The sequence below is a fragment of the Pseudorasbora parva genome, chromosome 1, assembly GCF_024679245.1.
Source record: "Pseudorasbora parva isolate DD20220531a chromosome 1, ASM2467924v1, whole genome shotgun sequence".
Classification (NCBI taxonomy): domain Eukaryota; kingdom Metazoa; phylum Chordata; class Actinopteri; order Cypriniformes; family Gobionidae; genus Pseudorasbora; species Pseudorasbora parva.
In genome coordinates, this window is record NC_090172.1 from 67,691,502 (window position 1) to 67,835,680 (window position 144,179).

The window sequence follows — 144,179 nt, forward strand, 5'->3', positions numbered from 1 at the left end:
GGTAGTGGTGCCACTTTTTAATGGCCAAAACCACAGCAAGGCATTTTTTGTGGTTGAATAATTCACCTCTGCTCCCCTCAATCCTTCTGAGACATATGCAATCACCATTTCTTCTGCTAAACCTTTTCTTCACAAAGTTCTGGGTTAGAACCACTTCCATGTAAAAATAGAACAAATTGTCCATAGAGAAATTCCACGTCATCTGAGGAACTTTTGGCCAAAGGCTAAAGACTAGAGCCAGCAGAGAGAACCATTTCCGCATGTTTTCAACTCGCACATGGGGGATGGAGATCACACTCACAGCTCAGCTCGGCTCAGGCATTCATGTAAACGGATCTATGCTGAGCAATGTAAGTGTTTTAACTTCTCAAATTAATTTCTATGAAAGTTAAGATTCCAAAGGCGTTAACTGAAAATGTGCCAGATTGAACACGCGTTGTGAATGTATATGCCACGAGCGTGGTCGCGATTACCTCAGCTCTCATCACGAGAGCTCATCAGCTCATTCATGAAGTTAAATATAATCTGACTCCTGCAACGTTAGTGCTGTGAACCTTGTGCGGGGACTGACTTATTATATTGAGCAGACACGTTCAGTATTTAATTGTAGTGTCTGTTCTCCAACTTAGTCACAGTAATTCAGTAGTCGTGGCTTTGGGAGTGAAGCCCCAACTGGTAGAGGGCTGCAGTGATGGTTGACTTTTTACAACTTTCTCCCATCTCCCAACTGCATCTCTGGAGCTCATCCAAAGTGATCTTTGGGTTCTTCTTTACCTCTCTCACAAAGGCACTTCTCCCCCGATAGCTCAGTTTGGCCAGACGGCCAGCTCTAGTAAGGGTTCTGGTCGTACCAAACGTCTTGCATTTAAGGACTCTGGAAGCCACTTGGCTCTTAGGAACCTTAAGTGCAGCAGAATTTTTTTGTAACCATGGCAAGATATGTGGCTTGCCACAATTCTGTCGTTGAGCTCTTCAGGCAGTTCCTTTGACCTCATGATTCTCATTTGTTCTGACGTTCACTGTGAGCTGTAAGGTCTTATGTAGACAGGTGTGTGGCTTTCCTAATCAAGTCCAGTCAGTATAATCAAACACAGCTGGACTCAAATGAAGGTGTAGAACCATCTCAACAATGATCAGAATAAATGGACAGCATCTAAGTTTAAAATATATGAGTGTCACAGCAAAGGGTCTGAATACTTAGGATCATGTGATATTTCAGGTTTTGTTTTTTAATAAATCTGCAAAAATGTCAAAAATTCTGTGTTTTTCTGTCAATATGGGGTTTTGTGTGTACATTAATTAGAAAAAAAATGGCTGTAATATAACAGAGTGCAAAATGTAAGGGGGTCAAACAAGTATTCTGAATGTAATACTTTCCGTATCCACTGTATTGCCTCACATTCACCGATTCATTATCGTTGCTGGCCATTAAATCACTTTTGAGTGTTTGCGCCTCTGTCTGCAGAGCCTTGAGGGTTGAAGGAAGTTTGGTTATTTGAGTTTCAAGTTGTTCAAACATTCCTCCTTTCTGTTTCAGTATTGGCGGGTCATCCTCTTCACTACCTCAAGCCTGGTTATCAGTGTTATGTTTGCAAGTGTCTAAGTTGTGATAATGATTCAACGCTTTTTGTAAAGAGTTGCAGTTGTTCTAAATGGTGGCCTGTATGGGGAAGGATTATTGTGAAAATATTTTTTAAAGAATTATATTTTACATTTTATATTTGCAAAATTGTATGTATGTAAATCATGGATAACCCATCAGATAATGTCTGTGCGCATGCTGTGGCTGGTGAGGGGTAAGAGTGGTGCTTCATACAAAAAACAATTTCCAGTAATATAATTATGTTCCATGATGAGTGAAATGTATACAATCTGTTTACAAACTCAAATTAAATAGTCCATATAGAGAGAGTTCATGAGTAAGGCAAGGCAAGGCAAGTTTATTTGTATAGCACATTTTATACCCAATGGCAATTCAAAGTGCTTTACATAGAAATTATAATAGGGGCGGCAGTGGCTCAGTGGTTCATGTAGGTTGTCTACAAACCAGAAGGTTGGTGGTTCGATCCCCGGTTCCACCTGACCAAGTGTCGAGGTGTCCATGAGCAAGACACCTAACCCCAGCTGCTCCCGACGAGCTGGATGGTGCCTTACATGGCTGACATCGCCGTCGGTGTGTGAATGAGGGAGTGAATGGGTGAATGTGAGGCAAAATGTAAAGCACTTTGGATAAAAGCGCTATATAAATGCAGTCCATTTTTTTTCCATTTTCCAAATTAATTAAAACAGTGGTAACAAATGCATGAGAAAAAAAGAATACCATATGGACAAATTAATAATTAAAAACAAGCATAGTTAAAACAGTTGTAAAGATAATAATAATAATAATAATAATAATAATAATAATAATAATAATAATAATAATAATATTAAGATCCACAATAATGGTCTGATATAAAAATAAAACATTCTTCAGTTAACAGCCTACACACATGTACCATCTTTATTAGAACACCTCCTTCATTTTATTCCTCTCCTTCATTTTCCAACATCCATTTTAATCACTATCCCCTGATTTTTACTCAGGAACCTTCTTGTTAAATCCACTCTCACTCATCATACCCTCCACAGATTTACACATACTCAAACCTTATTGTCAAACTTACTATTTCCATCAAGAAGCTGAGCTTGATTTGGTGGGAAAGGTTGGAGTTCCATACACTGTTCATGCCGTTCAGGGCCCTCCAAGCAAGTGCCTTCCTCACTTTTAGATCTTGCTTAGTTGAGTTGACCCATGCGCCCAGGTATTTGAAGTCCTCAACTTCTTGCAGCACAGCGTCTTCTGCTGTTATCAGAGGTTGATGTTCCGGTGGAACGTTGTAGGTCATGACCTCAGTTTTCTTTGCATTTCTCCTAAGGCCAACCTTGGTGCACTTTAGCTCTACCCTGTGTAGGGCACCTGGAAATGCTCAAAACCAGCATACAGTGTAAACAAGCCTTTTATCAAATTGTTAATGAAAGTGTTTGGTTCATAAGTGATGTTAAATCTGTACAAAACAACTCAAACAATAACGTTTCAGGAAATACAAACCTCTGCTAAATGACAACACCATGTCTCATTTCATTTTACATGTTTTTTTTTGTTTTTTGTTTTTCTCCAGGGCATAGAAAGAGTGCAAAAATCATATGAATGCTTTATGATTGACGTTGCATGTCAAGCAAATGAAGAATTTTTTCTGGAGGCCTTTGTCTTTTCAGTTTCAGTTTAGTGAGTAGGTTATTTATGTGTATTTTATGTGTATTTTATTTTTTAAAGGTAACGCTTAAGATTACGGCCCGGAAAGTACGGCATAATTAAAGTGAATTTACAGCAGAACTTTCGGTAATTATAGTGTAACTATAAAGTAAGTACATGTTGGTATAAGGGAACAATATGTAATATTCGGAGAATAAAGGGGTAACTATCAGGAAAATTAACAAATTATTTATACTGTATGTATTTTTTAATTAAGGGGTAATTATCTGTGTAGTTACGGGGTAAGTATAAATGTACGGGCTGTAAATTAAAGTGGCTCTTGTTTCATGTAGTTACAGGGTAAGTACAATAAAAACACAAATACAATCTGATATCACAAATTTACAAAAGTTAGGGCTCTGGCTGGGATGTTTTCTAAGAACAAATTTAAGTCTTCTGAATTTATATAATTGCTTTATGTAAGAAATGTATTTTACTATATATCTATATTGTGTAAGAAAGATTTATTCACTGTATATCTGGACATGTGCCCTAGCTCTTGAAGTGGTATAGATGTATAGAATAATGTGTGAGGTCCTGTGAATCCTGTAAACAAATAATATATATATATATATATTCATATTTGTGGCCACAACACTGCTAGCTCTCTTGGCAACGTATCAAGGGTTGATATTCAATGACCTAACACACTTTTAAAAAGTGATAAACTTTGGGATGAGATCTGTGGATTAGGCAACATGATGTCACCATCAGTAAATGCAATCAGCATCATCCTCTGAATTTGCATTGGCCTTTCTTTGCCATAGCAAATGTGCATTAAAAACACCACAACAGAAATGAGAGGAAAACGAACATTAGAAGGTCAAGGGCCAAGAGCCAAACTAAAGCACACTTATAATCATAATGGTGACTTATAAAACAAATTATATGACACATCAACATCTAAACCTGTTAATATATTTTTAAATATAATATATTTGTATATATTACAATATTTTTTTCAACCCTCAGCCCAAACTTCTGTAGATTTCTGGCCTTTCTTATAAATAATAAAAAAAAGCATCTTAATCTATTTAATTCAAGTTCAACTTATTTTATCGTCTCAGGTCAGCCATTTCATGCTCCCGTTTTCTACGTATGTCCCGTGTGCTTTTTATGTTTCTTGATAGTCTAAATACTTTATATGATTACTTTCCTTGGTTTATATTTGTTCATAGTATTTTGGGGTTTTTCATGTCTTAAGGTTACGTGAGCTGCATGTTACTAACAGAGCAGCATTTTGAGATTCTTTGGGAACATAAAAACATTCTCTGGAAACATTTAAAAAATGTACATTTCTAGAATGCCACCCAAAACTGTAAATACTGTGTGAGCTTCAGGCGCTGTTCCATAATAAAAAGTTCAACACAAATGAAAGAGATCAATCAATCAATCAACTTTATTTATAGAGCGCTTTTATAATCACGATTGTGTCAAAGCAGCTTCACAGTGTCAAACAGGATAATATTGCGACAAAATTAGATTTGGCTGTACAGTCGTACTGGAGAAAACAGTGATGTTATCAGCTTATTTTAATTTATCATATAGCGACAATGCTGGCAGATCAGTATTACAGTTTATAGAATTAAATAAAACCTAATTCATACATGTTATTTGTATAATTAGTTGAATAATTTTAATCATAATTTTAGTGTGAAATAACTGATCATGGGGAAAGATCATGGGAAATAACTGGTAGTAGTGTAGTCTATCATGTGAGAATAGGTTTGAGAACCCTTGGAATTCCCCAAACTTCTGTAATAATTAACTGATCTTGATCTAAGTCATACTTATACTGTTAGTTAACTTCACTTAATGTCTTAACTGTAAAAATCTAGTAATTTGTAATCATACATTATAAAAAGCCTTAACTTAAAAAAGTGAGGACACTTGTTGCCTTAAATAATTAAGTAAACAAACATCATGCGTAATTGAAAAAAAAAATTAGACAAAATTGTGCATCCTTACTATGGCTAAATTCATATATCCATCAACTGATGAAAAAGTGAGATCTTGCTTTGAAAAACTCACAGATATTCTAAGATTGCAATCTTTAAGAAATAAAGTAGTGAAATTAGAGGTGAAAACTGCTTATTTTTAGCAATTGATTCAGGAGTAAATCAGGAAGGAAATAGCTCATCTCTTTAGAAGTTTAACAAGCTTTCAATACGAGAAGGTATGAATTGAAAACCATTGCTGGAGCTGAACATAAATGGAAGACAATACTGATAGCACTAAAATGTTGAATTAATTTAAGAGATAATTTATAAAGTCTGTGGAAAAACTTGCTATGTTTTGAATTGTGCAGTTACCTCAATATGAAATAAAAGACAAACATTTATCCTTTTATATCTCTGAGGTATATAAAGATATGATACTCCAAATTATCAATCAATTGAATAATTCAAGGGCTAAGGATATATTCAGAATGGGTAACGTATGTGAAAACAATGTAGGGCTTGTTTGCTAACGCCCTTGGTAAATTTGCTAATTTTGTCTATTAGAGAAAGTAAATTCCCCTCAAATTGAAAACTTCTATTATAACCTCAATTTTTAAGACAGGTTCAGAATTATTGACAAATTAGCTTGAACAACTTATCGACTGTAACAAAAGTCAGTTCGGAAGGAAGGAAGAAGACAGGGTCGGCTTTCAGGAGACTCGGTTAGTGTTTATTTCGAAGACAATCCAAACAACAAGATGCTTCGTAGCGTTTCTCAATTTGACAACACTTTCAATCAATCAGTCCATTTGCTCTCCAGAGCTCATTGTAGCGTCTCCCCCAGCTTCCGAGTCTCCTGCCGGTCTCTCTCTCTGAATGTGGTCATTGAGCTGATTTTATGCCATTTCCACGGCCATTACTGGAACAAGACACAGATGTTAATCATTTGAACTTGATCCACTTATGCCACTCTTGTCTCCCAGCTCTCTAAACCACGCCCCTCCCGGCACATCAACTATCTAGAAAAAAAGATCTACTTCACTCTAAACAGATTAGTTTTAGGCCTAAGTATTCAACATAAATGACACTGATTTTATTCTTTCTCACAGAATTTTGGTAGTACAATTGTTTTTGCCCCCATGAGCTGAACTCTGATTTTGTAAGGATTTAAAGGAACTGTTTGTAAGAAATGTATTTCAATTAATCATAAAATGGCCCTGATACGTCATTAAGAAATCATGCTAATTTAAAATACTTATATCAGTGACAACAGTAGTCAAGCCAGGATATTGTCATTTAAAAGTTGCTGTTGCAGCCCTCAACTGATGTCGATGATGTCATGTTGTGTTTTGGCCTGAAGCTCCACCCTCCACCGATCGACCAATCACGTAGTCAGTAATGTCTCGGCATATGGGTTGCCAGATCTGTTCTAGTTACCACAGCTGTAGCTGCAAACTTTCCTGCTGATCCTGCAGCCAATCTGGCAACCTCGAGTCAGGGGGAGGGGGAGGGGGATACACCGCTCAACAGTAATTTGAAAGTGATTGCAGTACCAGTTTTGGCCACAAACTTACATACCGTAGAGATCAAAATTACAGAACAACATACAATTTCCAAAATTTCAAGGTCACTGCTTAGTCCTTTTTGAAATTATCAAAAATAATTTCATAAACCAAAGAATGTCTGCATAAACTGTCAGAAACCGTCTAAAGAAAGCACATCTGCATGCTTGTCATCCTTATTGGGCTCTCGGCCTGACTGCAGTTTGTTGTTGTAACTGACCAAATTATCACATTTTTCTCTTCACAGATGAATCCCGGTTTTCACTCTACAGGGCAGATGGCAGACAGCATCAATGGCTTAGTGTGGATGAGCGGTTTGCTGATTTCAACATTGTGGATTGAGTGGACACTGGAGGCAGCGGGGCTATGTTATGGGCAGGCATATGTTATGGACAATGAACACAGGTGAGTTTTATTGATGGCATTTTAAATGCATAAAGATACCGTAATGAGATCCTGAGGCCCATTGTTGTGCCATTCATCCATGATCATGGATGATCATCACCTCATGTTGCAGCATGATAATGCACGGCCCTGTGCACGGATCTATACACAATTCCTTGAAGCTAAAAAACATCCCAGTTCTTGCATGACCAGCATACTCACCCAACATGTCCACCACTGAATATGTTTGGGATGCTCTGGATTGCCGTATACAACGGCATTTGCCGTTGTACAACTTACCCAACAGAGGGTAAGTTGTACAACAGCGTTCTAGTTCCTGCCAATATCCAGCAACTTCGCACAGCCATTGAAGAGGAGTGGACCAACATTCCACAGGCCACAATCAACAACCTGATCAACTCTATGCGAAAAAGATGTGTTGCAATTCGTGAGGCAAATGGTGGTCACACCAGATAACGACTGGTTTCAGACCCCATGATAGAGAAAAACTGCACATTTTAAAGTGGCCAGCTTAAGGCACACCTGCACACCAAAAAAGAAGGAAGAGATCTTTGTGTGCTCTAGATCTTGCAATGTTTTTGCTTCAGTTCCCCACAATCTCTTTTGAACTGCATTCAACTTCTTCTGAGTTCCAGAAATTTTGAACAGCTCTTGTAAATGCCTATTTTCATGATAAACAGCTTTGCCTTATACATTATAAGTACACCACAACATAGCAACGATTGGAAATAGGTATTATAGCAGGATGCACCATCTCACCTCTTGTCTTTACCATGACAACGGAAGTTATCATCCGAGCTTGTAGGAGGAGAGAAGTTCAAGCCCGGTTTGCAGCTTCCTCTTTTTATTGCATAGATGGATGATATGACCACACTTATCACAACTAACGCTTCCACCTGGCGGCTGTTGGAAAAGGTGCAGCAGAACATTGGGGAGGCCCAGATGAAGATAAAGCCAAGTAAATCCAGGAACATATCTATAATCAAGTGGAAACTTTCAGACCACAAGTTCTTCATTGGGGAAGAACCCATACCAACAGAGTATGGAGAAACCAACAGAGTAACTGGAGAAACCGGTTAAAAGCCTGGGTCACTATTATGATGCGACACTCTCAGACACAGAATAAGTGGACCAGATCAGACGGGATACCTTTAATGGCCACGAGAGAATTGACTAGTCTTTTTTCCCTGGCAGGTTAAAGCACTGGTGTTTCCAATTCGGCTTCCTACCTGATGTGGCCTCTGACCATCTACCAGGTCCCAGTCTCAAAAGTTGACAAAACTGGAATGGTTGATTCAGCTCATTTGTTAAACAATGGCTAGGCCTCCCCAGGTGCATGAGAAATATAGGGCTGTATGGAAAAGGCATCTTGGAGCTTCTGGTGTCCAGTTTTTGTTGAAAAGATTCAAATGCTCCAAAGTGAGACTGGAAATGACACTGATGTAATCCTGTCATGGAAAACTATGGAAATAATTGGCCTCCATCCACAGCTGTGCATCAGGCCCTTAAGCACCAAGGCATCATTGGCCATGTGCAGTAAGGGAGAGGAGGCCTCTGACTCGTAGACAGTAGACTATCTTGGCACAAAGCAACGCTATCTCAGCATCGAAAACTTGTGGTTGAGGAGGTGTGCTAGCAAGAGCAAGCAAGGGCTTTATAAAGGCTGTATTCCAAGCAGACCAAGTGCAGCATCTCAAATTAGTTTCCCGTTACAAACCACCTCTGATGTCCTTCCAACTCTCATGGTTAAGGAGGTGTGCCAGCAAGAGAAAGCCACACAATGTACAAACGTTTGCATTCCAAGCAGAGCAAGTGCAGCATCTCACATTAGTTTCCAGTTACAAGCCACACACCAAGCGACATGATGTCCTTCCATCTCCAGTAAATCTCAGCAAATGGTATGGAAAATATCCCAAGTTCCCAGTCTGCTCATCTTCAGTAATCCTGTAGCACATCTTCGTTGGCTTCAAGGTATAAGCTTGAGCAAAGAATGCTCCATGTGGAGGCACAAGCAGGTATAAATATCACACATTTAAAAGCTTGGAATATACTGTAAATTTACAATAGAATAGTTTAACAGTGCATCAATAACTACAAAGCAGTGTTTATAGTATTGATTTTCCACTGGTTTCTCAGCTGAATCTAAAGTACAATGCCAAAATAATTTTGCTCAAATGTTCTCTCATACGCAGTACATGAGGTATGATTACTCTTTCAAAAATGTTGCACCTATATGTGCTACTTATTCATTTATTTGTTTATTGTCACATATGCAGCAGTTTTGTGGCTACTTAAACATTAAAACATGTAAACTGACAATACAGACACCCAAAACCCCTACGAGCTCTAGGGCACGGGTTCTAAACTGAAATATCTGGGCGGTGTTCTTCATCAGAAACTGTTGAAAAGTAAACTGCCCCAGGTGTAATTCCTGTAATTTCAGACATTCCAGTTTGGTAAAAATTATATAGAAATAAGAGTACATCAGGTTCAGTTCTATCAGGTGACTATAGCATTTTAAAAACAAATAATGTAAAAGTTATATAACAAATACCTGAACTAAGACACAGTGCTGAAGGTCGTGATGATCTTCTAGATAATTAGTCACGTCAATATGCCAGTGATGCTCTTGTGGGAATTTCTTTAGTTTTAGTTTTAAGAGTGTTGGATGTTTGAGGGTGTGTCTTTTCAAAAGGAAAATATCCTATTTGTATATAAGGGAGCTATTCCATGCAAAAAGAAACTTCACCTTCACCTGATTCAGTGTGAGGAAAAAGGTATGTGTTAACATTATTTCTTTCTACATTTTTCTGTAGCTAAGTATGAGGATACATTTTTCCTCTACATTGTTTCTACAAATATGATTAAATGTGTGTGTGTGTGTGTGTGTGTGTGTGTGTGTGTGTGTGTGTGTGTGTGTGTGTGTGTGTGTGTGTGTGTGTGTTTTACAGCTTCACTGCTAAATTAAACATTATACCCCATGATGGCTGGACATCATCCTCAGTACTCGGTTGGAAATCAGTACCACCCATCTGTGTCTCAACCTCGCCAGGCAACTGGGAATCAGTATCACCACACTGTCTCTCAACCTCGCCAGGTGGCTGGGCAGCAGTATCCCCGCACTGTGCCTCAACCTCGCCAGATGTCTGACCAGCAGTATCACCGCACTGTGCCTCAACCTCGCCAGATGTCTGGCCAGCAGTATCCCCGCACTGTGCCTCAACCTCGCCAGATGTCTGGCCAGCAGTATCGCCGCACTGTGCCTCAACCTCACTATGCAGAACCTGATTCTGTTCACCAAAGATTTGCAGAGATTGGAGAAGAGCTGGGAACACATCTCGGAGAAGAGCTTGCAGAAGAAATTTGTCAATATAGCAGTGAGGATGAGAACGAGAATGATTATGATTATGATAACTAATGACTAAAGATAACGTACTATAAATTACTAGACTTAACTTACTTAAATTACTAGGGTTAAATAACAATTAAATGCTGACAGTTGCAATGATAATCACAAAGCTAAGCTAAATGTATCTGACAAACTTCCATTCAAACAGCAGTGGTGTTGATCTCCTGGAAACGGAAGGTGAAGATCAACATACACCTCACAATGAAGGACACTAACATTGAACACATCACATAAATTACTGCAGATTGAGATGCAACTGCTTGACTTTTATATCATCTTAATACTCTGTAATATGAAATAAAACAAGATTGAACAAAATTAGAGTTTCATGTTACTTTATTTATCAAGATGGCCATGAAGGCCAAAGGTGAATGTGTATAATGTTTGACGGATTGGCATTGTTATCTTAACCCTCTGGGGTTCTTCGGTCATTTCTGACCCGAATTTTTTTTTGAAAGAAATGTTAAAAATCGTAGCTTCATCTGAATGGTACGAAACTTGGTGAGGGTATTGGTACTTGGTATATGGACAGAAAAAAAAATTGGGGACAGGATTGGAAAAGTCTAAGTGGTCGTAAAAAAAATAGTCACACTCGGGGCCTTCGGGTCAAAAAAGACCCCCATAGGAAATGAATGGGAAATTGGCAAAAATATGAAAATACAGAGTTTTTTGTGCATATAATCTACAAATCAGCCAGGATGCAGAAAAAAAGGACTCAACAGTGAAGGGGTGAATCTCTAAAACATCAAGAGTGCAAAACAGACAAACAAAAACTCACACACACACACACACACAGGTTCTGTAATGCACTCTAGTGGTAAAAATGTGCTATTGCGTGATAAAAATGCTCACTGTGTCCACCAGATGGCACCAATCAAATAAAAAAAAATGCTTTCATGAGGCCTAGGCTTGACTCTAAAATGAAATACAGCTTTAATAAAAAAAGGAAAAAAATAAAAATAAAATTCTATTATATTCAATGGGAAAAAATGGGTCATAATTATTGCATAAATATTATTTATAAATCATAAAATTATCTCAAAACACCAAAAAAGAAAAGAAAAAATATTATTGAACAAAAATATATTTCATTGATTTTACTCAATTGTTTTTTTTTTTTATTCCCGACCTCCGGGTCCTTTTAGACCCGAAGGTCCTGAGTGTGACCCATAAATGAAGAACCCCAGAGGGTTAAGTTAAATGTCCATATGACATTAATAGATATGAATCTATTCTGTTTGTTTTAAATGAGAAAATTAATTTCTTATAGACAATATAATGCTGCAATTACATTTCTTAAATATAAGCACAAAAGGCAAACAATGACAACAATCAGCACGATACTACACATTACAAGAAGCAGATCTGACAAAGGAACAGGACAAGCATGAAGTGTCCTGTCATGCACAACAATACACTGAAAACTATTAAAAATCTGCTCTTTTACAATCCTCTTAACATGACATTCCATGTGGACAAAACCAGATTGGATACAGCGAAGCCAAGTCATCATCACGGAAATGCCAACATTAGTAAGTTTTGGTTATGGGAACATTAAAATAAGGTCATGATAATGTTCCTGAAACATTCTCTCAACTTTTATTAACAACTCAACATTCTTCACAGTAAAGTCCTCCTCAAAAAAAAATTGAATCCAATGGAGAACATTTAGTGATGTGATACACAGCAAAATCCTCACTGTTAAATGAACACTACTTGATGTCAATATGGGTCCGAATTTACAGAGTGTTAAAGTAACTGAAGAAACTGCAGTTAATTATATATTTAACACCCCGGGGGTCTGGGCTCTCGCCGGAACAACCACCTCACTTTTTTTCTTATCAGTGCGAAAGAGACTTATATAACTCATTAGATTTTTGTCATACAGATACATCAGATACATTATTCAAAACTGTTATCTGTCTACTTTTATTTATGTACACTCACAATAAAAACAATGTTGTGCTTTCGAATCCTGCCATCTCTCTCAGTGAAGTCCATTATGAAACATGTCAGAAAATAAACTGTAACTCAGTGAATACTTGCCACACCAACTTGAGATACACTATATTGCTAAAAGTTTTGGGAAGCTCCTCCAAATCACTGAATCCAGGTGTTTCAATCATTAAAAAGGGAAGATGTGTTCTGAGTTTTGCTGACTGGATGTGGCAAAAGTTTAATCTGTCAACTAGATCCACTTCACCTTCGTTGCTCTAATTGGTTTTAGCCCTATTCAGTTGCGTGCAGGGGAAGTTTGAAAGACAACCGTTTATCCGCCCCTCGGATTGAGCTGTCAATGGTGAGTTTCCAGACCAAACATCTTGATGGGGGTCTGGCTTGTCAGGCTAGCTCTGTGACTGACTTGTTGAGTGTCTGCATCCACCAGATTTGTTGTGTCGTTGTTATTTGATGACTGATCAGATGGCCCAGTGGTTTGGTTTCTGGTGGATTTTGCTTCTCGTTGACTCTTTCTTCAAGTCTAATTCTGGGGGATGTTGTTGATTTATCTGGAGTTGAGAAAAACAATGAAGATGTCAAAAGCTACAAAAAGTGCAGACAAAAACCCTGTAGCTACTCCAGCCACACGAATGGCTCTTGCAGCCTGAGCTGCAACTTTCGCAATATTTGCCACTTCAACTACACAGAGAAGCACTGGAATTCCTCCCAGTCCTCGGCCAAGTTGGAAAATTACCCATAGCTTATGGAAAATGGTCCAGGGATGGTTTGAGGTGCACAACAACAAGTTTGAGGTGTTTACTTAGCCTCCAAATTCCCCAGATCTCAATCCAATCAAGCATCTGTGGGATGTGATGAACAAACAAGTCCAAACCATGGAGGCCCCACCTCACAACTTATAGGACCTAAAGCAGGGGTGTCCAACCCTGGTTCTGGAGAGCTACCGTCTTGTAGATTTTAGCTCCATACTGAATCAAACACATCTGAACCAGCAAATCATGGTAAACAGGGTGTTAGATAATACCAGACAGGTGGGTTGGAACAGTGCTTGAACTGAAATCAGCAGGATGGTAGCTCTCCAGGAGCAGGGTTGGACACCCCTGATTTAAAGGATCTGCTGCCAACATCTGCTGCTAACCAGATACAACAGCACACCTTCAGGGGTCTAGTGGAGACCCTGACTTAATGGGTCAGGTCTGTTTTTGGCAGCAAACGGGGAACCAACACAATATTAGGTTATAATGTTATGCCTGATCGGTGTATAGTATGTATAAAGTACCTGAACACAAAAGTTATCCATTGGATTTGTGGACTACCTGCATTTCCTTCTGTGAATCATTTGAAGCCTTTCAAAAGCTTTGAAATTTGTATCATAAATTATTATATATAATTGCATATATTGTATTGGTTACAAAAAATGTAATGACATTTTTATTGATTTGTTTCAAAGAGGCCTGTTTTCACCAAGGAAAATAACTATAGTTTTAAAAAGTAACGACAGAGAAACAATATCATTGGAATCTGTCATGATCACTAGCTGGAGTTCCCTTCACAGCCACCAGGGGTCACTTCATACCAGACTAGTGCCACTCTGTGGTGGACTTCATTCCCCATAATTCTTTTCCCGGACTCATCTGCACTGTTTTCAGCTGTCTTTACCTTGTTAGTTCACCCTTTATACACATGGTCATTTCAGTCATTCATCCCTAAATCGTGCATGTGCAATATCCTTGTTTTTCCATGTGTTTTTTTATTTTTGCCTGTTCATTTGTATTTCCCCGTTTGCCTCAGCCCTGAACTCTGTTGTTGTTGGGATTGTTTACTTGTGTATAACCTTTGCCTTTGCATTTGCCTCCAGGACAGATTTGAAAACCACTGGCCTATGACTTTGTTTGTGGATGACCCTTCCAAAAAATACTGCTTTTGGATCCTCAACCTTTGTGTCTCAGAGCAGTTCCTGACAGAATCAAAGAGCTCAAGTATTTGAGTTGCTGACAACACCACAGTGGTCAGGCTCATCTCAAAGGGAGACGAGGCAGCTTACAGAGAGGAGGTACTGAACTTGGCAGCTTGGTATTCAGAGAATAACCTGGCTTTGAACACCAAGAAAACTAAGGAGATCATTCTCAACTTCAGGAAGAACAGGACCGACCTAGCCCCCCTTTACATCAAGGGGGAGTGTGTAGTCTTGGTGTCCTTATCTCCACTGACATCTCCTGGACAGACAACACTACAGCAGTTATCAAGAAGGCTCAACAGCGGTTGCACTTTCTATGGGTTCTCAGAAAGTGCAACCTGGATTTCACCTTAAAGATGCAAAAAAGTGCCTAAATATTAAAAGTGAGTTATGTCATTTCACTATTGTTGAACACAAAATAATATAATATTTGAAATTACATGTGGGTGAATAAATGATAAAAAAGTTCATGAATTCATGAAAAAGTTCATGAATAACAACATGAATAATAATTATAAAAAGTGCACTACACATGTGCAAAGTTGCCCTCTAGAGGTGGGTATGTGTGACCACAGGCCATTTTTGCCCTGGTTATCCATACAGCAAATTATACACACATCCTGTTATTTGTCTTTTACACAAATGAATATCCTATAAAAGGGATACCCTTATCGTCTCTAATTCAGCACGTCTGTTTACCTACTCCTAACCAAGAAACACTTGTTGTTTAACACGTTAGACGCTTAATTTCCCCTTTTCTAATATTTTCTAAATTTTTATTGAAAATAAATGCCTTTCCAATCTGATATGTCAAAAGGGAGTAGAGCGAGTGTGGCAAAAGGCTGATTCGAACCTATGATCGGTTTGCGTCCAAACTTGATGATATGTGTCTTACCCCTACACTAAAGCCACGGTAAAGAATTATGTGATTTCCAAAAAAATGTATGCAGTGTTCCATCTTCCTGGCCCAACAACCAACCCTGTACACCACAGACTCTGGTAAAATTCTGCAAATTTGTTCGTTTCTCACTGGTAAAGCCATAGACCGTAAAAAAATATGGACGACGCGACATCATCCGTTTCCGCTTGGCAGATTTGAAGCTTTCAGGTGGCCTGGACGGCACTGACATCTTGGGACCGAGTCTGCCTTGTAGCGATTTCGGGACCGCAGTTGCGCAGTAGAGAACAGGAAGTAGAGCAGGAAGTACAGCTGCGATATCAAAAGCAAACCCACACTCTCACAGATGCAGAACAATTAATGTTGGTGTGAAATAAACAGTTATGGAAATGTAGAAATTAAAAGCTAAAGCTCCAATCTGCTCCCAAAAATCCCCCAAAAAGTCTGTTAGTGCCTCAGTGACAACTTCACTCAGAGAAGACGCCGATCATGACGTCACAACCCCATATTTTTATAGCAATTTTATAGCGAGCCCGCGTGAGAGCTACATATGACAACTTCATTCAACGCCTACGCCTCTAAACCCATTGATGACCGAAGGATGGGGGCCTTCGTCCTTGCATTGACTACCGTCGTCTTAACGATATAATGTCACGTTCAGATATCCTCTGCCGCTGGTACCTGCTGCCTTAGAACAACTTCGATCTGCCAAAGTATTTACCAAGCTTGACATTTGATCCGCTTATAACCTCATTCGCATCCGAGAGAGTGACACATGGAAGACGGCGTTCTCCACTAATAATGGGCACTATGAATACCTTGTCATGTGCTTCGGCCTGTCCAGCAGTCCATCAGTGTTCCAATCATTCATCAAAGACATCTTTCGAGAGCTGTTGAATAAATGTCTGCTAGTATACATTGATGACATCCTCATCTATTCAGACACCATGGATGAACCCATACAACATGTACGAACAGTCTTGCAGCTTCTCATCAATCATCAGTTGTATGCCAAAGCAGAGAAATGTGAGTTTCATCAATCTTCAGTAAGATTTCTTGGATATCTCATTAGCCCAGAGGGAGTGGCAATGGATGAAAGGGAGGTCCGGGCAGTCGTGGAATGGCCTCAACCCACCACTTTGAAAGAGATACAAAGATTCTTGGGGTTTGCTAACTTCTACAGGCGCTTTATCAGAGGTTTCAGTTCAGTCGCTGCATCACTCACTTCCATAACAAGGGGAGGAGGCAACAAGCTATTATGGTCTGCCGAGGCATTACAAGCTTTCAGTAACCTGAACAATAAATTCACATTGGCACCTATCCTGCACCACCCAGACCCTCAACTACCCTTTGTGGCGGAAGTGGATGATTCTAACACAGGGATTTATGGTCCTTTATATATCATGGTTATTTAGGCGGGTTACGGCAAGGTAACCCGCCTAAATTATTCCCCTATGCTTTTTATTTCTGGTACACTGGCTTGAGGGAGTGAGACATCTATTCCTGGTGCTGATGGATCATCGCAACCTTGAGTACTTACAGTCAGCCAAGAGACTAAACCCCAGGCATGCTAGGTAGGCACTCTTCTTTACTCAGTTAGACTTCTCTATCACTTATATTCCAGGTTCCAAGAAAATCAAAGCAGATGCACTGCTGCATGTCCTGCATGATTGAACCTTTGTTCCTCCAAGGCTCAGGGAGAAAGTAATTTGGTGAGTACTCTGCTCTACAAGCTCTGGTCACCCAGGTGGGACTCATTACCAGAGGTGTGGACTCGAGTCATGTGACTTGGACTCGAGTCAGACTCGAGTCATGAATTTGATGACTTTGGACTCGACTCGACAAAATGTACAAAGACTTGCAACTCGACTTGGACTTTAACATCAATGACTCGTGACTTCACTTGGACTTGAGCCTTATGACTCGAGAAGACTTGCTACTTTTTGGCAATTTTTCTTTCACACGGCCGCGCTGCTCTCAGTGAAAAAAAGCTGCACCTGTATGCATGCAGAGAGCACGCGCTGCCAGCACGAGTCACGACATCCAATCACTGTAGTCCCACATTGGTTTGATTCAACAGTATCCATAGCTACCAAGTCCGCGTATAACACGTGACTTTGGACTTCTTTTTTTGGCAAGTCGCGGTAAAAAATCTCGAGTTGCGGGTCGCGGTTTTTTGGGCTTATTTAAAAAAATGTGGTTGCTTGTTAGGAAAATATGACAAGCAACTTCGTTTCTTTACATTTATGGTCGCTGTTTTGTCCAAATACATTGCCTGACACTGTCTTCTCACAGCTAATAGACATAGTGCAACGATACAAGTGCTGTAGTCATTCGTCCTTATACATCCCGCCTCCTTCCCCTCTTTGAAGAAAAATTGCGTTCAACGTGCAGGCATGCGATGTGATGTTATAAATGTAATGATAGTTTGTAGACGTAAATAGACGAATACATTTTATTATTATTTTTTACAAACAATGCAACCAGCAGAGATATACAGAGATGGAGAGGAAACAGGGAGGTAAGCCACCTAATTTAATTTTAAAAATATTTTTTTATAATGTAGGCTATTTATTATGACTATTATTATTTGGCTATTATAAAAATAAATAATAAAAAAAGTATAGGCTACTAATAATAACAGTAGGTATGGTTCGAATGTATATTATTATAAACATGTCTCTATATTGCAGCACTCTCAGTGTTTTCCTATGCACCAACTCCCAATCATAGACTGTAAAAAAGTGCATAATAATCCTAAATAGTAGCTATGTGACATTAGTAATTTTCAACACTCTTTAGGGCAGATTGCACATTGAGATGCAGGGCTTATCCTTTTTACGGTTTATAGTGTGCATGTTCACCACTGCTCCTTATATGTGTGTAATAACTCCGACTGGAGTTACCATAATCCTTCACGTCACTTTTTCTCTTTTTCCATCTCCAAACCTCTTCTGTTCACAGTCTTTATTGCAACTTGAAGAATTTTGTAAAATCCCATCTGTATTTGCTTTTTAAACTCCACGAGATTTCAATTTAATATGTTGCAGGCACATTTATTGATACATTATTAATCATAAATTATACTGATGATAATAAATAATATAATAATATTGGGCTTGTTTTGGGCCCCCCACCCCTCTAGGTATTCTTCATACCTGAGAAGAATATGCAACAGATGTCAGAAAATCTATAGCCTCACATGTTGTATTTGAACTCTTTACTCATATCAATGTTGTTGTGTCAATATTCATTGTCTATTATACACTACGGTATACAATAATATTTCAGTTTCAGTGTATGCAATATTAAGAATATTTTCACTGCTTCAAAAGTCATAAGAAAGCCCTTTCCCTCCAGAAACTGAAGTCATATGCTTTGCCATGGCAAGCTGGCATAAAAAGTATAGCAAAACAAAATAATTGAATAAATTAAATTATTAAAGTAAACCAAATTAAACCAAACCCAGCTGGCATTCGACTGACATTAAACGTTTAAATGTAGTTGAAATAATGTCAGTTTATGAAAAAACATTGTTTCAACTTCAAAACAACGTTGAACACCAAATAGTTGAATTGGTGTTGTTAACTCACTAAGAATTCAACATAGAAATATCAACAAGTTTTGAGTTGTACGTCAAATCAACATTATTTTTACAACCATGACTTTTAAAAATTTTGTTGAAATATATCAGTAGAAAAATAACGTTGGAACAACGTCCAAACAATGCTGATCAATTAACTGTTGAAAAAGAGTTGATACATGAATAATGATACAACGTTGAAATATCAACTCTGAATTAAACGTTTGTTGAGCACTTTCTACATCTTATGGCTTACTTTGACAGCAAGTCCGATTGATCATTTTGGTTAGTCATTCCATACAAGAACAATATATGCAGTGGTGGCTGGTGAAAATATTATATGTGGGGTTGTTTGTGTGGGGGTCTGGGGATATACATTTCCCCCATACAATTTTACATTTTGTAGATGTGATTTCCTGCATTCTGGTGCATTTTAATTTTTATATATTAAGTTGTATATATTAAGTTAATTTTTATATTAAGTGGTCTCTTAATTTTTCTTCCAGAGCTATATATATATATATATATATATATATATATATATATATATATATATATATATATATATATATATATATATATATATATATATCCTACACAGCTCTGGAAAAAAATTAACAGACCGCTTAAAATTAAAAAAACAACACACAAACATACACACACACACACACACACACACACACACACACACACACACACACACATATATATATATATATATATATATACATATAGACACACATATGGACGGACACACACACACACACACACAGGCTTGATTGGAGGACGGCGACTGTCCATCACACAAAGGCCAATAGGCTCTGACGGTTCCACACAACACCTGCTTGCGCGTGCGCGAAGTGGGTCTGTGTCGTCATCGTCAGCCTCGCAGGTTCTGACCTGGACCGATTCGACTGAATTTGGGCATAACAGCTCAGACGGTAAGCAAAGTTTTTGAAGTCACATTTTATAACTAGAAAATTCCTAAATAAATGTTGAGTGTGCCTGACTCTGGTCCATATACGTATTGTGTTAATTAATAATGTGTTTATATGGGCAGACTAACGTAGTTTAACCGCGAACCGGAGTTAGTGCTAGCTAACCGTCAAACGCCGTTCTTATCTGTGTGTGTGTAGACGTATGGGCAGACTAGTTTAACCGCGAACCGCCGTTAAGTGTAACGTTACGGGCAGACTAGTTTAACCCCGAACTGTCGTTAGTCCGTCGTTCCACCGGCGTGTATGTGTGTACGCTCCATGAAGCTAACGTAACATATTAGATCAGTTTGAATGTTTTTGTCTTGTACTACCGTTACCCAATCAGGGAGAGGCATAAGAATATCTATACATCTTTAGCACGTCACATTCTTCTTTCTTCTTTTTTCCAGAGATTTGGACCTGAAAGTCTCCTTTAACGTTAAGTTGTCCCCATACCTAACCCAACCATCTATTTGAATCTGAAAGTAACTAACCCTTAACTTTTTTTTGTTACATTTTTGTAAAATTTAAATACAGGTTTATGTGGAAGACTATTTATATATAAAATGTATACAATAATTTCTGATCAAATCATTGCATTTATGTTTGAATGATTCGTTTTTGACTTGAAACAGTTGCATATTAAACTTAAATTTAGCTTATCCTTCCTATTTTGTTGGTTTTGGGGGGCGTGTTAGAGTGGGATTTTGTAGGTGGTCCTCAGAAAAAAATTGGAAGATAAAGTGGTCCTTGGGCTGAAAAAGTTTGAGAAACACTGTGTTAAATTGATAGTAAAGGAGATTTATATTATTTGAAAATGTTTTTATTTTGAATAAATGCAGTTCTTTTAAACCTTTTATTCATCAAATATATTAAGCAGCAGAACTGTTTCCAACACTCATAATAAATCAGAATATTAGAATGATTGCTGAAGTATCATGTGACGCTGAAGGAATGATACTGAAAATTCAGCTTTTCACAGAAATAAATTGTAATTTAACATATAATAAATTGAAAACCAAATATTTAAATTGTAATAAGATCACAATATTACTTTTTTTTTTTTTTTTTTTTACTGTATTTTTGATCAAATAAATGCAGGCTTGATGAGCAGAAGAAACTTCTTTCAAAAACATTACACATAGTAATGTGTCCAAACTTTTATATTATATATATATATATATATAAAATACTCCATTCTGGGCTCTAGACTAACTTCTCTACCTGCAGCAAGGGTTACTACCAACTGCCTTTTGTTGCTCGCTCAAGCACATGATTATCAATGACCTTGCATGTTGATCAATACTAATTGATATACTTTGATCATTGGCAATGCCACAAAAGTTGATATTTGCTAAATATTTTAATTTGAGAGAGTAGTGTTTGCTAATACTGATCTGTTTTTTTGTTTTTCTCATCAGATGCGGTCTTGAGCTTAAAGCCAATGAAAGTAGACGAATACATGGCCAAAGACTTGAAATATGCACCTGAGAGGACTGGTGGCGGTAGCAGAAAGAAGTAACAAGAAAGGAAGACTTAACCAGCTGTGTTTAATTTTGCCCAATGTTTGGGCGGTTTTTTTTTAAGGTTAAAAAAGCTAGTTCACCCAAAAATGAAAATTCTGTCATTTACTCCTCACCCTAATGTCGTTCCACACCCGTAAGACCTCCATTCATCTTCAGAACACAGTTTAACATATTTTATATTTACTCCGAGCTTTCTGTCCCTCCATTGAAAATGTATGTACGGTATACTGTCCATGTCCAGAAGGACCAGAAAGATAATAACATCATCAAAGTAGTCCATATGTGACATCAGTGGGTTGGATAGAATTTTTGCAATGAAAGCAATGAAAATACATTTTGGTCCAAAAATAACAACAACATAAAAAGTGACAGTATACCGTACATACATTTTTAATGAAGGGACAGAAAGCTCTCGGACTAAATATAAAATACCTTAAACTGTGTTCCGAAGATGAACGAAGGTCTTACGGGTGTGGAGCGACAAGGCGAGTCATTTAAAGGGTTAGTTCACCCAAAAATGAAATTGATGTCATTAACTCCTCCTCCTAATGTTGTTCCACACCCGTAAGACCTCCGTTCATCTTCACACACAGTTTAAGATATTTTATATTTTAGTCCCAGAGCATAATGCAGTATGCACACTATACTGTCCATGTCCAGAAAGGGAATAAAAACATCATCAGAGTAGTCCATATGTGACATCAGTGGGTTAATTAGAGTCTCTTGAAGAGTCGAAAATACATTTTGGTCCAAATATAAAAAAAAGTATGATTTTATTCAGCATTGTTTTCTCTTCTGTGTTTGTTTTCAAACCTCAAATAAAGATTCAAACAGCCATGATTCATTGATTCGGATCGCCACAATGCTCTGGGACTAAAATATAAAATATCTTAAACTGTGTTCTGAAGAGGAATGGAGGTCTTACGGGTGTGGAATGACATTGGGGTGAGTCATTAATGACCTCAATTTCACTTTTGGGTGAACTAACCCTTTAATGACAGAATTTTTGGGTAAAGTAAAAGTTTGACATGTGTACAATTGATGTGAAAGGTTGGCACAATTGCAGCTATGTAATAAAGCATGTTTCCTCCGTCAGTGAAATGTCTTTATTAATCTTCTTCCTGCTCTTCCTTTGACCAATTGGCTTCTTCCAAGCTGACTGTGCGTGTTTGCAAACTTAGTGTTTATGTATCCATTTCAAGGTGTTTGGTGTTGCTGTTGAACACATCAATACTTCAGTGAAAACAGTTTAACAAAAACTATGTTGAAAAGCAGGACTTTATAGTGACGTTGAAATTTCAACGTTGATTGGATTTGCAAAATCTAAACTTAAATCAATGTTGGCAAATTCACCTATGTTGAGAAACATGACGTCGGAATGACGTTGCCATTTCAACGTTGATTAGATTTGCAAAATCTAAACTAAAATCAATATTGTTTCAATGTTGGCAAATTCACCTATGTTGAGAAACGTGACATTGGAAAGACGTTGCCATTTCAACGTTGATTAGATTTGCAAAATCTAAACTAAAATCAATATTGTTTCAATGTTGGCAAATTCACCTATGTTGAGAAACATGACATTGGAAAGACGTTGCCATTTCAACGTTGATTAGATTTGCAAAATCTAAACAAAATTCAACGGTTATCCAACACTGGCACCTGACGTTGATTCAACAGTGGCTCAATGTTAAAATGCCAGCTGGGAAAATAAGCTAAACAATATTCCCATAATGGCCCTAAGTTTAGGCTAAAAGGACCCATATCTATTTGAAAGTTGAACTGTTTTGCCATATGAGGTCAACACAATACAGGACTGAAGCTGCTGTGCATTGTTCTAGTGCAATATGCTGTTGAAATACAAGCATTTTCTGTGAAAATTTACATTTTCTGTTTTTTTACTGTATTTGCTTAATGTCATTGTATAAAAAGAGGTTTAAATAAATACAAATCTTACAGACATACATAATTTGTATAATTTTTATTTCTGTGGTAAGATGACTTGAAGTGACTTGAAACTAAAATGGTAGGACTTTGGACTCGACTTGAGACTTGTTGGCTTTGACTTCTGACTCGACTCGAGACTTGACTCATCTTTGACTCGACTTGACTCGGGACTCGAGGGCAAAGACTTGAGACTTACTTGTGACTTGCATAACAATGACTTTGTCCCACCTCTGCTCATTACAAGCAGATATTACTTAGATATAGTTTGTCAATGCTTGCCATACATCCTCCTCTATTTCTCTTTTCTTCTTCCCTTTTCTGGTTTTTGCTACTCTGAGCAATACACAAATCTTGGTATTTGGGGTACTTTTTGTGGTCCTTTGCCTCTTCTTGACGGATCGCTTCCTGTATTCCTGAGTTGTAAGTCACTTTGGATAAAAGCGTCTGCTAAATGCATAAATGTAAATGTACATGTGCTGCAGCAAAGACCCCAAAATAGCTCCCAGCAGGTCTGTTACAACCACTACCCATCCCTCAGCGTCCATGGTAAATGTTAATATAAGCCTCACATCTGGCTACCACCCACAGTCTAATGGACAAACTGAACGCCTGAGTCAGGAGATGCAAATTCCTCAGAATGTACTGCCAGCAGAACCAAACGGACTAGAGTCACTTCCTTCCCTGAGCAGAGTATGAACAGAACTCTACCCTCAAACCTGCTACCAAGTTAACGGCCTTGCAATGTATTCTCCAACCACCACTGTTTCCATGGTCCGGGGAGCCATCCAAGGTTCCTGCAGTAAACAACTGGATTCAATGCAGCAAGACCATCTGGAGCCAAACTCATGTGCATCTCCAATGAGCAATAAACCGGGTCAAGGAACAAGTCGATCGTCATCGCCGTCTTCATCCTAACTATACACCAGGACAGTGGGTGTGGTTATCCACTCGGGATCTACGATTATGGCTACGGTGCAGGAAGCTCAGTCCCAGGTATGTGGGTCCATTCAAAATAGTCAAACAGATTAGCACAGTGTCATATCGTCTAGAATTGCCTGCCACTTACTGCATCTCTCCCACCTTTCATGTGTCTCTGTTGAAACTGACTCTTGGTTCAAGGGTGGAGCAAGAGTCCAGAGAATCAGGCCCCCCACCATTGATCGTGGATGGTGAGAAGGCGTTTTCCGTGCGGGATTTGTTCGATTACAGACGGCGTGGGCGGCAGATCCAGTATCTGGTCGATTAGGAGGGGTACGGCCTGGAGGAGAGGTCCTGGGACAACTTAGAGGACATTCTGGACCCCAACTTAATTAATGACTGTCATAGGACACACCAACAGGCCCCCCCAACCTCGAGGAAGACCCTGCCATGGCATCGGATGTGCTTCTGCGTCAGGGGACTCACTGCGAAGTCTGGTTCTGCCCCAGTGACATTTCTGAGCGTTTATCCTTTGTTATTCTGATCTGCCTGTTTATAAACCTGCCTGTTTATCGACTCTGTTCTTTGCTGCCTGCCATTTTAATCTGTGTTTGCCTGGACTCTGTTTATTCGACTGTTTGCTACCTGCCCTGACCCTTGCCTGGTATGACCACGATTTTACGCTTTGCCTGTGAAACTTATGTTATTCCTTAAAGGGGGGGTGAAACACTCAGTTTCAGTCAGTGTCATGTCAATCTTGAGTACCTATAGAGTAGCATTGCATCCTGCATATCTCCGAAAAGTCTTTATTTTTTTTATAATTATATAAGAAAGATGCGCTGTTCCGAGTCTTTCCGAAAAAAGCCGAGCGGGTGGGGGCGTGTCGTGTGAGTGGAGCTAAATAATGACGTGTGCAGCAGCGCGCTGCAGTGAGGAAAGTGAGTCGCTCTGTGAGCAAAGTGATTCGCTCTGTGAGCAAAGTGATTCGCTCTGTGAGCAAAGTGATTCGCTCTGTGAGGAAAGTGATTCGCTCAGTGAGGAAAGTGATTCGCCCGCCGCGTGAGGAAAGTGATTCGCTCTGTGAGGAAAGTGATTCGCCCGCCGCGTGAGGAAAGTGAGTCGCTCTGTGAGGAAAGGGATTCGCTCTGTGAGGAAAGTAATTCGCTCAGTGAGGAAAGTGATTCGCCCGCCGCGTGAGGAAAGTGAGTCGCTCGGTGAGGAAAGTGATTCGCCCGCCGCGTGAGGAAAGTGATTCGCTCAGTGAGGAAAGCGATTCGCCTGCCGCGTGAGGAAAGTGAGTCGCTCTGTGAGGAAAGTGATTCGCCCGTCGCGTGAGGAAAGTGCTAATACAGATCGACCGCCGGCCTATCAGTGGGTAAGTCAGTAGCTACTGGTTATATCACCTGTTTAGCATCCTACAAGCCAGCGCTTTGATGGGCGTAGGCTGTTGCTTTCGCTCTCTCCCTCGCTCTCTCTCACGCGCTTCCGGTAGAATTGTCCGTAAGGCCCATACAAGGAAATTCCGCCCCCACTAACGTCAATGGGAACGCATGATCTCAAAAAACTTGCCGAAACTTATGACTAACCGGAAGTAGTATTTTTGACAAAGAAATACTCCCATCAAACGTCCACCTTAACTTTTGAAACTTTGTCTATGTTTAGTATGGGATTCCAAGTCTTTAACAGTGTAAAAAGATCAGTATGCATGAAACAGCATTTCACCCCCCCTTTAATAACCGTCCTCTGCCTGTTATCACTGTGCGTTTGTTTAATTATAATAAACTGTAGTCCTCTTTATACATAAATACCATATTTGCAAATTTTGTGTGGAAAAACAAACGCCGTCATGTTAAAAAAGCAGTGCTCTCTGGTTCTAAGGATGAAGGTGGATTTAAATTTTTCGACTTTTGGGACTTGAATTATACCTTTCCGGTGAAGTTGTTAAAGGAATGTTTGAGAGCACAGAGTCCTTATGGTACTTTATCCCCAACAACAGTTTTAATTGTGTAGGAGGCCTACAATTTTTATTGAAATGTAATTACAAAATTACAAGATTGTCCAATGAAACTATCCCAATTTTATCAACAAGGTATTTTGGCTTGGAAGCTATGTCATTCTCACAGTGAATGCCTGCACAGTGGTAACAAGGCATGATGGATCTATGTTCTCATTCTGTTTATGCCTAATTCTGACTCTACCATCTAAATGTCTCAACAGAAATACCATCTAAATGTCTCAACATAAATTGTTTATTAAAAAAATAAACAATTTATGTTCTCTTAGATGTTTTTACTTATTTTTGTATGCATATTATTATAGCTTTAGGTAACAATGATATATTAACAACAAATATTTTACAAGGGCCTCGTTAATACATTTTGCCTGGGGCCCCCACTTAATGTACACAGCAAAATCCCCAGTGTTACAACAAACACTACTCAACAGATCAGGCATAACACTATGACAATATTGTCGTAATATTGTGTTGGTCCCCTCTTTTGCTGAACCATCGAGGCACAGAATACACTGGACCCCTGAAGGTGTGCTGTGGTATCTGGCAACAAGATGTTAGCAGCAGATCCTCTTCGTGCTGTAAGTTGGGAGGTGTGGTCTCTATGGATCGGACTTGTTTGTTCAGCACATCCCACAGATGCCCGATTGGATAGAGATCTGGGGAATTTGGAGGCCAAGTCAACACCTCAAACTCATTCTTGTGGTCCTCAAACCATTCCTGAACCATTTGTGCTTTGTGTCAAAGTAACATCCACATGGATGGCAGGTCCCAAGGTTTCCCAGCAGAACATTGCACTGCTTCTGCAATCTAAACAAAGTAATGAAATGTTGTGTCCAGGTAAAGGGGCACCAGTTCTAATCGAATCAGCAAAACAGTGTCATTCAAATGCATAGATGCTAATCCAATCACTCTGACGATTAAGAAATGGGACAGGGGCTCCAAGAGCCATTAAAATATAAAGGGTGAGAACTCAGTAATCTGGCTAACTGGTCTGGAAACTTTGCATGACAGAATAATTAATATGTTGTCATCATCTTTACCTTAAATGCTAAATACTATTTATGTCCCTTAGTTTTAAACAGATTCTTAAAATTGTAATGGTGCTTTTGTAAATTTGTAATAGTGCTTTGGGCGGTGGACAGGGGTCAGCGGCTATGCCGCCCCATACGCCTCAAACTGAGCTGCTCTGTGTATTCTGACAGCTTTCTATCAGAACCAGCATTAACTTCTGGAGCAGTTTGAGCTCCAGTAGCTCGTCTGTTTGATTGGACCACACGAGCACACCAGCCTTCGCTCCCCACGGGCATCAATGAGCCTTGGCCGCCCATGACCCTGTGGCCGGTTCTCCACTGTTCCTTCCTTGGAGCACTTTTGATAGATACTGACCACTGCAGACCGGGAACAGCCCACAAGAGCTGCAGTCTAGCCATCACATATTGGCTCTTGTCAAACTCGCTCAAATCCTTACACTTTTCAACTTTTTGTGTTTCCAATACCTTACAAATTACCTTTAAGGACAAAATGTTCACTTGCTGCCTAATATATCCCACCCACTAACAGGAGCAGTGATGAAGAGATCATCAGTTTCATTCACTTGTTATGCCTGATCGGTGTACAGCTATGGAAACTTAAACTGAGAAATCCATCCTTTGGAACCATTATTTTTAAAGTGTAGCCAAAGTTTGATGTCATATTTCAACCACTAGAGGGAGTAATACATCTGCCATAAAGTAACTTAGGGTTGTGAAGAACAACTACAAGACATTAGTGACTAATCCTTACTTGTTTCTCATTCCTTTGTCCTTCAGTCATTCCACTATGAGGATGACAGGGATTGGAATCTGTTTAGTTATGAACATTCTTCAAAATATATTATATTCCACAGAAGAAAGAAAGCTGTACAGTTTTGGAACACATAGGAATGTTGAATTTTGGATGGATTATCCCTTTAACGATTATTATTATTATTATTATTATTATTATTATTATTATTATTATTATTATTATTATTATATATTTAATATAATATAATGATGTAACAATATTTTTTTGGTTTTAAATTTATTCTAAATTAAATTACATTTTATATATATATATATATATATATATATATATATATATATATATATATATATATATATATATATATATATATATATATATATATATATATTCAAAAAAACATGAGGATTTGGCACACCAGAAATATAGCAATTATGTTAAAGAAAGATGCAAGCAACAATTTTAATAAAGAATTGAAAAAGCATCAGTAAAGGAAAATCAATAGGTAGCATTCTCAGGAATATTTTAATAATTTGTAAATGTATGTATTTGTCAGGTGTGTGTAATACTGTTATCATAATGGGACCAGCCTATATAATCATGGATCAACAATTATTAATATAATGATTGATAAAGCCAGCAGGGTTCAGAGTTATGATGAGATGTCTTTTGGGCTCGGCTCTGAACTGTCAGTGATGCTGTCGAACTGGTTTGTCCAGTTCAAGCGAACAAAAAATGGAACTGCAAACTATTTTGAGAACTTGAGTGACGGAGAGAAGGATCGGAAGAAAGCTGGCAGGACGGAGGTATGTTCACAGTAATCTGTTTTTATGGCCATAAAAGTGTTTTATACATATGTTTTAATTATTTTACATGACAGTCACTTATATAGTCACATGAAGTAAACGTGATGGAAACTGAGTGAGGAATCAGACTTTATATATTCAGTTCTGTTATATGAAAACATGCAGAATGATGATGTTTTATTTCTTTATAGTTTATCGCTTATGTTCTTCTGGTAAACCCCATCTGAACTGTGAAGCAACACAAACTAGTGTCTAAAATAGAGACTTTTATTTCTAAATTCTTTAGAAAAACTAATCGTACGTGTGTTTACATGTTTGATCACATGTTTGAAGGATTAAATCCATCACCTTATGCTCAAAACATCCAGGGTTTTAAATGTTCTAAAAAATTTATTTCTTGGTTATTTTCATTGTACCATTCTTCACACATTATGGGAATATTACTCTTGAATGTTCTCTGAGTGTTAGTCTTAAATGTTGTCTGCACGTTACTCTTAAATGTTCTCTGAGCGTAACTTTTGAACGTTCTCTGAACATTACTCTTAAATGTTCTCTGCACGTTACTTTTGAACGTTCTCTGAACGTTACTCTTGAATGTTCTCTGAACGTTACTCTAGTGTTCTCTGAGCGTTACTCTTGAATGTTCTCTGAGCGTTACTCTTGAATGTTCTCTGAGCGTTACTCTTGAATGTTCTCTGAGCGTTACTCTAGAGTGTTCTCTGAGCGTTACTCTAGTGTTCTCTGAGCGTTACTCTTGAATGTTCTCTGAGCGTTACTCTAGAGTGTTCTCTGAGCGTTACTCTTGAATGTTCACTGAGCGTTACTCTAGAATGTTCTCTGAGCGTTACTCTTGAATGTTCTCTGAGCGTTACTCTAGAGTGTTCTCTGAGCGTTACTCTTGAGTGTTCTCTGAGCGTTACTCTAGAGTGTTCTCTGAGCGTTACTCTTGAATGTTCTCTGAGCGTTACTCTAGAATGTTCTCTGAGCGTTACTCTAGAGTGTTCTCTGAGCATTACTCTTGAGTGTTCTCTGAGCGTTACTCTAGAGTGTTCTCAGAGCGTTACTCTAGTGTTCTCTGAGCGTTACTCTAGAGTGTTCTCTGAGCATTACTCTAGAGTGTTCTCTGAGCGTTACTCTTGAGTGTTCTCTGAGCGTTACTCTAGAGTGTTCTCTGAGCGTTACTCTTGAATGTTCTCTGAGCGTTACTCTTGAGTGTGCTCTGAGCGTTACTCTAGAGTGTTCTCTGAGCGTTACTCTAGAGTGTTCTCTGAGCGTTACTCTTGAGTGTTCTCTGAGCGTTACTCTAGAGTGTTCTCTGAGCGTTACTCTTGAATGTTCTCTGAGCGTTACTCTTGAATGTTCTCTGAGCGTTACTCTTGAATGTTCTCTGAGCATTACTCTAGAGTGTTCTCTGAGCGTTACTCTAGAGTGTTCTCTGAGCGTTACTCTAGTGTTCTCTGAGCGTTACTCTTGAATGTTCTCTGAGCGTTACTCTAGAGTGTTCTCTGAGCGTTACTCTTGAATGTTCTCTGAGCGTTACTCTAGAGTGTTCTCTGAGCGTTACTCTAGAGTGTTCTCTGAGCGTTACTCTAGAGTGTTCTCTGCGCGTTACTCTTGAGTGTTCTCTCAGCGTTACTCTTGAGTGTTCTGTGAGCGTTACTCTAGAGTGTTCTCTGAGCGTTACTCTTAAATGTTCTCTGAGCGTTACTCTAGAGTGTTCTTTGAGCGTTACTCTAGAGTGTTCTCTGAGCGTTACTCTAGAGTGTTCTCCGAGCGTTACTCTTGAATGTTCTCTGAGTGTTACTCTTGAGTGTTCTCTGAGCGTTACTCTTGAGTGTTCTCTGAGCGTTACTCTAGAGTGTTCTCCGAGCGTTACTCTTGAGTGTTCTGTGAACGTTACTCTAGAGTGTTCTCCGAGCGTTACTCTTGAATGTTCTCTGAGCGTTACTCTTGAATGTTCTCTGAGCGTTAATCTTGAGTGTTCTCTGAGCGTTACTCTAGAGTGTTCTCTGAGCGTTACTCTTGAGTGTTCTCTGAGCGTTACTCTAGAGTGTTCTCTGAGTGTTACTCTTGAGTGTTCTTTGAACATTCTAAAACAAATAGTAACATTAATTGAACATTACTGAAGTCCTATTCTATCATTCTGTTAACGTCTCAGAAAGAACATTCTCTCATGTTTATGAACAAACATTCTTCTGAGCATGCACACAATAAACCTTATACAATTACCAAAAAACCTTATACAAGTGTGACAGAGTGGGAGTAACTAGATCATGGGTTTGATTCTCAGGGATCTCATCAGACACATCATAAACAGACCAGGACAATAGGGCTGTTTAATATTTCAGTATGACCCGCACAACACATTTCTGAGTTGAGGTAAATGCTGGTTAACCTAAGGCTTTTCTTGAAATGGTATAACTATTTCTCATTTATTGTCATGAACATACTGGCAAAGTTTAGTTGTTCAACTGTCCTTTGTTTATGCATTAGGCTTTTTATGCGACACTATAAGTGGTTTATGCCAAATAAATAAAACGAATGCACTGGAGAGTGGGATAAAGGAAGAGGCATAATGACCTTCGCTTTGAGTTACAGGGAAAATAAGGGACGAGTTTATGTAAAACAGTGTCATATGAAAAGGCCAGATATGCAAACAAATGCAACCAGACAAAGACTTTATGACAGAGCCAGAGCGAAACATGACGTTCCTCACCAGGAAACCTTCATAGGTAGTACACTATATTATTCGTTTTGCTCAGTGATTCATGCCTGTGTCCGTCTTTCGGTTAGGGTTTATTTCAGGACGTTCTTTGGCTGCATCAGAGATTTCAGTGGATACACACAGCAGTCTTTAAAGTTTTTCAGGAGGTCTGGACGAGCCCTGGCGCTTCCTTTTGATGTGGTGTGTCGTAAGATCCAATTCAGAGATGATAATACAGGTAAAGCAGTCCTTTGTCAGTGGTTGACTCATGCGGTGTTGTGTGAGGCTTTGTGCCTGTTTGTGACTCACTGGGTCAGAAGGAGAACTCGTCTGATTCCAGATCAGAAAGGCTTGGTATTTTATGTTAAAACATAACTTTAATAACAGCATTTTTTGTTGTTCTATAAAAATAAATCTGTGAGAAATTGTTAAATTGGATAAGAAGAATTTTCTTACCCAGTTGACTAAGCTTTATAAGTTTTATGAGTTTTATGCTCTTATATACATTATACAAGCTACCTTTCAGAAGTTTGGGGTTGGTAAGAATTTATTTTTGTATGAAAGAGTCTCTCCTATTCACTAAGGCTCCATTTATTTGATCAAAAATACAATGAACTACAATGTAAACCAGCTGTTTTCTATGTGAATATATATGGTAAAGTGTAATTTATATATGTGATCATTACTCCAGTCTTCAGTGTCACATGATCCTTCAGAAATCCTTCTTATATGATGATTTTTATGAATCCTGATTCTCAGGATACGTTAATGAAAAGAAAGTTCATAAGACTTCTGTAACATTATAAATGTGTTTACTGTTACTTTTAATTAATTGATTGCATCCTTGCTGAATACAAGTATTAATGTATTTATCTTACTGACCTCAAACTACACCACTACATCGATATATCGCTATATATATCACTATATCGATCAGGCATAGCATTATGACCACCTTCCTAATATTGTGTTGGTCCCCTCTTTTGCTGACCCGTCAAGGCATGGACTCCACTTGTCCCCTGAAGGTGTGCTGTGGTATATGGCACCAATATGTTAGCAGCAGATCCTTTAAGTCCTGTAATTTGCAAGGTGGGGCCTCCATGGATCAGAGTTATTTGTTCAGCACATCCCAGAGATGCTCGATTGGTTTGAGCTCTGGGGAATTTGGAGGCCAAGTCAACACCTCAAACTTGTCAAGCTCCTCAAACCATTCCTGAAGCATTTGTGTTTTGTGTCAGGAGCATTATCCTGCTGGAAGAGCCACAGCCACCAGAATACTGTTTCCATGAAAGGGTGAACATGGTCTCAGCAATGCTTAGGAGGGTGGTGCGTGTCAAAGTAACATCCACATGGATGGAGGACCCAAGGTTTCCCAGCAGAACATTGCACAAAGCATCACACTGCCTCGCCTTCTTCCCATAGTGCATCCTGGGGCTATTTGTTCCCCAGGTAAACCACACACACACACCCGGCCATCCACGTGATGTAAAAGAACATGTGATTCCTCAGACCAGGTCACCTTCTTCCATTGCTCCGTGGTCCAGTTCTGATGCTCACGTGCCACTGTTGGTGCTTTCTGCGAGGTCAGGGGTCAGAGGGCACCCTGACTGGTCAGTGGCTATGCCGCCCCATACGCAACAAACTGAGCTGCTCTGTGTATTCTGACAGCTTTCTATCAGAACCAGCATTAACTTCTGGAGCAGTTTGAGCTCCAGTAGCTCGTCTGTTTGATCGGACCCCACGGGCCAGCCTTCGCTCCCCACGTGCATCAATGAGCCTTGGCCGCCCATGACCCTGTGGCCGGTTCTCCACTGTTCCTTCCTTGGAGCACTTTTGATAGATACTGACCACTGCAGACCGGGAACAGCCCACAAGAGCTGCAGTTTTGGAGATGCTCTGACCCAGACGTCTAGCCGTTTGGCCCTTGTCAAACTCGCTCAAATCCTTACGCTTGCCTATTCTTCCTGCTTCCAACACATCAACTTTGAGGACAAAATGTCCACTTGATGCCTAATATATCCCCCCCCCCCCCCCACTAACAGGAGATGAAGAGATCATCAGTGTAAAATTCATTAGTTGTGCATACATACATACATGTACATGTGACAAACTGTACACTCAACTGGACAACCAGGTCAAGTATGGTAAGTATGTGTGTGTGTGTGTGTGTGTGTGTGTGTGTGTGTGTGTGTGTGTGTGTGTGTGTGTGTGTGTGTGTGTGTGTGTGTCATCTGGTTTTTCTGCTTAGGCAACAGAAGTTTGGTTACACAGGTGTTTGTATTATTCTCTGTATCCAGTTCATCCTGTTCACATACAGTGACTTAGCTTTGAACGTGACATCAGTCGGTCTGGGTTTGTGTTGTCCAGAGTAGACACTATAAATAAACCTGTCACAGTTGTGCTCCTTTGTATCTTTCCTTTTTTGTTTTTGTCTTCTAAAAAAATAAGATGTGATGTTTGTTAGTGTTTGAATATTGGACCTTAGGGAAATGAGTGCATTTGCATGTTTTCTGTCAGTGTGTGTTGGAGCTGTTCTCGTATTCTTGTATGTACAAGACACTTTTAGTAACATACAGGGCATTCACAGTATAAAAAGGAAGAAATGCAAAGATGTTTTTTTTTTACCTTTGATCTGATTTGGCAGCAAAATGGCATGTTTCTCATTGTGTCATTGTAAACCTGTCACCACTTACAGCTGGTATTTCAGTGACGTAAATCTATACGTTTCCATCACACTCTTAACAAAATAAACAAATCAACCTTGTTCAGTGCAGCTGATGTTGAATCCTCATTCATAGAGGTTATTCAGATTATTCACATATTCTTCGCAATAAGAAACCCCTTGTTGTATTTTCAACTGCCTGAAACACTGGTTACACTAGTTAGTTCTTATTGAAATTTTGTGAATATTTTTTATTTGATGTCATGAATCATACCCAGGTACCAAGCCACCATCAAAACAATGTTAAATTAATGTTAAAGTGTCATTGTTAACTGCACTGAATCAACATCACGTTTGCACCCGCAACAAAATTGTTGAAATTTCATCCAAAAATCAATGGCAATGATATTGAATCAAGCCATTATGGGGATCAGCGTTTGCTTTAATTGGGCAGTTTGGCTCTCAGCTTTTTATGTGAGTTTGTGGTCTTTGTAACAGTGTTTACTAAAACAAAGAAATGACGCAAGTGCATGCTGGGAGCCACCTTAGTATAAAACTCATGCCATTGCGACATGAGCATGTCACCATTGTTGAGATTCATATGCTTATTCTTGATGTCTGTGTGTCTAAAAAAATATATAATAATTTCTACAATCTTCTTTTTCTTTCGGCTGTTCCCTTCAGGGGTTGCCACAGCGAATCATCTGCCTCCATCTATTCCTATCCTCTGTATCCTCTTCTCTCAGACCGACTACCTTCATGTCCTCCTTCACTACATCCATAAACCTCCTCTTTGGTCTTCCTCTTGACCTCCTGTCTGGCAGCTCTAACCTCAGCATCCTTTTACCGATGTATTCACTCTCCCTCCTCTGAACATGTCCAAACCATCTCAACCTGGCCTCTCTAACTTTGTCTCCAAAACATCTCACATGTGCTGTCCCTCTGATGTACTCATTCCTGATCCTATCCATCCTCGTCACTCCCAAAGAGAACCTCAACATCTTCAGCTCTGCTACCTCTAGCTCTTCCTCCTGTCTTTTCCTCAGTGCAACTGTCTCCAAACCATACAACATCGCTGGTCTCACTACTGTTCTGTACATCTTTCCTTTCATTCTTGCTGGTACTCTTTTATCACACAACAGACCTGACACTTTTCTCCACCCATTCCAACCTGCCTGCACACGCTTCATCTCTTCTCCACACTCCCCATTGCTCTGGACTGTTGACCCTAAGTACTTAAATCCCTGCACCTTCTTTACCCTGCTCCCTGTAACCTCACTGTTCCACTTGTTTCCCTCTCATTCACACACATGTATTTTACGTTTACATTTAGTAATTTAGCAGACGCTTTTAAACAAAGCGACTTACAAAAAGGGGAGAGCAATAGAAGCAACAAAACAAACAAGGGCAACAACCTGCAAGAGCTGTAAGAAATCTCAGTTAATTAGCACAGTACACAAACTATTTATTTTTATTTATTTTTTTCATTTATTTTTTAGAACATTCAAACATTAATTTCCTGAAGACCAAACCTGCCCATTACTTCCTCATCCCCACTATTCCCTTCCCCAACATGTCCATTCAAATCTGCCCCTATCACTACCCTCTCACCTCTGGGAACAGTCTGCATCACTTCCTCCTAATCGCTCCAGAATCTGTCTTTCTCGTCTTGCTTACAACCTACTTGTGGAGCATAGGCACTAACAACATTCAACATCACACCTTCAATATCCAGCTTCAAATTCTGAATGTCTGACATCTGAAATTCTGACCCCTCTATTGGTTAATTAGACGCAGACAACTTAAAAAGAAGTGTAATAAACCCATTTTAACCTTGATTTCTCTGCAGTTTTGCACTAGATTGCATTATGAAACCCTGTTGATCTCTTGCTGATCTTTTGCAGTGCACGTGTTATGGATAACAGATCAAGGAACGAAGCTTTCCTATATGGAGTCACTTCGACAGACCTACGAGTGAATCTCTGAAAACATTAATTTTGGGAAACATCTGCTCTCAAACCCTCAGACTTCGTCTGATGTAAACTCTAACCCAGACATTATATATTTATATGTATTGAGTGTGCAGAAATAATCCGGGGGTCTTGCTGCGTTAATAGAAACACAAATAAAGCCCAAGCGTAATGCTGGACGACGCCAAGGCTTACATCGAACTGGGTGTCGCCAAGCTCGAGAATGTCCCCGAACCCCTGAGACCTCGGGATAAGAACCGTCTCAGCGACGTCCCCAATACGAGTGAGGAAAGCACTTCTTCTTCTAGAAACATCTCAGAATGGACTGAACCTTACATCGTTGACCGGAGAATCAGTTTGGCAGCCATATCTGAGACTTCCAGGACTTCCAATGTCACTGTTGCATTTTCCCAAAGCTCCCAGAGCCGGTTCCTTGTGACTCCTGAAGGCGATGGATCCCCCCGGAGACACGGCTGTTTCCGCGCGGTGCGGATGGCGTTCCTACACTGTTTGGAGGAGACGCCACTCATGGTGACCGGACTGGTGCTGGCCATCCTCTTCTGCGTGACCATAATCATCATCATCCCGTCCACCGGCAGGGTAAGATCCGATTGATGGTTGAACAGACGAACAGACACATCTGTTTTCTGCAGGTGTGTTTCTAAATCAAGGTTTTGTCTCACTCTCTCAGAGCCTCAACTCTCACCTGGCGGCATTCATAGTGGTATGTGTGGCGGTGTGTGTCTGCGTGGCTCTTCTGGTGTGTTTGCCGTGTTTGCCGGTGGCCCGGCGCGGAGAAACTCCGCTTGCGCTCTTCATCTGGTTTCTGCTCCTCATCATCGCCATCGTGTTCATCTTCACCGGAGGAGTCGTCACCGCCTGGGAGCAGGTCAGATGGTTATTAAGATCACTTACTGTGTGTTTTAGTTTACTCAGCAGTGACAGGACGGTCAAGAAACACACCTATAAAAGTAGTCCATGAGTCGCACACTAGTTTTTCTTTTTAAACTAGAAACATGTTTTATGCAAATAATTGACATTAAAAATTATTAGTAAATGTCTATTTATTTTATATTAATATTATACATTTGTTAATTTGTTTATTTAAATTAGATAATTTATGTATGTTCTATTTTCCTTAAATTAATTGTAGTTTTTTAATGTTTAGTTTTCATTAATATGTATATTTTTGCAAAAACTCGTAATTTTGTTGTGTGCTTTTGTCATAATTATTTTTTGGTTTTTAATTTCTATGTAATTTTTATTTATATTTTCTTTTACATTTTTCTTTTATTTAAAAAAAATGTCTGCAATTTTTAGTTTTTTTATATTAAATTCTATATAGATTTAGTAATTCTGTCCTTTTAGAGCGTTTTTTAACATCTATGTAGATGTATTACATTTTATTGTAGTTATTTAATTTTATCAACTAGCCGACATAATATCATTTAGCTTTTTATATTTTATCTAAGTTAATGTGTATTTTATTTCACATAAACATACCATTTTAATGATTTAGTTTTTGTTCAACAAAGTAATAACCCTGCTGTATATCAGAGATTTTTCAGCTGTTTTTTTTTTATCCTCAGGTCGCGTTCTTCCTCTTTCTGTCACTGTCCGTTTACACGGTTCTTCCTCTCAGGCTCTCATGGGCTCTGAGCTTTGGCATCGGAGTGAGTGTTTGTCACATCATCATCATCAGTGTGTATGTGTCCGTCACCAGTCCGAAAACACGCGACCTCGCCGTGCAGGTAACCACACACACACACACACACACACACACACACACACACACACACACACACACACACACGCACGCACACACCTGAACACTTCATAGCTGGTCAGGAAATGTTATATGCAAAACCTGTGCAGCGGAGTCCACCTGCTGATTTTCCTGTCTCCACACGTATTCAAAACACCTTTCTTTGTGTCTCAGTTGGTAGCCAATGCAGTGCTGTTTGTGTGCGTCAACTGTGTGGGCGTGTTTCACCTGTGGCACACCGAGCACGCTCATAGGAAATCCAGCAAGAAACGAGAAGATTTCAGCAAAAACCGCTCCACGCAGGCCAAACAGAAACGTGATCAGGTACAGATTCACATATACATTCCCATACACTCTGCTTGACACACGGCACTGCTTACTTGAAATTCACAGAGAGTGTGTTGCTCAACTTGCATAATGATAATAATAATAGCACTAATAATTGTTTTTATTTTATTTGTATTAAGTTCCGTATGTGTTTATGTTCATTATCATCAACCATAAACTATGGAAGCTTGTTTCCTCCACAGAATAAAAATAAAAATGGTTGTAGAGATCAACGGTTGGTTTCAGAAGTAAAAACTCTCCACATGGAAATCGATTTTTAATGTAAACTTATAAACTGTTTAGAGACAGCCCTATTCTGAGTTACAAGGTTGTTAATCGATGGTATTTACTTCTGCTGAAGCTGTCACCCTGCATTATTTCAACTTATTTTTTAAAATAATCATGTTTCCCTCACTAAAGTTCTCTTTGAGTCAGCCACGTTTGACGTTACATTGAAAGACTGATGTTATGGGTTCTCACTTCGGAGCTTAATAACCCTTGAGTGGTAAGAAAACAGCCCAATTGACATTGACTAGTGGGATTTGCATGTTAAGCCATGCCCCCAGACATACAAATCTTCCTCAGACATGCCTCATCCCCTCTTGGGACCTCTCTGTGGTACTTATAGCCTTGCTGACAGCACCCTTTGAGCCCCTACACTCATTTGAGCTTAAGATCTCTTAAGACAGTTTTTTCCTGTCTAAGAAAGTTTTGACAGACTGCTCTTACATTTATCAAGAGGGTGGGGGACCTGCAGGCATTTTTGTTCAACGAAACATGCCTGGAATTTACTGAGTAATGAGTTCCCACCTCTCCTTTTGGGGATCAGAAGGTGAACTTGCAAGGGCTGCCCCTGGAGGAGGCATACCCAGCCCTTAGGTCTCTGTGTTCCATTCATGCCCTGCACATCTATGTAGACCACACGCAGAGCTTTAGAAGTTCAGAGAAGCTCTTTTTCTGCTTTGGAGGTCAGCAGAATGGAAAGGATATCTCCAAACAGAGGTTGGCCCAACGGATAGTAGATGCCATCGTCTTGGCGTACCAATCCTTGCCCCTTCGGAGAGTTGCCTCCTGGGTATTGCAGACATCTGCAGAGCTGCATGTTTGGCAGCACCTAACACCTCCATGAGATTCTACAATCTCTGGGTTGAGCTGGTGGGACATAAAGATATATTCCCGAACTTTACCTGTTGGTACTCAACACCTGTGTGTTGGATACAAGCAGGTAAAGTGCGAGAACACTCAGTGTCTTGCTTGCATCTCCATTCCCCTCTAAGGGGGGATACAAGTATTTTCTCACTCTCCAGGTGAGTTCCCCACTTGGTGAATCCTGAATGGAGTTTCCCCCAAGCATCCTTCAACAGTCAGACGAGGAGGAGGCATCTGATGCCAGACCCAGTACTTGAGTTGCTTGCACAGTTGGTCAGCCCCTGTACTGGACCCATATGCGTACAGTTCCCCTGACAGCAAACTCTTCTCAGTACAAACCTGAATGAGCAAATTGTTGACGAGAATTCTGACAAACAGTCAGAATTGTGAGATATAAACTACCTTAGTTTTCATAGGGAACAGCCTACGTTTAGATTAATGAATTCTATCACTTGGCAGTTTGTTCAATTAAATTAAACATAATAGTTCCTTGTGACATGTTTGTGTAAGCAGAATGTCTTAAATTCTTAATGGAATAGTCTTCAGTTTTCCTCTTGTACCGGTTAACCGGTGTGTCCAGGAGCATCTCCTTCTGTCCATCCTACCTCGATACATCGCCATGGAGCTGAAGACTGAAATCGTCAAGCGTCTGACCGCTAAATGTACTGCCGAGGACAATCGACCCAATTTCCACAGTCTTTACATCCGACAGCACAGAGACATCAGGTGTGACGTCTTACACACACTCACATAAAAAGCTTTAATTGTTAGTAGTGTACACTGGCTGTAATAAACACACACGGTTATTATTTTGCAGCATCCTGTATGCTGATATTGTGGGCTTCACACACCTGTCCAGCACCTGCACACCTGAGGAGCTCGTCGCCGTTCTCAACAAACTCTTCGGCAGGTTTGACGACATCGCCAAGGTGAAGAAATCTCCGTCATTTTCAATCTTTGGATTTTTTCATGTGTGTGACTCTTTTCTGGTGTTCCACTTGCTCTCTGTAGAGGAATGGCTGTTTGCGTATTAAAATCCTGGGCGACTGTTATTACTGTGTCTCTGGTCTTCCTGATCCAATCCCTCATCACGCTCGCAATTGCGTTCAGATGGGCCTGGACATGTGCACCGCCATAAAGTGAGTCACACCATCACAAACACATACAGTCCAAAAATGATCTTCTCTCTATCAGTGTTTGCCTAGGCTCACTGGAATAAAATAAAAAGTATAATGGCATGTGCACACCAAAGTGAATTTAATTATTTGTGCAAGAAGATTGCATACAAAGTCATCCTCAAGTTGTGCTGGATGGTGTTTGGCTTTCCAGCAAATTTGGGACTTCCACAACAGGTAGAGAGCAGCAATAGTAGTTATCTCCAACATGGCTGATGACAGACATAATGGCAGAAAGAAATGATTTTGTTGTTGTGCGTGAAGACCTTCCTCATCGTTAGTGTTGGATACCGAACTCTGTACTTTTAAGAGCAGTGACCGAATTACATTGACACTACAGAGTACCGATTCACATTAAATCAGTTGCGACCATATTTCGGTATCTAAGAACGCATCTGGTGATGTAGACTAATGTCTGTGAATATTAAACTGCAAAAAGACTATTTAAATATGAATCCTGCATGTCCTGCGTGTCTCTGTGTGAATGAATGTTGCAGATGCACGGTTTAATTTACCTTATACATACACACACTAAATCGCATGTGACAGTTGCGTGTGTCTATCTCATACGAGGACATGAACACATGAACTTCATCTCCAGAGCTGCTTCATGAACCGTTTTGCTTTTTTACCGTTTGATTTGAAAAAACTACCATCGTATCATAAACACACAGAAACTCAAAGGTCTTCAGGGCAACACGTCAAAACAAAAATTTGGTTTAACTTGACAAATATATTACAGTAGAATTTATATATGTCTCAATTTAATAATAATACGAACCCTAATGTAAAAATAATAATCAAAACTTTAAGTTTTTTTGTAATAAATCACATTTTCTTCCACGTTTTAATTTGAATAGAATAAAGCTCAGTTGTGTAGCACTTTGTTTGACTAAAAAGGTATTTAAAAACTTAAATTAAATTATCTTTTTATGTTGTCTTTTGATTACCAGAAAATACACAATACCGAATTTTTGGGAAATATTTTCATAAAAAAAGATATTAAAATGGTTGTTTTTATGAATTATTTTATACTGTTTAATGATATATATTACAGTAAAAAACATTACAGACAATGGCAGACAGCAACCATAATGTCAATAACACTGTTATTAAGCTAAACATCCCTAAAGTACCGGAAAAAAGGTGCCGTCGAGTACCTGTACTGGTTAAAATGTTTTTATTTGCGAAAAACAAGTTATATACCCGCAAATAATCTAGAGCGAGTTACGCAATGTAAATATTCGTTTCACATTTGGTGCACACACCATAAATTTCAGGCCATAATGAGAGATTATTTGACCTTTGACCCTTGCAGTAAGCTGAGGGAAGCGACGGACGTGAACGTCAACATGCGTGTTGGCGTGCACACGGGTCACGTCCTGTGCGGCGTGATTGGCCTTCAGAAGTGGCAGTATGACGTCTGGTCAGATGACGTGACTCTGGCCAATCACATGGAGTCTGGAGGAGTGCCTGGGTATCCATCACACAATAAAACTTTTCCTCTCATTCCTGATTATCCTAGTCACATTCGTGATGATTATGATCCCTCACAGGAGAGTCCACATCACAGAGGAGACGCTGGATCACCTGGGGGGGGCATACCAGGTGGAGGATAGGAACGCTGGAAGTCAGGATTCGAGTTTGAAGGGAAGGAGAACGTTCCTGGTCATTGATCCTAATAAAAAAAAATGCAATACAAAACCAGAGGTGAATAACCAAAAGTACTAAACTTTGTTTAGTTAATGACTGGATGACTGTTAACTAATGGCTTACTAGCTTTAGTTTTGACTTACTACCGAAGCAGCAGTATTTTTGACTTTCCAAGTTTACTGCAATCTATAATGCGTCTTTTGATGAATAAAAGTATAAAAGTAAAACACGTGATTGTTTTGGCTCTGCGTGTCTCTCAGACTCATGAGCTGAAGGTGGACAACACACACCGGCACAAGCTCCGGGCGTCGGTGCGGATGTCGCAGTACCTGAAGACATGGAATAACGTCAAACCGTTTTACAAGCTCAACCAACCAGAGGCCTCGCTCACCGCTCCGCCCACTGCTAGCATCAGCCAACCACAGCCAACTAGAGTCAGTGTCAATCATTATCCCCGTCCAATTACACTCAATCACTTTGAATATGTTCATTAATTATAGGCATTTGTTTACTTTCTCTTCAGCAGGAGCCCGTGGAGGAGAACATTAACAGGTGAATTCGTTTTTCGGGGATATTAAAGTTGACCAGTTAACGTGATTAATATAATATCCAGCTAAAGTAGAGATCAACGCTCACGTTCATGCATGGCCACATTTTGGTTCATATAAAGGGGGGCTGAATTGGGTGCTTTTTAATATTCAATTTCAAAAACGCTTTAATTTAGGTTAGTTTCTTTTCTCAGATCATCACAAGTTCTGGAAAACGAAGTGGCAGACTCGTTAGACCCTCTGGAAAATGAAAGGTGAGCGAAAGATTCACTAACATATGATCTTCACAGGGAATCCCTGATAAAGAGCATTTGGCCTAATGTTGTCTTTTCATTGATCAGGAGAAGAGCGAAGCTGAACTGGGTGACGTTATTTTTTAATAACGTTGAGCTGGAGAAAGAGGTGTGAATTGTTTTATTAATTTAAAAGCGTGGTTTTTTACTCCATTTAAGTTGGGTTTTCACTCGTATCTTCTAACCGTCTGTGTTTGTGTGTCAGTATTCGTTGGGTGAAGTCCAGGGTCTTCATCGCTCTGTCGGATGTCTGGCCGTCATCTTCATCTCGGTGTTTGTGGTTCAGATGTTGATCTCACAAAAGTGAGTCTGGCACAGGATGCTCCTGATCTTATTGTGAACGATTCACCAGTTTAAGTTAATCTACAGCAGGGTTTCCTACAATTGATAAAATAAAATAAAATAAAATAAAATAAAATAAAATAAAATAAAATAAAATAAAATAAAATAAAATAAAATAAAATAAAATAAAATAAAATAAAATAAAATAAAACACAAATAAAATGTTAAAATAAAATTAAATAAAACACAATAAAATAAAAAAACAATAAAATAAAACACAATAAAATATGATAAATATAAAATTAAAATAAATTAATCAAATTCATTTATTAATCACAATAAATTAAAATATATCAAAACAATTTAATAAAATATGAAATAAAAATAAACATTTAAATATGAAATAAAACAGAATAAAATAAAATATGAAATAAAATGCAATAATAAAAAATAAAACAGTAAACACAATAAAACCCAATAAAATACATAAAACACAATAAAATCTTAAATTTAAATACGATATATTTAAATATTTAAATAATTGTAAAATAGAAATAATCAAAATAAAACAACTGTTTTATTTCCTGCATGTTATGTGACCATTAACCGTCATCAGAGAGCTGTGAATATGTGAATTTGTTAGATTATTGAAATATTAATAACAAATTAGTTATTATAATTTTAAATTCAATTTAAAATCCTGAGAGACAATATAATATTTTAGAAAAAAAGCTTGGTACACATTTGCATTGATTAATATTTATTTTTTATTAAATATATTCCAAAAATCAGATAATTTGGGGCCAGTCTTGATCCAAAATTGCAGATTTCTGATCACATATTTTTGGCGAGGGTCACACTGCAGAAGCCGGTTATTTATTTCCTCAGATTAAGAAATATTTGGAAGAGCTTTCCACATTTTTTTAAATAATTTTTTCTGCAAGAACACACAACAGAAATCCCTCATTCTCTTTGTGCCTGTACAGAAACTTTGCGCTCGCGGTGTCGTATGCTGCCACTTTCCCTGTCCAGATACTGATTGTGCTGGTGGTCTTCACTAGATTCCTGAAGGTACGACCGTGTGTGTGTGTGTGTGTGTGTGTGTGTGTGTGTGTGTGTGTGTGTGTGTGTGTGTGTGTGTGTGTGTGTATGTGTGTGTGTGTGTGTGTGGAGAAAAGTCAGAATAGTGGTTGACCAATATGACTTTTTAAAGGTGAATTCTTTAAATATTACAATGAATATGTTCATTAAACAGAAAAGACTTACAGATGGACTTTTGTATTTAAGTATGTAAAATTTGGGGCTTTTGTTTAGTTTCACTCTGTGTGTGTGTGTGTGTGTGTGTCAGCGCTGGAGCTCTAAGATTCCCTCCAACATCCTCTGGGTGTCGCTGCTGTTTGACGGTGTGGCCACCAGGGCGGCGCTGCGGCTTCTGCTGGTGTTTCTGTGTCTGCTCATCACGCTGCTCATGGCTGTGCTGAACATAGTGAGAAATACCGGCACACACACAACATAAAGATGTTTGTTAACTAGCAAAGAGGCCGAATTGACTTATTTACAATAGAATTAAGTGTGGAAAATCAATAATTACTAATTATTAATAATAAGATTACACTGACTAACACTAACATTGTTTTTTTTATGCACTGGTTGCTTCCATATGATTTCAATATGTTGAAAGAATAAAAATACAAGATACACAATTAAGTGATACAATTTTTAATGCACTTTATGCATTTGCGCCTCTTGATTTCAGTCACAATACATATTATTAAATTAGTTTTTCCTCCAGTTCAGTAACACTGAAATACACCAAAACTTAGAGTTTTATTCCTGTCTATATTCTGAAGGTTTTCAGTGAGGGGTTTGTTCATATATCATTAAAACTGATTTATATGACATTGCATTCCTAAATACATGATGAAAATGTGTTTTTTTCTTTCTGTAGACAATATTTTTTTTATTTATGGAGTGATAAAAATAGATATCCAAAATTCCCTCAGTAAAGACCTTTATCTGTATAGTGTCAACACAATCAAACAAGAGGTTTGAATCTGGCTTTATCCAATCTTCAGATTTATCTGAAAATGTATGCATATTTCCCAGCAGACGTCAAATTTTGGTTGGAATAAACACCACAAAAAAAAAAGGTTTAAAAAAAAGGGTGGAGTGCATGGCAGTTCCAACTTCACTTATTACTAACCAGATTGACTTTATTTCTGTCGTTTGTCTACAGAAGATCTTATACCGAGGTTTAGTTGCTGATGTTTTACTGAACATGTTTGCTCGCCATTATGGGGATCAGTGTTTGCTTTAGATGGGCAGTTCGACTCTTGGCTCTTCATGTGAGTTTGTGGTCTTTGCGACAGTCTTTACCAGAACACATCATTTGTTGCAAAGGAAGCCATAAACTAAGATGAGTCAAGTCAAACTGCACTCAAATAAATCAGCCCTTCACAGATATGACACATTTAAATTCTTAAATTAAATTCACTTTGCTTAAACATATCTAATTTTTATTTATGTTAAAGGTTTACTTAATTAATTTGTGTTAAAACTACATGAATATTTCTGTGGACATAACTAACTGGGCAGTGGATCTGCAGCTCCCAGCATGCTTTGCAAGGGTCTGTATTAGGAAAATAAATCTAAGAATTAAACTGTTATTTCGTGTGTTTTTTTGTAAATGGAAATATGTTGTTAATGTTAGTGTTTAATGTTCAGTTATGTTGGAATTGAATATTAATTTTGTGGTTACCATCGTGCTGAAGAGAGGGACCTACGCTCAGTGATTCATGCTAATGTCTGGAGTGACACCAGTCTTTTCATATATTTTCATATATAAAGATGATTTAAGGATATTTCATATATTCATTCATCATTATATATTCAAATATGATGATGAATGAAACTGTTTATGATTGATTTTCCAATATAATGTTTTAAGTTTGACATGTATACAAAAAAGTAATGTTATAAGTATATAAATATTATTTAAAATCTATTTAATAAAATTGAGTTGGACCAACTCAATTATATTTCATAGCATGAATTAGCTTTTTATGAGTTGGGGCTAAACATGTTTATTGGATGGAAAACACGACCTCAATTAAATTGAGTTTGTCCAATGAGTTTTTGTTTTGTTTTTTGAGTGTACTCAACTAAACCAAACACTGATCACCATAATGATGACTTCCAGCTTGATTATTTTCATTAAATGATCAACTAAACTCTGTTCATCTCAATAAGAGCTTCAGTCTGTCTGGTTATAAATGCGTGAAGATGGTAATGCTTTATTTATGGAGTAGTTCAGTCCTCCTCTGCTGAGATATTCAGATGGACTGCCATGCATATCACCCTTTTTTGTGATGCGGTCCTTATTCCAACCAAACTTCAGTGTCTCTAACGCTGGACCTTGACGTCAAACAAGCCTTGGGTTTAGCATCAATCCGACTTTTGTTTTCAACCAAAATATGACCTGAGTGACGATGGATTAGTTGTCCCATGTCACATTGACGTACTGTGTTTCACAATTTCAGAAAACTGATATCTATTCATTCAATATTTATCAGTTAGTTTATCACGCTTCATCTAATTAGTTTTGACCTTCACTGAAGGACTACAGATACAGTTCTTGTTGTTCTGTTTGCTGCCACTTTCCTCTGGGGTATAACATGACACATGCTTTACTTTATTAAAAGAAAATTAATGTCAGCACATGCACACACAAATGATCGACTGCTTTTTTATGTCTGTCTGTACAAACTCTGGAGCTTGTGTGTTTGTTTCGTAGGTTTTCATACCAGGAGATAACTGCTTAAATGTTTCCCACAATGCAACAGAACTGAACCTTCTCGATCTGTACACTGTTCCGGTGAGCTTCACCCCTAAGAACGATCAGTAGATGTGAGTGTTGATGCTTTATTGACCGTGTGTGTGTGTGTGTGTGTGTGTGTGTGTGTGTGCAGTACTATCTGTACTGCTGTCTGCTGGCGATGCTGGGCGTGATGGTGTTCGTGCGCGTGTGTGTGTCTGCTAAAGTCTTCCTCCTGACGCTGGCGGTGGTGGTGTATCTGGCACTCTTCCTACATGTGTATGCACCACGCTCCGACTGCTACGTCAAACAGCTCTACAGCGACAACAGCACGTAAGACACACACACACACACACACACACACACACACACACACACACACACACACACACACACACACACACACACACTCACACACACACATTGGCTTTTGAGTTCATTTTATTATAAAACAATAAAGACAATGAAGAAATTTAAAAATATATATTTAAATTTTATTTAGATTTAGATATAATTAGAATTATTATAATGTATATTTCTAATAATATAAAAACAATAATGATAGTTAATATTTTTTGAGTTATCAAAACAATAATAATAAAAACTTATTGTTAACTATTTTTATTTAATTTTGATTAATTATTTTGCTATTATTATTACTATTATTATATAATTGTAAATTATACTAATTATACGTTATAATTTTATTAATTATTTTAATAATTATTATATATGTAATATATATGATATAAATAACAATAATTATAAAAAAAATTCTTAATTATCAATTGTAATTCTTATAACAGTAATAATAATTTGAAAAAATATAACAATTTACAGTGATTTGAATTTTATTTAAATTTTTTATATTATTATTATACAATTGTATATTATAATAATTATTATACTTGTATAATTCTAAAAAATATATAAATTACGTAAAATTTATTTTTATTTTATATTTATATATTATTTAAATAATAAATTATTTATATATTTTATTAAAAATTATATTTAAAAAAATATATTTTTAATTATCAATTGTAAGCCTTATAACAGTAATAAAACATATTGTTGTTTAACTATTGTACTGTAAAATAAAATATATATATATTTAATAATTATAACAAATTCTAATCTAATTCAAATAATAAATCACAATTAGCCACATGAATATTAAACTTAAATGCAGTCAGTCATGAGTTTAGTTTAGAGTGTATTGAAATATGACTGAATATTTATTGATTTCATGTTATGTTCAGTTTTATATGCACATTTTTGAGAGAGAAACACAATAATAAATATGTGGGCGGGACTTAGATATTCATGAGGCGTTTGATTGGTTGATGTAAAGGCAGTTCAAAAATATCAATGATTACTGATGTCAGATATCACTACTTTGATGAAGGATTATGAAGTCAAACACAAAGACAAAGGTTTTTTTTATTGTTACACGACTGATGATGAAATAAGAAGGTGAACGGAGTCAATATTGATTTTCTGACTTTAATATTTGACAGTCCAGGATCAGATGCTGTTTATATATTCTGTGCCCAGAAACTCTGAGATTGTAATAAAGCGAATAAAAATGACCGTTTATTGTGATTTCTTAGACCGGGAGTTCTGAAGGAGCCCAAGATCATGTCCGGCATTTGGCTGGTCATTTTCTACTTGACTTCCCTTATTCTTGTCCGACAGGTAAGAGTGTGTGTGTGTGTGTGTGTGTGTGTGTGTGTGTGTGTGTGTGTGTGTGTGTGTGTGTGTGTGTGTGTGTGTGTGTGTGTGTGTGTGTGTGTGTGTGTGTGTGTGTGTGTGTGTGCTCATATTTTGGTTATGAGCCTATCAGTTTGATTGCATGTTTTCAGTGTTGCCTGACTTCTCTTCTCTAAATTCAGTAGTTTTTGTCGTTATTTGCTTCCTCTGAATCATGTGTTTACAGCAGTCTTACATAATGTTTTTATTAATATTTTTAATGTTTTATTTATATATATATATATATATATATATATATATATATATATATATATATATATATAGGTTTAATTTATTCTTGGTTTTAGTTATAGTTCATTTTTATTTTTTAATTCAAGTTTTAGTCACTTTCCTGTCTTTGTCATATGTATTAGTTTTTAGTGTCTATATCATTAAAGACATATTAAAAGTTATTTTACTACATCAATTTAATCTAAATGAAAACAAGTCGAGTGTTACTAGTTGAAGTAATTCTTTTATATTTCATTTCAGTTAAAGTGTATTTTATTTTAGTTGACTATAATAGCCCTGGTTAACTGATTAACGTGCGTGTGTGTGTGTGTGTGTATTTGTGTGTGTGTGTGTGTGCATCCTGTGGTCAGGATGAGTTGGGCTCTCGGACGGAGTTCCTGCTGGAGAAGTGTTTCAAAAAAGAGACGGAGGAAATGGAGACGACCAAGAATGTCAACAGACTCCTCCTGCAGAATCTGCTGCCAGGACACGTCACAGACTTCTTCATCGGCAAGGACGTCCCAAACCAGGTGATGTTCACTGATGGAGCGCTAGAGCGTCAGCACCGCCCCCGTGAGGCGTCACAGTGCATTACACCTCACATTCATAAAATTAATACATTAACATTAATACATGAACATTATTCCTGTCCCAATTAATTTCCACATATCCCATGAATCGGTGCATCATCAAGCTACGCCTTTCTTTTGATTAAGCGACCTCTAGTGGCGACACATTACATATTGGGCCAATAAATGAAGTTTTCCTAATAAAAGGCCTTAAAAAGTATGAAATGGTCTTAAATTCAGATTTGATGGGTCTTTAAAATGTCTCTCTAGTTTACAATCATTGGACAGACTGAAGATTAGTTACTGTGACTAAATACGAGTTTTCTGAAAAAGCGATGAGTTCTAGTGGTGGTTGAAGCCGGTGCCTGGAAATGTAAACTGCACCATTTGTCGGAGACAAATTTGCTCCTTGAAGACCTCTAGCGCAGGGCTCGACATAAACGCTCACCCGGGACTAATCGATCATTTTTTAAGGGGCATGTGAAAGTGAATTTTACATGGCTGACCAGACAAATAGTGTGATTACAACAACATTAGTGAGAAAAAATAATCAGTGAAGCATCAAAACATACAAGGTGATTTTAGTCTTAAATTGAATCATATCATTGTATTGCATTGCATTATATGTTTTAAAACTACAGAGCTTTGATCAGCGCTTCACCTTTTCCACATTTTGTTGTCACAGCTTTATTCCAAAATGTATTAAATTCATTATTTTCCTCACAATTCTATTCTAACCCCCATAATGACAACATGAAAGAAGTTTGTCTGAAATCTTTGCAAATTTATTAAAAAATGCAAGTATTCACGGCCTTTGCCATGACGCACAATATTGAGCTTAGGCGTGCCTGTTTTAACCGATCATCCTTGAGATGTTTCTAAACCTTGCCTGGAGTCCACCTCTGGTCAATTCAAGTTGATTGGACATGATTTGGAAAGGCACACACCTTTCTATGTATGGTCACAGTTAAAAGTGCATTTCAGAACACAAACCAAGCCGTGAAGGGATTGTCTATACACCTTAGAGATTGTATCGAGGCACAGATCTAGGGAAGGTTACAGAAGCATTTCTGCAGCATTTGAGGTCCCAATGAGCTTAGTGGCCTCCATCATCCATAAATGGAAGACGTTTGGAACCAGGACTCTAGGACTCTTCCTAGAGCTGCCGCCCAGCCAAACTGAGCGATCGGGGGAGAAGGGCCTTAGTCAAGAGAGATGACCAAGAACCCGATGGTCACTCTGACAGAGCTCCAGCGTTTTTCTGTGGCGAGAGAAGAACCTTCTAGAAGAACAACCTGCAGCTCTCCACCAATCAGGCCTGAATGACAGAGTGGCCAGACGGAAGCCACTCCTCAAGAAAAGGCACATGACAGCCCATCTGGAGTTTGCCAAAAGGCACCTAAAGGACTCTCAGAACAAAGATTGAACTCTTTGGCCTGAATGTCTGGAGTTAACCAGGCACCGCTCATTCCCTGGCCAATCCCATCCCTACAGTGAAACATGGTGGTGGCAGCATCATGCTGTGGGGGTGTTTTTCAGAGGCGGGAACTGGGAGACTGTGAATTAAGAGCTGTGTATACTTTCCGGATGCACTGTATTATTAGCAGATATTGATATGTATATGCATTTTATACTGTTATAAAGATCTCACTGATTTACATTACAAGCATCAGAATTTCATAAAGTTTTGGCCATATTAATATCAGAATCTGCACCAAATTGCACATTTTTGCTTGGATTTTTCATGTCAGTGTTTATAAGGCTTGATTCTATGATGTTAAGATGTTTTCTGTGATGTGTGTGTTTCAGGACTTGTACAGTAAGTCGTGTGAGTGTGTGTGCGTCATGTTCGCGTCTGTGCCGCAGTTCTACAAAGAGTTTTACAACGAGAGCAGCATCAACAAGGACGGGCTGGAGTGTCTTCGCTTCTTGAATGAGATCATTTCAGATTTTGACGAGGTGTGTGTCCATGTGATGTCATCTGTCTGCTTCATTTCTCCAACCTATCTCATCTTGTGCTTTCCTCTCACAGCTCCTTAACAAGCCTAAATTCAGTGCCGTGGAAAAGATCAAGACCATCGGCAGCACCTACATGGCGGCAGCTGGACTGACCGATCCTGCAAAGGCAGAAGAGCGGCTGGTAGGTTTGCGAGCACATGCGCGTGTTTTAAAGCATGTTCTGTGCATGCATGTGTTTTCATAGCTTTCGTCCGTCTACAGGCCTGCGACACGTCAAACAGTCACATCCGCAGCATGCTGGACTTCGCCATCGCTCTGATGGGGCGGCTGGAGAACATCAACATGCACTCGTTCAACAGCTTCAAACTGAGGATCGGTAACACACCGCATGTTCATCACTTATACACACTAAGGACTGGAGACTGGAATAGTTCAGATTTCTAAGTCATGCTAAATAAATCATGGTAAATCATGCTAGAAATGTGTGTTCGCCTGCTGTTCCAAACTTTAGTTTCAACAATAAAATTCTAACTTTAAGCTTGTCAAAAAAACTCTAACTTTCAGAGATACAAACTTTACTCATCTAGTCCCAGTGTAAATTAGCTGTTTTATATGTGAATATATAGTAAAGTGTAATGTATTCCTGCGATCAAAGCTGAATTTATCAGGCTTCAGGGTCACATGATCCTTCATAAATCATTCTGATAGGATGATTTGCTGCTAAAATCCAAATTTTTTCGAACTTTTGCCTGTTGATATTGTTGATAGTTCTCCATATCTGTTTATCTAGCACAAATGTGAGTTCCAGATTGGTGTTGTGTTTTGTTAAGGGATAAACCACGGCCCAGTGATCGCAGGCGTCATCGGCGCTCACAAACCGCAGTATGACATCTGGGGAAACACTGTGAATGTGGCCAGCAGGATGGACAGCACTGGAGTCCTGGATAAAATACAGGTATCGCACCTTTACAACTGTCTAAATATCACAACATCATTTAAATACTTGAATCACTTCATTCTGCATTATTACATATTAGCGACCCGGATCAATATCTAGCACAAATGACTGTCTATAATGTAAATAAATAGAATAAAATAAAGTATATTTCCTTACCTTTTGGATCTTGGAGGGGTTTCCATTTGGTTTTCCATTTGGTTGGATTTCCCAAGTCGAAAATGCGAACTTCCCAACTTGTAAACACGACTTACCAACTCATAAATTAAACCTTCCCAACTCATAAATACGACTTCCCAACTCATAAAAACAAACTTCCCAACCCGAAAATACGAACTTTCCAACTTGAAAATACTCGTAAACATGACTTCCCAATTCATAAATGAGAACTTATCAACTCATAAACACAAACTTCCCAACCTGAAAATACTAACTTTTCACACATAAATATGAATTTCCCAAGTTGAAAATACAAACTTCCCAAATCATAAACCCGAGCTTCCCAACTCAAAAATATGAACTTCCCAACCCGAAAATACAAACTTTCCAACTTGAATATAAGAACTTCCCAACTTGTAAACACGACTTCCCAATTCATAAATAAGAACGTATCAACTCATAAACACAAACTTCCCAACTAGTAAATACGAACTTCCCAACTCGTTAATATGGATTTCCCCATTAAAAAATAAAAACTTCCCAACTCATAAACGCAAATCTCCCAACTAGTAAATACGAACTTCCCCAATCGTTAATATGAATTGCCCTGTTAAAAATACAATGTAATTCCTAAATCATAAAACAAAACTTTCCTAACGCATAAATATGACTTCCTAGCTCATAAACACAAACTTCCCAAACCGAAAACAAACTTCCCAACTCATAAATACCACTTACCAACTCGTAAACACGACTTCCCAACTCATAAAATATGAACTTCCCAACTCATAAACACGAACTTTCCAATCCGAAAACAAAAACTTCCCAACTCATAAATACCACTTACCAACTCATAAACACGACTTCCCAACTCATAAAATATGAACTTCCCAACTCATAAACACGAACTTTCCAATCCGAAAACAAAAACTTCCCAACTCATAAATACCACTTACCAACTCGTAAACACAAACTTTCCAACTCGTAAACACGAACTTACTAATTCATAAATAAGAACTTCCCAACTTGTAAACCCAAACTTCCCAACTAGTAAATACAAACATCCCAACTCATAAACATGAACTTCCCAACCCAAAAAAACTTACCAACTCGTAAACCCGAAATTCCCAAATCGTAACACGAACTTCCCAACTCATACATATGTTTTTTCCAGCATGTAAATATGAATTTCACAGGTCAAAAATACGAACTTTCCGACTCATGAACGCGAACTTCCCAACTCATAGATATGAACTTCCCAACTAAAAAAAAAAACAACAACCCGAAAATACAAACTTCCCAATTCGTAAACCAGAATTTCCCAAATCATAAACATGAACTTCCCATCTCATAAAAACTAACTTCCCAACTCATTAATATGAATTTCCCAGGTCGTAAATATGAACTTCCCAACTCATAAACACGAACTTCCAACCCGAAAATACAAACTTCCCACCTCGTAAACCCATACTTACCAACTCATATACAAGCTTCCCAACCCAAGAATACAATCTTCCCAACTCGTAAATACAAACTTCCCAAGAGGACAATTAATCAGGGCTGTGTGTTGTTTGTTGTCTCCTCAGGTGACGGAGGAAACCGCACATGTGGCTCAAATGCTGGGCTATAGTGTCACTCTGAGAGGAGTGATCAATGTCAAGGGCAAAGGTCAACTGACCACGTACTTCATCGACACAGAGCAAACGCTGAAGTCCTGAGAACACTGATCACATCATCAGAGAGAGATGCAGCCTTGAAACAGGAATCTGACACGCTATAACAGCGCCGTCAGATTGATTTCAGACTTGAGTGATCCACTAAGGTCCTTTACAGCAGGTGTTAGCAAATTGGTGTCCGTGGAAAAGTTTAGAGGAAAATAGTGTCAAATTGTAAAAAATAAACAATAAAAAATTTAAATATTAAAATGAATTAAGTGAAAAAAAGGTTGGATTAGAGTAAATATACTGTGAATGTTAGTGGTGGCCTTATAAAGAACTAGTTAGCACTTAGATTGAACTACTTCAGGTACTTTTAAAAATGAAGATTAAAGGTAACCATTTTCTTCTTTTCAAATGTTTTCTTTTATTTAAATCTATTTTTAAATAATGAAAAGTGTAATTTCTATATATTTCCAAGCTTTTGAGTTTAGTTTTATATTGAATATGTGTATTCTCTTTCACTTGTGCACTTATTTATTAATGTTTTTAATATGTATTTAAAATTTTGTATGTTCAGTTTATGTGTAAAGTGTATATAAAAATGTTTCGTAAAAAACAGCTTATTGTTGTGTTTAAACTTTAACCATCCATGCAAATTATTTTATTTTATTTTCTGAATTAGAACAAAAACTTTCACTGTATTGTTTTCATAAAAAAGTTCTCCGTGAGAATTAACGGTGGTTTAGATGTGTTTGCTTTAGTTGACCCTTGACGTTATAACATTAGTGTTAGAGTTGGCTTTAAGGCAAACCATGTGCAAATCCACCAGTCAGTCATCACCATTGCCTAGTATTTTCTCCTTGAAACTGCAGTGAACTAAAGACAGTCTCAAACATCACTGGTCTACCTTCTAACCAATCAAACCAACGTGTGATCGGCTCTCTGAGCTGGTGATCATTTGCATATTCATAGATCCGCATATACGGAATGAGGCAAGGGTGTCAAGTTACATTCAAGCCATTTTAAGCAAGCAGCAACCTCCCCCAGTTTTCTCTTGAAGTCGATGCGGAAGTGACTTAAAATCCAATTCATCAACTGGCCACTCTAGGGACAAGCTCCAGAAGTGAGCAGAATCTCATTGAGCTCCATGTTAATATGGCCAACTTTACTGCAGAAAAAAAAAATTGTTTAAAGCTTGGTACAATTTGTGGTTTGGTATTTATAATTTTGTCCTTCATGACAACTGTGTGGGGGAGTTTTTATTTATTTATTATAACTCATTTGTTTACATTATATAAAGCCTTAATGTTCTGTATAATTAAGGACGTGGCCACTTTGAGTGACAGGTGGATAGCCGTTTTTCTGCTGTCTGTTAGTCATCACGTCACCTCAGCTCCGCCCACGTCCTTCCTCTTTGCCCATAGTCAGTAATCCGGGAGTGATGCACAATGACGCTCTGCCAAGATGGCAATGGCCAGCTAGACCCTACTTTCCGTTTCAAAACTGCTCTTCAGAATCCTATGGGTGACGTCACGGACACTACTTCCATATTTCTTTAAAGTCTATAGTTCACACAAGACGTGTCTTGCACAAATATATTGCGCTAGTCGCGCGTAATTGGACACTTAAGACAGAGACTAGATTATATATATATATATATATTGTCTGTGTACATACTTTACAAAGAAAAGCATGTACATTTCCAGAAGAAAATGTGAGAGGTGCTTGCGGTGGCAAAGTATATCTTCTTCTTGTGAACAAAAAGATGTTTCGGTGTGCTACTCCTCCCGCACCATTTATCACAGACCCATGAATGAAGCGTCAAAACGTGCAGATTATTTGGGAATAGTGGGCTGAATCTTTTCTAAGGGATTGGGGGTATGATGTTTGCCCCAGGGGCGAAAAAGTACCTGAAAAATCCCATTAACATAAAGGGTTACTTCAGCAATTTAGTATATGGCTTTGTATCAGCAGAAATCCAGTAGTATATTAGAATGATCGTGCTTCTATTAATGTAAACTGAGCGGTTTAGAGCAAAGGGAGTGTTTCAACTTTTTAAATTAATTCCTTTGAAAGTTAAGCTTCCAAAGGCATGAACTGAAAACATTCGAGACTGAACACGTGCTGTGAACGACTGACACGTGCGTCTGCGCTTACCTCAGCTCTTGTAATGAATGTAATCTGACTCCTGCTGCGTTTGTGCTGTGACACTCACTCGGCTCACTCACATTAAATTATTAAATATATGCTAACTGGGATTTATATGCTGATTCTTGATATCTGTGTGTGTATTTCTCTGTTTGCTTTCACTGATTTCCTAAAGTCATCTTAAATGTTGAATTTTCAATAAAACTGCACTTTTTGAGAGAACATTAAATTTTTTATTAGTTTATTAATTTTACTGAATATATGGTAACACTTTACTTGAAGGGGTGTGCATAAGACTGACATGACACCTTCATAATCATGACATGACACGTGTCATGAATATGAAGGAGTTTTTATGCATGTTTATAACAACTGTCATTAAGTGTCATTCGCTTAATTATGTCATTTTTAATGCAATGATGACATTTCGGAGTTGTCTTTGTTATGACAACTTGACATAAACCAATACATCATAACCTGTCAGTGTCGTTGTCATGACAACTTGACATTACCAAGACAACAACCTGTCATAAACAGACATGGAATGACATAGCAGATTAATTATCAAATTTAAGAAACTACTTAGCTTTTTGGGTTTACATTAAATTAGTTGCTAGGCAACGTGGGGGCGAGGACGCTGGCGTTGTCTGTTCGCCGCTTCTCCACCCACAAATCATGTTAACTTTACTATTAAATTTAGAATTTATTTTATTTTCTTATGTTTGTGACTAGTCTAACAGTCAGAGCTACAATTGGGACTGTTGCTGATTGCTGGCAGCCACTGAGAGGACGTTGTTTGCCGTTTTTTCACCGCTTCTCTTCTGTTTTTGTTTGAATTTGCGGTTGGTTTTGGTTTGAAGGACATTTGATGTTGCTCGCTGCGGCTGCTCTCTCTTCTGGGTGTCGGCTGCTCACTGGTGGTCTCCCTCGGGCTTGAACTGCATGGTGGCTGAAGTTTGCTCCAGGCTAGCGTCATCAGCGTCCGGCATGATGTTGAGATGTCATTTTTACTTGTTATTCATGTATTGTTATTTTTTCCCTTTGTTGCACTTTTGAGATTCTTCGGAATGAAAAGTATGTTATAAATAAAATCTATTATTATTATTATTAAACTGTCATGTGGTTGGTTTTGACGTTGGCTGTCATTAGGCTATTATAATGTCATGATTTTTTTAATAAATTTAATTTGTCATTTACATGTCATTAAGTGTCAATACTCTGTCAAATTATTTTATAACATTGTCATGAATATATTTCTTGACCTAAACTACAGTGGTACAAGTTGAATTTGTCATTAACATGTCATTAAGTGTCAAATTATTTTATAACAGTGTCATGAATATTTAGCTTGACCTGAAATATGGCATCATAGAGGAAATCGTACAGAGTCATTCAAAACTATTAATATAACTCAAAATGATAGAGTGGCATAGACATTTACACCTATATGATGATGTCTATGGTGGCACCACTGGTAATGTGTACGCTGTAACAGTTGTTGGCAGAGCCTCAGTCAGGTTAGTTTGTTTAGGTGTTTAATGTCAATTTAGTTTGCAGTAAGTAAAAACAATTCACAACAACGTTATTTTGGGTTTAATATACTTTATTTAAACTTTCGCTCACTCTTTAACGAATAGTTTGTGTTTATTCTTACCATTTCTTTGTTTGTCTGTTTGTTATGGCGGAGTCCCGTGTGCTGGTGCACCGTCAAAAGGGGTTCGGGCGGAAACGTTGGCCCTATATATAATGTTCCGGCCTAGGATCAAGTCGCAAACATTCCTTGTTCAGCCCGGGGTGGGGCTCTAAAGACTATTCCTCTTATTTTTATACATCGGAAGATAATTTATAAAGTGAAGTCATTTGACAAAGTTTTCTGTGTTTGTTTATGTGTGTATATATATATATATATATATATATATATATATATATATATATATATATATATATATATATATATATATATATATATATATATATATATATATGTGTGTTTTCCCCTTTTGGCGTTAATTGGTGCTGGTCACCTGTGTATAAATTAAAGCCTTGTGTTTTTAAGAGTCAGTTCTGTGAGAGGACAGGTCTTAAAAATTAAATGATTGATTTTATTTCTCGAACTCCTTTTCATATTTTTAAGACATTTGAAATTGTCTATTATCTAACCTTCTGTTGAAGCTGGTGGAGGAAACTTAAAAAATAAAATAAAACATTATGAACTGAAAAATATTAATGATGCTGTTATTAAAAAATAATTTGACAGCATATTAACACCTAATTACATTTTAATGACAAATTAAACTTGTGCCACTGAAAAAAATGTATGACATTATAATGGCCTCAGTCAACATCAAAACCAACCACATGACAGTTTAAGGTTAACCCTATAAGATAAGTAGTTTCTTAAATTTGATAATCTGTTATGTCATGTTTATGACAGGTTATGTTGTCTTGGTAATGTCAAGTTGTCATGACAAAGACACTGACAGGTTGATGTATTGGTTTATGTCAAGTTGTCATAACAAAGACAACTCCGAAATGTCATCATTGCATTAAAAATGACATAATTAAGCGAATGACACTTAATGACAGTTGTCATAAACATGCATAAAAACTCCTTCACATTCATGACACGTGTCATGTCATGATTATGAAGGTGTCATGTCAGTCTTATGCACACCCCTTCAAGTAAAGTGTTACCGAATATTTTTGCTGATTTTTTTTAAGACCCTTCCCAAACTTTGAGGAATTTGACTCTTTTATATGTTATTACAAAGGGCCCCACAAACAAGCATTTGATGTCCCTAGGTCTAGCATCCCATAGGGGCCGAGGTAGGACCCGTACATGGACCCGTTATTTGAAGGGTAAGTTTGACGTGTTTGAAAATGGCTTTGAAAGGGACGATCAACTAGGGGGTGCCATTTTTCATCTCGTCGCGGCCCAATGGAGTGGGTGGAAAAGTTTGGTGGGTCTACGAACTCGTTTGGGTGTCAAAACGTCAAAAGGAGGGAAAAGCACATTTTTGTATTTTTCACTGAATATATTTGCTGATTTTTTTTAAAGGCCTTCCCAAACTCTGAGTGATTTTGATCTTTAATATGTTGTTTATGAGGGCCCCACAGACAAGCATTCGACGCCCCTAGGACCTTACCCCCAATTTAAGGGTTTTATTCACTGAAATAGAGGAACATCCCAGCTGCAATGTATTTAGTGGCCTTCAAATAGTGGATCCATGGACACTAAATTTGTATGCAAACTATACACTATTGTAACATGAAACAGACATGGATTGGTTCCACTGAGTGTGTAGAGTACAGTAGAGGTGGTTTTTATATGAAATATTGACTATAATTATGAAAAATATACTTAATTAACATGTGTCCACAGGGCCTTTACAAGATCCCATTTCTGATGTAGTCAGTGGGCTCTTGATACTGGTTTCGTGGACATTCAGTTTTTATGCAAACTACCACTATTGTGACATGAAACAGACATGGATTGCTTCCACTGTGTGTGTGTGTAGAGTACAGTATACATGGTTTTATAAGAAATATTGACTATAATTATGAAAAATACACTTAATTAACATGTGTCCACAGGGCCTTTACAAGGTGTCCACTGAATACATCAGAAGTGGGATGTTTTCTTGTCTTTTTTTACTAACACAAAAACATCCCATTTGTGGTGTATTCAGTGGGCCCTTGATACTGGTTTCGTGGACATTCAGTTTTTTATGCAAACGATACACTATTGTGACATGAAACAGACATGGATTGGTTCCACTGAGTGTGTAGAGAACAGTAGAGGTGGTTTTATCAAGACTATTCATCATATTTATGAAAAATACACTTAATTAACATGTGTCCACTGGGCCTTTACAAGGTGTCCACTGAATACATCAGAAGTGGGATGTTTTCTTGTCTTTTTTTACTTATACAAAAACATCCCATTTCTGATGTATTCAGTGGGCCCTTAATACTGGTTTCATGGACATTCAGTTTTTTATGCAAACTATACACTATTGTGACATGAAACAGACATGGATTGGTTCCACTGAGTGTGTAGAGTACAGCAGAGGTGGTTTTTATCAATAATTTGGTAATAATTAGTAACAATACACTTAATTAAAGGGTTACTTCAGCGATTAGCATATGGCTTTGTATCAGTAGAAACCCTGGAGAATATTCAAATTATTGTGCTTTCCCCCCTCATATCTCCCTGAGACAAGAGATTTATGCATTTTATTTCTGGAAAAATTCCTCCTATGATGCAAAATGACGATTTTTGCATCATAGGAGGAATGTTTGCCCAGAGGCTAAAGACTACAGCCAGCAGAGGGAGCTATTTCCGCATGTTTTGTATCTGCGCATGGGGGATGGGAGATTACACTCAGCTGGCAGGGAGAGCTCAGCTTGCAGACAGGATCATTTAAACGGAGCTATGGTGAGCAATGTAAGTCTTTTAACTTCTCAAATTCATTTCTATGAAAGTTAAGCTTGCAAAGGCATGAACTGAAACGCGTGCCAGTCTGAACTCCTGTGTGAATGTATGCCGCGAATGTAGTCGCGATTACCTCAGCTCTCATCACTCGTGCAGTTAGTGCTCAGGGCTGTGACACTCGCGCGGTGACTCACTCATTATATTGAATAGACACGTTCAGTTTTTAATTGTAGTGTCTTCTCTAACTCTGTCACAGTAATGAAGTTGGTGGTGTTGGGAATGGCCTCACAGGGCAGCGAAGCATTCTGGGAATTGTAGTCTTTCATCCCCATGGGACAAAAATACATTTTCTGTCTTTTCTCAGTCTAGAAGGCACCAAATTCAAAAATAATTTCACATTTCTACTGCATTGATGACCCAGTTTAAATACAGATTCATCTTCCCAGCGCTGAAGTACCCCTTTAACATGTGTACACAGGTCTATTACAAGGAGTCCAGTGAATACATCAGAAGTGGGATGTTTTCTTGTTTTTGCACCAATACAGGAACAGTATTAATATATCCTGCCAACATATTCTGATGAAACCTATTTATCTGCACTCAGCAGGGCCCCCTGAGTCGGCAGCATCAAGTTTCGTCCCAGAATTCCTCTGTCCGTGAACCCTGTATTTTGTAGAATGGGATCAATTGCATGTGGGATCTCTGTATCTCAGCTCTGGAAGGTTCTGGCGCCATTAAACGTGGATGTGTCTGTCTACGTCTCAGTGCCCTCGATCAGAATCCAGAGTTTTGAGAAAATTGGAAACAATTTTTTTTCCCACCCAAAAATCTGTAAGGCGAGTTTTTTTGTGGAAAACTTTCGAGTTTCTCGGATCTTCTTTAAACTCTGGATTCTAATAGAAGGCACTGAGACATAGACAAGAATAAAAGTCCTGGCTCTCTAGACCCCTCCAGATCTGAGATATGGAGATCCCACATGCAACTTTTACCATTATACAAAATACTAGGTTCATGGACAGTGGAATTTTGTGGTGAAACTTGATGCTATGGACTCAGGGGCACCTGCTGAGTGCAGTTAATAGTTCATATCATGACAAGAACTTGAATACAAAAAAAATCTACCTAAGAACTACCTGGAGTGCACTCAATACATTGCAAATGGGATGTTTTCCCTTTTTTGTACCAAATATTACAGGAACATCCCATTTCTGATGTATTCAATGGGCCCTTGATCGAGTTTCGTGGACATTCAGTTTTTTATGCAAACTATACACTATTGTGACATGAAACAGTCACAAGCATGTTCAGAGTTTACAAGCATGTTAATACACACACTCATTTTATCATCACAAATAACACATATCTGACTCGGATGACAGAACTAGAAGCTGACCGACAAAAGCAGTAAACTTGTGTGGGGGGGTGTTTCATTGAACTTTCTTTTTCGTACACTATATAAAGGTTCGAATAATAAATTATCTCACGGTACCTGTCAGAGATTTGATATGGGCCGTGGGATTAGACAAGGATGTCCTATATCACCTTTTCTCTTCATATTGGTTACTCAGGTCATGGCTGTTCATATCAAAAAAGCTAATTTTCAGTGTTTGGAAAAGAGATTAAACGTAGCCAATTAGCAGATGATACCACATTTTTTGTCAAAAATAGTGATGAATTGGATGAAGTTATTAAATGTATCGGAACATTTTCTGAAATTTCTGGATTAAAAATGAATAAAAATAAGTCCACCTTTTTTCTCTTAAAGACATTGAAAGAAATCTGTGGTATACCAATTAAAGATAATATCACATTCCTTGGGATAATGGTATGTAAAGATTTGAATCAAAGAAGCAGGTTAAATTTTGAGCCTATTATAGAGAAAATTAAAAACAGATTTAATATGTGGCTTATGAGAGATCTGTCGTTAAATGGACGTATTCTACTTTCAAAAGCTGAAGGAATTTCAAGGTCTGTTTATATATCTATGTCAGCAGATGTTCCAAATAATGTTGTTAGGGAATTAGATAAGGTTCTTTATGATTTCATTTGGAGGAAAAAAACACACTATTTACGGAAAGATATTCTAAATAATAATAGACTTTGGTGGCCTTGAAGTTTTAAATTTTACAGATCTTAATAATGTGTTTAAGATTAAATGGTTAATAGAATTTATTCAAAATAATGATAGTATTTTGAATGTTTTCCCAAATTACATATTTAACTCTGTTATTTTTCAGTAGAAAAAAAATCGCAGTCAAACTGGCAAACTTCATAAGTAGGCACTGCTGGCTTGGCAATTAATATATAAACATATTTTTTTCACCGCATTGATATATCTATCGTGTATCGGGTACAAACAATGTAAATCTTTAATAAGACTTGGTATGAAAATTGAATTCTTACTGTTAGTCAGTTACTTAATGATCAAGGTTTACTTTTAACATATTCTGAATTTATGGCAAATGCATTCCGTGTATCCATTAATAAGGAACAGACTCAAATCACAGTTAACATGTGCCTGTGTTTATTTATACTCATATGGTGCAACGGCAAGAACATCCACTGGCACGCACTCGCAATCCAACCCTCCTGAGCAGCCAGCGCCCACTGTGCCGTGTGCCCAGGGTTTCCACTGCTCCCCCCCAGTGCTGAAGCCCGTCCGTCTGGCCGCGTCTCGATGCATGCTGTTCTGGGAGTCACAACAGCAAATCGTAATGGCCATTGGAGAAATTAACAGTCACCTGAAAAATATCACTGACACACTCACAGACATAAGCCACTCATTACAGTAATTGGTCAAAAAATGTACTTTGTCTCCGATTACCATTTATATTGTTGCAATCACATGTTGATGTTGGTTGAGCTGCACATACATTGGTCTTGGGTCAGGGTCATCTGGTGGTGCTGCCACCTCACCAAGTGGAAGTGGAATGCCATGCCTGTGCGCAAAATTGTGCAGCACACTACAGGCCAGCACAATGTGGCACATCTTGTCAGGGCGGTATAACAGCATCCCCCTGTCCTGTCAAGGCAGCATCACCGACATTTCATCTGCCCAATCGCCCGCTCTCCAACTAACTGAGTACGTGAATGTTTGTGGATTGGTGAGGTGGGGTTTACAGCCACGTCTTTAGTGGATAACTGCAGTCTCCTGAAGGGTTGTTGAATAATTAAATGAAAAAAAAAAGATAGATCCATAACTTTAAATGCATCACTCATCAAGTAGCCACCCATCAAGCACCCTGCCAGCTTGAAGCCTCATCCCAGCCATGCTGTTTGTAAGGATCTATGAATCATTGGTTGACCCAGGCCACCTTGCCACAATATTTGTTAGGTACGTTAGGCACATTTATTGAATGGAAATGTTTCCCATTCACATATGCAAATTCTTCTTCATATGTGCCTTTATAGCAATGTATGTGAGGTCGATCGTCCGATTGCATTAACCGGCTATCGCTGCAAATTCCATTTCAATGTCTGGCTGGTCAACTGCATCATATGGGAACCTTATAAACATGGTAAGGCAAGGCAAGGCAAGGCAAGTTTATTTGTATAGCACATTTCATACCCAATGGCAATTCAAAGTGCTTTACATAGAAATTAATTAAAACAGTGGTAACAAATGCATGAGAAAAAAGAATACCATATGGACGAATAAAAAATTAAAAACAAGCATAGTTAAAACAGTTGAGGTAGATGGTGGATGGTAGATGGTAGATGATGCGGATCATCCCATCCCATAACCGCTGGCATTGCACGGCTCAAAGACAACTGGCTTATTCCTGAGCGGTCCAGTTATCTTTGGGAAGAACCAGTTGCCAGGAAACCAAGTATTGTCAGCACCTGCAAGGGAACAGGTATTGCTTGGCTCCTGTAACGGGCGCGCTGTGTCTTTAACAGGTTGTTAGGTTGAATGCACGCCCATTAACCCTTGTAAATTCTGCGTTGTGTTCTTGTTGGGTTGAATGAAGGAAAGACGCAGACCACGATCAATTGCTGGTTTCTCTTTTAATGAAGGTGAAACAGCAAATTTGGTTCCTCTCAGCGAACCTGGTCCAGACTGTACAAATCAACAAAAAAAATACATAAGTCACATGCAGCCTCCTCCACACAGGTTTCAAGCTCCTTCTCTCAGCTAGTCTGGCGCAAACTGAAAGAAGCGCGTGAATGATGCCACAAAGCCTGCGACACTCTTAAAGTAACAGTACAGGTATTAACATTATGGTCTGAATACAACATCCAGCCATAAATATTGTACAGCCTTAGTCCTAATGGGTTGTAGCTATCTTAGCTATCAAAATCCAGTGTTCGGCACTGTGCGGACGTGAGTTTTTGTTGTAGATGTCTGTCTTTTAAAAAAAAAAAAAAAAAAAAAAAATTGTGTATTGTGCTAATTAATTGAGATTTCCTACAGCTCTTACAGGTTTTTGGCCTTGTCTGTTCCGTTGCTTCTATTACTCTCCCCTTTTTTGTAAGTCGCTTTGGATAAAAGCGTCTGCTAAATGATTAAATGTAAATGTAAATGTAATATTGACAATAGAACATACAGAAAACATATAGAAAACAATGTTCATCAGGATTTGGTGACATTTCAACCGTAAAAGTAAAGATATAATTTCAACCTGGTTACATTCACCCCTCCTGAAATTCACCAACATCCTGATAAATTGGAATCTCGGGACTGTAAAGAACACAATACATCTATTACTGACACAATCTGGCCCAAATGAAAATAAATAGACCTAGTCCACTGTCAACTTAGAAGTCACCTTACATACAAGGTTCAGGGGAAAAAAAGGTTGATCAGATCTCTGAATCCCCTTAGCTCAATGCGACGCCTGATACGCCACACAACACTTGGACCCCCAAAAGAAAATTGTCCCACAGACATTGCAAGTATCAATGCTCATAACACAGTCCAAATTTTTTATATATATATCAAGAGTCATCTATGCAAAACAAAAAGAGATTATCTATGGCTCCCAAACAAAATGTTTGAACCCCTCAGAAATGGTTTCTGAACCATGGATTCTATTAGTCTGTTCACTGATTTCACTACTCTCCCTGCACGTGTTCTAACAAGACCATCAGCCACGGTCTGGGTGTGTGGGTCAGTGTGAACCAATGGATCAGCATGTGGTGAGTGTGAAATATCTGATTGTGGTGCAGGTGAAATGGATTGGTTATCAATAATGGTAGCAACAGGACTTTGCACTGAACTATACTGGTCTAGCTCTTCTGAATCAGCTGACTCAGATTCTAGTGGGACTTCAGGGGACAAAACTGCAAGACTCTCACCATCTCTGGAATTTGACAGGTTCTGTGCACTGTCATCTTGAGTTAATAACACAGACGCTGAGCCTCTATCATCATTATCACAGTCTTCCTGAGCAGACTCCTCACTGGCCAAAGATTTGCATCATTTGCATGGGTATCCTGGCTCTCATCCATCCCAGAGAGTGGCAAAAAGATGACCTCCAACAAAAGATTCCTGTGCACAACTCTCGTGCGTCCCTCCGCATCCTGTATTTTATAAACATGGATATCGGGATTTGCACCAACAACTGTGTACACTCCATCCTCCCATTTGTCAGCCAACTTCCTCTTCCCTCGTTCTCCTTTATTTGCTACTAAAACGCGATCTCCCACAGAAAGGTAGGTACCCTTGACACGTTTGTTGTACTGCCGGGCCTGGTGCTGTTGCTCAGTGGACGAATGTTTCTGGGCGATTTCCATAGCACTTTTGAGGCAAGAAAGCAGGGACTTGGCATATGAGTCATAGTCAACAATCCCTGGGTCATTCAAAACCTGCTTAAACATTATATCCACTGGTAATCTAGGCACACGGCCAAACATCAAGAAGAAGGGGGGGTAACCTGTAGTCTCATGAACGGTGGCGTTATAGGCAAACGTGATGGTCTGAATTTGTTGTGGCCACAGTTGTTTTTCCTTAAGGGGAAGGGTACGGAGCATGTTTCCCAAAGTGCGATTAAATTGCTCTGTTCCCCCATTGCCCATGGGGTGGTAGGCTGTTGTATGGGATTTTGCCACACCGGCCAGACGAAGAAGTTCTGCAATCAAGTTGCTTTCGAAATTGGTGCCCTGATCAGAATGTATTCTCTCAGGGAAACCGTAAACACAGAACACATTGTCCCAGAGCTTCTTGGCGACTTGCTTTGCCGTCTGATTGGCACAAGTGAAATGCATGGGCAAGTTTGGTGAAATGGTCGGTGACTACTAGGACATCCACAGAACGCTGCTTACTGTCCTCAGCTGACCAAAAATCCATGCAAACTAACTCCATCGGGGCAGAGCTCTTGATGCTTTCTAGGGGCGCACAAGCAGCAGGCTCCGGCGACTTCCCAAACACACACCTCTGACAGCATCTGACATGTGCCCTCACATCCCTCTCCATATCAGGCCAGTAAAATCGCTGCCTTGCCAGTGAGAGAGTACGGTCTTGACCTTGATGACCTGCCAGATCGTGTATGCCCAACGTTGCTTTTTCCTTTAGACTCAGAGGCAACACATATTGAGATCTTCTCTGTTTAGACACAGGATCTCTCGTCACTCGATACAACATCCCATCATGGACTTCCAACTTGTCCCATTGCTTGAACAATCTGAGGACCTTCGAATCAGCACCATGCCTTTCCCGTCTAGATGGTAGCTTCCTGGATGCAACAAAAGGTAACACCTTAGAAATGCTGGGGTCTTGCTCTTGACTCAGCAGCAGCTCCTGAGTGGAGAACATGGACGTAACATCCTGACTACTCGACAGCTGTTGGATGTGTTGGGTCAGATAGAGTGCCCTGGATTCCACTGCATCAATCCAGTCACAATGGGCCTGACAAAGAGCTCTAATCTCGGCAGAATCACACGTCACATTGAACATTTGATGGTCCCCAGATCTGTAGCTTTGAGACTGACAGCTTACCCTGAAAGCATCCTGCACAGAATCTTCCTCTATCCCATTAGCTTCTTGAATCAGGGTGGGATATGGTTTCTTTAGCAGCCTCTGAGAAATGGGCTTCGCAAAAAGGTCGCGACTCAAGGCATCAGCCACCACATTTCTTTTCCCAGGCAGGTGTTTAAGATCAAATGAGAAAGACGCAAGCTTAGAGACCCAACGGATTTCACATGCGTCAAGCTTTGGCTTTGTTAGAAGGTAGGTTAGTGGATTATTATCCGTCCAAACTGTGAAGCTACGGCCTTTTAGCCAGTGGCTAAACTTTTCACAGACACTCCACTTTTAAGCCATGAACTCCAGCCGATGAGCTGGATACTTCCGTTGTGACGCACTAAGTGTCTTACTTGCAAAAGCAACCGGCCTGGTCTTGGATTCTCCTCGAGGCACTTGAGAGAGCACTGCTCCAAGTCCGTTCAACGAAGCATCGACTGACAAAATAAATGACTCGTCAAAGTCTGGATGAGCCAACACAACACATTGCAACAGCATGGTCTTCAACCGGTCAAAAGCGATTTCACATTCCACTGACCAGTCTGCAGGAGTAAGCTTGCGATAGGCACCTAGGGGCTTCTTATCTCTAGCTGACCGTCCCCGTCTCTTCTGTCCAGCCGAAAGTGTGAACAAGGGCTTTGCAATGGAGGAACAGTTTGGGATGAAATGCTGGTAGTAAAATACCATGCCAAGGAAAGATTTGATTCTCCGGACAGAAGGCGTGCACTCATCGTCCTCCATGAGGTCTTGTACTGTCATCTTGGTGATGATCTCCACCTTCGCAGGATCGACGGCCACACCCTCGCCATTAATGACATGTCCAAGGAATCCGACTTGTTCTCGAAGCAGATAGCACTTTCTCGGAGCCAGTTTCAAGTTATTCTCCCGCAACCTCTGGAACACTGTACGGAGTCTGTACAGGGCCTCATCCTCTGACGATGCAAAGACAAGAAGATCGTCAAGATAACACAGGAGTTTTGTGAAGTTCATGTCCCCAAAAATCCCAATCATCATCCTCATGAAGGACGCTGGGCTGTTACACAGTCCTTGTGGCATGCGATTATATTCATGCAGTCCAAGGGGGGTTGTGAAAGCTGTCTACTTCTTGTCGTCTTCGTGCATTGGGATGTTGAAGAAGCCAGAAGTGAGGTCCATCGTACTAAAGAGGCAATTGCCACCAAGGGCAGCCAGGCAGTCAGACTGGTGCGGCAAGGGATGTGCGTCCTTTAAGGTCCGTGCATTCAGCCACCTGAAGTCAGTGCAAATCCACAACCCACCGTCTTTCTTCCACACCATCACCAATGGTGAAGCATACTCGCTTGAGGACTTCCTGATAATCCCCTTTTCCTCCATATCAGTGAGAACCTGCCTCAACTTCTGATAGTGGGCAGGAGGGACTCTTCTGTACGGCAAGCGAAAAGGGCGATTGTCAGTGAGATGAATGCGATGTGTGTATCCCTTGACCTCACCACAGTCCAATGAGTGCTTGGAGAAGATGTCTTGGTATTCAATTAATAGCTGTGTGAGCCTAGACTTACAGTCTTTACTAACCTGACATGCGTCTATGTCAACGTCACTTAAGCCCAACTCTGACAGGCTTTTAGCCAGCTGACCAGCTGAATAGGCACTGGGCAATGTGTCAAGTTTCTGTTGCGGTATTGCTTGTACTTGTTTCTCCGTATGAAATTGATGTATCTCAATGTCATGTTGTTTGTGTCCATCTGGTTGTTTTTTTTCTGAAGCCACATGTAGACCCTGAGAAGCAGCTAGATCCTCGATTGCCAAACATGGAAACACATCAGCCAATTTGCAATTTCTCTTCAGTGTGACAGCTCTGTCAGATGGGTTGACAACTGTCATTGGCACCCATCTATCACCCCAGAGAGGTGTGACAAGACGGCCCACTAGAACACCTCGTGGCATGGCTTTGGAATTGGTTGGTTCTACAACGACAGTGCTTCCAGGTGACATTGGCACACTAGCAGGGAGTCTACCCCAAACCAAGTGTTCATGCCTGGGTAGTAGTATCACTGATTGGGTGTGCTTGACCGTGCCTATTTTGTCAGGAACCTCACTCCCTCTCCAGCGCTGGACATTGGTAAACATCGACAAAAACTGTTCAACATTGGGATCAGACTGATACTCCGGTCTGGAAGTCATGTTCCAATAATCATTATCACCCTTCAGAACATGAATCACATGTTTGATGACATTCAAGCCCAGTATAAGATCGTCATGCTGACCAGGCACAACCAAGGTAGGTACAACACAGTGAGCGCCGTAAAGCTGCATCTCCAAGTCATAAAAACCCTCAGGTCGAGTCTGCAGACCACCACAGCCAATCAGAACAATATTTTCTTCAGGGTGCTGTTTCTCAGGCAAAACACCAGCAGAGCTGAGCTTCTCTACCGCATGTTCGCTGATGCTACATGCCATAGAGCCAGAGTCCAACATGCCTTTAAGCTGCACACTGTGATTGACAAGGAAGGTTGCATAAAACAACTCACTGAATGCGTCGATCTTCTGTGTGGCTTGAATGACTATTCGGGTCCCCTCAGTTGCTTTGGCACAACAGTCCTCATATAAGCGAGCTGGGTCATGTGTATCAGAGAGGGATTCATTTACAATACCCACACCGCCCCTCCCAAGGTGTGGGTTTTCTAGTTTAACTGTTGATCCTGTCCACCAGCGCTGTTGGCAGACTGAGAGCGGCGCTGGTTGGTCTGATCAGGACAGTCCCTCTTCCAGTGGCCAGGTGATAAGCACTTTAAACACCTGTTCTCTCGCCTGCAGTGAGACAATGTGGAATGATCAGAAGCCCTACATACCCTGCACACCTTTTGAAACGAGTGAGGGACTGCGACTTGAGCTCTGGGGTTAGCTGGCACTTGTGTATGCTGTGTAACCAGTCGGTCTAACAAGTTCACCAAACTCCTCATGCAGTCATTGTCAACACTCGCAGTAGTCATGGGCAACGGAGATGGCACAGATGGTACAGTGGTGTTTGAGGCTGGTGTATTATCAGCCATAGGCACATGACACTGGGAAAAGACTTTGTGCTCTACTGTGCTCACCTTAAGTGGCCTAACCGTTGCAGCTTGAGTTTTCCTCCCCTGCATGTGCTCATCAAGCCTCTCCTGGATCTCACATGCCGACCATTTCTCAGCAGACTTGAACTTGAAAACACTTGCAAGAGACTGGTCTGGGCAGTATTTGATGAACATCATACTGACTTCATGGCCTGGGTCATCAATGCTATGGCCTTGCCTTTTCAGATACTCATCCGCTACATCAACTGTTTTGTTTAGCCGTATCCAGTATTCCATAGCATCTTCACCTGGCATGGGCAATGTACTGTAGAAATCTGCTAAAGGCATGTTTGAGTAAGTCAGTTCGCTGAAGTGTTGTTTCAGAATGTCAAAAATCACATGGGGATTTGCATCATGGTTAATAGATTTGTCGTTACGCAGCTTTATCCCATAAGCTTTGCCAGGACTTCTTGTGACTGCTCAATCACTGGAATGGCTCGTTTCTTTAAATACAGAGTCATAAGATTTTCCCACTCATGAACTGTGAATTTATCTGAGCTATCACCCCTGAATATTGGAGGCTCTCTTATGTCTGACTGCATGACAACCTTGACGTTAGGTAATGTCATCTCTGAGGGCTGTACAGGAGTACTGGTGTTCTGTGTGCACCTGTCAGATTGTAGCTTAGCTGTAATGGATTCACCTAGCTTCTCAGCTAACTGTGTAATGAGTGAGCTTAAGTGTGGATTCTGCCCAACTTGGCTTGGCATGGCACGATCTACATAACGTGTAGAGGTAAGCTGTGGGGTGTGTAACGCTGTGACACTAGGCCCTGGTGTTCTGGACTCTAAGGTTCAAAAGAACAAACCCCTATCCACACCAAACTGGTCCTCAAAAGAGTCACGCTCAGCACCATCAATTTGACTCTCTGCAAAATATGTGTAACCCTTTGCCATATTTCAGTCACTCATACACAGAAAAGAAATATGTGAATAAAAAAAAAATATATATATATATATATAGCCAATAAAATAAAATCTAAATGGCTAAACTGGAAGAGCACCACAAAAAAAAAAAAATCTAGAATAATCACATCAATCAGCAATTAATTGCACATCAGTAAAGCACTCTTTTAAATGCTTTTATATTGAAGACAAAAAAAAATTAATATCAGGCTGCAGTCCAAGGGAATACCTGACCACGATGAAAGGCGAGTGAATGCAGCTTCCCACGGCGAACGAGCTGACGTCGATCTTCAGACCAATCCTTGAAAGGTCACGGCACCATTGTAACGGGCGCGCTGTGTCTTTAACAGGTTGTTAGGTTGAATGCACGCCCATTAACCCTTGTAAATTCTGCGTTGTGTTCTTGTTGGGTTGAATGAAGGAAAGACGCAGACCACGATCAATTGCTGGTTTCTCTTTTAATGAAGGTGAAACAGCAAATTTGGTTCCTCTCAGCGAACCTGGTCCAGACTGTACAAATCAACAAAAAAATACATAAGTCACATGCAGCCTCCTCCACACAGGTTTCAAGCTCCTTCTCTCAGCTAGTCTGGCGCAAACTGAAAGAAGCGCGTGAATGACGCCACAAAGCCTGCGACACTTAAAGTAACAGTACAGGTATTAACATTATGGTCTGAATACAACATCCAGCCATAAATATTGACAATAGAACATACAGAAAACATATAGAAAACAATGTTCATCGGGATTTGGTGACATTTCAACCGTAAAAGTAAAGATATAATTTCAACCTGGTTACACTCCTCACTGTCTCTCTCTCTAGATTCGGACACTCAGCACAGAGCTTTAAGAGGATAGCCCTTGGAAATCTATCATCATCCTGGGTGAGAAAATCATTGTGGTCTCTAAAAACTTCTCTTCGGATTCTGCCATTAGCAATGTCTTCTTATAAGCCCAACGCTGCCATTGGCATAGACTAAAGCCGGGTGCACACTGTGCGATTTTGGCCACGATTTGGCCGTCTGAGACAAATTTAGGTTTCTCTCTGATCCTAGGCTAAAATCTGACGTCTTTGGTCGTTAGTTTGACATGTCCACCGGCAGCCGATTAATGAGCTCTGCGATCAAATTTTACCTCAGACGAAATTCTGGCAGTGTCAGAAGATTTGGCACAGAATCCTGCAGTGTGACTTCTCCTACGACAACAGTCAAATATCTCGGTTTTTCAAGACAAACTATGACCAAAACGAGAGCTAGAAATGTATTTGTAGCCAGCATTTCAGTCCCGTGTGTAATGCAGCTCACTGTCACTGAACGCGTCATTCATTGATGATATAAAGCTCCGGGTGAGATTTCTTGCGCGCGTCCGTTTTTAGCGCACCTAAACTATCGTGTAGTCTGACATTAATGACAACTGAGATCTTACAGTGTGACACGGGGATCATGTTCGTACAGTCTGACAAGGGACATTCGCAAAGGATTTTGAAAAATCGCACAGTGTGCAGGACCCATAAGGGTTGTATCAATTTGCATATGCTTTTATATGTTCTTTTTTAATTGCATAATTTATAGAATATTCCAAGGCTTGTCTGAAAATATATGCCAATTATTTTATAAATTGCTAATTAATAGCAGTGCTTCCCACAAGTGGGGGTGCGATGGACTTGTAGAACAATTAGTTGTGTAATGTTTGCAACTTTACAACATTGCCTGTAAGAGTTGCTAAAGGATAAAAACAATGAGAAATGTACGTACGCCAGACATGAAATTGGCATGGAGGAACACACATTCTCACATTCATTTCACTGCTAGTACATCCAACCGCGCACTTGAAAGCTGACGTACGCTTTCGTACGTTTTTGTAAGTACGCAAGGTTGATACATGAGGCCCCTGGAGTTCTTCATATGCATGATACCAACACACATCTGCAAAAAAGAGAGAAAATGGTGAAAAGAGAAAAAATGTATCACTTACACTAAATGCAAGAATGTTTTTTAACAGTGAAGGGCATTTACTGTTGTAATGTTGACTCTGATGAGTTGGCATCATATCAAGAGTGAGTGATGTCACGATAGTGAAATGTGTTTCTGCATTTTTTTTTTTTTTTCTTTTCGTTTTTTCTTTGCACATGTCAATTGTTGGCCATTGTGTGCATATAGCACATAACAGAATCAAACATGAAGAGTGTGTCTTATTGTTTCTGGGATGCAGAAACATGCCATCAGTCACTGACAGTATTGATAGTGAAAGAACAAGTGATAAGAATAGAAAATACAAATGTTGAGGTGTTTTTTTGTTTTTGTTTGTTTTTCTGTGAAGCTTCTATGGAAATATAATATACATACGGATCCTCATCTCACATTCAAATGAACATGTTTCCAAAGAATTACAGCAACAATGACCAACAGAGAAAATATGTGGAAACACGTAAATAAAGAAGAAAAGGCTTTTTTTATAGCAATAACCAAATGATGTGGTGCGCTGAATGAGGGATGAGAGCAGATATAATAATCACGTAGTTTAAAGCTGCAGACAGAAACATCAGACTCAGGACAGAAACACACAACCTCTAAAGTAAGAACAACTCACATGTTCATTCTTCACACACAATTAGACTCTGAGATGATCATATTGTCTGAATGATTGTGAATCGAGTTATGCTGCTAAAATTTATTTTATTACATGATCATGTTTTACTCTAAGATGAATTTAATTTTGTGTTTCTTCCTCAGAAATGGAGCAAACTCTATATTTGGTTCTTCTTCTCATTGGTGAGTGTGTCTGTAGTTTTATTTCTGGTTTATAGTTTCATCAGGTTTGACCCTGTTATGAAAAGCATTAAATCAAACCCTCTCTTTCACAGCTCTCTGCTCCGTATCTGAATGTGTTCAGCGTCAGTATCACTTTATAAACGTGAGGAAGAACTGGACTGAAGCTCAGAGATACTGCAGAGAGAAATACACAGATCTGGCCACCGCTGACAACATGAACGACATGATCGAGCTGAACAAGTGTGTGAAGGATGGAGGTGTTCAGAATGTTTGGTTCTGGATTGGGCTGCAGTAGACGAGTGTTAATAAATGGCAGTGGTCTTCAGGTGATCCTGAGCTCTATCTGAACTGGGGACCTGGACAACCTGATGGTGGAGAGGATTGTGGAATAATGTGGAAAGGACAGTTTTATGATTTGACCTGCAGTCATACTTGTCATTTCATCTGCAACAACAGTGAGTATTTAAAATTACAATAACCATTCATGTAGAGATGAAACATGTACCACATTTCAATACAATACTAAAAACTATTATAAAAATATACAGCAGTGACTAGAGCGGATACTGTCACATCTGTTCAGTGTCTGGCACTCTGTGGGACTTTTATGTTGAAGTTTATCTGTGCTTTGTTTTGTGTCCTGTTTCCTCTGGAGTTTTGCAGTTCGTGGCTGCGTCCGAAAACCTAGGCTGCTGACTTGTTGCCTCGCTGCCTCATCAGAAAATGACTTGTAAGGCAGCGTTCTTTGCATGAAGGCATCTCATGAAACTAATTTTGGACAGACTTCTGGCAGTGTATCAGTTTAATGATCTATAGCAAAATAGAACAAGCTTTGGTGAGAAATAAACACATATTTAATTACTACAGTAGTAATTTCTCGCTAGAAATGACATCAGAAGTATAATGTGTTGGTAAAAATCGTACATTTACACACAAACTGACCCGCAAACGCAACTTCTGGACGGCATCTTTTTTCCCCAGCTCAACTGTCACTGAATTGAAAGCACAGGATTGTGTGATATCAAAGGCAGTGAAGGACTCATGTAAGCTGCCTTCAAAAATCAATCAGATGAAGGTATCTCAGGAGACAGGAAGTGAAGCAAACATTAGATTCGGACGCAGCTTGATGCCTTCATGCCTTCAAATGTGTCCTCCGAAGGCAGCATTTTCCAGGTTTCGGACGCAGCCCCATGTAGTTCTAGTAGTTTTTCATGTTGATAAGTTTCCCCAGGTGTTTCCAATTCGCCACTCCATGTTATCTTGTTAGCCTTGTTCCCTGGTATGTATTTAAAGCCCTGTGATTCAGTTGTTCTCTGTTGGTTGTTGTTTGCTGTTATGCAGGTATTCTCAGTTCGCTGTTCCCTGTTAAAGGGGGGGTGAAATGCTGTTTCATGCATACTGATCTTTTTACACTGTTAAAGACTTGGAATCCCATACTAAACATAGACAAAGTTTCAAAAGTTAAGGTGGACGTTTGATGGGAGTATTTCTTTGTCAAAAATACTACTTCCGGTTAGTCATAAGTTTCGGCAAGTTTTTTGAGATCATGCGTCCCCTTTGACGTTAATGGGGGCGGAATTTCCTTGTATGAGCCTTACGGACAATTCTACCGGAAGCGCGTGAGAGAGAGAAAGGGAGAGAGCGAAAGTAACAGGCTACGCCCATCAAAGCGCTGGCTCGTAGGCTGCTGCACAGGTGATGTGCACATAACAATGTCACCAAAAAAGTGCGTTTTTGGTTGCCAGACCAAGACAGTCCTGCACAGATTCCCCAAAACCCCCGCGTTAAGGCAACAGTGGATGGAATTTGCTTTTCCGGATCAGCAACTGAGTTGCGCGAATGTTTATATCTGTTCGCTGCATTTCGGTGCCGACTGTTTCATAAACAAGGCCCAGCTTGACGCCGGCTTTTCCAATCGCCTAATGCTGAAGGATGGAGCAGTCCATAAAGGTCCTAACGTTAGAACCGCAGGCTGTGAGTAAGAGTGCTTCAAATGTCTATGCTCATCAAGTAGCCCAAACATGATTACGTATAGTTAATTGATCAATGGAGCATGCGATGTGTAGTGCGTGTACATTTGTTTAGCTGGCCACTATATGTGTAACTTTATGTTTGTGTATTGTAAAAGCACTCCAAACAACAATACACAAAGAGGGGGGAAATATGTTGAACTAAATAAGCGCGCTTCTTCATTCAAATGCGCTACTATTCCGTGTCTTTCTATGTAAACACTAACTTAGCCTGCCGTGCAAAACCAGTCCGCTTACTTTAATTGTCTACACAAACCACGCGTAAACACACACACACACACACACACACACACACGTGCACAACTGCACTTCCCACATGTACACCTTCAAAGACAAAAATATGACGATATAATTCAAGTATAAATATGTAAATAACACAAGCCGCTAAGCATATTATATAGTTAGTGTATAACTTGTAGCACATAGAGACGTCCTGCTCTAGTCGTTTTTGCTGCTGCTCCTGTTCAACTGCAGCCTCTGGGTCTGATTCCGGATCATAGATGTATGGCTGGATCTGATTAAAAGCCATATTTTTATTTTAAATAAAGTTTTTTTCCCGCTGTTAGGGGAATCATAATCTTATTATGACGGAAAGTGGGAACCGTTGTCCATCTTGACACAATTCATGAATGCGAGTCAGTAGATATCACGCAGTGCGCAAACGCAGTCTCAAACCAGGTGAATTATTCACTACAGAAAGGAAAAGTAAAATCTGACAAGCTTTCGACGTATATTCTCAGACAACGAGAGATAAATGTAATTCAACATGTTGTTTTATTAGATTATTATTATTATTTTCACATTTTTTTTAATATTAATTAATATTTAGCCTAGGCTAAATATTAATTAATTTTAAAAAAATGTGAAAATAAAACAAGTAAATTAATGATCAACTAGCTAAATTAATAAGAGGCACTGGATATATACAACACAAAACTTACTTAATTTCTGCTATTTGATAGCTGCCTACATAATTAAAGATCTCCCTCTTTTCGTTTTCTTCCTTAATGCTTTAAAAAAATTAAATGGTTGAACTTCTGCTTTGGCGCAGGCGCAGTGAGGGGAAATAGGGCAATCAGTTCGTGGCTTTGCTTCAACTGTGCGATAACCTCACGAGGGGCGAGCAGAATATCTGACACGCCAGAAATTCATCCGACCATCCGATTCCCGATCGGGAGAGGTTTATCGCCTCTCGTTTCACCCTGTACACTGCACGAACACCTCACGACAAACGACGCACGATAAACCTGAAAATCGGCCCGACCCAAAAAAGAGTCGCACGAGTCAGAATTCGGCTCGAAATCGGACGAACATCGCACAGTGTATGCCCACCTTTTCCTGTTCCCTGTGGTTTCTTTTCATTTGCTGAGTGTTATTTTGTTCCTGGTTTTGATCTTTATTTTTTGTCTTCATTAAACTCTCCCCTGCTATTGGATACTGTATATCTGCCTGCAATCTTTTTATTCCCCATTCCGTGACAGATACAGTTCGATATTTTCAACCTTCAGGTTCTCAACACAAACCTGTAATTTCTTCATTGATTTCTTCTTAATGTAGGTATAATATTACATTAACAAAGCATCAAGATACACTGCAACTATTAATAAATAAACTACATTTACAGTCCAAGTAAATGTGTCTGAACTAGTTAACTAACACATTTATCTGCAGAGTAACATCCTCCTCTATTTCTCTCATTCAGCTCTTTGTGTCTGAATCCAGTATTTCAGAGAGACTGGAAGGAAACATAATGGACAGATAAAAAGTGCTTTAAAATCATCAGGATATTCACAGATGTTTTATCTCTAAAGATAATCCTAAAGATATTGAGTATTCAATGCATCTTCAGCTGTAAAAGTCTCTGAATGGCACTTTTCTCTGATGGTCTATAAATCAGTGTAATAATAATGAACAAACTGACTCATGAATCTGTTTCTGTTCTCAAAGTGAGCTCAGGACTCGTCTTTATCAATCAGACGAAGAACTGGAGAGACGCTCAGAGTTACTGCAGACAGAATCACACTGATCTGGTCAGTGTGAGGAACCAGAATGAGAGTCAACAGATTCAGAAGTTCATCAATGATCGCAATTTATTTGGATCATATGCCTGGACCGGTTTGTTCAGAGACTCATGGCAGTGGTCAGATCAGAGCAACTCCTCATTCAGATACTGGAATACAGGTGAACCTAATAACGGTGAAGGTGAATACTGTGTAGTGATTGAACCGAAGGCTTTGGGACAATGGATAGATGACTTCTGCATCAAGCAATATCCTTTTGTGTGTCATGAAGGTTAGCAGATCCTCTCAAACACACACAATCCATCCATCACCTCCAGATATCTTAAAGTTCACGCTACATGTCTGACATGACAGATTCCTCCACAGTGTGTGTTCTGCATGTTGTTTTTGATCAGTCTCTCTCTAGTTTTTGCTTGTGGTTTGTTTTGTGTCCAGATAAACTGATTCTGATCAAAGAGAACCGGACGTGGCCTGAAGCTCTGAGATACTGCAGACAGAAACATAGAGATCTGGTCTCGGTTCATTCAGATGAGATGCAGCGTCGTGTGATGAATGTGGTTAAAGCGGCGTCTACTGCGGAGGTGTGGTTGGGTTTACACAACTACTGCATCATGAACATGTGGCTCTGGCTGAGCGGAAAGAACATGTACTATCAGAACTGGGCTCCAGGGAACGGAACGACACCGGAAAACTGCCGCCTCGAGAAGAGAAAAGGAGCAGTTCAGTCTGGAGGAGATCAGCGCTGGGTCAGCCTTCCTGAAACTCGCAAACTCAACTTCATCTGCACAAATTATGAATGAAAACATGTGAATGTTTGTGTGTTTACCCACATTCCCTCTTTTCATTCCTCCTTATTTGTATTATTTACTTTCATCTGTTTTGAGTTCATCTGAGTACATCTACTAATCTTTAGTTTATGGTTTATTTTTGCATGTCAATTATCATGACGTGAGCTTATCAAATTTTTTCTAACAGCAATAATTACTGTTCTTTAGATGTCTAAAATACGAACACAATATATGTGTGTTTTAAGAATCTCTTTGCATATCTGATTTGTTTATGTTTTTCATTAATCTTATCTGTAGTAATAACTGGTTGACTGTGATTATGTGAGCAGCAGCTCTTAAAAATAATATTATTTGTCTCAGAATGAAATATGGTTTATTCTTAAAATGTCAGAAGTGAATTGATTTTACAATGAACAGTCAATTAAATGTAACACATGTAAAACTTATATTTGATTGTTGGTGTGCTTGGTTGAGATTTAGGATTTCAGTTTATGGAATATTTTTGGAATAAATATTGGAAATCTTTGAAATAAAGTAGTAGTATGAATCTTTGGGTAGACAGCAAATCGATTTGATTCAGAATGATTCGACTCAAATATAATTCACACTGAGAATCAATTTGATTAACAATTCAATTCAGATTTTTGAATTGTCCATACATAGACCTAATTAAAGGCTTCCTTTAATGTGTCTTAGTCAGGGTGTGAATTACACAGAAACCTTCAGAGGGTGACAGCAAACTCAAAACCCTTTTGTACATTGATAGATTATTTTAGTTCTTAATGATGCTACATTTCATTAGCTAGACCCTTACATATCTGATAACTGAACATGTCTTTGTCCATATAGCTTTATTTCTGGAATGTAATTTATTATTGTAAAACAAGCCATTGACAGTCTGTAACTTCATTTATTAGCCCAATTTCAACTCTCTATGCGTCACATCACTGAAGGAAAAACATTAAGATCCAATAGCGATTGAAACACAATTTCTCACCAAATCTGTACAGAGATAACATAAAGTCTGAAGAACAGTGAGGATAAACTGAGTCCAAGGCAGACAAACAGGCAGAGCATGTGAAAAGTCTAGATGGCAGGAGAACAGGTAGGCACTGAGACTGGAGGCAAACAGCAGGTGGATGATCCGATAGAACTATGACGCAGGGAAGTAGTGGGCAATAACCACGCCCCCAGCACAACCACACAAACAGAGAGAGAACGAGGCGATGGATTGATGAACCGTGACAGTACCCCTCCCCTTAGGAGCGCCTCCCAGAGTCCCAGAGCTTCCAGGAGGACCTACCTGTTGATTGTAATCATCAGTGAGGGAGTGATCCAGTATGTCCCTCGCAGGAACCCAACTTCTGTCCTCCGGACTCTAACCCTACCAGTCCACCAAATAGTGGAATCCATGTACCCTCTGCCTTGAATCCAGAATACGATTAACTGTATAAATTGGTTTCCCATCTACGAGACACGGCAGAGTAGAAACTGGGACTGGAGCATTAATTTGAGAATGAAAAACAGGCTTTAATTTAGAGACATGGAACACGGGGTGAATCCTATACACAGGAGGTAGTTTGAGGCAGACTGCTACTGGACTAAGAATCCTGGTGACAGGGAACTTTGATGTTTTTAGAACCCAGGTGGACGAAAGAGAAAGTCAAAACGTCCGAGAAAAAGAGCCCACTGAGCTTGCCTAGAGTTGAGCCTTTTTAGCAAATCTGATGTACCCCAGATCCCTCTAACCAATGACGCCACTCTTCCAGTGCAAGCTTGACTGCCAACAACTCTGTTACCAATGTCACAATTGCGTTCAGCTGGCGATAAATGATGATAGAAAAACGTGCAAGGATGCATCTTGTCATCCGAGGAAGAGTGGTGGGAAAGAACTGTGCCTCCCCCCACCTCTGACACGTCAACCTCCACCAAGAACTGGCTTGATGGATCAGGGGTAACAAAAATGGGAGCCGAAACTAAGCAGGTCTTAAGTTTGGAAATGCAGCCTCGGCTGCACCAGACCATTTGAAATCCATTATGTGGGGAGGTCAACTAGTCAGCTAGTTGGCTGAAGTTGCGGGAAAAAAAACGCAGACAGAAATTGGCGAACCCCAGAAACCTCTGTAGGGCCTTACGTTAATATGGGCTATGTAATCTTTCACAGCCTTAACTTTTTCAGGATCCATGCGCATTCCCTAGGATGAGAAGATAAACCCCAGGAATGGAACACACTGTGCATGAGTGCATGACGTGGCCCACGACACTGTAGTCAAAGACCGGTCTCATCTCTTCCGAGAGTGCAAGGATGTTGATTCTCCCAAACCACCGTTCCCCAAAGTGCCGCATGTCCCGCCAGCAGATTCATGACCAGCGCCAGGTTGTAATGAAAAGAACAGAGAGCATCTTCATGAGTCATGGTAGGCTGAGGTTGCAGACCGTGTCATATTCCCAGGTGGCATGAGGAACCAATGTATTGAATAAGTGACCTGTCTTTATGAGTCATGGTAGGCTGAGGTTGCAGACCGTGTCATATTCCCAGGTGGCATGAAGAACCAGTGTATTGAATGAGTGACCAGTCTTCATGAGTCATGGTAGGCTGAGGTTGCAGACCGTGTCATATTCCCAGGTGGCATGAGGAACCAGTGTATTGAATGAGTGACCAGTCTTCATGAGTCATGGTAGGCTGAGGTTGCAGACTGTGTCATATTCCCAGGTGGCATGAGGAACCAGTGTATTGAATGAGTGACCAGTCTTCATGAGTCATGGTAGGCTGAGGTTGCAGACCGTGTCATATTCCCAGGTGGCATGAGGAACCAGTGTATTGAATGAGTGACCAGTCTTCATGAGTCATGGTAGGCTGAGGTTGCAGACTGTGTCATATTCCCAGGTGGCATGAGGAACCAGTGTATTGAATGAGTGACCAGTCTTCATGAGTCATGGTAGGCTGAGGTTGCAGACCGTGTCATATTCCCAGGTGGCATGAGGAACCAGTGTATTGAATGAGTGACCAGTCTTCATGAGTCATGGTAAGCTGAGGTTGCAGACCGTGTCATATTCCCAGGTGGCATGAGGAACCAATGTATTGAATGAGTGACCAGTCTTCATGAGTCATGGTAGGCTGAGGTTGCAGACCGTGTCATATTCCCAGGTGGCATGAGGAACCAGTGTATTGAATGAGTGACCAGTCTTCATGAGTAATGGTTGGCTGAGGTTGCAGACTGTCATATTCCCAGGTGGCATGAGGAGGTATTATTGTAGGGTCATCGTCGGGATGACGACACAAAAGTGGGGGGTAGAATGTAGGGAGATCATGTGACTGGTTAATGCGTCACTATCGGTTAAGATGTGGCCAATCAGTTATTGCCCCATTGGCATATATAAACTTGTGGTCCATGCCTCCTGGAGTGCATCATGGTCAACCCCGCCCCTTTTGTGTTGTCACGGACTATGGAGGTATGTGGTTTTGGCTTTGCAGTTTACCTGTTTGAGTCTAGTGCTTTCCAGTGACATTTGCAATTTTCATTCGTTTAGGGTGATTAGTAATTGTAAATTTGAGTTTGCGATGTCCTGCTTACTTCCAGGTAAGTTTAAAGCTGTGTTTGGGACGTTGTGGGAAGTCTGGCTTCATTGACTTCAGTTATAGCCATTTGTTTCAGTGCGGTGTGCCTTCAGGGCTCCCATTGGTATGGCATTGCTGCTTAACGTAACCCTGATTGGAGTGCCAGCTGTTGCTGTTTAACAAGGATATTGAGTGACTGTTGTAGATGTCGGCAAAGTATTACTTCACTGGATCATTGAGTAGGTGAACTGCTGGATAAAATCATGGCTTCATGGGATTGGTAAACCAATGCATGATCTTTTAATTGTTTGTAACTTTTCTGTTTTATGTGTCCAAGGTCTGTTTTTGGACGTTGAGCAGGTTTCTTGATGTTTCCCCTCAACAAACTTTTTCTTCACCTTTTGCTCTGAGCTGCGCTGCTGCTTTTGGCGTCCGGGTACATCTGTGTCAAGTGTACTTAACAATAAGTGGGCTGGATGTTTTATGTCTTTATGTTTAGTGTTAATTTTCTTTGTTTTCTTTGTAGACTTGTTTGTATGAGTTATTCTGAGTTTAACTGCAACGGTTTGGTATATGCAGTTTGGTGATTTTTAATTCTTGTACATTTACATGCATTCATAGTTTTCTTTCTTTAATGTGAGTTGTCAGTATTTATACTTGGTTTATTCTGAGTGTATTGTAAATCGTTGCTTCCTTTCTCTTGGTCATTTGATTTGTAAATTTATTGTTTTCACAATTGTATAATTTATTAATTTTGCTTTTGTATCATCTTCTTTAGGAGCTGTGGGCTTCCTGGAGCGGGCAGGTTCTTTACAGCATTACAGGCTTTACATCACCAAAGGGTGTCATTCTTGCTGTGTCCTTTATTGCAGTGTCAATAGTGTTGTGTCTTTACAGTGAACTTGGTGGGTGTGATTCTGATTGGCGTGGTTTCCATTGTATGCCTGTTGCCGTTACACGAGCCTGCTCTCCAGAGGAAGCCTCAGCCCATCAAGATTTATTGTGACTTAATTTCCTCTGTTTCCTTACTTCCAGTCCATGACACTTCTAGTTTTAAATAATTGTTGGCCAACTTTCTTAGAAAGAAATCAATTATATTTTGTACGGAACCCATGCCTCTTGCCTCTCTTGGTGGAACGCACTTGCGTGCTTTATTTCGAAGATGCTACATGCTACATTTGTTTAAGAGAAATGAGCAGCATTTGCCTGAGCAAGTACATAACCAGCCAGGATTCAAAAACCTTCTCATTACCGTAGCCCGATTCACAACGGTAAATTTGTAATAATGTGAATTTACGTAGGAAATTCATTATCGATTGACTGATAGACAACTACTCTGTAACTGTTTGTAAATTTTCTAATTTGACTGTTTGTTCATTTGTTGTTGGATAAGTGTGTCTGTGTAGTGAAGTGGTGTGTATTAGTAGTTTCAGTGTATTCTCGCGGTGTGTGTGGGGGGGGGGGGGGGGGGGTTAGCATTTGTGAAGCATTTGTTTGGTCATTGCCACGTTTGTGAGTGAACGCATTTGTTTGGGGTGTTCCCACCCAGATAGCAAGCATGTTTGGGCCACATGTGGGTATAATCTGGCACATATGGCCAAGATATGGCATGGGTAAACAGATATGGGCCAGAATGTGACCATATTTGTTTTGCCATAACTTTAAAATCGGCGGGAAATGTTGTCTTGGTTCACAACTCATTTTGAGGTATATGGCCCAGATAACAATGTACACATAAGGGCCATATGTGTTTGAGCTATGGCACAAAGTGAGAAAGGCTGACTTGTGGTAAACCTTTGGATTATATCTGGAAAAACACAGGAAACCTGAAATCAAGTGCAGCTGACATCTATCTTAGGTTTCACACCTCAGGTGGTTGCATCTCATTAGTGGAATCAATCTGACTGATGTGGCACCATTTTCTCATCTCTCATGAGTTTTCGGTCACACATATCTTCAGGTAAAGCCGGGCATACACTGTGCAATTTTCGTCCGATTTCGAGCCGAATTCTGACTCGTGCGACTCTTTTTTTTTTTGGGTCGGGCCGATTTACAGGTTTGTCGTGAGGTGTACGTGCAGTGTACAGGGGGAAACGAGAGGCGACAAACCTCTCCCGATCGGGAATCGGATGGTCGGATGAATTTCTGGCATGTCAGAAATTCTGCTCGCCCCTCGTGAGGTTATCGGACAGCTGAAGCAAAGCCACGAACTGACTGCCCTATTTCCCCTCACTGAGCCTGCGCGAAAGCAGAAAAAAAACGTGCAAGTGAAAGTAAAATCTGACAAGCTTTCGGCGCATATTCTCAGACAACGAGAGATAAATGTAATTCAACATACTGATAATGTAGTATAGTTCCTTGTTTAATCAGGCTAAATGTTTTTAAATAGTAAGGAGTAATCTATCTATTATTTTATTATGCAGTGTGTCGATTATGCATTATTGTTGGGGGGATAAAAGTAGGCCTACTCTAATAATAATAATAATTTTATACATAAATTCTAAATCCTCTTGATATCAATAGCTGATGCATTTACCTCTCTATAATACACCATGGTCTATCGTCGCCACGGGGGTTTCATTGCGCATTTTTCACCCGTACAGTGTGAGCAGTCAAGACACGCTCGATGGTCGGACCGCACAGTGTGAACACATCAATCGTGAGCTTTGGCTTTACATCGCATGCGATCTACTATATATTTTATTATTAATATTTCGTACTTTTGCTATTTTAAGGCATTATGATTAGTTGCGATTATTGGAGTGAAGTCGCCATGGTGATAGTGGCGCTGCTGTAATGAAATGAGATCATGTAGAGGGCGGCAGGGAACGTCGTCATCCGTGGCGTTGTAACGCTTGTGTCCGAGTGAAAAATGCGGATAGCACACTTAATGTAACTGGAGTGGATGCAAACACGGAGGCGATTAACATCAAACAGATCGCACTTTATTCCCCGCTGGACTCTCATCACAAACTCCCTTTCCGTCCACAGCATTACTTAAGAAAACAAAATAACTGACTGTTATCAACAGAAAACAGAAAATAATCCCCACACATGGGAGCTCAAGACTCAGTGCGCACATACACAAAATGCAGACTTCGTTTGCAGGGAGCGTGCGCAACTCTTAAAGGGGCCACACTATATTTCTACTCGTTACAGCGTGCTTTAGTTTCATCATCATGAAAAGGTCAAAGCCATCAGGGGCTCAGTATCGTAAAAAGAAAAAAGAGGAAATATAAAAAACCGAAATATACATGTATGCTAGCCTACTCATTGGTTACTTGTTCTCTACTAAGCTGGTCGCTCTATCATAACGTTGAGCAAAATATTACACTGAATATTAGTACTGGACGGACCACACGCCATGCTCATTTCAGGTGCAGAACATTATAGCAGTTCATTTGAATAAAAAAAAATTACATCAGAGATAGCTGTTTAAATTGATCAAGTAGGCTAATACTGTCATAACCATAGGCGTCACTAGGCTCTTTTTTATGAACTTATGCATCAGCCCCCCCTAAAAAAAATATGTGATTAACCTTTAAAACATATGAAACTGGCGCGAGGCTTCGGCTACGGCTTAGGCTACGGCTTCGTCCCGTCTTTTAGTCTTTGTGTCAGTGTGTTCTTCAATCCGAGCGGCGCTGAGTGACATGGTTTTCAAGCTATTATCTAATTTTTTGGCCTTCAGAACATCTTAAAATACACATATGTAGATCATAGAAATCAAAATTTTCTCGGGGGAGCATACCCCCGAACCACCATAACATCTGTGATCTCAGTGATAATAAACCTAGCTACATTATTCGATTAATGCATGTACAATATGCCCATGAAATAAGGAAGTCATATTTGCTTTATAAGTTATATTGTAAAAAAAATAATAAGGGGGGGGCACATATGAATCTTGCCTAGGGTGCCAGAAAGGCTAGAAACTGCCCTGAATATGTGTATTCTCTTTCACTTGTGCACTTATTTATTAATGTTTTTAATATGTATTTAAAATTTTGTATGTTCAGTTTATGTGTAAAGTGTATATAAAAATGTTTCGTAAAAAACAGCTTATTGTTGTGTTTAAACTTTAACCATCCATGCAAATTATTTTATTTTATTTTCTGAATTAGAACAAAAACTTTCACTGTATTGTTTTCATAAAAAAGTTCTCCGTGAGAATTAACGGTGGTTTAGATGTGCTTGCTTTAGTTGACCCTTGACGTTATAACAGTAGTGTTAGAGTTGGCTTTAAGGCAAACCATGTGCAAATCCACCAGTCAGTCATCACCATTGCCTAGTATTTTCTCCTTGAAACTGCAGTGAACTAAAGACAGTCTCAAACATCACTGGTCTACCTTGTAACCAATCAAACCAACGTGTGATCGGCTCTCTGAGCTGGTGATCATTTGCATATTCATAGATCCGCATATACGGAATGAGGCAAGGGTGTCAAGTTACATTCAAGCCATTTTAAGCAAGCAGCAACCTCCCCCAGTTTTCTCTTGAAGTCGATGCGGAAGTGACTTAAAATGCAATTCATCAACTGGCCACTCTAGGGACAAGCTCCAGAAGTGAGCAGAATCTCATTGAGCTCCATGTTAATATGGCCAACTTTACTGCAGAAAAAAATTGTTTAAAGCTTGGTACAATTTGTGGTTTGGTATTTATAATTTTGTCCTTCATGACAACTGTGTGGGGGAGTTTTTATTTATTTATTATAACTCATTTGTTTACATTATATAAAGCCTTAATGTTCTGTATAATTAAGGACGTGGCCACTTTGAGTGACAGGTGGATAGCCGTTTTTCTGCTGTCTGTTAGTCATCACGTCACCTCAGCTCCGCCCACGTCCTTCCTCTTTGCCCATAGTCAGTAATCCGGGAGTGATGCACAATGACGCTCTGCCAAGATGGCAATGGCCAGCTAGACCCTACTTTCCGTTTCAAAACTGCTCTTCAGAATCCTATGGGTGACGTCACGGACACTACTTCCATATTTCTTTAAAGTCTATAGTTCACACAAGACGTGTCTTGCACAAATAAATTGCGCTAGTCGCGCGTAATTGGACACTTAAGACAGAGACTAAATTATATATATATATATATATATATATATATATATATATATATATATATATATATATATATATATATATATATATATATATATATTGTCTGTGTACATACTTTACAAAGAAAAGCATGTACATTTCCAGAAGAAAATGTGAGAGGTGCTTGCGGTGGCAAAGTATATCTTCTTCTTGTGAACAAAAAGATGTTTCGGTGTGCTACTCCTCCCGCACCATTTATCACAGACCCATGAATGAAGCGTCAAAACGTGCAGATTATTTGGGAATAGTGGGCTGAATCTTTTCTAAGGGATTGGGGGTATGATGTTTGCCCCAGGGGCGAAAAAGTACCTGAAAAATCCCATTAACATAAAGGGTTACTTCAGCAATTTAGTATATGGCTTTGTATCAGCAGAAATCCAGTAGTATATTAGAATGATCGTGCTTCTATTAATGTAAACTGAGCGGTTTAGAGCAAAGGGAGTGTTTCAACTTTTTAAATTAATTCCTTTGAAAGTTAAGCTTCCAAAGGCATGAACTGAAAACATTCGAGACTGAACACGTGCTGTGAACGACTGACACGTGCGTCTGCGCTTACCTCAGCTCTTGTAATGAATGTAATCTGACTCCTGCTGCGTTTGTGCTGTGACACTCACTCGGCTCACTCACATTAAATTATTAAATATATGCTAACTGGGATTTATATGCTGATTCTTGATGTCTGTGTGTGTCTTTCTCTGTTTGCTTTCACTGATTTCCTAAAGTCATCTTAAATGTCGAATTTTCAATACAACTGCACATTTTGAGAGAACATCACATAAGCTGATTTCATTAATTAATGTTGCTTTCCTAAAGAGTTTTTGTTTGAAGTTATATTACACCATAACTGTGTCCCAATTCAGAGCTGCATCTTTCCACAAATGTCAAAGTGAATGTTATTAAAGGAGATGCTGAAGCCTATGGAGGAATTCCTGTTTGCTTATTTTATATCACGACAACTCGTGCAAATAATTATGATTGTTATACTTCATGCTCTCAAATTGTTACTGTTAACAACATCAGCATTGCATGACAGTGTATTCAGTGTGCATTAGTGTTACCTGTAGATTTCAGTTTCTGTATAGTCTAATCTTTTGCTTTTGAGTATGGTCGAATCTCCCATTGTCACTGATAATGTAATTAGGGCCTTTCTGGATTATAATACATCAAAATGATACATAACATTTTTCCAGCTGCTGTGAGAAAAGGCAATAAATGATCCGCCACCTCCACCATCCTCACATGCGATAGCCTACTCGCCAGACTCCTTCTTTATGTATATAGATGTGTATGTATAAGGATGAACAGCAGCATGCTCAAATTTCCCACGAAAACCCACCCATACCATTCAAATTATAACACATTATATAATATTATAACACATTATTATAATAGCTTACCATTGTTAAGGGTGTTGGACTTTTTCCCCCAAAGTCCTCCCCAAGTTCAATGATCGGCCAGGAGTCGAGTTATCAATCAAAAGTATACATTTATTAAAGTAACAGCGAGTAAAAAAGGTTTCTGAGCTCAGGATCCAGACCAGCAAAGACCCGCATCAGGAAAATCCTGATGACTTCTATGGCTGCTCTTGAATGAATTTCACAACTCTATCATGCATATTTTATATTCTTGTTCTTCATCCCCTTCTCCTTCTGTATGGTCTCCTCCAATTGGGGTGTCCCGCGTCATCAGTCTCCTGGCAGTATTTCTATGAACATAGGTTAACACACACATTCACACACACACACACACACAAAGAAAGTACAGCTCTGGTATTTTTCCATCTTAGAGATCCCCTACCCCCTCTGTCTAACCCTTGCTTGACCTCGTACCACGTCGTACCACCTATCCTTATCCTTAGTTTCGTTTCACACTCTTTATAGCGTCCTGCAAATGTGACCGTATGAATGAGGTAAGGGTGGTGATTGACACTTATGTCCACCAATCAGTAGCGAGTATGTACTATTTCAGTATGAATGAGGTAAGGGTGGTGATTTCAGTAGCGAGTATGTACTATTTAAAGGCTGATTGGCTTGAGCCTGGGATGCGTCACGTCCGTATCCTCCCCTTGTTGTCGGTTTGCTTCAGCGGTTCTAGGTATGTGCTGTTAGCACGTAGCATTTTGCTAACTAATTTTCCATTGTACTAATCGTTTGCTTGTTGTACACCAGCCTGTCTTTTCATCAATTGTGTCTCTCCGTCGGATGCTGTTTTGGATGCGATTTCTGCCCTCCCTTCAGGTAGGAGGAAGTTTTAAAGTAAACGATGTCTAGCTTCACTGAGGGGCGGGTGGTTTGAGTAATGTGCAGTCCCTGTACTTCAGTTTACCGGCGGGTTATTTGAAGGCTGTGTATCCTGAGTGGTGAACTGATTGTAAAACTCATCTATCCGTGTTGGGTAAGTTTTGTTGGGTTTACCGGGTAGGGAATTTGGGCATGTGATGCGCGATTTTATAATAATCCTGTTTGTTTGTGTTTATATTTGTTATAGGATTCTCCCTTTCGTCCTGGCTGTTTATTACTGCCTGGTTTTTCCTTTGTTGCGTGCCGTACTAACGACATCGGATTACAACTATTTAGGGGGACTTCTGCTGCTGCCTCTGGTTTCTGTGATTTAGTTTTAAATCATATCATCTTTTTTTGGGTTACTTTGGGGTGGAGGATCGTGCTGTTGTTGGAGCTGGCCCAAGGTCAACGTGGGTGCTCCTTTCTGAGACCTGTCCCCCAAACTTTTAATGAGTTTTTGTTGTTTTCCTTTTCAAGATTTCTATGTTGTCACCTGTACGATACTGTGGTGACTGTTGACCATCGTTTATGGTGGAATTGTGACTTTGTCTTTTATTCATTTGTTTGTGAGACTTATTTTGTTTATGATTTTTTTCAGGAGCTGGGGTCCAACGGGTGAATGATCTTTGTGGTGGTGGTGGTGGTGGTGCTGCTACAACGTTTGACGTGTGACACTTCTGAAGTATACGAGTGTGTGATCTGAGTTCACGGTGGTGTGGAAGAGTGATTTTTGGATTACTAGTGTAGCAATCACTCCGGTGGGTAACCCCAGCCCTGTAATTAATTATATTCTATTTTGTTTTGTTTTGTTTATTTGGAAATTGTGTAACTGGGTTTTGTTTAACGTTTCTTTTCTTTCTTGTCCGTTTGTGTTAATTTGTTGTATTGTCACCAGAAAGAGTGCTGTTATGAATGGCACATATCAGAGCTGATTTTAAGTGATTTGTTTATCTTGAATTCAATTTGTGAATAAAACTTTTGTATTTTTATATGATGCCCACGTTTCCTGCCCACATTTCTTTATAAGAGAGTCGAACCTGTGGGACCTAATAACAAATTGTGGGGTTTAATTCTATTTCCTGGGTGAAACCCTCCCAGGTGGCGTAGTCGCATTTTATATAAGTAGTTAAACTTGAGCTTGTGTGTGTCAAGCTGTACAGTTCTCCCCGGCTCACGCCACACAAAGATCTCAGTACATTTCCTAATCTTCTGTACATTTGCAAGTTAAATCATCATAAGCAAATTGAAGAACAACTCAATTCATAATGAACATCACTCAATCATTAATACTTCATGGTGAAAAACACAATTAATACTGTATACTTAATACTTTATACTGTGAATCATAATATGCCACATGACTAATACTTCATATCCTAATATGCGACTACATAAAAATAATGAACATATCCTTGAAATAAATGAAAATATCCTTCAAGGGCTAAGGTAATGGAGGTAGGTAGATCGTTTTAAAAACTGGCTGGTTATGTATTTGCTTAAAAAAACAAAAAAAAACTTTGGACCATTTTTAATTAACCAAAGAAGTTAGGGACAGCAGCTTTAGTGTTGTTTTGTGTCACCATTTCTGAGTCGTCGGAGGAAGATTACTAGATTAATGTAAGGTTTAAGGGTTTGATCCCAGAAACAAATGAGTCAACAAACTAACTTTATGTCCCAGACTGAAGCATGATAAGTACGATAAACAACTGCTGCTCATTTCTCTTAAACAAACACTGCAAGTCTGTTTGAATGAGGATTTCTTTAGGTTAACAAAATCTAAGAAAACAGCCATTTGAAGGGTCACCAATGTTGTGTTTTGATGCTGAATGTTAACGTCTGTGTGTGAATCAAGCAAGATATTGTCACAAATATAGAAGGATTATGTCAACCCAATTAAAAGTTTCGCAAGTTGTTTATGACAGTGTCAGTAAACCAGTCTTTAAAAGAGATCAAAATCAAAGAAAACAGCCATCTCAAAGAGATCACATTCTCAATTAATTATAATTTTAAATTTGTCTTTTGGCCATATAATTAATTTAGAAACTATACATTTCCCGCAGGGCCTCCCCTTTATTGAGTCCTCTTCTTTGCAATGTCTGCTACCGTTTTTACCAATGCCTTCAGCACGTCACGATACTATCAGCGACTTCTTATACTATTCACCTTTAGTATAATTATGCTTCACCAAATAATTAAAGCTTTCTACTACCTTATTTGTTGTTTGGCAGGGGTGTCACCAAGGGATGATTGCCCGCATCCTCCACCAAAACTGTTAGGGGTTAACAGTTTATGACCCAGGACTAGTAGTGAAAAAATGAAGACCAAGAGTCAGGAATATAATTAATTAAAATAAAAACTTACTTAAGAATAGTTTGCCATTTCAAAAGCAGAAACCAGCGTAGGTCACGCTCCCGCTCTCACCGTCTCGACGTTGCCCCGCCCTATCGGACAAACAATTGTTCCAACAGTTATACCATTTTCAAGGTCTTATCCACGTCATTACTGCAATGTGGATGGTTCTGATTGGCTCAGAGACAATGCACAGTCATGGTACATTTCCACATGTCAGTTAATCTGATGCACGTTTCCATAGACGTGTCACTTGTTGACGCTTTCACCGCAGAATTAGGCCCGTAGTGACCTTCCAGATCTGGAGCAGGTGCCAGCTTGCCCAGAACAACAAGTCCACCCATCTCTTAGTGTGGGATATTTTGTGCGCAGTGGGATGGTTGGAACTCAACTGGCCTAATTCCTCGGTTAGAAAGAACAGCAGCTACTCCAGAGTGAACATTGACAATAGTAATGTTTATTAGGCCATCCAATTGCAAGGAATAAACAGGATTGCGTGGGTATACATAAATGTGTGTGTGGTTTGGAGTTATTAACGCACAGTAATACCACACAAAGCAAAACAGACTTTAAAGGAATAAACAAAGCCAGGAGAACTCCTCTCGATGCTGCTGAAAACGAAACCTTTTTGCGCATGCACCAGACAAGTCTGAACAAGTTTGACTCGCGCATGCGTGAGACAGGGAATTTTGTACAGCCGCCCCACAAATTTAGGTAGGAAATTTGTAAGTCCACAAAAGGCCCCAGCACTACTAGTGCTGCAAACTAATTTTTAGGCATTTCAGGTAATACAATTAGTTTAGCAACAGGGCGGACATACGTGTTGCCTTTAATGTCCACTTCCACGGCTCTTATTGCACCATCGTCACTTGGTAGGACTCTGGTTACCTTACCGACTGGCCATTGGGCTCTGGGAAGTTGAGAGTCCACAATCAATACAACCTGATCGACTGCTAGGTTTTGTGTGATGTTCTGCCACTTCTGTCGAAGCTGGAGACTGGGTAGGTAGTTCCTAAGGAACTGGGTCCAGAAGTGATCGGCAATCACTTGGCTGTGTCTGTAGCGTCGCCGTCCAAGTAGATTGCTGGGTCCATACACAGCCTGAGGTAGAGAAGAGTCCTGCCGCCCCATAAGCAGCAAATTGGGGGTAATAGGATCAGGATCCGCTATATCAGATGATACGTATCCCAGGGGTTTCGAATTTAGGATGCCTTCCACTTCAATCAACACTGTGGTAAGGACTTCCTCCGTGACGGTATGATCTTTCAGAACAACTTGGAGCGCAGCCTTGACGGATTTAATTTCCCTCTCCCATACTCCTCCGAAGTGCGGTGCGTGAGGTGGGTTGAATTGAAAGGATATTTTCCGTTTGGCTAGTTGCTCTTGGAGGGATGGTTCCATTTCGGCAAAGGCTTCAGAGAGCTCACGCTCTCCACCCCTGAAGTTGGTACCTCTGTCGCAGATGATCTCAAAGGGCTTTCCTCTCCTTGCTATGAAGCGTCTGAGGGCTAGTAAAAAAGAATCTGCGTCCATGCTGCATAACAATTCGATATGTATGCATCTTGTAGTGAGACATTTGAATATTATGCCCCATCTCTTTTCTTGCCGTCTGCCAATTTTGATCAGATATGGCCCAAAACAATCAACTCCTGTCGACCAGAATGGAGGCTGGTTAATCCTCAGACGGGAAGCAGGCAAGTCTGCCATTTTGGGTACAGTGGGCTTGCCACGCCATTTCCTACACTCAGCGCATTGTCTCTGGTGCTTTTTGACCACCTGGCGGCCTCTGAGAACCCAATAGGTTCGCCTTAACTCTGCAAAAACCCTTTCAGCACCTGCGTGCATCAGGCGGTCATCAAAGTCTTGGATTAACAGTTTTGTTATGGGGTGTTCTGGTGCCAACACGATAGGGTGAAGTGTATCCTCTGATAATGTTGCAGCTTTGCGTAATCTACCACCCACTCTAATCAGATCAAGCTGAGAATCTAACGTTGGATCAAGGGAACATAATCGACTGTTTGAATGCACAGATTTATTGGCTTTAAGCGCATGCACTTCATCAGGAAAACTTTCCATTTGTGCACGTCTGAGTACAGCCGTTTCAGTCTCTATACGTTCTGTCGCTGACATAGGGGGTGCTGCCGCCCCATGAAGAGAGTGATATGTGGTCATGATGAGGTCGTCCCATGATTTGCAGTCATCTACATTCGGTAACGAGGCATGACTGATTGAGATATTACCACAGAATGAGGATTTACGGAGTTCTTCTGAATCTTCAATTGCCATTGAAGGGTGGATTGGCCAGTGTTCTGAAGATTGTTGCAGAAATGCTGGACCTTGCTTCCATCTACTGGGATGGGACAGATATATGAGGGTCTTACCGCGAGTGATATCGTCAGCGGGATTGTTATCTGAGTCCACGTATCTCCAGTTCTCATATCCAACGAGGTCTTGGATCTCTGCGATTCGCGTGCCAACGAACACTTTGTAATTGCATGACTCAGACTGTATCCAGTGTAGTACAGTGGTTGAATCGGACCACATTACCGTCTGCCTGATATCAAGTGTAAGCTCTGTGTTCAGTGTCTTGGCTAGCTGAGCTCCCGACAATGCTGCAGAGAGCTCAAGGCGGGGCATGGAGAGTTGCTTCTTGGGTGCCACCCGTGACCTCGCCATGATGAATGCAACTTGGATGTCATCGCCCGTTTCCACCCGTAGGTAAGCCACAGAGCCATATGCCTTCTCCGAGGCATCACAGAAGACATGCATATCGATAATAGAGGTGGTGTTATTGCATGCTGGTGTGTAACACCTGGGCAGTGTTATTCTCTGTAGGTCAGGAAGCTCTTCTTCCCAAGTGTGCCATTCTGAGAAGATGTCAGCTGGCAGAGGTTCATCCCAACCTCCAACCCTCTTCCATAGTGTCTGCACCAGGATTTTGGCCCTTGTGGTGAAAGGGATGATGTATCCGAGTGGGTCATACTGGCTAGCCAGGATGCGATAGACACTTCTCATTGAGGTTTCCCCAATTGTTGACACAGACCTGTGCTTATAGCCTAAAATGTCCTGTGAACAGTGCCACACAAGGCCGAGGGTTGACTCTTGCGGATCAGTTTTGTTTGCAGAAAGCCACAGCTCACAGCCTACTGATTTGGCTTCAGCGGGTAAATGTGCAATCACACCGGGAACATTGCTAGCCCACTGCCTTATGTCAAAGCCACCAGCCGCTAATACTGCTCTAATTTTGTCAATGAGTTTCTTAGCCTGATGCTGAGACTGGAGAGACTGTAAGCAATTGTCCACATAGAAAGACTGCTGAACAGACTCAACTACATCTTCATTGCCTTCCTTGTTGTCTCTGACATGTCTCTGGAGGGCATAAGTAGCGCAGCATGGACTACAGGTTGTCCCAAATGGTAATACTCGCCATTCATAGATGTCTGGGCTGCGATCTCTTTCCATGTCTCTCCAGAGAAAGCGAAGCAGTGGCTGATCTTCCGGTAACAGTCTGATCTGGTGAAACATAGCTCGTATGTCTCCACTTATGGCAATGGCATACTCCCTGAACCTGAGCAGGACTCCCAACAGTGGTGGACCAAGAGTAGGACCAGGTAGTAGATTGTCATTCAGATTCATTTGATTGTAAGTGAAAGAACAATTGAAGACCACCCGGGCTTTGTCATTGTGGAGCACAATGTGGTGAGGAACATACCATAAATCACGGGAATTAGCTGCTTCTGGATCAGTTATTCGTACTGCATAACCTGCCTCTTCAAGTTTGTGTATCTCTTTGTTGTACATTTTTGCCAGGTCAGGATTCTTTACCAGGCGACGTTCTGTGGCTCTTAAAAGGGCCATGACAGCGTTGGGTGTTGCCTGCAGTCTAGCTGCATCCCGCTTGTAAAGTAGTGGGGTAGCATAGCGGGTTGTACCATCAACTGTAACACGTACCGATTTCTCCTCCAACATGGCAAGTGCAGATCTATCTTGTCTGGAGCGGACTACTTCTTTCTCATTTCTCTGGGGCAGTATGTCAAGCTGCCACAATCGCTCCACATGTTGACGTAAATCTTGCGTTGGAGAAAGGAAGGTAGTGTGGAGGCATACATCTACGTTTGAGGGATGCTGGAGAAATGTTGTTGGCCCTTGAACTGTCCAGCCAAGAAGTGTGTGTACCGCTATAGGGCTACCAAGCGGTCCCATTCGGATTGGGCAGTTTGGTGTGATCAACTGTGGATAATCTGATCCAATGAGTAGCAAAGGCTGCACTCTAGTGAACTCTAGCAAGGGAATGTCCCTGAGGTGTCCATATCTTCTCTTCAAGGCGTCCGCGGGACATGACTGCTCAGCAAGGTTGAGATCTGCGGCTGTGAATGCGTTCCGAATCACATGTTTAACACTTAAGTGTGATAGAGCAGATACCTCGAATGAGACTGTGGTTCCTCTTAGCTGAACAAGGTCTTGTCTTATTGTTCGAAGAGTCAAGTTTTCCTCAGATCCTTTCAAACCTAGATGTTTGACTGCTGCTGGCAGGAGGATCGTTCTTTCAGACCCATCGTCCAACACGGCATGGGTGTCCAGGAACCTTTTGCCACTGCGAAGTCTTACCGGGACAACTTTTAACATTACTCTGCCTGAATGACTGGCCTGGTCCAAATAAACCTGAGAAGTGGTTGTGCTCACTGTGAGTATGCTTTGGTTTTCTGCCTTGACTGCAACTTCATGCAAAACGGGCAGGTGGAGTCCCCCACATGTAGAGCAAGTTTTCTTGAGCGTGCAGATGTCTTGTTTGTGACCTCGACCACACCTCCAGCATTTACTGTGCTCACTAATCCAGCTTCCTCTTTGTGTGTGGTTCAACTTGCAAAAGGCTGCACAAGCATTGAGATAATGTTCATGGTTGTTGCAGTAGGGACAAAAGGGCTTGAAACGCTCCCGCTTTTTAGCTGTAGCTGCCATTTTGGTGTCTGTGAGGGAGCTGGTGGGCAAATGAATGGCTCTAGGTTGTTCACTGCCTGTGAGAATTGTGGCTGCTCTGGCTCTGGGCTGAAAAGGAGGTTTCTGATCTCGCCGGAAGGGTTCTGTATGCACTGGCCCTGTAACACGCCTAGATATTTGAATGGCCTGAGCCTTCCTCTCCAGCCACTCTGCAAATTCTGGCAATGTGTAAGTCCTGGAACTGCCACTCACAATGATGTGCTGGTTGAGGCAGTACTCTATGAATGAGTCTCTATAGCTGACAGGCAGTTTGGTCAGTAGGGTGTCAACGTGGGAGCCACATTGCAGTTCGTATCTAGAGGGCCCATGCATTGTGTTCAACATGCCCACCAGTGTATTAACAGCCGAAGAAAAGTCCTCAAATCCCTGCGCATCACCTGGTCGGATAGCTGGTGCATTGAGGATAGCTCTTAGCTCGCTCTGAATTAACTGTCTTGGTTGACCGTATCGCTGTTCAAGAGCCTGCATTGCACTGGTGTAGGGAAATGGGCTGTTGACATACCTTTTAGCTACCTGGTAAGCGGCAGGCAGATGCAGATGATCCAAGAGCACTTGATATTTATAGTCCTCTGTTAGATGTCTGTGTGGGCCAAGGATACTGTCCAGTCCCTTCTTAAGCATAAGGAAATCACTCTCTTTCCCTGAGGAGAAGACTACCAGCTTTGGTTTGGGGATGCCGTAGGACGACGCAATGGCCATTTCCATCAGTCCAGGTTCCACAGGGTTGATGGGATAATCATACTGTGGTTGTGGTCCAGGCCAAGGAGGTAGATGCAGAGGTAGTGGTTGATAAGGTCGTTGAGGATGCATCACTGGTTGCGCTGGTACAGGCTGCACTGGAGCTGGCACCGTCTGCTGGTACTGTGGCTGCAGTGCGGCTGGTGCAGATTGTACAGCCGCTAACTGACGTTGCGGTTGCACATAAGTGTGTGCTGGCTGTACAGAAGCTGATCGATGTGCTGGCTGTATGCGGGCCGGTGCAGCCTGCAAAGGAGTCGGCTTATACTGTGGCTGTACCTGAGGATAGGCAGGCAGAACAGGCTGAGCAGCTGTGTGGGGCCATGAGTCTGATCGTCGGAATTCTGCAAATTGTCTCTGAGGCTGTGGCTCTGGCAGGGAAGATCCACGACCTATATTTGGTGGCTGCATGATTGGTTGCGGCTGCGGCTGCGGCTGCGGCTGCGGCTGCGTAGCTGGCTCATGGTAAAGTGTCTCCTCATATTGTGGGGATGATGCTACAGTCACAGAGGGTTCTAATCCAGGGTTACTGAGTTCAATGTGAGGAAGACTCTGGTAGTGTCCGTAAACAGGAGATCTAGCAGCCTGTCGTACACTGTCCATTCTGATTTGAAGCTCTCTCATTTCACTGCTTAAATCTTTCCAACGGGCCTCTAAGTGATGCAGCTTTCCCCGTTCAAATTCTCTGTTCCCTGTAGCAGGAGTGATATAGCCCCTATAGGGATCCTGGTTTGCTTGAGATATTCCTTCAGTGACCTCTGCTGGTGAAGAATAAACATGACACGGAGATGGATAATCAAGCACATAATCCTCCAAGTAGGTGGGCACCCGCCGGGTACGACTTGGACGAGGATCTGGCTTTTGTCCTCCCTCATAGAAATCTCTGGATGTAGCCATAGCGCAGCTGATGTCCCGTAAATCCGGCTCGAAGGACCAATTTGTGGGATATTTTGTGCGCAGTGGGATGGTTGGAACTCAACTGGCCTAATTCCTCGGTTAGAAAGAACAGCAGCTACTCCAGAGTGAACATTGACAATAGTAATGTTTATTAGGCCATCCAATTGCAAGGAATAAACAGGATTGCGTGGGTATACATAAATGTGTGTGTGGTTTGGAGTTATTAACGCACAGTAATACCACACAAAGCAAAACAGACTTTAAAGGAATAAACAAAGCCAGGAGAACTCCTCTCGATGCTGCTGAAAACGAAACCTTTTTGCGCATGCACCAGACAAGTCTGAACAAGTTTGACTCGCGCATGCGTGAGACAGGGAATTTTGTACACTTAGGGTGCCCATTGTACACCATGCTCAACACTGATCTGGAACATAGAATACTGCACACATACACAGATACACAGTCTCTCCAAGGTTGGAGCTGATTAAGCTCCAGTTATCTATACTGATAACATGTGTTTTCTTTAAGTGAGAGGGACACACAATAGTACAGGCAATATTCACCTTGACTCTTTAGTGTTTCAGTAAAAGGAAATATAAAAGGAATAAAATGTATAAAATTAAATGAAAAACAAATCCATATTTCATATCTGGAAGCCGGGCTAAGTAAGCAAACCCTGTTAGTGCACTCCTGACATGATAGGGGTATGTGATACCCCAAAAATCCAAACACACAACCTTGTTGCCAGTGTTTAGTGACACATCACACATTTCTAGGCCAGACCCTCAGTCACTCCTCAGAGACCAAATAAACCCTTCAGAAAACAAGAAACTAAAAGCAAAATCATAACTAGATATGTACTATATACAGGTATATTGAAGCGGCAGTGGATTTCAGAATCGCCCTTTCAACAGGTAACGCTAATACACATTGAATACACGTAGTTACACAGTGCTAATGTTGTTAACATTAACAATTGAGAACTGAAGTATAAAAATCATAATTATTTGCACAGATTGTTGTGATATTAGCTAAGCAATGTCACCATTGTTGAGAATCATATGCTGATTCTTGATCTGTGTGCTTATAAACTGATAATGATCCCATGGATCATTATGGGCCGTGGTTCGTCCTCATGGGTGAGATGTTGGGAGAGAGGCATTCATCACTCATCACTTAAAAATATCCTCCACCTCAGTATATAAAGGTCTGTCAGAAATGTTTCTGCTGTTTCCCAATGCCAGCTGGTGTAACGGAGGCCAGATAGTAGTTGCTGTGTGAGTAAACCTCACTCCTCTGTCCTCAAGCAACGGATGCTAGAGGTTGCAGCCTTTAGCCTCCTTTTTAGAGCGTCCAACTCTCATGCCGGTGTAACAGGAAAAAGAAAATTGTTATGAATTGTGCCAAAATGTTAGTTTGTTTTATAATAATTTCCATTAAGAGAGTGTATTGAGTGCATCCAGGTATATGGGGACACCTACAGGGATATGGGGACACCTACAGGTGACTAAGGTAACTTATAACTAGAGTCAGCTATTTTCTCCTCAGTCGCATTAAGCTGTTGAGGAGAAAGGTAGGTGTAAAATCTCTCTCCGGTCAGCCAAATAAAATATAGTCAGAAATGATCTTTTCAGGTCAAAATTGTTCTTTAAAAAGTGTTTTGAGTTATAAGTGATATAGGATTGACTGATAATCTTTCTCTGTATTTTCTTGTTGCTTATTTTCACACGTGCATTTGTTTCTGCCAGTTGTGTGACCGGATGAGCTGTATATTACATCTTTGTGGTGTCATTTCATGTGTTTCAGGTATGATGCACTTATATTTTTATGATGTTATGTTTTGTATGTTCAATGAAGAAAAAAGAAAGAAATTGAGCTCTTAGGTGAAAACTTGGTTTGTTGTTTATTGAACTGTAGGGTCAGTCGCATTAAGCTGTTGAGGAGAACGTTGTGTGACCGGATGAGCTGTATATTACATCTTTGTGGTGTCATTTCATGTGTTTCAGTAAACACGAGTGAGCTCAGTTTATGTCTCCGTGTGGTCCTTCCTGGGAGGGTCGAAATACAAAGAGCGAACCAGAAAAGAGGGGTTACACCGTCGGACCCAGGTTCAAGTCTAGCTTGGAGCTGGCGGTTCGAACAGGAGGGGTTGCAGAGATGCCGTGATCTGGATGGGAGTTAGGTTTAGGGGGTGAGGTTTACTTGCACAGTAACTACTAGCTAGCTACCGTTACACTAGCACACAATGGCTAGCTGACAGGTCCTGTGAACAGCTGATGATGCACATAGGAAATCCTTCATAGGCTTCAGCGTCTCCTTTATTAACATTCACTTTGAACTTTGTGGATTTTGAAAGATTCAGCTCTGAATTGGGACACAGTTATGGTGTAATATTCCTGTTGTTGATATTAAACATTGAATGTGACAAAATGAAATATGACTATAACAACACTCACTGTTTCTTCTTCTGTTTCACGTCAGAGATGTAAATATTGTCCATCCTGAACGTCTAAATGTGATGTGGACATAAACAAATGAGTGATGAGGATGAGCTTACATGGAAATATGTTATTTAAACAGTAAACAGCAGGTGTATAAAATTAAACAAAATAAGAATTTTCACAAAGAGACAACTTAAAAAAAGTACAAAAAAGTACAAAAAAGTGTGTCTGTAGTTTTATTTCTGGTTTATAGTTTCATCAGGTTTGACCCTGTTATGAAAAGCATTAAATCAAACCCTCTCTTTCACAGCTCTCTGCTCCGTATCTGAATGTGTTCAGCGTCAGTATCACTTTATAAACGTGAGGAAGAACTGGACTGAAGCTCAGAGATACTGCAGAGAGAAATACACAGATCTGGCCACCGCTGACAACGAGCTGAAGAAGAGTGTGAAGAATGGGCATGTCTGGATTGGGCTGCAGAGGACGAGTGTTAATAAATGGCAGTGGTCTTCAGGTGATCCTGCGCTCGATCTGAACTGGGGATCTGGAGAACATGACGGCACAGAATGTGCAATGATATTTAAAGGACATTTTTATTTATTTCCTGTAGTTCTACTCATCAATTCATCTACAACAATAGTGAGTGCAGCTACTTAAAAATACATTATCGGTACACCTTATACCAAATTTGAATGCAATACTAAAAACTATTATACATTTGTGACTGTGTTGATAGTGATAATTCAGCAGAGAATCGTGGATGGTCACTCAAGGCTCAAGGTAAAAACACAGCCAAAAGGCTGGTTAGATGACTGCATCAATGTTGCATGTAAAATCAGCAGCAAAGCGTCGCAAAACTGCTCAATATACATTTTCTTAAAGTGATCGTGAACAAATAGTGGACACAATTCTGAATAAGATATACATTAAAGAAAACAGAATATAAAAGTATATTTTCTTCTCAATACTCATCACATCACGTTAATATAAAGAAACTATAAAGTCAAGTGACCAATATTTTACATATTTTGTATAAATTATATACAGGAAGCACATATAGTGGGTTCGTGGGAAAAATCCCATTCATATAAATTGCCATTGTACACATAGTGCCCCGGATGGACCGTAGGGTGAATTTGGATCCACTTTGCCCTTTAGGTAATGGGCTATTGGGATGTTTCTGCTTACCCTACCTTCCGCGCCTCTCAAACTGCTGACCCCTGAATAAGGGGGTAATAAGTAAGTTAAAATAAGTTCCTGCACAACCCCTGGGCTGGGACTACCCCCGTGCGTGCAGGACAGAGGGCAGTGAGAGAGGGAAAAATTATTATTTTTTTGTTTTGTTTTTTATTATGGCCCTTATGGCGCTCCATATTTCCCAAAAATGAAACGCTAAGACCCTTTCTCTTTTAGGATCAGCGATTCCATCTTTAACTACCAGCAGGCATGCGAGACAGTGAACGTGGCCGTCAGAACGGCACACAGCGCACTGAACACTCAAGCCTCTATGAAGAAGGCAAGGCAAACAATGCCCTGACGTGGTCGTGTGCCACCCACGAACAGAGTCTCAGCATGCTTTTGATGCGATAGAGCAGTGGGGGCCCGAAGGGATTTACCCGGCGGGGAATTCCCACTGTAATCCTCAGGCCACCAGCGCTTATCAGACAAAGTAGCCCTTTTCCAGTAACACTAGAAATGAACTAGATCGGGGGATAGGCGAAGGGACTCGACCCCATCTGAGGTTTCATAGTCTCGACCGCGCATCTAGAGCGCCGACTCACGCCCGCTGGTTGTTGTGACAACCACCGCTGTCAGCCGGCCGCTCGACGGCACACGGCACTGAACACTCAAGCCCTTTATGAGAAGGGTGAGATGAACAACGCGCCGACGTGACCATGTTCTTCTTTGAGAACATGAATCACCCACGATCGCAATCTAGGGTCGTGGCCGTCAACGAGGACAGGAAACAGTTGCATTGAAGCACTCAGGGAGATGACCGCGGCTACACACAGTTCGATCGTGCAAGCTTGTGTGAGCTCTCTGTGTGTGTGTATATGTACAATGCCCAGCGAACCAACAGCTCGTTTTGTTTGAATGGGAAACCGCCCACCGAACCAACACGCTCTTTTAGTTTCACTTTCGTCGATCACTCGCTGATGCGCCGTATTACTCGTACTGGCAGTTTTCTCTCACGAGACTCGAAATTCACACTCTCCGTAGAAACAGCAATACAACTGTTCGGCTCCGAAGTAGAAAGCGCTGATCTACCATTCCACTTCCTGTTTTATACCCGCGCTGCGGGGCGGAGCGTGGAATGCGTGGATCGTATGCCAAATTTCATTGGCTTGTTTTTACACACTCGAAGTAGGATTGGTCTCTTAAGTCAGATCCCAATTCGTTGGTTCAGTTCTGACGTACATCGAACGTGACCAACTGAAAGGGAACCCAAAATTCCTGTCTCAAACAATTAGCATATTTCATATGACCAATAAAAGAAGTGTTTTTAATACAAAAAAGTCAACCTTCAAATAATTATGTTCAGTTATGCACTCAATACTTGGTCTGAAATCATTTTGCAGAAATGACTGCTTTAATGCGGCGTGGCATGGAGGCGATCAGCCTGTGGCACTGCTGAGGTGTTCTGGAGGCCCAGGATGCTTCAATAGCGGCCTTAAGCTCATCCAGAGTGTTGGGTCTTGCGTCTCTCAACTTTCTTTTCACAAAATTCCACAGATTCTCTATGGGGTTCAGGTCAGGAGAGTTGGCAGGCCAATTGAGCACAGTAATACCATGGTCAGTAAACCATTTACCAGTGGTTTTGGCACTGTGAGCAGGTACCAGGTTGTGCTGAAAAACCAAATCTTCATCTCCATAAAGCTTTTCAGCAGATGGAAGCATAAAGTGCTCCAAAATCTCCTGATAGCTAGCTGCATTGACCCTGCCCTTGATAAAACAGTGGACTAACACCAGCAGCTGACATGGCACCCCAGACCATCACTGACTGTGGGTACTTGACACTGGACTTCAGGCATTTTGGCATTTCCTTCTCCCCAGTCTTACTCCAGACTCTGGCACCTTGATTTCCGAATGACATGCAAAATTTGCTTTCATCCGAAAAAAGTATTTTGGACCACAAAGCAAAAGTCCAGTGCTGCTTTTCTGTAGCCCAAAAGTGGCTTGACCTGGGGAATGCGGCACCTATAGCCCATTTCCTGAACACGCCTGGGCACGATGGCTCTGGATGTTTCTACTCCAGGCTCAGTCCACTGTTTCCGCAGGTCCCCCAAGGTCTGGAATCGATCCTTCTCCACAATCTTCCTCAGGTTCTGGTCACCTCTTCTCGTTGTGCAGCGTTTTTTGCCACACTTTTTCCTTCCCATAGACTTCCCACTGAAGTGCCTTTATACAGCACTCTGGGAACAGCCTATTCGTTCAGAAATTTCTTTGTGTCTTACGCTCTCGTTTGAGAGTGTCAATGATGGCCTTCTGCACAGCAGTCAGGTCGGCAGTCTTACCCATGATTGCGGTTTTGTGTAATGAACCAGTCTGGGAGTTTTTAAAAGCCTCAGGAATCTTTTACTGGTCTTTAGAGTTAATTAGTTGATTCAGATGATTAGGTTAATAGCTCGTTTAGAGAACCTTTTCATGATTTGCTAATTTTTTGAGATTTTTCATGAGCTTTATGCCAAAATCATCAGTATTAAAACAATAAAAGACCTGAAATATTTCAGTTGGTGTGCAATGAATCTAAAACATATGAAAGTTTATTTTTCATCATTACATTATGGAAAATAATTAACTTTATCACAATACGCTAATTTTTTGAGAAGGATGTACATTTGTATTGCAACATTAGTGTAGGGGTAAGATGCATGTCATCAAGATTTGACCCAAGATTCAAATCCGCATTTTACTGAACTCGAATTTCTACTCCCTTTTCCCATCACATATGAGATCAGAAAAATACATTCATTTTCAATTTTTAAAAAAATTACAAAAGTGAAAATAAAGCATCTTCTAAGGTATTTAATGTGTTTATCAGTTAGGGGTAGGTAAACAGACGTGCTCAATTAGAGACAATAAAAATTACTGGGTCCAATATCATGGGACTTAAAAAGTGGGTGGATCTTGTCCAACCCACATACAATTATTCCGACATCCATGTATATATATAATATAAATCTTGATGTGAATTTCCTACAGGAAACCCATAGTGATTGTGGTGGATTTCTATGAATACAACAAGATGAAATATGACAAGAACAATAACACTCATTGTTTCACCTTCTGTTTCACGTCAGAGATGTAAATATTGTCCATCCTGAACGTCTAAATGTGATGTGGACATATACAAATGAGATATGAGGATGTGCTTACATTAAAATGTCTTCATGTTAAATAAGCAAACAAAGAAACAGTGCACAGCAGGAGTATGAAACTAAACAAAACAAGAATTTTCCTAAATGACGAACTAAAAAAAAGTTTAAAAAAATAATGTTCACATTCCAGCCAATCCCAATCAAGTATTCAGAGGAAACAGAGATCTTTATTCTGAAGCAGATGATGATGTTATTTCCTCTAGACATCTCGACATGGATGAAAGAACATCACCTGCAGCTCAAAGACTGGCAAAGACTGAGCTTCTTGTCTTCCCTGCTAATCCGACCCTACAAACAGTTTCACCATCCAGCTAGGTTCATCTTTGATTACCCCTTCAGGGTCGGTCAGAAATCTTGGAGTAATCTTTGATGACCAGCTGTCTTTCAAATACCACATTTCAAAGACGGCCCAGTCATGCAGGTTTGTGCTGCACAACATCAGGAAGATCAGACCGTTCTTTACAGTGCATGCAACACAGCTTCTTGTCCAAGCCCTGGTCATTTCTAGACTTGACTATAGCAATGCGCTTCTGGCTGGACTTCCATCATGTGCAATCAAACCGCTGCAAATGATCCAGAATGCTGCGGCACGTCTTGTCTTCAATGAGCCCAAAAGGCTCATGTCACACCCCACTTCATTTCTATGCATTGGCTACCACTCGCTGCCCGCATACTTCGAATCGTTCCTCCGAGTCTACACCCCCACCAGAAGCCTTCGCTCAGCTAACAAGTCTACCCACCATCCAAAGCCTTCGCTCAGCTAACGAGTCTACCCCCCCATCAGAAGCCTTCACTCAGCTAACAAGTCTACACCCCTACCAGAAACCTTTGCTCAGCTAACGAGTCGACCCCCATCAGAAGCCTTCGCTCAGCTAACGAGTCTACAACCCTATCAGAAGCCTTCGCTCAGCTAACGAGTCTACACCCTTATCAGAAGCCTTCGCTCAGCTAACGAGTCTACCCCCCCCCCATCGGAAGCCTTCGCTCAGTCTCAGTCTACAACCCAATCAGAAGCCTTCGCTCAGCTAACGAGTCTACACCCTTATCAGAAGCCTTCGCTCAGCTAACGAGTCTACAACCCTATCAGAAGCCTTCGCTCAGCTAACGAGTCTACACCCTTATCAGAAGCCTTCGCTCAGCTAACGAGTCTACCCCCCCCATCGGAAGCCTTCGCTCAGTCTCAGTCTACAACCCAATCAGAAGCCTTCGCTCAGCTAACGAGTCTACAACCCAATCAGAAGCCTTCGCTCAGCTAACGAGTCTACACCCTTATCAGAAGCCTTCGCTCAGCTAACGAGTCTACCCCCCCATCAGAACCCTTCGCTGAGCTAACGAGTCTACACCCTTATCAGAAGCCTTTGCTCAGCTAACGAGTCTACCCCCCCATCGGAAGCCTTCGCTCAGTCTCAGTCTAACGAGTCTACAACCCTATCAGAAGCCTTCGCTCAGCTAACGAGTCTACACCCTTATCAGAAGCCTTCGCTCAGCTAACGAGTCTACCCCCCATCAGAAGCCTTCGCTCAGCTAACGAGTCTACACCCCTATCAGAAGCCTTCGCTCAGCTAACGAGTCTACACCCTTATCAGAAGCCTTCGCTCAGCTAACGAGTCTACACCTCCACCAGAAGCCTTCACTCAGCTAACGAGTCTACACCCCCACCAGAAGCCTTCACTTAGCTAACGAGTCTACACCTCCACCAGAAGCCTTCGCTCAGCTAACGAGTCTACACCCTTATCAGAAGCCTTCGCTCAGCTAACGAGTCTACCCCCCACCAGAAGCCTTCACTCAGCTAACGAGTCTACACCCCTACCAGAAACCTTTGCTCAGCTAACGAGTCTACCCCCATCAGAAGCCTTCGCTCAGCTAACGAGTCTACACCCCTATCAGAAGTCTTCGCTCAGCTAACGAGTCTACACCCTTATCAGAAGCCTTCGCTCAGCTAACGAGTCTACCCCCACATCGGAAGCCTTCGCTTAGTCTCAGTCTACAACCCTATCAGAAGCCTTCGCTCGGCTAACGAGTCTACACCCTTATCCGAAGCCTTCGCTCAGCTAACGAGTCTACCCCCCCATCAGAAGCCTTCGCTCAGCTAACGAGTCTACACCCTTATCAGAAGCCTTCGCTCAGCTAACGAGTCTACCCCCCCATCGGAAGCCTTCGCTCAGTCTCAGTCTAACGAGTCTACAACCCTATCAGAAGCCTTCGCTCAGCTAACGAGTCTACACCCTTATCAGAAGCCTTCGCTCAGCTAACGAGTCTACCCCCCATCAGAAGCCTTCGCTCAGCTAACGAGTCTACACCCCTATCAGAAGCCTTCGCTCAGCTAACGAGTCTACACCTCCACCAGAAGCCTTCACTCAGCTAACGAGTCTACACCTCCACCAGAAGCCTTCGCTCAGCTAACGATTCTACACCCTTATCAGAAGCCTTCGCTCAGCTAACGAGTCTACCCCCCACCAGAGGCCTTCACTCAGCTAACGAGTCTACATTATCAGAAGCCTTCGCTCAGCTAACGAGTCTACACCATTATCAGAAGCCTTCGCTCAGCTAACGAGTCTACACCCCCACCAGTAGCCTTCGCTCAGCTAACGAGTCTACACCCCCACCAATAGCCTTCGCTCAGCTAACGAGTCTACACCCCCACCAGAAGCCTTCGCTCGGCTAACGAGTCTACACCCTTATCAGAAGCCTTCGCTCAGCTAACGAGTCTACACCACTATCAGAAGCCTTCGCTCAGCTAACGAGTCTACACCATTATCAGAAGCCTTCGCTCAGCTAACGAGTCTACACCCCCACCAGTAGCCTTCGCTCAGCTAACAAGTCTACACCCCCACCAGTAGCCTTCGCTCAGCTAACGAGTCTACACCCCCACCAGAAGCCTTCGCTCAGCTAACGAGTCTACACCCCCACCAGTAGCCTTCGCTCAGCTAACGAGTCTACACCCCCACCAGAATCCTTCACTCAGATAACAAGTCTACACCCCTATCAGAAGCCTTCGCTCAGCTAATGAGTCTACACCCCAACCAGTAGCCTTCGCTCAGCTAACGAGTCTACACCCCCACCAGAATCCTTCACTCAGATAACAAGTCTACACCCTTATCAGAAGCCTTCGCTCAGCCAACGATTCTACACCCCTATCAGAAGCCTTCGCTCAGCAAACTAGTGGAGGCTTGTGGTACCATCACAGAGAGGCATTAAATCCCTCTCCAGAACTTTTTCGTTCACCATTTCCGACTGGTGGCACAATCTTCTGACCTCATTCAAAAGACAGGTAATAACTCATCTCTTCCGTGAGCACTTAATCTTATCATTAAAAATAAAAATAATAATAATATTCTAATTATTGTTGCTCTATTTTTCTCTATCCCCTCCTATTCTATCTTATGCTACTCTGAGAAATGCCCAAAACTTGGTATTTAAGGTGCTTTTTGCATTTCTTCGCCTCTTCATGATGAATCGCTTCTTGTACTCCTCAGCATTAAGTCACTTTGGGTAAAAGCATTTGCTAAATGCATAAATGTAAATGCAATGATGTTATTATTTCAGTCAATAATGAGAGTCCAATAACCTTTACTAACTTTATAAACTGACTTTACAGGAATGAAAGCACAATGGCCCTCATTTATCAAAAGTGCGTACACCAAATTTCCAGCGTACACCTTGCGTACACCCAAACCCACGGTGACTTTGAGATTTATCAATATGGACGTTGGCGTACGGCACGCTCAAATCCCACGCCAGCTCAGGAGGTGGTGTACGCACGTTTGAGTTAGTGGGAAAATACGCAGAAAAACAATTCCTAACACCACAAAACGCACTGACAAGATATGCTATATGACCCACTGTTAAAAACCACAACAACAACATTCAGTGTTTATTTTTGTGCAACATGAACGTCAATGTTTAATTTGTGTGACTTTACCAAAGCGTTTGATTTTTAGGCCTGTATTCCTCCAGTCGCGAGCCTGTGCGCTTTATCTGACGTTTCAGGCCCGCCTGGCCCGGCAGCTGCGCACGGACTGGGACTAAAATAATTCAGACTGACAAAATAATAAAAATGACCTTCTTCTTTTAAATAATAATAAAATCAATAAAAACGACATTCTTCTTCTAAATAACAAGCGTCATTAAGAATAATAATCATAATAATAAGAAGAAGAATCTTACAAATTGTCATGTAATTATTAATGTGAATGAATCTTACTCCACATCCCATCATCATCACTATTGTACACCCCAATACATGTGCCGTGATACGAAATTAAATGCTAATTGTTTCAAAATGTGCTGTAAAATAATGCAGTGATGGTAATTTATCATCCAAACAGCTATTTAAACTGCTGGAGTGCGCTTTTCAACCTCCACACTATTAACAGTACTCGTTATTTGTGTCCATATTTTGTTTTTGTAGGTGCCTTTAATTCCACTCTTTAAACTCTCAAATAAAACAATTTTGGGGTTTTTTTCCACTTCCCTGGTGATCTCGATGGCGCGCGTCTCAATCATCTCACTAGTTCAGTAGTCAGAGCACTGATCAGGGAGTCAGCCCATTGACTTATGCCCTAATCAATGCCCTGACTAGTGGACTAGTGAGATGATTGAGCACGCCCGATCTCCACGTTGGAGAAGTTTCGCTTCTTTGCAGTCTTCTGTTTGTCCATGGCATAAAATGATAAGTCTGTTTGTCCGTGGGGGAGGCAGAGACTTAAATATATAGGGGCGTGTTATTCTAATGACGATCGTTTTCAGCCGTGGGATTTATCAAGGGCAAGTATTGCGTACACCTGGATTGCAGAGGTACGCACAGCTTCATAAATCAGGCGGTGAGAGGAGTGTAAGCATAATCTTACACCAACATATACACCAGGTTCTACGCAAGATTGATAAATGAGGGCCATTATGAGCATTTTAATGTCTTCTTCTCGTCCCCTCCTCAACACAAGGGCTCACAGTTTTCAGAAGAGGAAAGAAGAAATCTAACAAGGGCAAAAACAAAAGTAAATATGAACTTCAGTAGAAAGTAAAAAAATACTCCACTACCGTCCGACTCTGAGAATGTTCATATGTAAAAAAAAAAAAAAAATGTAAACAAAAAATGTATTAAGATCCATATTCATATTGACTAATACTGACACAGAAGTTAATATGCAACTATATCTGGAGGAAGTCAAATATGACATGGGGCCTTCTAGAGAAATAACCAAATGATGTGATGCGCTGAATGAGGGATGAGAGCAGATATAATAATCACGTAGTTTAAAGCTGCAGACAGAAACATCAGACTCAGGACAGAAACACACAACCTCTAAAGTAAGAACAACTCACATGATCATTCTTCACACACAATTAGACTCTGAGATGATCATATTGTCTGAATGATCGTGAATCGAGTTATGCTGCGGAAATTTATTTTATTACGTGATCATGTTTTACTCTAAGATGAATATGAGATTTTTCAATGTGTTTCTTCTTCAGAAATGGAGCAAACTCTATATCTCGTTCTTCTTCTCATTGGTGAGTGTGTCTGTAGTTTTATTTCTGGTTTATAGTTTCATCAGGTTTGACCCTGTTATGAAAAGCATTAAATCAAACCCTCTCTTTCACAGCTCTCTGCTCCGTATCTGAATGTGTTCAGCGTCAGTATCACTTTATAAACGTGTTGAAGACCTGGACTGAAGCTCAGAGATACTGCAGAGAGAATTACACAGATCTAGCCACCACTAACAACATGAATGACATGAACGAGCTGAAGAAGAGTGTGAAGAATGGACGTGTCTGGATTGGGCTGCAGAGGACGAATGTTAATAAATGGCAGTGGTCTTCAGGTGATCCTGCGCTCGATCTGAACTGGGGATCTGGATATGCTGATGGCAGAGATTGTGGAATGATGTCAAACGTAGTGTTTTATAACAGTCCCTTTAGATCTACTCTTCAGTTCATCTGCAAAAACAGTGAGTATTCAAAATTACAACAACTGTTCATTTATAGATGCACCATGTACCACATTTCAATACAATACTAAAAACTATTATAAATATACAGCACTTGATATTTTCAACCTTCAGGATCTCAATTATGAAATTGTAGCATTATGAGTACACTGGAGGCAAGTTTCAGAACCCAAGTGCAGTTTGATTAACTGAAAATCCAAAACACAAAGCAAAGGATTCACTTGACTTAAACTAGAAACAAAGATGTGGCTGGCATGGCATTGCAAAACTCAACAAACAATGGAATTACAACATCAATACAAGACAAGCCCTGCATCCCAATTCGCATACACTAAATAGTATTCGACAATAGATTTAGTCCCAAATCATAGTATGTTGAAAAGAGTATTCCAAAGATACCCAGAAAATGGTGTGATAAATGTTGTGAGTTCCCTGCACTCTTGTGCCAGTGGTATCTGCCAAAAACCAGACCGTGCAACCAGCTTGGTAAAAATTGTTGCTCCATTCAACTGGGCCAGTGACTGCTCTACAGAAGGTAATATATGCCGCTCTCTGCATACTGCCTCATTTAGTTTGGTTAAATGGACACATATCCTGATTTTTCCATTTGGCTTTACAACAGGCACCATGTCGGCACACCATTCTGTTGATTGCTCTATCTTTGATATAACCTCCATTTGTTCCATGCCCTGTAACTCCTCCTTAATTTTGTTTTCCAAAGAAATTGGCACTCTGCGTAGGGTTGTAAGCGCATATGGCACAGCGTCAGCTTTTAAGCGAATAAAGTAATCTCCCTCTAGCTTTCCCAGTCCAGTGAACACTTTTGGAAATTTCTTTCGGAACATTTCTTCTGTTGATTGTATTTCATCAATCCGTTCAACAAGCTGTAACGCCTCAATAGCTGGCAGGCCCAATAAGGGTCTGGAAAGTGAGTCAATTACAAAAACAGGTTGAGAGGCTGTATTTGCTTTTCAGCTTGCATAATACTTGTCCTGCCACCAGTAGTTGTTTATTATTGGGCCCTTACAGTTTTTTGTTTGTTTCCATCAAGGGTCCGTCCCTCTTATAGTCATACAGTTTGGTGGGGATGGCTGGGACTGCAGCGCCAGTGTCTATTTTAAATTAAATGTTTTCTCCATTCAGTGTTATGTCTGTGTACCATCCTGTATTGTGGTCTTTTAATTCTCCTAAATAAAGGGAGTCTTTCTGTATGTCCCACTCTTCAAAAATCTCCTGCACCAGTTACCTTGAACGACATACTACTGCATAATGCCCTCTTCTACATTCTGCGTCCTTAGCTGGACATTCTTTCCAATCATGAGAGGTGATCCTGCCACATTTGAAACATTTACTCATGTTTGTTACATTCTATGTCTGTTTTATTCCTTGGCTTGCTTGTTGTTTATGTTTATATGCTGCCTGTTTTCTTTTTACTGGACCTGAAACTGAATCCACTTCACTTTTCTCTTCAGTCTGCGAATTGCCCCGCATAACTTTCACCGTCTGGTTTTGTTTCACCTGACTGACAGCTCTGCTTAACGGCAAGTCTGAGTCCAGCTGAAGTTTTTCTGAAAGTGCCATGTCTCTTATCCCCACGACAATGCAATCACTTATTAATTCATCTTTCAAAAGTCCAAAATTACAATGTTCTGCTAGCTTATGGACGGCCATTATGAAGCAATCAGCTGACTCGCCGGGTTCTTGTTTACGCATATTAAACTTAGCTCTCTCGAAAATGACTTTGTGCTTCCCCTCAAATTGAAGTTTCACAAACTAATTTCGGGAGAAGCACGCGCAAACAATTAAATCTAATTAAACACAGGTGGAGCAGGCTCAGATAATTAACCCAATTGGAACACAAGAGGAGCACATTAAACTAATCAGTTAATCAATGATAGGAGGTGTATATAGACAGCCGATTTACCTTCCTGTCATTGACAGTTTCTCAGCATTGCCTTTGATTCAACACTTCTCAACTCGAGGCTCATGTAAGCTTGGTAACACAGGGCTTGACTCAGTGAGTACTACCATCTTGCTAGTATTTTCAACTAAGGGCATTTTCACACCTGAAAGTTTGCCCCAACGTCCGAAACGAAGTTCATATTTGATTTGATACATTTGGTAAGTGTTTTGGTTTCACATTGCAATCATGCGAGCCGCTAGGCTAGCACACTAAAACATTTTACATGGACACTTGCGTCCTGTAAGTTATATTCATCTATCTGGGCTGCATTTTGACATTGATTGGCTTAACTGACGTGCGTCTGATGTCAGCGTGTTGTCATTCGGCGGATAACTTTGACGAGAAACATTGACATAAACAGGAACTGTCTGTAAATGGTCTGAAAGTCACGTTCGTTCTTGAACAAATCTTCTAGGTGATCGAATCACTCATTCGTGTGGTCCATGGTCTCATTTAGTTCACCAAAAAACAAATCCTCCCTCCACAAACAGCATGGAGCCATTGGCAATGAGCGCATGCGATGCCCCTTACTCTTTCATTTCTGCCAAAGAATGACAAACCTCGAGCCATAGCATTCAAGTATGAGACGTGACGGATCATTTGTTCATTGATTCAACTAATCACATACGCCCTTTACTGACTGAGATGCTTTGAGTCTAACTCTGAACAGGAGATCTTAGCAAACGAATTGAACAAACTGGTGCATGTTGTTCGTGAAACGAGTGACTTAAACGAAGTGAACCAGTCGTTGAACACACCGATAGCAAAAGGTGGAGCTCTGCTCGTGTAGGTAGCATATTGCAGCAAAGAGCGAAATATACACTTTACCATTGTAATTAAAACAGCGTAACAACACAGACTAATGGGTAATGATTACCTCACAATTGAAGTGAGTCCGTATTATTTTAATTCAATGTTTTAACAGTTTCTTCTTTTAAATCCAACGACCTCATTACATTTGAGTCATGTCATGCTCTTCTCGAACGTCAAAAATCAGGATCAACTGTAAAATGTATTTTAGAGAACCCCGTTTTTAAACATAACATCAATACCTTACAGTAAGCTGCACTGTTTCTAGTCATCTTATTCTGGGGAGAGAAAACGTATACCATGATTCTGTAAACCTCAAGGCCATGATTTCATTAAATAAACGTGAGCTCACTTTCCAGAGGATTTTACAGCCTGCACACTACAATGCTTAAGACTGTCTTAAGTTCAGAGCAGTGTGCAGTCAATGAATACCGTGCATTATAATGCTAGGCAAATTCTCATGACCAATGTGTAACGCTTTGACCCAGTTAACTGTCGTTGAATCATGAAAATAAAGAGTGAACACGAAAAGTCCTCTGGAGCTCAGCCACTCTGGCTAATTTTTCCACTGCCACAGCAGTGCTGTTTCCTCTGCTCCTGCTGGAGCTCAGCCTCTCTGGCTAATTCCTCCACTGCCGCAGCAGTGCTGCTTCCTCTGCTCCTGCTGGAGCTCAGCCTCTCTGGCTAATTCCTCCACTGCCGTAGCAGTGCTGTTTCCTCTGCTCCTGCTGGAGCTCAGCCTCTCTGGCTAATTTCTCCACTGCCGCAGCAGTGCTGTTTCCTCTGGAGCTCAGCCTCTCTGGCTAATTTCCCTACTGCCGCAGCAATGCTCTTCCCTTCCAGAACCTTCCAATCCTACGTAACCACTTGGAAATTTTCAAAGCATTCCACTTTCTCTTATGCTGTACATATTTTCCCTCCTTTGAATCACCTCACTCGATTCCTACCTTAAATACTGTAAAGGGCCTCCAAGTTGGTTCTATCAAAGGCTACTTGAGCAGTGTCCTTCATTATTTTTTAATTATTTATTTATTTTTTCACAACTGATTTACCGCCCTCCCTCCCCAGAGAATTCACTAACCTTTCTCCTTTAAAAAAAAAAAAACAAACAAACAAAAAAAAAACCCTCTTTATATTCTCTTTTTCCATCCAGCAAAGCTCACCCATCCAATACAGCGAGTTCAATCTCCTGTTGAATTTTGCAAGAGCTCTCCTGGACAATGGCTAACGCCCCCTTTGTTTCCCCTCCTCCTTCGTCTGGCGAGGCTCACTCATCCGGCGCACTCATCAGAGAGGCTAAGCTTGCTCTCCCGTCGGATGCTGTGAAACCCTCTAGGCCAGCACTCTTCCCTCTCTTTTTCTGACCGGTAAAGGATTCCCTTTCCGATGCCTTGAGAATTGTTCTCCCATCGGATGCCGCGAGGGCCCTCGAGGTTGCTGTCAATCCTTTTTTCATTTTCCATCCAGCGAGGCTCGCTCGTCCGATACAGTGAGTCTTGATCTCCCTTTGGACACCACAGAGCTCTCCAGATCTATACCTATCCCTTTTCTTTTCATCGTCCAGCGATGCTTACCCGATACCGTGAGTATTGATCTCCTTTCGGATGCTTGCAAATCTTTTCCTGGACGATCATTTAAGCTTTACCTTCCACCCTGCTGCCAGCGAAGCTTACCCATCAGATAAAGCGAGTATTGACCTCCCATCAGATGTTCGGCAAGAGCTTCCTGGCCGGGTGTTCCACCGTACCGTTGGCCGATAGGACCCACTCACCCACTCCTCTCTTCCTGGCAGAGGCTGGGTGGGCCCCCTCGGTCAGTCGTTCCTTTTAATTGCGTCGTCCCATCTTTCGGTCGGTAGGACTCACCCACCTGACATCACGAGTATTGATCTCCTCTCAGATGAGGGCTGAGCCTTCCCGATCGGCCGTCCCAAACAGCGCGCCCCCTGTCCACCAGCCGGGACGCTCCCGGCTGAGCTGGACGGACTAAATCATGTGCTCCCCTTTTCGGGGATACAGTGAGCATTGGCCTCCCATCAGATGTTGAAAGAGCCCTCCCGGCCAGGCGTTTAAAACCATCCTGCTTCTCAGCTATCGGCTGGTAGGGTTTTTCCATCTGATACAGTGAGCATTGGCCTCCCATCGGATGCTGAAAGAGCCCTCCCAGCCAGGCGTTCAAAACCATCTATCTTCCCAGTTACTGGCCGGTAGAGTTCTTCCATCGGATACAGTGAGCATTGGCCTCCCATCGGATGTTGAAAGAGCCCTCCCGGCCAGGTGTTCTAAACTAAGAATGCTTCCAAGTTTTCAGCCAGTAGGCTGGTCCGCCGATGCCATGAGTGGCTCCCATCAAAAGCAACACGGGCCCTCCTAGCTAGGTAATCAGACAGCCCACCATTTCTATGCGTATTTGGGGGGTCTCGGTGGCTGTCCTTGTCTCTTTGCTTTTTGGGGGGATACTCTGGGTTCGGGCAAATTTTCCGAGCCCGGAGCCCTCCCCGGACAGCACGCCAAATACGCATAATCTTTACTCTATTTAATTGATGTAAGTGTGAACTCGTGAAATGGTCATTAAAACAGTCTTCGACTGCCGCGCAGTTGAGCTTTTCCTCTACATTTAAAGCGGACATTTACTTCATCACCCATGAAGTAAATTAGAGTATTGATCTGGAATTTGTCATCTCTCTTTTGCAACACCGACGGTATCTTTGGAAACATCTGATCCATCTTGGCCAATTTTTGCCGTCAGCACAATCGAATTTGTCAGGAGCGCTGACGTGAAAACTCTCCGTATGTGCGCGAGCTGGCGCTTCGTCCTCCGACATGATGTAAAAACAATACAAAGTTCCTTTGCAATCCTGTAACTGTCTCTCGTGCGTCGGAGAGTATCAAACGTGTTCGCAGGTGTCCTTTTATTGAATTATGAAAACTTCTGACACCATGTAGTAATAAATCCACGGCAGACACAGCTGATACGATAAAACATGTTTACTACCATCACTGCGCATGCGCTCAAATCTACAGGTCCCTTTTTGGGACATCTACTACAGTTATCTTACTTAGGCTCGAACCCGCGGCCGTAGCGTCAATAACGTCATATAGACAGTACATGCATAACAGAATGACTAAGCATTTTTCTAGCATATGCAGCAATTTCAACAAATTCTATAAATATACACAACGAAAAGCAATTACACTTGCGCTTGATATAAACAAGGATAAATAAAATAAAAAGGAAGAAATGTAGAAATGACGTTATATACATGCTATATGATAATATAGTCTGGTTGATCAGTCATATAGGCAGCATTAACTAGGCCTACTGTATGTAACAACTGGATTATGGTGGTAATCCATAAAGAACAAGATACAGAAGATCAATAAACAGAGAAACGTACTTTTAGATGCACGCACACGATTAATAGCACAACTTTCTGAAATGAGGCAACTCTCGTGTGTTCCACAGTCCACACTCTATGGATTCATAACAACAACTGAATGACGCACTTTCCAGCACAGTCGAATTACTCCGTAATTCCACTTTTGACACCTGGTTTTGTTAACAATATGGATCACATGTTTTTAAATAACTGAAAAAGTATGCATGTCTATCTGCTTGAATTAGGCTATATTGATCACAGAGATAGCATTGATTGGAATGAAGGTGGTTTAATATAAAATCAAATAAATAAAAAATAGCTTAGATGTAGTAAACTACTTTTGCCAAGTTGCTGTAGCTTTGCTTGCTAAATTTCCTAGCTTCCCCCAGCTTCAGTGTAGTGAAGCTTAATTTAATGTAGAGTAACTGGTAACTTAGCTCACTACATTTTCCATTCCAAGATCATGTTTGGGCTGCTTGATGAGCATAGGCAAAAACACAGACATTTGAAGCAGTCTTACTCACAGCCTGCGGTACTAACGTTGGGACCTTTATCGTTGGGACTGCTCCATCCTTCAGCATTAGGCGATTGGAAAATCCGGCGTCGAGCTGGGCCTTGTTTATGAAACAGTCGGCACCGAAATGCAGCGAACAGATATAAACATTCGCGCAACTCAGTTGCTGATCCGGAAAAGCAAATTCCATCCACTGTTGCCTTAACGCGGGGTTTTTGGGGAATCTGTGCAGGACTGTCTTGGTCTGGCAACCACAAACGCACTTTTTTGGTGACATTGTTATGTGCACATCACCTTTGCAGCATCCTACAAGCCAGCGCTTTGATGGGCGTAGCCTGTTACTTTTGCTCTCTCCCTCTCTCTCTCACGCGCTTCCGGTAGAATTGTCCGTAAGGCCCATACAAGGAAATTCCGCCCCCATTAACGTCAAAGGGGACGCATGATCTCAAAAAACTTGCCGAAACTTATGACTAACCGGAAGTAGTATTTTTGACAAAGAAATACTCCCATCAAACGTCCACCTTAACTTTTGAAACTTTGTCTATGTTTAGTATGGGATTCCAAGTCTTTAACAGTGTAAAAAGATCAGTATGCATGAAACAGCATTTCACCCCCCCTTTAACTTGTCGGTAGTTTAGTGTAGCAGCTAGAGGAACCGGAAGACTCACAACAAACTTGTCTTTTGTTTGGATGGGAGGTAGGCAAGTTTCACCTTTCTTTTACAGACATGCGTAGTCAGGGTTGTTTTTTGGTGTTATTTTCCCACCATGCTCTGCTTTTGTTAAGCTTTATCTTTCATTAAACTAATTTGTTGCACCGTCATTGCATCTCTATGGCCTTGTCTTTGTATGTTATGTTATTCCATTTTCATGCTTATTTAATGGTGACGTAACACAAGGCTCTCAAAACGTCTATTAAATAAACACAATAATTTATCTCTCATCCATTGATATTTTTAATTTTCATTACTTGGCCCGCCCGATCAGTGGATATAAGTGCGAACCACACTGACACACATGGGTATAGCCCATCTAGAAAACACAGCCCCTGGACGTTGGGCTTTGCAAGCCCCTTGGCCCATAATATTTAATGTCCAATCTGATCCCTAATCGCAATGAACCAACAAATAAGGGATTCTTCAGCCTGTGACAGCATTCTAAGGTATGTTCTGTTAGACACATACACATAATCAATATCACATATAAAAACATGTTTTACTCACATAAGTGTGTTGCACCATTCCTGTCGGATCCAATATAGAAGTAACAACATTGTGTTTTTATCTCATTGTGTCTGCAAATCCAGTGTTGACTTATGTCTTGTTTACAAATTATTATCTTGGTATATCCGGCATGGTTATTGCACGTTTAGCTCCAGGAGTAGGTGGGCGGGGCTACAGAAGCAGACGTATACATTTATCTGTTGAGGCAGCGTTTCCCCCTTCTAATACAATCATTGATCAAAATATATTTTTGAGAGCTCTCATTTGCTGGTCCTGGTGTCTATAAAAGCTTTTCTTTTACTAACAAGGAAGTTTTCAGCTCCTTGCAGGATATTCTTATATTACCATGACCTATTATATTTCAAAAGCTCAAGGGAAAGTTGATTTCTTAAAATCTTCACCTCTTTAATATATTATCAGTTGTAGAATCAGTCTTTGAACCAAATGTGTTTCTGATGCCGCTGCTTAGTCGTATACAAACCATAAATCAGTGTAAGAATAATGAACAAACTGACTCATGAATCTGTTTCTGTGTGTTTTTCTTAAAGTGAGCACAGGACTCGTCTTAGTCAATCAGACGATGAAGTGGAGAGACGCTCAGCGTTACTGCAGACGGAATCACATTGATCTTGTCAGTGTGATGAACCAGAATGAGAATCAACAGATTGAGAAGTTCATCAATGATCGTAACTTATCTGCATCATGGGTCTGGATCGGTCTGTTCAGAGACTCATGGCAGTGGTCAGATCAGAGCAACTCCTCATTCAGATACTGGAGGTCTGGTCAGCCTAATAATAATGGAGGTAATGAAAAATGTGCAGTGATTGAACCGCAGGATCTGGGAGAATGGCATGACTTTACTTGCAACAACCCATATCCTTTTGTGTGTCATGAAGGTGAGCAGATCCTCACAAAACACACACAGTCCATCCATAACCTCCAGATATCTTAAAGGTGTCATGAACTGGCCTTTTTTTTGTTACTTTTTTATACTGTTGTCTGACGTTTGTGTGGTTTTTACATTTAAAAACATCATAACTAATAAGTAATAGGCTATTTTCTACACTGGTTTTGAGGCTGTCTGAATGCTGGGTTTGGATGGGCATGCCGCACTGGAGACTTGGAAGTAAACGCCCACGGCTAAGATTGGATTAGATTTGCTTATTTAATGAGCTTCAGCTCCGCTGTCATATCTATCCCCAGTTAGTTCACTTCACATGAGGGAGAGATTATTTTGAAAGCGGCAACTGCAACTTGTCTTTCTCAAACAAACACAATGATTTATTTCTCATCCACCTGCGATTGTATTACATGGCCCACACCCACACGATCGGTTGATATAAGTGCGAACCGCATGCTCACACACACATAAACATGCGTGCCCAGATCAAGAAAGAATTTCTGCCAACGGGCGTACGTTTTGGTAGCCTGTCTGGTACAGCCCCAGGACTAGTACTATTACATACAAAAAAGACGTTTTACTCACAAAGTTTGTTGCACCATTCCTGTCGGATTCAATATAGAAGGCACAATATTGTGTCTGCAAATCCAGCTCCTGTTTACAAATGATTCAGCCGTGAAATGAAGCGAACACACGTACATGTCTTCAACACGTGAGCTGGAACTTCATTAAAAATAAATGAAATATCACTCATTCCTAATTTTATGATCCGAAGGAAGGTTATGCAGCAACTGTGTTCTTCCACAATATCTTGCTATCTTCTTCCACATGTTTATTGCGGCTGGCTAGCATGCCGATAAGCTCCATGAGTCGGTGGGCGGGGCTACTGAATTACACCTTTTCTAGAGGTGTGTTTTGTTGCTCGATGACGTAAGGATGACGCTCAAGATCATTTTCTGGGCCTGGTGTCTATAAAAGCTTTTCTTTGATTAACAAGGAAGTTTTCAGCTCTGAAACTTACTGGAAAATCTTATATTATCATGACTTTTAATATTTAAAAAGCTCAAGGGAAAGTTGATTTCTCAATTCATCACCCCTTTAAAGTTCACGCTACATGTCTGACATGACAGATTCCTCCACAGTGTGTTCTTCATGTTTTTGATCAGTCTCTCTCTAGTTTTTGCTTGTGTTTTTTTTGTATCCAGATAAACTGATTCTGATCAAAGAGAAGCGGACATGGTCTGAAGCTCTGAAATACTGCAGACAGAATCATGTGGATCTGGTCTCGGTTCATTCAGACGAGATGCAGCGTCGTGTGATGAATGTGGTTAAAGCGGCGTCTACTGCGCAGGTGTGGTTGGGTTTACACAACTACTGCATCATGCACATATGGCTCTGGCTGAGCGGAGAGAAGATGTGCTATCAGAACTGGGCTCCAGGTCACGGAACGACACCGGAAAACTGCCGCCTCGAGAAGAGAAAAGGAGCAGTTCAGTCTAGAGGAGATCAGCGCTGGGTCAGCCTTCCTGAAACTCACGAACTCAACTTCATCTGCAAAAATGATTGAAAACATGTGAATGTTTGTGTGTTTACATTATTAATTATTCATACTTACTTTCATATATTTGATTCATGCTTATTCATTTTTGAGTTTTAAGTCTCTGTTTTATTTCCGTATTTTAATTATCATGACAAAATGTGATATTAAAACATGGTTTATTCTTAGAAATGCAGAAGTGAATTTAATTTTACAATGAACTATCAATTAAATGTAACATACACTCACCTAAAGGATTATTAGGAGCACTATACTAATCCTGTGTTTGACCCCGTTTCCCCTTCAGAACTGCCTTAATTCTACGTGGCATTGATTCAACAAGGTGCTGAAAGCGTTCTTTAGAAATGTTGGCTCATAGTGACATATAGGGTAGCATCTTGCAGTTGATGGAGATTTGTGGGATGCACATCCAGGGCACAAAGCTCCTGTTCCACCACATCCCAAAGATGCTCTATTGGGTTGAGATCTAGGGACTGTGGGGGCTATTTTAGTACAGTGAAATCATTGTCATTTTCAAGAAACCAATTTGAAATGATTCGAGCTTTGTGACAGGCTGAATTGTCCTGCTGGAAGTAACCATCAGAGGATGTGTACATGGTGGTCAAAAAGGTCAAATTCTGACTCTACCTGTCACAGGTTGAGGGTGTGACACTGGTTCTTCCTGTTGTTTGTCCTGTCCTTTCATTTTTCTGCAGCTCGTGATTGGAGTAATTAGCTTGATCACGCTGATCTCCCGCACCTGTCACTTGTTCCCTCTATCCTTTATATACCCAGCTGTGTCTATCTCTTGTTGTCTGTGGATCACTTCTTGTCACGTTGATGTTTGATGTCTGCACTACGTTTTGTCTTGTGTCTTACCTATTTTAACTCTGTATCCAGGACCCTTAGACGAGGAGTTGCAGCAAGCGTTGATTTCCTTGCTGTCTTGGTCTCGTCTACTGCTGAGTCATCTTGCCTCTGTGTTCTCGGTGGTCTTTTCAGCCAGTGTTTTGCCTGTTGTGTGCACAGACACAGTGGGAGCCACCATACAGTTTCCCCAAACTGTTTCCAGTCTTTTTGTTTTTTGGGGGTCTCAGGTTGGCCTGAATAAACTTGTGTTCTTTCCACTGCAACTTGAGTCCTCCTTTCATCAGCATTACGACACTATCATCTGAATGTCTCAACAGAAATCAAGACTCATCAGAGCAGGCTCAACTTCCTTTCCAATTTTAGTGAGCTTGTGCAAATTGTCGCCTCTTTTTCCTATTTGTAGTGGAGATGAGTGGTACCCGGTGGGGTCTTCTGCTGCTGTAGCCCATCCGCCTCAAGACTGTGCATGTTGTGGCTTCACAATTGCTTTGCTGCATACCTTGGTTGTAACGAGTGGTTATTTCAGTCAAAGTTGCTCTTCTATCAGCTTAAATCAGTCGACCCATCCAACAACCATGCCACGCTCAAAATTACTTAAATCACATTTCTTTCCCATTCTGACATTCAGTTTGGAGTTCAGGAGATTGTCTTGACCAGGACCACACCCCTAAATGCATTGAAGCAACTGCCATGTGATTGGGTGATTCGATAATTGCATTAATTAGAAATTGAACATATATATATATATATATGGAGCAAAAAGAGAGGACGGAGAAGAAAACGAGCGGAGAAAATGAACGAGGAGACCGAGTGTGACGCAGTAAAACAAATGCAGTGATATATCGTTTAACTAAGAGAAAAGAGTTTAGGTAATTTCGTCCAGAAGTTAAAATATATTAAACTCTAACGTAACGTTACGTGTTTGCATTATATCCATGAGACTGTATGTGACGCACTTTCATTTCGGGAATGTTTTGTGTATTAACCGGAGACTGAGCTCCTTTGGCAGCGTTGGAGTCGATACCCAGGTAGCGCGTCAGGTACCCAAGAATTCCTGGCATCGCGGGATTCCCCGATCGGGACCGCACAACGAATGTTGACATCTGAATAGGGTGCATCACGATCTTTCTTCTTCCTCTCAACCTCATCTCTTTGTGGATTCGTCATTGTTTGGACTGTGAGTGTGAGTAATCTTTTCCATTAAAGTTTGCTCTCTGAAGTATGGCAATAGTATTTTTTTGTTCTGCCCCAACGCACACGAGCGTCGTCCAGACATGCACCATATTTTATTTGTTTTATTATTGTGTGTTTGATACCTTTACAAGTGTCTGGGCCCAGTGAAGTTTAATATCTGACTGAACTGCATTTAAAGTGATGTAAATGGTTTGCATAGTCACATGCAATTTGTGTAAATTCATCCTCTGTGATTTATTTTGCATCTATTTAGTGCACGTTAAGTAAACAAGACACACCTGATTTTGTTTGCACAAGCGTCTTTATTTATTTTATTTTTTCCTGAGAAGGGTGACATTCTGTGGTTAATTCAGTTATCCTGAGAATGAGCTTCAGTAATCCATATCGAACCCAGAGCGCTCTATAAAAGAAGGTAGTATAGAGTGCTACATATAAAATGGAGGCACCGCTGGGATCTTTTCCCATTTTTCTAGTATAGTGTGTTATTGTGAGAGACACATGGAGTACTCAGTATGGATATTCTCAAAGATCTAAACATGGTTGAGCTGACTGAATGGTGTGAGGGCTTAGGCATTAACCCTTCCTATGCTTTTGTGTTAAGTGGAGTGCCCACTGACTTAGATGTATCAGACATTGAAGAATTGGCACAAACAGTAAAAGGTTTTGGGAGTACGTGTTAGGGGTGAAAAATACTACTCTCAGATGCAATGTAAAATTGTGCTGTGTGAGTGTAGGCAGCCAGTAAGCCCAGATCATACCCCAACTAAGATTTGACCTGTTAGTGGAGAACATCCCTAGAAGAAAATTCTACTTACGCAATGAGAGACTGAATCAGAAAAGTTTATCAGAAAACTGTACAAGTTATTGCAAGAGGAAGGCAAGAATATGGATGATATCAGGGCTCTTTTCTCCAAGCAACCCCTCCATGAAAGTTCACCTGCTAGTATCATCCGGGCAGATGGAGTTCTGCTTGAGAAAACCATGAGACCTAGTAGTGATACTAATGCTTTCGGACGCTTGAGAACCTTTTCTGGCACCATTCCCACTCCTCCAGGTCAAGAAAATCTAGACCATTGGCTTGCTCAGGCACATTTAATGATTGAGGAGTGTGGCTGTTCCAACCGAGAAAAATGCACCAGGATAGTTGAAAGCTTAAAGGGTCCTGCTTTAGATATTATCCAAGCAGTGAGGCTAAATGAGCCAGATTCAACCCCTTCTGACTATTTAAAAGCATTGGAGAATGCTTTTGGTACTCCTGACTCAGGCGAGGACTTGTATTTTGCTTTCAGATCTATGCACCAGCAGTCGGGTGAAAAGCTGTCTGATTTCTTGCAAAGGTTGGAGAGATCTCTTAGAAGAGTTTTGCACCGAGGGGGAATATCTCCTCCACGCACATACCAGGTTAGGCTAGAACAGCTTATTAGAGGTTCCACATAGTCTGACATGATAGTAGTGCATCTGCGGCTAAGGGAGAGAAAAGAGAATCCTCCTACCTTTTTGCAGTTGTTGAATGAGATTCGAGAGGAAGAAGAATATGAAGCCTCGCAGCGTAAGCTAAATCCAACAGTGAGACAGGTTCAGGCTATCAAAGAAATGAAGTCAAGTTCTTCTGAAGTTCAAGAGCTGAAAGCTAAAATAAAAGTGTTGACTTCTAAATTGAAGAAAAGAGATACTAAGCCAGAAACTAAACCCAAGAATGCTCCAAAGCCAATTGAAATTGACACAGGGAGTGATCTGCACATTTTGCAGAAACAAGTGAAACAGCTCCAAGAACAGCTTAGTGTAATGATGGTGTCACAAGGTATGTCCGCGTCTAGAGAGTTCCCCAGGAGAGATGGCCGAAGCAAGCCTAATAGTAACCGAAAACCTCAGTTACCTCCTGAAACGTAAGATTTTTTCTGTTACAGATGTGATGAAGACGGCCATATTGCCACCCATTGCAATTCATCTGAGAACACTGCCAAAGTCATTAAAAAGCTGATCCGTGCTCTTCGGAAGAATCGAGGTGGAAAGGAACCAGCATCTTCAACTGTAGATAACTTTTCTGTTCGACAGGGGAAAGTAGAGTCTCTCAAGCCAAGTCGCTTACCTGAGGGGTTAGTGAGCCCATCTCCTCTGGTTGATGTCACGCTTGAAGAGCAGCCATGCAAAGCCCTACTGGACGGTGGTTCTCGTGTCACCATAGTGTTTGAAAGTTGGTTGAGTGTTTGAACCTTTCGCATGTTCCTCTTATGCCTCTTTCAGACCTTGCTATATGGGGTCTCAGCGATTCTACTTACCCCTACCGGGGTTATATAGCTGTTGAATTGGCGTTTCCTGATGTCAAAACCCTCTCTAAAGAGAAGATTTCAATCTTGGCACTTGTATGTCCAGACCCCAAGAGTCCAGATCCGGTTTCAGTCTTTCTTGACACAAAAACTTCTAAGCTTAATACTCTGTTGGCTCACTGAGTTGAGTTGAGTCACGTGAGTTGAATGTTGCCAAACAGTCTTTGACATCCAACACCAACGTTCCTAATGATGTTGTGGGACTTGTAAAATGGGCGGGGCCAGGACCCTTAACCATCCCCCCTCGCAGTACTAGTTATGCTGTGTGCAAGGTCATGCCACAACAACATTTAGTCAACCACATTCTTCTTGTAGAGATGCCGTAAGATAATCAACTTCCTGCTGGTGTCCTAGTGCCTTCTCTGGTGATGACTCCTTCTGTGGATTTCGACAATTTCCTTGTACCTCTTCAAAATGAATCTCACAAGGGAACTGCAAATCCGATTGGTACTCTAGTGGCTCAAGTATGTATTGTAGACACGGTCAAAGTGCCACAGAAATCACTTTCCACACAAAAAGTCCTAGACCCCAGCTTGTTTGACTTTGGCGAGTCGCCAATTCCGGAAGTCTGGAAAACACATCTTGTCAACGCATTGTCACAGAAATCTGGAGTATTTTCAGTAGATGAATGGGATGTAGGACTAGCCAAGGGGGTGAAACACCAGATAAGACTCAGTGAGTCCAAGCCATTCCGAGAGAGATCCAGGGGGATAGCCCCAGCTGACCTTGAGGATGTTCGGCGTCATTTACAGGTACTGTTGACAGCCGGCATAATCAGAGTCACGCAGTCCCTACGCTTCCCCTATAGTCATTGCAAGAAAGAAGAATGGCCGAATACACATGTGCATTGACTATCGCACATTGAACTCCCGTACAGTGCCGGATCAATACACGATGCCCCGTATTGATGATGTTCTTGATTGTTTGACTGGCAGCAAATGGTTTTCCGTTCTGGATTTGCGAACCGGATATTACCAGATTGCAATGGCGGATGAAGATAAGGAGAAAAGAGCGTTTATTTGTCCATTAGGGTTCTACCAGTTTGAGAGGATGCCGCAGGGGATTACAGGAGCCCCAGCAACATTCCAACGATTGATGGAGGCTGCAGTTGGAGACATGAATCTGTTACAGGTACTGGTCTATCTGGATGACCTGATAGTGTTCGGGAGAACCCTTGAGGAGCATGAGGAACGCCTGCTGAGAGTTCTGGATAGGCTAGAGGAGTGTGGCCTCAAACTTTTACTTGATAAGTGTCAATTTTGCCAGCCCCAGGTGAAATATCTGGGCCATATCATTTCTGCAGCGGGTATTGCAATAGACCCTGTAAAGGTGAAAGCAGTTCTTGACTGGAAGAAACCGGTAGATTTAAAGTCACTACGATCATTCCTTGGGTTCTGTGGGTATTATTGGCGTTTTATTGCCAATTATTCATCCATTGTCAGACCCTTGACAGAGTTAACTAAGGGTTACCCACCATCTCAGAAACAAAAGAAATGTAGTAGTGCAGAGAAGAAACAGTATTTCAAGGAGTCAGAACCCTTCGCTGGAAGATGAGACAAAGCATGTGAGGTTTCCTTTGAGAAAATCATAAAGTGCCTCACTGATGCCCCTCACAGTGGTTCGTCCTCGAGATGTGTACAACTCGTATCCTTCAGGGCTCCCTGCGATGAGGAGATATCCATCGCTGCATCGGAGGGTGGGTCAGATTCTTCTGGAGATGACATGTCGGCACAGAGGGCTCTTTTGGGAATATCCGAAGATGAAGGCTGTTTTCCCGGGGTGCCGAGAAGGTCGGGCTCGCATGGAACCCTCCATCGTGTCCTGAAATGTCAAGGCTGGATGATTGGTTTCTCGGAGTTGCCCATGCTGGTTCTCAGCACCCCATCCTGGTTCTTTTCTTCCCAGAGGTGCACGAGGAGCTCACTAGATCATGGACGGCACCTTTTACTGCCCGAAACCGATCTAGTGGATCCTCCTCCCTCACCACCCTCGATGGTGGACCTTCAAAGGGTCACACGCAGGTTCCTGCCGTGAATTGCTATGCAACTGTGCCCCAACTCCATATCCAGAGGGAAGCCGTGTCTTCCCTCCCAGGCCTGTAGGGAACTCCTCTGATCTGATCGGAAGGCCTACCAGGCTTGCAGAGAGGCAGGTTCCACCTTACATGCTATGGTGTTGTTGCAGGTTCATCAGGCCTAAGCACTGAAGAACCTGCACAAGGGTGGTCATGATCCTGCAGTTCTCCAGGAACTGCAATGGACCTTGCGTTTTCGTGCGATGAATGGCCGTGGGACGTGCAATGTCCACTATGGTGGTTCAGGAATGCCATTTCTGGCTGTGTCTGGCAGACATGAGGGATACCGACAAGATCAGGTTTCTTAATGCCCCCATGTCCCGGACTGGCCTCTTCGATGATGCGGTCCAGAACTTCACCCAGATGTTCTCGGCTGAACAGAAGAAGACTGAAGCCATCAGTCACATCATGCCGTGTCACAGCAGCAGCCTCCACCCAAGCGACATCGTGGAGCCGGGCACAGATGAGGAGGACTGCTCTTCAGGAGATGGTGACTGTACTGCTCCATCCCCCGGAGGGGGGCCGGGCAGACAATCTTTTGTTCCGTTTTGTTTCTGTTCTGTTTGGTACCCAAATTGTCAATAAAAGAGCAGTTTCACAGTTTCTGGGTCCCCAGGGTGCTCAGAGAGTTGTGGCCGCTCAAAGCCCGACCACACTCATCCTCCTCCTGTTTCGCCAGCAGGGATGATGCTTGATCCTCTGCCCCTCGGTGGAATCAGGTATGTGTTGCACAGCACACTCACACCTCACTGCGGGCTACCTCCACGAGACAGCCGCCCCAGGCCAGTGCCTGCATTCCACCTCGCTGCCCCACGGTGGATACGGCGGTAGTCCCGATGGCCCTGCTTATTTGGTTTCTGCAAGCCTGGTTAGAGTTCTCTGGTCCGTCTCGCTGGCTCATAAGGACCATCAAGCTCTGCGATGCGATTCAGTTCACCTGTCGTCCTCCAGGGCCACGGGCATCTGCTTCACTTCGGTGAAAGCTGCAGATACCCATGTCCAGCATACAGAGATAGTAGTCCTAAAATAAAAAAATAAAAAGTCAATTTACAGCCATAATAGGCAATTTACCATAGGAAATGCATGGTTTTTAAAGCTTTTTAACAGTTATAGCGTCACCTATAGTCCAATCTCTTTAAAACATTGCCTGCTTCATCAGCATGTTATGCCACATGTACCCAACAATTCGTGAAGTTTTGAGTTTTCCCTTAGGATTTATAGGCTTTTGAGTATGTTTTGCCACGCCTCTTTTATAAATGGCCCTGGTATAGTCATCCAAATTCAAAAGTTCAACGAGTCTAGAGAGAGTCTAGAGAATTGTCCTAGACTGGTTTGGTTCCGATCAGGCAAAAAACCAGGGACTAGTTCGCAAAAGTAGGTTTTTAATTTAATTGTGAATATTTAATTAATAATTTGATTGACAGCTATGGTGGTGGTGTGGGTCAGTTTAAGGGTAGAGTTAGGGACAGGTGTGGTGGTGTGGGTCAGTTTAAGGGTAAAGTTAGGGACAGGTGTGGTGGTGTGGGTCAGTTTAAGGGTAGAGTTAGGGTCAGGTGTGGTGGTGTGGGTCAGTTTAAGGGTAAAGTTAGGGGCAGGTGTGGTGGTGTGGGTCAGTTTTAGGGTAGAGTTAGGGTCAGGTGTGGTGGTGTGGGTCAGTTTAAGGGTAGAGTTAGGGACAGGTGCGGTGGTGTGGGTCAGTTTAAGGGTAGCGTTAGGGACAGGTGCGGTGGTGAGGGTCAGTTTAAGGGTAGAGTTAGGGTCAGGTGTGGTGGTGTGGGTCAGTTTAAGGGAAGTGCCAACTATGTAATTACAAATGTAACTACAGAAATTAATTACAGACGTAATTACATGCAGGTATTTTTTGAATGTAAGTACAATGTAAAAACATGTATGTACACAATTAGTGCATTGTATCTAATTATTAATTACAATGTTAGTGCATTGTAGTTAAGGCCACCTAATATAAAGTGGATTCCTTGTTTCTGTTTTATTTATTTGCGGGATATTATGGTGTTAAAAGTATGAATTAATTCTAAAATTCACGTGATTAAGCATATTAATAAAAAGTTCCTTATTTGATTTTTCATACATATTTGAAGGTTAGTATTTAGGCAAATATTCTGAATTTTTATATGTTAAAGTCTGTACTCAGAAGGTGTTTAAATTTGTTGAATATTATTTGAGCACTGGAAAGAACTGACAACAACACAATGGCTTTATTTCAATTAATTGATTTATTTGTATTTTTCTGTTGAAGGTTTTTCACGTTTGTTCTGTTGATATTATCTGAACATACCACCATACTACATTTAATAAAAGAAGTGTGTAATCCACTTAAGACCTCCTTTTGATGATATTCCTTTTCAAGCGGGGAAATTGTGCACAAAATAGAAGTGGCTTGACAGTCACCCTCAGATCACCCGCAAAACTGCCCGAAGTAACCCTTTGTGGAGGGTTAGATTGCGGCAGAGGCACTTGGACTCTGCCTTTCGCAAGATGAAGTCTAGACTGCAACTCCGAGATGGTCATGTTCCCGCAGTAAGAACATGAGTCATCCACCAGCACTGCCTCAGCATGCTGAATGCCCAAACACGAGATACAGTACTGGTGACAATTCCGCGGTGAAAGGTAACCACTGCACCCAGAAACACACAGATATAATGTCATCTTTAAAAGTTCTATCTGTGTTGCTCTTTTAGGCACTCCATGGTGCTGAAAAACGCAGAAGGTGGGACCGGGGCGACAGAGTCAGGGAAGCAGTGCAGCTTGACGTGCGCGCTCTCTCCCACAAAGACGCTCTCAACAGCCGTAAGAATGGCTTTTTAGTGCTCTCCACCTAATCCACCGAACCAGCTGTGGGAACAGCGTTTGTGGTTGCTCTTACAAACAACAAAGCGAGATGAACCGTTGTCACACCAACACTGACTGAAGCGATTGCTTCCAAAAGGCAGGCTTCACTCAGTCGAACTCCGAGGGAGGAGTGATATGTGGCAAAACCCTATACCACTTGGCTCCGAAGCGAAACGATAATTTGATGCAATCACCTGTGTCTTATTTAAACCCGTGGCATTAGCACCTGGTGCAATCATTGCATCTGTATTGGCTCATTCAGTTATACTCTAAGTAGATTGGCTCTCACAAGTAAGATTTCTATTCGTTGGAACTCTGACGTGGCATCGAGCATGACCGACTGAATAGGAACCATAACTCGAGGTCAAAGGTGAACAAAGAGGGGAAGGGGCCCAGGGGGGTAACAACTTAAAAAACTAAGGTCAAAGGTCACCATCAATCAGAAATGTTGATAGGTGCTGTAGCATATAAACAACTGACACTCGTCATGCTGACAGATCTGCTCTTCAGAATCCTATGGGTGATGTCACGGACACTACCTTCATATATATATTTTTTTTACAGTCTATGATTTTAAGTGATGAACAAACAAATTTCGCAGGAGAAAAAAAATATTTTGGTGATCAATAATTTATTTTAAGGGATAAAATGATTGCCTACAGGGGGACTTTGAGCTGTCCTTTGAGGGAGAAGATTTCCCTTCTATTCCCGTCCCTTCTATATCAGGTATGCCCTTGCCCACGTATTACCTCAGATGCTAAAGAGTAGCGATCTCCCCAAAAGAACAATCCTTGTCATTTGCACCCTTTTTTATGAATAAAGTGGTGTGAAACAACCTGGGCTCTGGGAAATATGCTAAGCAGGCCATGAACAGTCCTCTTCTTGTATAGAGTGATTCATTTATATTTAGATGTATGCATTTAGCAGACGCTTTTATCCAAAGTGACTTACAACTGAGGAGTACTGGAAGAGATCTGTCATGATTCATTATAGTTGCAGCTCACTTACACTGTAAAATCTAAAATTAACACGTTTTAGTTAACTTACTTTACGTGTAACTTAACAAACTTAATTGTAAAAATCTAGTTATCCTTACTATTCACATACTATGCCTCATGGGTTTTGCTAGGCCCTTTTTAGGGGGGCTTCAGCCTCTAAACTTGTGCCTCAGCCCCCCTAAAAAATAGGTGATTAAAGTTTAAAACATATGAAACTGGGGGAGGCTACGGCTTCGTCCAGAAGCAGAGGTGTGTGTGTGTGTGTGTGTGTGTTTGTTTATTGTTTGTTTATTGTTTATTGTCCCCTTGGGGAAATTTGTTTGCAATTGTTTCCACATGCGTAATCACAACACAACAACACACATAATACACAGAAGAAGAAAAAAAAAAAAAAATATATATATATATATATACAATAAGACTAACATTAAAAAAAAAAAAAAACATCACTGAGACCAGCTCAGTAGACACTGCAAAAATATACTATTTTTCATTTAAAATTTTAACTGCTTGTGGCATAAAAGATTTTTTCCCCCTATTTTTAAAAAACACTGGTATTCTAAATCTGCGCCCTGATGGTAATCTCTCAAACTCATTAAACAGAGGATGCCTATTATCCAATATAATTTTCATTGCTTTCTTCCGACATCGTGTTTGATATATTTGTTCTAAGCCTGACAGAGGAATGCCAGTTAGCTTACTAGCTGTACTTACAATTTTCCTAAGTGAACTCTTTAGCACAACTGAGAGATTTCCATACCAGCAGGTAATACAAAAAGTCAAGACACTTTCAATAAAAGAGTTATAAAACAATCTTAATATTGGGACACGTACATTAAATGACACCATCTTCCTTAGGAAGTATACTCTTTGCTGTCCCTTTTTACACACAGCATCAGTCCATTTATCCCACTTCAACTTGTGATCCAAAACAACCCCAAGGTATTTATACTCATTAACACTCTCAATAGGCTCTCCCTTAATAGTAGTCACACTCATCAAAGACTCTTTCCTAAAATCAATACTCATCTCCTTAGTTTTTGCAATATTTAACTTAAGGTTTGAAGTGTCGCACCAAGAAATAAATTCATTTAGAACTGGTCCGTGATTTTCCTCATCCCCCTGAAGGAGACTAACTAATGCTGTATCATCAGCAAATTTAATTAGGTATCTCCCTGGATGTGTACTTGTACAGTTATTCGTATACAAAATAAACAATAAAGGTGAGAGGACACAGCCTTGCGGAGATCCAACATTAGTAATCTGTTTCTCAGACAGTGTGTCCCCCACACACACTCGCTGAACTCGATTTCTTAAAAAGTCCTGCAGCCAAAGAATAAGCCCCCTGTCTACGGAGAACTCTGTGGCTAGTCTTTCAACCAAAATAGATGGTACAATATTATTAAAAGCTGAAGAAAAATCTGCGAATAATATTTTAACATGATTTTTGGGACCTTCAAGATGTGAGTAGATAATGTGCAATAATGTTAAAATTGCATCATCCACCCCCTTATTTGGCTGATATGCAAATTGAAAAGAATCCACTAAATGTTGTGTCTGTGACACTAGATACCGTTTAACAAGCCTTTCAAAGCTTTTAAACACCAAAGAGGTTAATGCAATTGGCCGATAGTGTTGGAAATTTTCTTCTTGCAAAAACCATTTCCCAAAGATCATTTGATTTCAGAAAGACTTTATTCAAATTAACAAAGCCGAGTTTCCCCTGCAGGAGACAACTCCAGTTCTTTGGTTTACCTAGCATATATACCCAGCTGCTTTCCCAAAATGGTCACAACCTTCAGCTAGTTTTCCAGTTGGTTTCCTGGCTCATATGTCACAGCATTCCCAGTTCTTTTTCTGTCCATCATGCACCTTCTACATGTCATTTTCAAGCACGTTGTCAAGGTCCCCAAGAACTTAAAACAGGGCAAACACAACCTCAGCAAACAGCCAATATCTAATAGTGTCTTATATACTGCTTATTTTACATTAAATTCAATAATAAAAATCTTCTACATTCCCCCCTCTGGGGCTTACCTAAGCCCCAATTTTGTATCTTTCTTCCAGACGTGTAGCTTCAAAATCTAGCTTCCTTAGTTATGCTACCTTATGACTTAAATTAAGTCACTCACTCTTCATTGCCAAAGACCAGATTATGCAACCACACTCTGGATGAGCATCAGAACCAAACATCTCTTTTCAGACATTTTTCTTTCTTTCTTAGGTGTATTTTTTTCTTTTTCCAAAAAGAGTAAAAGATTCTTTTGCTCCCTTTAAAACTAGACCATTGTTGTAAGCATGAACATACAATTGGCTCAGCCTTGTAAGTTATTTTCACAATTATGTAGAGTATATCAATGCATAATACTAATACAAGTTATTTTTGGAATGTAGACATCCTTAACCCAGACATTGTTCTCATATTCGTCTTTTTTGTCCTCATTAGATATACTTAAATCTCCATCAGATGTTTGTACATTTCAATTTGATTTGTCAGACCAATCTTAACATACTTTGTTTGCCCTCTTAATTATTGTCTCATTATCTTAACCTCTTAGCATTTCCATGTGCTTAACCATGGCTTTGACAATTAGTGATATTAACATGAAAGTTTCACAGCAGAACAATAACCATGTTGATACAGAACAATCTTGATATTGCAACTTTTAAAGACATCCCTTATTTAGCAAATCACTCTTCAAACTTTAGAATTAAACCAGTTTTCTTTAACTTCTGCTCTTACGCCTCTTGTTTAATTTATTCAAAACTTTGTCTTCCAATAACCAATAATCAACTAAGGGCTTGCCTATTTTGCCGTGTCATTCTATTTGTTTCATGTAATTGTTCTTCTATAGCACAGATAAAGCATCATCTCTAAATCTCCTGACTATAGTAAATATAAATTAGCCATTTTCTGTTTTTTATTTAGCTTGATCCATATAATTGTTGGTTAAACTATCCTTCTTATTTTTTGATCAATTCCTATTTTTATAAAGTCTTATTAATTCCTTAATCTGAAGACTCAATCTTTTAGTCAAAATCATTTTTAGATGATGAATGATCAGAATATTGTTGTGCATTTGTTATCACAATACACTTAGTTCTTTGTTAGATTGTTTAAATTCTTGTCTGTTTATTACAAAAACTAACAATAAATATAATTTTAACTTAAGTTTAATGCAGTCTGACTAATTGTTTTAGTGGCTCAGTTCAAGCTGCTCATGAAACAATCATTTCTTCCTTTTTACTACTAACAAAACTCTAAAACTTGATTAGAAGTAGAAACATAATTATAAAACTCCCTAGTGTGTAACTTAAGTGTTTGTTCATTAATCAATTACTTATCGCTTTTAGTGCTTTTGTTCGATATTTTGGCACAAATGTTCACAGTTCAGACTGAAAATTTTCTTACATTGCTTATAAATATCCATTAATCTTTCCTTATCTTATAAATATCCCTTAATCTTTCCTTATCATCTAATATCTTATTCCCCCCTCAACATTCTTAGATGTCACAAACTATGCACATCGAAGAATGTTTAAAAGGGTTGTTGCAACAATTTGTCCTTTATCTGAATGGCAAATATCTTTTTTGGCCCTCTTTTGTTGCCTTCTAATGGCCTACTTTTTATTAAATTTGGTTGTGGTTCTGTAAGCACTACTTGATAAATATTCAAATTAGTTGTATCATAGTGTCTTACTAAATCAAGCTATCAAGCTTTTGAATTGAAATTGACATTGGTAATATCATAGTCCTAATTCAAACTTTGTTTTAACTTTAGACTGAAATTTAGTCATCTATTTTATATCAGGATCTTGTTCATAAGCTCTTTTAGTTCTACCTTTGTAAGCCTTTATAAGTTGTTCTGATTCTCATTGACGATGCTTTATTAGCCGTACTCTAGCACTCATTTCTTAGTGGCAAAGAGGCTAGAAGTCATTCTTTACCACAAGTCCAAAGATATCTGCTACTACTATTGTCTAAACTTCAATCTTTTATCTACGGTAGTGATATAGTTTGCATTTTACGTTTTTCTTCTTCTGTATTATTATTAGTAGTAGTAGTAATAATATTTATTTATTTATTTTCTTATTCTTTGAAGTTATGGGGCTCTTACAAGTATTTTTGCATTACAACCTTTTTTTTTTCCGTCTTATTTTTCATTATCTGCACCTCTACAGTTTTGCAGTTTTATCTCTTGTTTTTTAATCAGGTCTTATTTTACTGGGTTTTTTAAATTGTTAATACGTCTGTTGAGATCTAAAGCATAACATTTGAAATTCTGGATTGATTCTTCTGCCTTGCATAGCTCCTTATGAGCTTTCAACACTCTGCAACCTTCATTGTGCATCTCTGGTCCAGCCTATCCCCTTTTTTCCATTTGTTGAGATGATGGTCATTCTGTGAGCAACTCTTCACCAGGGTGACTCTTTGCGAGCCGTTGCAATGGGCTTTCCCTCGTTGGTAAGGGAGAGACGTCACTAGTACGCTCTTGTGTCCCCTACTTCATGGTATGTGGGAATGCTGAAGCTGGCTGATGTATTTTCAGATGAGAAGCATGGACTCAAGTGTCCTCTGGTGATCAGTGCACACTCTTCTTATGAGATCACACTGTGCATTCAGTGGTTCTTTTTGTTGGATCATACTGGAATCCTTCCTTGAATTGAGCTCCTGTCACCTATAATTGAGACTAAACCTTTTCTTGTTAGTGATAACAACATATAATAATCATCTGCTCGTCTGTCCCACTGTTCCTGTGAAAAGCTTTCGTGAGGCTGAGCGCTGTCCTGTCCCCTTTTAGGGCTCTCAACTTACATCACTAGCAGGGCTTAAACCCCTATTCATAATCATTGTTGTCTTATTCCATTTTTCCCCAAAGAGTTTCAAATTTATTCTTTACAATTAGCCAATTTAACTCAGTTATTTCATTGTTTTGAGTCTCATTATTCTTTCATAATTTCTTATGCATATGGAAAGCACTCAACCCACTTTGCTCAAGTTAACAGTTACATGATATTATACTTTTGAATCCGCTCCGTCAGCTCCATAGCGATATGCTGAAAAGAAATGTAGATATGTTATGCGCTGCGCAAATGTGGCAATATTTTTCCCTCCTTTTTACCACAAAAGTATTGACCAGGAAGCTTAACCAAATTCATCCATGGTCATTGTTTTATTGGGCAAAATTTGCCCTGTGGGCCCACATACTAAATTTAAATACAGCTGTTTTGGCAAAATATATTTTTGCCTTAGTGTCTCTTCAGACACTCTCTGTCAATCCACTCACACTCCACGGCCATCAATCACATTGTATCAACCCCACATGGCCCCATGGCCATCTCACACCCACACTCACACCCCATGGCCATCACTCACACCCCCATCATGTATTTTTGTTTCTGCTTCAACAGGTTTTTTTCTAATTGAGGAACATCAGGAATGCCACAAGGTCTGAACATGGCACTGTAGCATTCCCTGTGCATGAACCTTTCTTTTTCTCATGAAGTCTAATAGATAGTAGACCTAGTTATGGTGCAGTTGAGACAGCCAATTGTAATTTCTCAAGTGCATTTAATAATTTGTTCGTCTCATTTTAAGTTTGTCATTTTCTTTTTGTTGTTGCTCATGAGCTTCTTTAAGAATGATATTGGAGATCTCTTCATTATCACGGATCCTTGGCCAATATTTTTATCTCATTATCCCACTGGTGACAGCATTCTGACTTCATGTTTTTGACTTTGGAGTTATTATTATTTAATCCAGCTCTAGTAAGAGTTAAATTACTAAACAAGATGGAGTGACCAACATTCAGTTTACCTACCATATTTTTCTGAGACATCTTGTGTCTATATTTTCTCAACCAATGAATACATATTTTATGCTTTTAGCCCTAGATGTTTAACATTCTAGCCCTCACTATACCAAATCCAGCCTCAGTTGTAACTATTAGGTGAGTTGAACACCCACTATTGTCTGTCAATGCACTGTGTTTTTCGTTTCTCTTTTTTTTTTTTTCATCAGACATAGGGCTGGACTGGTGCCTATACTGAAAAAGCAGAGAAGGTTAGTTTAGCAGAGAATACAAAGAACTGCTATGAGACCAGTGAATTATCAAGATGAATTAAGTGAATATCATAACTAACAAATTTGAAGCAGACTGTAGAGTGATCATTGTAGATTCCGCACCTGTGCCACCCGTCAGGGTATCGATGTCAGTTCTCTGTATAGATCATCAGTCTTTTGAAGCTCCTCGGCTGTTGTTCTGCATGTGTCGTCAGCCTGAAGTCACTCAAAGGCCTGTTGCGAAGTCCTGGTGTTGTCGAGTGGAACTTAGGCTCTGTCGTTTCTCAGCCTCTTCTCCATTTTAGCTTTTGACTGATCTTGTCAAAGTTTTGCATGTCAGGATATTGTCTCTGTTCTCGGGAAAGCCTCAAGTGAAAGTTTCACCTTTCCCTGCATTAAATCAGTCTTTTTCCATGCTGACCTTTTAGAAAGCTTCATCTTCTCCTTTCAGGAAGGGAGCTGAAAAAAGCCCATCATCCACTCTCTCTTCTTCTCTCTGCAGCCGTGTCTTCACCTTTCCCCACTTGTTGCTTCAGTGGTCAAGGCACTGTCATTGAAGCCATCTGAAATGTGAACACTCAGAGATCTGCATGAATCAGATTGAACTTTTATATCTTCTAATTCCAGTTGTATCTGAGCAATCAGCTCTTTTTCTAAATTCCATTCTCTAACCATTTTCTTCACTAGTTATCAAATGTCACTGGTTGACAACAGCAGTTCCTTCATTCTATTTTTAGTGAAGCAAGTTCTTCGTTGCAGTATGCAGAAAAGAAAGACAATCTATCTTACTGATACTGAGTGTAATACAGCTAAATACTTTTTCATTCTTCTATATTCACATGCTGGGATAAAAATAATTTGGTAAATAAAACTTCTCAACCAACAGGAATTCTTTTTTTGGTTAAATTTGAACCACCAAGTCCCATTCTCTAAGGTCCTATGATTGTTGCAAATTATCTATAAATGTTGAAACTTTTCTTTAAACTTGGTCACCCAATCTCGCTCTCACTCAGCTCAATGCACAAGTTATTTTAACACAAGCATAAATCTCTGCATTGGAATACTTTCTCATACTGTCCCCTAGGGATAAAGAGATAGACATTTTTCATATAGCTCATTCTCACGCTATATAAATGCAGTCCATTTACCATTTTTAGACGTCTTCATATATAATATATAATACTTTAAGCATGTGCAATCTTATCATCTATTAAAATAGATAATTACATTTATCAAATAAATATATATATTATTATTTTTTATATATATATCATATTACAGTGTTCTGCAGAACTAATACTTTGAAACAATATTCTAATTTCCTTTATTTATTTTCAATACCTCACATTTACGTTCCTATAGGGCTCATTCTCTCATTCACTTTTCTCAAGTGACCAGGGAGGGGGTCACTATTTTTACCCACAGACACAGTCAGACAAGACACAGGATCCCACACAGATACACTATTCTGTTCTGTATCTTTCAGAACCATCCTTTCTGTTCAAATTTTACTTTATAAAAAATACATTTAAAAAGACCCACTTCTGGACTTCCTTCAACACAGTGGAATTCTCTTAAAATTACTGCTGCACTTCCCCACACTGGTACAAAGTCCTCTTGACAAGTGCCAATATCTGATAACCTTATTAGTTAAAATAAAATTAAATTAAAAAAACCCATCCGTCAAGGCCCACTTGGGTTGAATATCTGATAACCTTATCAGTTCAAATAAAAAAAAGGAATCATCCTTCAAGGCCCACTTGATTCCTTACACAAATATCTGATATCCTTATCAGTTCAAATAAAAAAAAGGAATCATCCTTCAAGGCCCACTTGATTCCTTACACAAATATCTGATATCCTTATCAGTTCAAATAAAAAAAAGGAATCATCCTTCAAGGCCCACTTGATTCCTTACACAAATATCTGATAACCTACACAACCCTCTGACAAGTACACACATATCATGCAATTATTCTGAAATCAAAGATCCTCATTCCTTTTTTAGTTCTTTAAATTTGGAGAAGCTTTTTTAGTGACTTACCACTTCCAAGCGAGCCCTAGTGATCAACACAAACTTAAGAAAAAGCAAAAATTTGCTCACCTCAAGATAGTGGCCACTTGATGTTTGTGTTGATCATTCAAGGTCATCAAGCTTGCAGTGGTTTGTCATCAGCTCCGAAGCCAGTCCCATCTGGGGTGCCAAATATGTTGGAAATTTTCTTCTTGCAAAAACCATTTCCCAAAGATCATTTGATTTCAGAAAGACTTTATTCAAATTAACAAAGCCGAGTTTCCCCTGCAGGAGACAACTCCAGTTCTTTGGTTTACCTAGCATATATACCCAGCTGCTTTCCCAAAATGGTCACAACCTTCAGCTAGTTTTCCAGTTGGTTTCCTGGCTCATATGTCACAGCATTCCCAGTTCTTTTTCTGTCCATCATGCACCTTCTACATGTCATTTTCAAGCACGTTGTCAAGGTCCCCAAGAACTTAAAACAGGGCAAACACAACCTCAGCAAACAGCCAATATCTAATAGTGTCTTATATACTGCTTATTTTACATTAAATTCAATAATAAAAATCTTCTACAATAGTCACTAAGCTCTACTGGTTTATTCTTTTTTGGAATAGGTATGATAGTTGAGGTTTTCCATATAGTTGGTATAACGTGCTGGTCTAAAGATGTTTGAAACAACAAACTGAAAATTTTGGCTAATTGCTCAGCACAGTTATTTAACACTCGTCCACAGATGTTATCAGGTCCTGGGCTCTTGTATCTGTTACATCTTTGAAACAGTTCCTTGACCTCAGCCTCTTTGATGAGAAAATTACTATTTATCACCGTCGAGAAAGTCCTCTCATTATTATTGTTATTACTATCCTCATCCTCACTTGTATCCTCAAAGCGTGAAAAGAACTGATTTAACCTATTTGCTAATTCAAAGTCTCCGTTTATTGCTTCTATAGTTGTAGTTTTTGTGTTATGATTTCCCTTACTTTTATGTGGTATACTAATCATCGTCCGGATGCCTTCCCATGCCTGTTTAGAGTTTCCCTGTAACATTTTAGCTTCAATTTTTTGTTTATATAGTGCCTTATCCACCTTAATTTGTCGTTTGATTTCTCGTTGAATATCCCTTTTAGCAAAAACATCATTATTATAATATGCTATTTTCTTCTTATTCAATAGTTGTTTAAGTTTCTTTGAAACCCATGGCTTATTGTTTGGAAATATAGTGAACGTTTTTGTGGGTAGAACTGACTCTACACAGAACTGTATATAATCTGAGACCACATTTGTATAGGTATCAATATCTGGAGAATCAAATGTATCCCACATAGTACACTCAAAACATCCCTGAAGGCACATAAAACTATCATCATTCCAAATTCTCACAGTCTTAACCTGGGGCTTCTCTCTTTTCAGAAGTCTTTGGTATTTGGGCCGAAGATTGACAACATTGTGATCAGCTTGTCCCAATGGGGGCAGCGTGGAGGCAGAAAAGGCATCTTTAACATTGCCATAACACTTGTCCAGAGTCTTATTTTTCCTAGTGCAACAGTCCACATACTGATAATAAGTCCTTAAACAATTTTTCAAAGCACAGTTATTAAAATCCCCCAAAATAAATTTTGGAGCATCAGGAGACATAGTATCGAGCCTTTGTGAGAGTTTATATAATACGTCCGAAGCTTTAGCTGTATTTGCTTGAGGATGTATGTAAACCACTGTGAAAAACAGCTGTGGGAACTCCCGAGGTAGGTAGAATGGTCTGAGTGATACACTCAGTAATTCAATATCTGGAGTACAGAGAGATTCTCTTACCACCACTTGTCTGCACCAGTTTTCCCTGATAAGAAGACATACTCCACCACCGCGAGACTTTGCCGTAATGTTAGAATCGCGATCCGTTCGATGCAACGTGAAGCCGGTGGGTTCAATCTCACTTGACGGGATGCTCTCGTTCAGCCAAGTTTCTGTAATCGCCTGTAATCTGTAAATCTGAGGTTCATTGGTCTTTCACTACTCGTCAATGTCAAAAGATTTGAGAAAACCAATCAAATCACAGTAGGCGTACTTTATGTTAACACAGAAACTCCTGAAGCTAAGAGCAAATTTTAGCAGCGCAACTCGACTTCAAGTGAGAGAAATGTAAGCAGCTAAACTAAACATTACTGTTTGACAGCTGCTGCTTTAAGTCAGAAAACAAAATGTTAAACAAAAGACAAAAATATTCAGGCAAATGAATACACTTTTTACCTAGTTTCATCATTTTGAGTTGAAAATATTCACAAACAAGAAATATTAACAAAGCCATGCTCATCAGTTTAGGCATATTGATAATGAATGTGTATTGCAAATTAATATAATTCCATTTGCAACCTTCAGTAAATAAAAAACAAATGTATTGGGCATAAGATTAGCAATGAATGTGTTTATAGTGAATTAATTTATTTAAAAAAAAAAACTTTAATAAACTTAAATTAACGTGTCTAAGAAAATTATTCATAAAATATATAAATATCAGTATGTTAATATATAAACCATATGTTTACTTTCTTTACTGACGAAAATGGAAATACTAGCCTATATCAGTCAAAGCTCAGCGTTATGAGGGGAAGAGACGGGGCAGATAAAAAGAGAGAAAAAGAGAGAGATGTGGAGATAAGAAAGACAAATAATCTACTGCCCAGTGGCATGGTTTTCAAGCTATTGTTATCTAATTTTTTGGCTTTCAGAACATCTCTAAATGAACATATGTAGATCATAGAGATCAAAATGATCGGCCCCCGAACCCCCCTAACATTTGTGATCTTGGTGATTTTAAACCTTGCCTACAGTATTGGATACGATAAATGCATGTAGGCTACAAAATGTCCATGCAATAAGGTATATTAGCTTTATACGTAATAATTAACAGCTAATATCATATGGGCATGCATGTTGGTAAGCTACTAGTTAATCGTGCAATTTGGACCCCAAACTAAAGTGTGAACATTGTTTCCATAGGCTACTCTCACTGGGG

The 144,179-nt window shown here is 40.3% G+C and overlaps 2 protein-coding genes, 2 long non-coding RNA genes and 1 pseudogene across 6 annotated transcripts; all 5 read left to right on the forward strand.

The window, feature by feature from the left end:
- The first annotated feature begins 19,814 nt into the window (after window positions 1-19,814).
- LOC137081650 (uncharacterized) lies at window positions 19,815-21,692 on the forward strand. Its single transcript, XR_010906349.1, has 3 exons — window positions 19,815-19,946; window positions 20,393-20,467; window positions 21,404-21,692. It is a non-coding gene; the product is annotated as an uncharacterized lncRNA (long non-coding RNA).
- A 7,252-nt stretch (window positions 21,693-28,944) lies between these two features.
- LOC137081156 (adenylate cyclase type 4-like) lies at window positions 28,945-55,122 on the forward strand. 3 transcript variants are annotated; one of them, XM_067447630.1, is made up of 26 exons: window positions 28,945-28,975; window positions 36,246-36,911; window positions 37,003-37,200; window positions 37,901-38,062; window positions 38,251-38,400; window positions 40,133-40,278; window positions 40,370-40,481; window positions 40,564-40,691; window positions 42,046-42,204; window positions 42,284-42,437; window positions 42,641-42,814; window positions 42,904-42,932; window positions 43,123-43,182; window positions 43,270-43,330; window positions 43,427-43,524; window positions 44,490-44,574; window positions 44,852-44,989; window positions 47,297-47,377; window positions 47,472-47,650; window positions 48,931-49,015; window positions 49,672-49,830; window positions 51,679-51,828; window positions 51,902-52,009; window positions 52,090-52,204; window positions 52,659-52,783; window positions 54,529-55,122. In XM_067447630.1, the coding sequence occupies exons 2-26, from the start codon at window positions 36,483-36,485 to the stop codon at window positions 54,658-54,660; spliced, it is 3,417 nt and encodes a 1,138-aa protein (XP_067303731.1). In that variant the 5' UTR covers window positions 28,945-28,975; window positions 36,246-36,482; the 3' UTR covers window positions 54,661-55,122. The 3 variants fall into 3 exon arrangements, with proteins under 3 accessions (XP_067303731.1, XP_067303730.1, XP_067303732.1); XM_067447629.1 differs by lacking the exon at window positions 28,945-28,975 and adding an exon at window positions 31,671-31,917; XM_067447631.1 differs by lacking the exon at window positions 28,945-28,975 and adding an exon at window positions 31,671-31,917 and having other exon boundaries at window positions 42,907-42,932.
- A 19,750-nt stretch (window positions 55,123-74,872) lies between these two features.
- LOC137081407 (macrophage mannose receptor 1-like) lies at window positions 74,873-79,760 on the forward strand (annotated as a pseudogene).
- A 10,650-nt stretch (window positions 79,761-90,410) lies between these two features.
- Window positions 90,411-91,239, forward strand: LOC137081661 (uncharacterized). Its single transcript, XR_010906350.1, has 4 exons — window positions 90,411-90,505; window positions 90,580-90,648; window positions 90,732-90,805; window positions 90,899-91,239. It is a non-coding gene; the product is annotated as an uncharacterized lncRNA (long non-coding RNA).
- A 20,733-nt stretch (window positions 91,240-111,972) lies between these two features.
- Window positions 111,973-122,802, forward strand: LOC137075297 (macrophage mannose receptor 1-like). The gene is made up of 4 exons (XM_067443725.1): window positions 111,973-112,009; window positions 112,102-112,446; window positions 120,883-121,230; window positions 122,441-122,802. Exons 1-4 carry the CDS (start codon window positions 111,973-111,975, stop codon window positions 122,800-122,802), a joined length of 1,092 nt encoding a protein of 363 aa, XP_067299826.1.
- The last annotated feature ends 21,377 nt before the right edge of the window (window positions 122,803-144,179 follow it).

Excerpts from the sequence above, each read along its gene's own strand:
- LOC137081156 (XM_067447630.1), top strand. The coding sequence starts at position 36,483 with ATGCTGGACGACGCCAAGGCTTACATCGAACTGGGTGTCGCCAAGCTC. Across the intron at positions 42,205-42,283 it reads GAGTCTGGAGGAGTGCCTGG|GAGAGTCCACATCACAGAGG; the intron begins GTATCCATCACA and ends GATCCCTCACAG. Across the intron at positions 52,784-54,528 it reads GAGTCCTGGATAAAATACAG|GTGACGGAGGAAACCGCACA; the intron begins GTATCGCACCTT and ends TTGTCTCCTCAG.
- LOC137075297 (XM_067443725.1), top strand. The coding sequence starts at position 111,973 with ATGGAGCAAACTCTATATCTCGTTCTTCTTCTCATTG. Across the intron at positions 112,447-120,882 it reads TCAGTTCATCTGCAAAAACA|TGAGCACAGGACTCGTCTTA; the intron begins GTGAGTATTCAA and ends TTTTTCTTAAAG. Across the intron at positions 121,231-122,440 it reads TCCTTTTGTGTGTCATGAAG|ATAAACTGATTCTGATCAAA; the intron begins GTGAGCAGATCC and ends TTTTGTATCCAG.